Source organism: Nuphar pumila, chromosome 1 (assembly GCF_984573655.1).
Source record: "Nuphar pumila chromosome 1, dmNupPumi1.hap1.1, whole genome shotgun sequence".
NCBI classification, from domain to species: domain Eukaryota; kingdom Viridiplantae; phylum Streptophyta; class Magnoliopsida; order Nymphaeales; family Nymphaeaceae; genus Nuphar; species Nuphar pumila.
In genome coordinates, this window is record NC_143249.1 from 179,508,472 (window position 1) to 179,652,650 (window position 144,179).

At 38.1% G+C, this 144,179-nt stretch overlaps 6 protein-coding genes and 1 pseudogene across 10 annotated transcripts; 3 read left to right on the forward strand and 4 right to left on the reverse strand.

Moving 5' to 3' along the window:
- Positions 1-13,013: 13,013 nt before the first annotated feature.
- SKL1 (shikimate kinase like 1) lies at positions 13,014-17,500 on the reverse strand. Its single transcript, XM_090015205.1, has 10 exons — positions 17,236-17,500; positions 15,480-15,526; positions 15,256-15,310; positions 15,100-15,172; positions 14,901-14,988; positions 14,654-14,736; positions 14,358-14,487; positions 13,710-13,788; positions 13,561-13,625; positions 13,014-13,463 (listed from the first exon to the last, which is right to left on the reverse strand). Exons 1-10 carry the CDS (start codon positions 17,474-17,476, stop codon positions 13,395-13,397), a joined length of 930 nt encoding a protein of 309 aa, XP_089871331.1. The 5' UTR covers positions 17,477-17,500; the 3' UTR covers positions 13,014-13,394.
- Positions 17,501-42,228: 24,728 nt separating this feature from the next.
- On the forward strand, positions 42,229-55,262 carry LOC149851476 (putative serine/threonine-protein kinase At1g54610). The gene is made up of 7 exons (XM_090000861.1): positions 42,229-42,898; positions 43,003-43,287; positions 49,115-49,432; positions 51,792-52,019; positions 52,356-52,456; positions 53,166-53,289; positions 54,328-55,262. The coding sequence occupies exons 1-7, from the start codon at positions 42,545-42,547 to the stop codon at positions 54,688-54,690; spliced, it is 1,773 nt and encodes a 590-aa protein (XP_089856987.1). The 5' UTR covers positions 42,229-42,544; the 3' UTR covers positions 54,691-55,262.
- Positions 55,263-70,752: 15,490 nt separating this feature from the next.
- On the forward strand, positions 70,753-73,508 carry LOC149851477 (uncharacterized; annotated as a pseudogene). The gene is made up of 2 exons (XR_016433530.1): positions 70,753-70,928; positions 73,159-73,508. The product of XR_016433530.1 is annotated as an uncharacterized LOC149851477 (transcript).
- Positions 73,509-76,831: 3,323 nt separating this feature from the next.
- On the reverse strand, positions 76,832-87,766 carry LOC149851478 (pyruvate dehydrogenase E1 component subunit beta-1, mitochondrial-like). Of its 2 annotated transcripts, none has more exons than XM_090000872.1 (15): positions 87,633-87,766; positions 86,320-86,400; positions 86,083-86,148; positions 84,658-84,738; positions 84,551-84,577; positions 84,399-84,461; positions 84,121-84,207; positions 81,711-81,836; positions 80,919-81,052; positions 80,756-80,828; positions 80,614-80,679; positions 77,744-77,782; positions 77,544-77,668; positions 77,336-77,450; positions 76,832-77,149 (listed from the first exon to the last, which is right to left on the reverse strand). In XM_090000872.1, exons 2-15 carry the CDS (start codon positions 86,380-86,382, stop codon positions 77,084-77,086), a joined length of 1,131 nt encoding a protein of 376 aa, XP_089856998.1. In that variant the 5' UTR covers positions 86,383-86,400; positions 87,633-87,766; the 3' UTR covers positions 76,832-77,083. The 2 variants fall into 2 exon arrangements, with proteins under 2 accessions (XP_089856998.1, XP_089856993.1); XM_090000867.1 differs by having other exon boundaries at positions 86,083-86,159; positions 86,319-86,400.
- Positions 87,767-106,032: 18,266 nt separating this feature from the next.
- Positions 106,033-111,637, forward strand: LOC149851479 (uncharacterized). Its single transcript, XM_090015206.1, has 2 exons — positions 106,033-106,208; positions 111,326-111,637. The coding sequence occupies exons 1-2, from the start codon at positions 106,065-106,067 to the stop codon at positions 111,419-111,421; spliced, it is 240 nt and encodes a 79-aa protein (XP_089871332.1). The 5' UTR covers positions 106,033-106,064; the 3' UTR covers positions 111,422-111,637.
- A 4,220-nt stretch (positions 111,638-115,857) lies between these two features.
- LOC149851480 (NAC domain-containing protein 83-like) lies at positions 115,858-117,407 on the reverse strand. The gene is made up of 3 exons (XM_090000880.1): positions 117,106-117,407; positions 116,714-117,000; positions 115,858-116,398 (listed from the first exon to the last, which is right to left on the reverse strand). Exons 1-3 carry the CDS (start codon positions 117,269-117,271, stop codon positions 116,141-116,143), a joined length of 711 nt encoding a protein of 236 aa, XP_089857006.1. The 5' UTR covers positions 117,272-117,407; the 3' UTR covers positions 115,858-116,140.
- A 19,692-nt stretch (positions 117,408-137,099) lies between these two features.
- LOC149851481 (glycerophosphodiester phosphodiesterase GDPD1, chloroplastic-like) lies at positions 137,100-143,168 on the reverse strand. Of its 3 annotated transcripts, XM_090000890.1 has the most exons (8): positions 142,941-143,168; positions 141,833-142,014; positions 139,845-139,904; positions 139,687-139,767; positions 139,393-139,593; positions 139,192-139,287; positions 137,858-138,054; positions 137,100-137,511 (listed from the first exon to the last, which is right to left on the reverse strand). In XM_090000890.1, exons 1-8 carry the CDS (start codon positions 143,035-143,037, stop codon positions 137,286-137,288), a joined length of 1,140 nt encoding a protein of 379 aa, XP_089857016.1. In that variant the 5' UTR covers positions 143,038-143,168; the 3' UTR covers positions 137,100-137,285. The 3 variants fall into 3 exon arrangements, with proteins under 3 accessions (XP_089857016.1, XP_089857028.1, XP_089857023.1); XM_090000902.1 differs by lacking the exon at positions 141,833-142,014 and having other exon boundaries at positions 142,941-143,116; XM_090000897.1 differs by lacking the exon at positions 137,100-137,511 and having other exon boundaries at positions 137,854-138,054.
- Positions 143,169-144,179: the final 1,011 nt, after the last annotated feature.

Here is a 144,179-nt window from a genome sequence, read left to right on the forward strand (position 1 = left end):
AGTTAGAATACCAACTGGGGGATCCGACCATATGGTAGAAGCAGTTTGTGCAAGTCACCATCTATTGGGCATTGCAAGTTCAAACCCCCCCACCCCCATATGGATGGTTGAATAATTGCTTGATAGTTTGAACTTGGGTTGGCTAAAAAAGCTATTTGTTAAAAAGGTAGGAAGCCCTAATTCCTCCCAATTCTGTTGTGGAAAAAAAAAGTAGTAGACATAATTCAACTCTTTGATCCTTCCAAAGAACCTGAGGGCAAACTAGGTCACTCAATAGGCATTGAGTTTACTAGATAAATAAAGTGTGGTAATATATCAAATACACAAAACTTAAAGGTCAAGTCCCCATCTTTGGATGCTGCCAGTTGTACAAAATTAAGAGTCTTTATGGCATTAACCAAAAAAAAAAAGTCCAAAGGCATTTTGGAAAAAAAATTAATTACATTCATGTGGAGACTTAATTTTTTCCAACCAACAAGTAAAGAAATAATTAGTCATGGCGAAAATGGACTGAAAGGATTTGGAGACCACAGAATACAGCGTTTAGATACACTACAAATTTTTTATGCAAATGGAAAGAAACTTTGTGGTGATCATTGCGATTAATGTATAGACACTTTTGTCCATTGGGACACGAAATCCACATAGGATAAGATAGCCTTTGAATGCCACAAAATTTTATAAATGTGATAAAGCATCATGATGATGATTATGATGATTTGTACATAATATTATAGTTCTTTACAATCAATTTGTTTGGATGAGCACATTCCTTGTGGGGATAGAGAAAGGCGACATTCTTGACAATTCGCAAGAGATTGATTTTTTTTTTAAGGCAAGCTAGGTTAGGCGATCCCACTGGTTATTATTCAACCAACGTACCATTGGTTTTGAACCTCCAACATCAAGGAGACCTGCAGTGACAGATCCTACCAACCATGCGGAGCGCCTCCCCCCCCCCCCCCCCCCGGTTGGTTGTTGGTTAATGATTCCTACTGATAAGTTAGTGAGGTACGTGATTCTCTCTCAAAAAAAAATTCTATAGATCATTGCTCTCACTGAGGGCTGATTGGTTGCCCGAGGATGTGCTTTAGGCGAAGGGTCCTTCTTCCCGTTCTCGAGTCCTGGCTTGGTTAATTTTGCATGATAGGATCCAGACCCACAGTAATTTAAAGAAGTGGGGCATTTAGCTCCCGAGTTGGTGTGTGCTTTGTCAAGCTGCAGAAGAATCTATGTTTCACTTGTTCTGGTTTTGCCTAATATTTGTGGAACTCTTTAGCAGGACCTGGAGGCATCCGGAAGTGTTTGTTAAGGAGGAGTCATTTGCGCTAGATCTGATCTTGGGGCCGGTTTGTATTAGGCGCAGCAAGAGGTGGATGTTCATCTGGCGGACGTGGTTGCTTACTTCTTGGTGGTTTGTTTGAATGGTGCGAAATGATGCTCATTTTCGTCAAATTTCAGATTAATAACCTGGTGCATAAAATCTTGGTAGATGTTTATGTGATCTTGCGTATGCATCTTACTGATCTTCCGCTCCCTCCTACTAATGCTGCCTCTCTGGCTTCGGCGTGAGCCCGTTTATCTGTCTGATGTTCTTTTCTCTTGTGCTTTCTTTATTTGTTTTGGCTTTTGCTCTTGTGCAGTTCATGGGTTCAACATTTTGTTGATCTTCATGAGTGGTAATGTTGAATTACTCTCTCTCTCTCTCTCTCTCTCTCTCTCTCTCTCTCTCTCTCTCTCTCTATATATATATATATATATATATATATATATATATATATATATATATATATATATATATATATATATATATATATATATATATATATATATATATATATATATATATATATATATATTCCTATTTGTGCCTATTGACAGCCTACAGGACTTTTGTTCTCAAATCTGACCAAACAAATATGTTTTACATGCTTGATTTTGTAGGGATGAACTCTTGGATCGTTCGATTCCACCACCTGGATATGTTTTTATAAGGTTTGAAAATTGATGGCCTACAATTTTCTTAAATGTTCAGGCTAAAAAAATTCACATTTTTTTATCAAAAAAGCATGTTTAGAGTATCATTTTCTAGCAAATCGTCCATGTTGAACGCATTTACAGGGTTAGATTTGTGAAAAACAATCAGAAAATCCCTGTTTGCTCGTGGTTGCCTCCTAACATTGGTAGTCACCTACTCCCCACTATGTATATATGTCTTGGTTTACATGGTTCAACACTAGCTTAATTAATAAGACCCAAATGAACTCATACCAGATAAGAATCTGGTTGCGTTGTGGGGTCAAGGTTGGCATGTATTGGATCAGGTCGGGTTGAGTATGCGTGATGTCCGACACTACTTTTAAACCAAAAGACGAGGCATGGCATCCAAGTATGGGACTATCAATGATCCTATGATTGTTTGTCTAGTGTCTTCTCTTGGTGTTCAAACATTAATTTGTAATTAGATTTGAGCCTAACTTAGATCCATAATCCAAATATATGGGGTCATGCAAGTCGACATCTCATATGCCAAACTTAGGTAGGTGGCTAGAGGTCTCTTTCCTCTATTTTATCTTATTCTAATAATGGTCATAGATAATTCAAATAGGACTGTTAGGTTTTCAAAGAATTCTAGTTGGAGTTTGTTTTATTTAACTCTTCTTTTAATTATAGCATGGGACATGCTTATATCATCCCTGCCCTTTGACCCTATATATACACCTCATGCACTTGCTTTCAAACATCAAGCAATGAAATAAAATTTTCTTGAGTGCATGTGAGTGTGTGTTTGCCAATACAACGTGAGAGTGCTTCCTTGGCATTTTGCTTGAGTGTGTGAGAGAGAGATTAAGTGTGTATTCACCTAAGTATTTTTTTTCCTCACACCTCCTTTCTATTTGCTTTTTTTTGTCATACCACTTTTCACTGCGTTATTTGGGTGGTCAAAATCCTAACAAGTGGTATTAGAGCCTTGTTGAAGGAAATTAGACTCGCATCATAATTATGGCAGCAAGCTCAAGTAACTTTGTCGTCAATTTCTCCTAACTCTAAGTGCACATATTTGATGATGAAGGCTATAATTTTTGGAGTCTTAAAATAAAGACTATATTCACCTCACAAGAACTTTGGGTGCTTATTTAAATTGATTACTAATAACCAATTGATGACACAACTCTTGCATCATGAACTCCAGCAAAACAAAAGAAGTTTAATAACAAGAAGAAGGACATAATAACCAATTGATGACACAACTCTTGCATCATGAACTCCAGCAAAACAAAAGAAGTTTAATAACAAGAAGAAGGACGTGAAAACACTTTTATTCATCTAACTTGGGGTAACAAATTCGATTTTTTTCCAGCTTATGAATGCATCTACTTCAAAAGAAGCTTCACTACAAGAAAAATGCTACTTAGCGACGGAAATTGGCGACAGATTTTTTCCGTCGCCAATTTGCGATGGATTAGTGAGCGAAAACTATTTGTCGCTAACGTTTGAAATATTTGCAAAATTAGCGACGGAAATATCTCCGTCGCTAAAGTCATCGCTAATTAGCGAGGGATTAGTGACAACATTTTTTCATCGCCAAAAACATTACAAAAAATGTTAATTAGCGACAGAATTAGCGAGAGAATTTTTCCGTCCCTAATCCATCACTAATTAGCGACGGATTAGGGACGAAAAAATTCCCTTGCTAATTCCATCGCTAATTTTCGTCCCACCTGAGGCGCGAAATTTTCCCTCCCTCCGTTCAAAATTTTTCCTCCATTTGTTTTTCCCTCCCGTTCGATTTAAACCATCCCCACTTGAGGTGCTTCTCAGAACGCCAAAAGCCCCGCTGACAACGTGCACAAAGAGTCGATCCCCACCTATGGAGAAGTTGCATATGGAGCCATCGTGGCTTCGTCGGAGCCGAGATGTCAAGGTGGCGACGAAGAGGAGGCTGTTGTTGGGGCGCCACTGGAGCCTGCCGGAGTCGCGAAGATCCGCGTGGAGTCGCGAAGATCCGCGCGGAGTCGCGAAGATCCGCGCGGAGTCGCGAAGATGTCATACTCGTTGCTCCTCCCCCTGCAGCTCGTGAAGATCTGCGTGGAGTCGCAGCTGAAGCTGAGCGCCCCCGCCGTGAAGCTCTTCGGCTGGTTCTCATGGCAGACCTGTGGAACTTAAAGAGGAGCTCCCCCCGAAACGCGCCCCCGTCGTGAAGCTCTTCGGCTGGTTCTCGTGGCAGACCTGGAACTTGAAGAGGAGCTCCTCCCGAATCCGTGCGGAGTTGCAGCCTGTCGGAACGCATTGGTTCTGTGCAAAAAAAATTGCTTCTTGCCGGAGAACGCGTCGACAGCGAGCAATTTTTTTTAATTTTTTTTTTTTTAAATTTAACGATGGATTAGCGACGGATATTATCCATCGCTAATTTAAAATAGCGAAAGACTCGCGATGGATCATATCCGTCGCAAATTAGCGACGGACTTAGCGGCGGATAAGTTCTGACACTACTTAGCGTCGAAAAATTTGCGATGAAAGTTTTTCGTCGCTAATCTGATGCTAATCCGTCGCTAAACAGTTTAGCGATGGATTAGCGTCGGATTAGCGACGAATTTAGGTTGTCGCTAATCCACAGGTTTCTTGTAGTGCTTGAAATATTCTAAAAGTTTGAATTCTAAAGCTCCAAAAAAATCATCACTATCAAGCTTCAAGCATTATGGAGAGATTTTGATACACTGTCAATTAAGACAGTGAATTCATTCAAAAAATTCTTTCAAGAGTTATTGGAATCATAAATTAAATAAAAAACTATGATCATAAAATTGAGGAGAAAAAAGTCATTGAAAAAATTCTAAGAAGCATGCCGGTGAAGTATGACTATGTTGTGGTTGCCATAGAAGAGTCGAAAGACCTAACAATCTTATCATTACAAGAGTTGATGGGTTCTCTCAAGACACATGAAAAATGAATCTCTAAGTTTGAATCTCAAAATATTGAGCATGCACTCCAATCAAAGCTCAATATCTGTGAAGAAAATGAAAACTCTAATAAAAAATCTCATTTTGCAAGAGGGAGCAAAAATCCAAGATTTAGAGGTTACAAGATGTCGAGTGCTAAATCACTCCCATAAAGATTGTTGGTTTTAAGAAAAGAATGAAATCAACTTTATAAAAAATAAAGATGACAAAGGTTAGATGTTCTTCTCTTGCATGAATGTTGAGCAAGAGTCACATGATGTATGGTATTTGGATAGCGAGTGCAACAACCATATGATTAAAAATCAAAAGTATTTCGTCAAATTGAATGAAACTACCACATCCAAATTAAGAATGGGATATGACAAATTTTAAAATGTTGAAGTCGAGGGAGTCATAGTTGTGAAAACTAAATTTGATCGGACTAAACACATTCATGATGTCTCTTATATCCCTGATTTAGCTCAAAATTTATTTAAGTGTTGGTCAACTCATAAAAAAATTTATTTAGTTCATTTTAATAATAGCCAATGTACTATAATTGACAAAAAGAGTCAACAAATAATAGTCAAAGTGAAAATGGCCACCAATAGAGTCTTTTCTTTGATTATGTCTCCATGTAAAGGAGAGGCCCTGAAAGTTGAAACTTTAAATGAATCAAATATTTGTAATTTAAGATTTGGTCATTTAAATTATCAAAGCCTAAAATTGTTAAAGCAAAAAATACGGTGGTTGGTCTCCCCTATATCAATGAAGAAAAAAAAATATGAAGGATACATCTATGGCAAATTTCATAGATTGTCATTCTTAGACTCATCCTGAAAGGCAAAGCGTCCAATTGAATTGGTCCATGCGAACATCTGTAGGCCAATGCAAACAGAGTCTTATAGTGGAATGAGATATTTTTTGCTCTTCGTGGATAATTACAGTAGGATGATGTGGGTCTATTTCCTCCAATAAAAAAAACAAATTTCGTCTTCAAAGAATTCAAAGCTTATGTAGAAAAAAGAAAGCAATTACAATCTAGAGAGATTGAGGACTGATCGCCAAAGAGAGTTCACACCCAATGAATTTTGTGACTTCTGCAAAAAACATGGCATCAAGTAGGGATGGCAGTGGACCGGGGGAAAGTGGGGCCCCGCCTCGCCCCGTTTGGACCGGGGATGAAGGGTATGAAACAGAGATGGAGGCGGGGACGAAGGTTAAAATCCATCCCCTTCCGGGGGTGGAGGCGGGGATGGACTTGCACTTTTCCCCGCCCCGCTCTGTCCCCGCCTCATCCCCGCTCCAACCACTTTTCCCCGCAATATCCCCGCCCCGCCCTGCCTCATTCCTGTTTGAACTGGGGATGGAGGACATGAAACGGGGATGAAGGCGGGGATGGAGGATAAAATCCATTCCCTGTCGGGGATGGAGGTGGGGGTGGAGGATAAAATCTTGAGGCGGGGCGGGGGTGGAGACCTTGTCCCCCGCCCCGCTCCACTGCCATCCCTACCATCAAAAGGCAACTAACTACGACAAAAACACATGAGTAAAATGGTGTAATCGAGCATCAAAATAAAACTATTGTGGAAATAGTATTAAGCATTCTAAAAAAAAAGATTTTCCCCAATAGTTTTTTTGTCGAATTCGTAAACATTGTTGTGCATATCATGAATAGAGCTCCTACAAAATCTATTCACAACAAGACTCCATATGAAGCTTGGTAATAGCATAACCCAAAGGTGAGTTATTTCAAAGTTTTTATTTGTGTTGCTTATAACAAAATTCTTTCTCAAAATAAAGAAAATATTGACAAAAAAGAAGAAAAGTTCATATTTATTGGCTATAGTAATACTTTTAAAACCTATCATCTCTTTAACCTAAATACAAAGAAGTTGGTGATCTCAAAAGACGTGATTTTTGATGAAGAAAGTGAATAGAACTGGGAAATAAGCTCAGTGCAGTCACCAGAGCATGTGAAAGATCCAGTTGCAAGAAAATAAGATGTTGACAAGCGATTCAGAATCTGATTCATATTTGTGAAATGTCAGATCTCTTATAAACATCTATGATTCATGTAATTTTGCATTATTTTCTTATGAGCCACAACATTATGAAGAAGCAATCCAAGATGAAATTTGAAAAACTGTCATGAATGAGAAAATCTCTGCAATAGAGAAGAATCATATATGGCAGTTAGTGGATAAGCCAAAAAGAAAAGATATCGGCCTAAAATGGATTTTCAAAATAAAATATAATGAAGATGGCTCAATTAAAAAGCACAAAGCTTAGCTTGTAGCAAAGGGATACTCTCAAAATTTTGAAGTAGACTTCACCGAAACCTTCACTCCAATTATGAGAATGGAGACAATTCAAGTTGTGCTAGCCACTGTTGCTAAATTAAAATTTTCAGTGTACCAACTAGATGTGAAATTTGCTTTTCTAAATGAAAAGCTCAAAGAAAGGTTTATGTTGAACAACTTCTTGGATTTGAAAAGAAAGAAAGCGAAGAAAAAGTTTACAAGCTAAAAAAAGGTTTTGTATAGCCTAAAACAAGCACTGCGAGCTTGAAACATGAAAATAGATCAATATTTTCAAAAAAATAGTTTTCAATGAAGTCCAAGCAAACCCTATCTATATGAAAAGTGATGGAGAAGATTTTTTTACCATATGTTTACATGTAGATGATTTGAACTATGCTAGATCAAATGTGAAAATGATTGTTAAGTTCAAAGAAGTCATGATAAAATAATATGAGATGACGGATCCAGGGATTATGAAATATTTTCTCGGAATCCAAGTAAAAGCAAAAGGAAGAAGAAATTTTTATTTCTTAAGAAAAATATATTTAAGATCTGTTGAAAAGGTTCAATATGGTGAATTACAAACAAATGAACACACCAATGGCTGTAAACAAGAAGTTATAAAAAAATAACGGTGCCAAAAAAGTAGATGCTTCAATGTATCGAAGCTTGGTCGGGTCTTTAATTTATCTCATCAATACAAGATATGACCTCGTAAATGCAGTAAGCCTTATTTTCAGGTTCATGACTGAACCAAACGAACTCCACCTTTGAGCAACAAAAAGAATTTCAAAGTATTTGCAGGGCACAAAAAGTTTTGGAATAAAGTATGTTCTCAAGAATAATTTAAAGTTGATTGGCTATACCAATAGTGATTGGGGATGATCGGTATGCAGGCTATTTTTTTTATCTTGTAACAAAAGCAATCTTTTGGTCATCAAAGAAGCAGAATATTGTTGCATTATCTTCTGCCAAAACAGTGTATCGCAGCCACTGCTGCAACAAGTGAAGCTGGAGGGACCAACCATCATTAATTGCGATAACAAGTCTGCTATTGCAATGACAAAAAATCTAGTCTTTCACAGCCGATCAAAGTACATTAAGATTCGCCAGAATTTCATCAAAGAATTAGTTGAGAAAGAAGAGATTTTGCCAAAGTTCATGCCAAGCAATCAGCAAGTTGCAAATACGTACACCAAGCTTTTATTCGTTGACAAGTTTGAAGGGTTCAGGTTTGTTTTAAGGATTATAAATTAAGGGGGGGTGTTAAAACATTAATTTAGAATTAGATTTGGGCCTAACTTGGATCCATAATCCAAAAAGATGGGGTCGTGCAAGTCGGCATCTCATATGCCAAACTTAAGTAGGTCGGTATAAGTCTCTCTCCTCTATCCTATCTTATCTTATTCTAATAATGATGATAGATAATTTTAGTAGGGTTGTTGGGTTTCCAAAAAAATCTCTTTGAAATTTGTTTTAATTAACTCTTATTCTAATTATAGCATAGGAAATGCTAGGGGTGGCAATTTCTGACACGACCCGCCAACTCTTATTCTTAGGCGGGTTCGGGTTGGGCTTAAGCCAACCCGTTTAATAAACGGGTCGACCCGCGTAACCCGTTTATTAAACAGGTCGGGTTCGGGTTGGGGGTATGCCAACCCGCCAACCCGGCTGACCCGTTTAATAAACGGGTTAGGCGGGTGGGTCAACCCACCAACCCGTCTGCCAACCCGCCAACCCGACTCGCCAACCCGACCCGTCAACCCGTCGACCCGGCAACCCATCAACCCGACCCGTCAACCTGACCCGCGAACCTGAGAACCCGTTTACCCGACCCAACCCATTTATTAAATGGGTTGGCGGGTCGTGTCGGGTTACCCGTTTATTAAACGGGTGGGTTCGTGTTTGCCACAGCCGACCCGTTTAATAAATGGGTCGGGTTCGGGTTGAGGTATGCTGACCCGCCAACTCGTCGGGTCGACCAGCCAACCGGACACGATTGCCACCCCTAGGAAATGCATATCATCCCAGCCCCTTAGTACTATATATACCCCTAATGTATTTCCTTTCAAACATCAAACAATGAAGTAAATTTTTTTGAGTGTGTGTGCCTTTACAACGTGAGAGTGCTTCCTTGGCATTTTGCTTGAGTGTGTGTGAGAGTGATGAAGTGTGTGTTCACCTAATCCTTTTTTTTGCCTCACACCTCCTCCTTCCTTATTCCTTTTTTGTTATACCACTTTCAGCTGCATTATTTGGGTGCTCAAAATCCCAACACTTAGTTCACTAGATATCAGAATTGTTTAATGAACAAGATGTCATTTTCTTGTTCTTTTCATGCACTTTAAAAGAAAGAAATGGTTGGCATATTCACGATAATTACTCATTTACAAACTACCATTTCATCTGATCATGGTTGTGACACGGTTTCAAAGAGTGAACGGGATGTTTGACAGTTCTAATAAAATCTCACTCTTGAATAAAAACCTTCTACCCAAGATTCATAACATACCTTTCCATGGAGCCTGTGCTAACTACTTCCTGGTTCAGTTTTTAGCAGGTCTATTATTACTAGATAGACATAATAATTTGTTCTCAAATGCATAGTTTTAAAACCCAGTGACTCGTCACTCGGCTCGTTCTTGATTAATTCTTGACTCAGCTAGGTCATGTTAACTTTATATTTTATATAAAACATAAAAAATACGGTGTTTCTGTAGGCTCCATGCCGATGACGCAAATCGATTTCCTCAAGAAAGCAGCACAAAATGACTGTTTGATTGACTGGACAAACATCAAGTAGATGCACCAGGCAAAGTTTGTTCAGCTCTCATGTGCCCCGTGGGTTGTGTTTTGGACCACAAGGCATACGAATCAAACATGGGACAACACCTTCATGAGGACCACTTTGTTGCCGCGCAGATTTGTCTTGCAAATCAAACGCAACTGTAAGGACTAGCAAATGGACCAAGTTTTAGAATTTATAAACCTGACGTTTTTTAAATTTGAGATGTTAAAAGAAATTATAAAGCTGCATGGTTGAGCTAATTAAACATTTTAAGGGATTTCTTCTAAAGCATGGCCCAAGTTTTTGTTTGTTATGTAATTAAACAACGAACAGATTAGATGAACATGACCCAAGTAGTGTTAAAACAGATTTTATATATATATATATATATATATATATATATATATATATATATATATATATAGAGAGAGAGAGAGAGAGAGAGAGAGAGAGGGAGTAATGGGTCGGTGCTAAACCCATTTGGTGCTAAACCGCATGCTAAATAGGTTTTTTGAGCTTTTTTCATTTTATTTTTAATTTCTGACCATACAGATGTGATCTATCTACTTGATTTTATAAAGATCAGCTCTTGAAGGGTTTGATTCCAATATATGGGTGGGTTTTTATAAAGTTCAAAAAATTGACAGTCCAAAATCTTTGTAAATTTTTGAGGCTCCAAACATCATTTTTTTTTTCATCGAAAATACATGGTCCAGGTGTGGATTCTTAGTAAATGGACCATGCCCAACACATTTATAAGGCTGAAACCGCATAAAAAGCACCAAAAAAGCTGAAAAACCCATTTAGCATGTGGTTTAGCACGAAATGGGTTTAGCACAGACCCATTATATATATATATATATATATATATATATATATATATATATATATATATATATATATATATATTAGCTTCTCCATTTCGTGATCACAGCCAAACTATAATGGATTTCCTATGAGATACATCTAGAGTTGGTCGAACAGTTTACACATGGTCCAGTAATACTGTTCAATGTGGTAGGACGAAGTTCAATATGCAGAATACATCTGGTAAACAAATTAAATAAGTGCTACTCAAATTAGTAGTCCTGCCTTGTAAGAGAGCTGAGTGTCTCTTTTTGCAATTTCCTTCAGTGTTACAGAATACTCCACACGTAAAGGCGAGGCTTGCTTAAAGCTTTGTTTGAATGAGAGAGTTTCCTTTTCAAAAACTGAAATATGTTTGATTTGTAATCAAATAGAGCTTTTTTTATAATCAAGCTGGGAGATCAAGGCTCTCCACCTCTACCTACCGTAGACAAATCAGGAAGTTTATCTTTATACGTTACATAGTCCTCATCTTCTGGAATAAATTTCAAAAGTAAACAAACCTTCAGGGTCTCGATGTCCTGATTGCTATTACTACCTTCCTGAACTGCCTGCATTCGATTAATCCATGCTTTGTGATTGGAATCAATTGAAGGATGCAGCATTTGCAAATGTTCTTACATTTCAAGGTTATAATATTTTAGGTGAGCCATTTCAACTCCATTGCTTCTACAAAGGAAGGTTTTGTTATCACCTTACAATTGCAGGCATCCTGTCCTGGACCGTCATGTTTTTACCTTTTAGTTCTTGATATATATATATATATACCTCTATGGCACTCTCCAGTGTTAGTATATGGCTTTTTAGCTTAAGAACCTCATGTATCGGGCCCCTCTCTCCCCTCTTTATCTCTCCTCTTTATGTACTTTGCTTACAATTGGCGTTACAAAAATTGTATGCATCCTTGTCTTTTTGCTCTCTTTGTACTTGTGCATGTGTGTACTCTTGCTTTCAGTCCTGCTCTGCTTGTGGACTTAAAAGGTCTGCTTTCGGTGTTTGCAATTACTTGAAGCTACGTCATGAGGGCCTTCGCTTCTAAGCCCGTGACACTAACTCTCCTTCTCTGTATGTTGAAAGGCATCCCAACATTAGCAGCGAGAATGGAGCAATACGATTGGACATTTTAAAAGACCAGTGGAGCCCCACTCTCACACTGAAAACTGTTCTGCTTTCTTTACAAGCATTGCTTTCTTCGCCAGTCTGATGATCCTCAAGATGCTGTGGTAGCACAAGAAGTATGCAAACTACCATTTCATTATGTTCTGTTCACAATTTTATTCTCAAGATAACTTCTTCAGTGTCTGTTCTTTTGATGTTCTAAGTATCTCCGCGACTACTCAACCTTCGTGGGTACTGCTCGCTACTGGACCGAGACATTTGCCAAAAGGGTGTCGCTCGAGATTGAGGACAAGGTAATATTTACTTCTCTTAATAGCTTAAACCAAAACAGTGAACAAACATATTAGTAATATCCATTGGCAGCTCTTCCTGTTAGTTATGCTGAATGTCTTTTTAGTTGTCCCCTTCTACTCTTACTATCAGGTGGTTCAGTCAGCCAACTTGCTGCACTCATTATCGACGGGAACTGTCAACTGTACTGATGGATGATGATGATGATGTTTATGCTACTTTTCTTTACCTTTGAAGCCCATGTTTCTTTCCGTTTGCATTGTAATTGAATAGAACATGCACAGTTTTTCTTAGTTTCTTTCATAATTATGTAAACAAACAGCTAGGCGGCCGGTAGGCTTAAAAAAACTAGTAATACAAGGAGCAACCAAGGTTGTCAGACTAAGAAGCTGGAAATGATACGGGAAGAAGAAACTAGCCATTTAAAATTTTGTAGGAAGTGAGAAGTGAGGAATAAAAAAAATGCAATATAAGAGTTGAATGGGAATGAAAATGGAATGCCAATAAAAACTAAAATAAAAATTATTACTCTTAAAACTCATGAACTTTTAGTGTAAGAATTAAATTTTTGCAAAATCTAAAAATGATTAATCAATTTAAAGAAAGCACATGGGAAGTGAGTGAGAGGCGTGGGAGAAAGCACAAAAAAAAATTAAAAAAAGCATGAAAAAACATATAAGAAGCATGACTGAAGCGTGTGCAGCATAGAAGAAGTGTGGGAGAATCGAGATTCCCATCAAATTCCAGAAGCCAGGAGTATCGTGCTTCCGAAATAAGTTTACAGAAAGTGTGCTTCCCACATAACTAAAAAGCTTCTAATGACTCTAAGAACAACACATTGTAGAGGAAGATCCTGAAGATCTCCTTTTGACACTCCACAATTATAACAATTAACAAGTAGCTTATCAATATGAAAAATTGATAGCATCTAGTGGATCTTGTTACAGGTACAGAAATTGATGGAGATGGGATTTCCCGAAACACGGGTGAGGGCTGCATTGGAGAGTACAGGGGGGTGATGAGAGCATGGCGCTCGAGAACCTCTGCATCGGCTAGACTCTACCGTACATACAGACACCGGAAGCATCAAAACGGATGAGCAGCTGCTTGCATCATCTTTTTTACTGTAGTCAGCTTCTCTATTTCCTTTAGAACCTGAAAATTTGTATTTGATAGAATGAAACCTCTCCAGTTGGAGATTTAATGCATTTGATCAGTTGGCTAATATGCTGTTTTTGCATCTGGTATTTACCTCTAAAGCCATGTCATGGGGGGTTACATCGTCCAACTTGTCACAGCCTAACCATGTAGCAACCCCTGTCAAAGCACAAGCAATTGTTTAAAGGTTGTAGGAGCACAGCATAAGAGTTAAAGCTAAGTGAAACGGCAGAAATTCTTTACTTTGAAGTGAAACTGTGGCATCAGCGGTGGCATAACCTCCCTTCATTTCCTCATACACCTTGGCCAGCTTTTCCAGCACCTACATTGGTGGGAGCACAATCATGAGATCCTTTACATACTAGTCACTTTGGGAAACATCATAAAAAAATTTGTATCCTCTTATATACAGATATATGCACGTGACATGGCTTGCATTTCATTGCAAAAAGAAATAACTCCTTGTAGAGATCAAGGGTTTTTGGTGTTGAGTGGACCTAAAGATTGCTTAATCATCTACGTTGAGTGCATAAAACTAGATCCCAACCGTGCAAGCAGTGTTTTGCTTTTGCTTGGCAAGCAAGGTGGTAAACAGCCCCAAGGGGGAGTGGTGCAGTGGGGTGGGGCCTTGGCCACTAGACGGGTGGCCAAGGTTATATTCTCATGGGCAGAGACATATCCTCTCTGCGCAAGCAGATGCCCAGCATAGGCCCCAGTGGCAGGGGTCCTAGCCTCAGAGTTTTATGCCACCGATATGACGACCATAGGTATGGCAGGCTGAGCCAGCGCAACCATCTTTGTGCTGGGTGTGGTTTCTCCGAGTTATAAATCCAAAAAAAAAATTAAGGTGGTAAACAACTCTGTGAATAGAAAGTAAGAACAAGAATTCACCTCAGGGTACGAGTCTGAAGTCGATATCCCCCATGTCGACGGGCATCGATTCCCCATTTCTGTTATTTCCTTTGCTAGCAAAATTATGGGAACATCTATCCAGACTGAAATTCCATATCTCAATAACGCCCTTGAAAGTTAACAGGATAAACAATCAGTGCAGAAGCCAGACAAAATTGATGATGCAGAAGATGTGATATAAACAGGTACAAAATTCTTAGGCATAAGAGATGCATAGAAATTCAAAACAAATTATCATTTTATAGGTCATTGGTCAAATTCAAACATAAACTTACAGATTGTCAGAGCTTTGAACAGCACCATCTCCAGCACAAACTACAAGGCGGCCCATTGATGATAGTTGCTTGAGTACTTCAGTCTTACATGAGCATTAAACAATAAAAAGGATCATCATCTCATGTTGAGGAAAAGCATAAAAACAAAAATGAAAAGAAGAACTACTTTAGGTATAGGAATTTGAAAGTCATTACAATGCATGACAAGGGAAAAAGTTTTCAACTATCAAATAAAGAAGAAATTTACCTCAGATTCACGATATCCTTTCTCATCTTCCTCTGGGACAGATTGGGCAGCTGACTCACCACCCAAAGCTTGCTCCACCAAGCTGTCGCTGCTTAACACAAATAAATGTAAGAATCTGATGGTGTAGATGAGATCCACAAGTTCAGACAAGAACTTTCAGGATTACTAGGCCAATCGGTAAAGCTCCATTAGAACATACCTGTCAAAATAATAGTACCTCAAATCTTCCGCTAATAGTTTCCCCAAGTTGGTCTTTATAGAGCCACTCATTCCTGTAAAATGAAGGTTACTATAAGAAAGAGATAACGTTCTTCAGCATTATAAATCAGCCTGATGTAAGAGCAGGTTCTAGTACCAACAAGAAACAAGGATGTCCCTTTCAGTCCAACGGATATCTCTACTGCCTTAGTCTACATCCACGAGAAAAGCGCCAGTGAAGAAAATATGTACATACAGTTCATGAAACAAAATATGCCGTACATCACCCAATCGCAGCCCAATGAAATTTAAAACCACTTCAAGACCTAAACGATTTTATACAATTGACCTTTTAGGATTAGCTGGCAAAGGAAGTCCCACCTTCAGCACTAAAGATGGGTCATTCTTCACAGTTGATGCCCTTGCACCTAAAGAGAAAACATAGCAACAACTACCATTACTGCACATAAGGTGATAGCCACACAAAGGTAGATTCTGCAAAATATCAGATTCCACTCAAGTGTCCTTTTCAAACAGTCATTTGCGTTGAACAATGTGACAATAACTCAAAAATATCAATCACGAATTGAGCATGGAAGACCATACTGGAAAATCAAGCATTTATAAAAATAGAGAAAGAATGAAAAAGAGGGTCTCGCTAAAAATATTCAAATTCATGTAGTATGTTGGTAAATAGTGACCAGAAGATATAACTTACATTCAGGTACAGTAAGTTTGATAGACAACGCAAGCTACATGAGATTTCTGTCAAGATTCTTGTACATAAACTGCAGAACTTGTCCTGTTTAGGAGCATGTATGTGGGGTGGGAATTTAGGATTTGGGTTGAAGTTGTCTCAAACTCCTCTGGTAATGGTTGTTTGGGCTGAGAGAGAGAGCGAGAGTTAAATAACTTTGACTTTATGATGATACAAGAGGTCAAATTAAGATGCACCATTCACCAGGAATCGAACAGTAAAACAAAATATTGTTCTAGTCAAACAGAGCAATGTTCAGTGCTAAACTCGATTTCAAATTGCTCTGGAACAAATATATGAATTTTTCAACACAAAACCATAACGGAGGAAGAAGACCATGTTGATCATAAGTGACCTCCATGGCCATGTTTTACAGAGGGTCTCACGCGTTGAGGAGAGAGGTGGGCCCACTCTCTCTCCAACGTGTGAAACCGCCCAGCATAGGCAGATCTGTGAAACGGTTGCCCACTTTAAGCTGGTGTAAATCCCTAACAATGTTATCTCCCTTATTTAAAGGGAGAGAAGGCTTACTCACACTCAGTGAGAGCAAAACCCCTCCTGAAGAAGGCCGTATATATCATCTGCACGCACATCAGTCTCCTTCCATCAGACCATCCTTGAGCATCAACACTAAAACACAAAACTGATACGAAATTGATAACAAAAGGTATACTTTTCAATTAGATAGAAGATTGACATCGAACTATCGATTGCTAAAGTGCACTGTTTGAATAAAAACTCCATACTGGACGTTTGCTACTGAAGTATAAAAAATCAAGACAGAAAGTTTGTGAAACGTTACATCAAAACCCCTAAATCTTCTACTGAGCAAAGAATTCCACATTATAACATCCAATCTCATCGCCGCTCAAATTCACTTGAAATGCTTCACATTTACGAACTGAACGTCAAACTACAAACTTCATTAATTTCAACAGAAGAGAAAAAAGCTCTTTACTCCAGTTAGAAAAATCGTAGGCATGCTGCTGCATAAGCATCAAAGCATCAAGCACGAACGCACGCAAAAAGGTAGCAGACTAAACATTCCTATATCAATTGAGTTCTAAATACTTCATAATCAGAATTGAACGCAAAAATACAGACTTCACTGTGAGTGTTCACATGCGCGCGCACATCAAAATCTTTGAAAATCAACACAAAACCAGCAACTTTCAGAAAATTCACGCCGATTAGTCCCAAGAAACTGAAAAAATAACTAAAATCGCAACAAAATGAACAATAAAAAAGGTAATCAGAAGCCCAGATTCAGTTAAAACGGCAAAAAATGAAAAGGAAGAGAGAAACAACTCCGGAAATCACACGAATCACTACGAAATTCGAACCAAAACCGAAGTTTTCGCAGGGAGAGAAAGAGCTCACCTGAAATGCGTCCCGATCGCGAAATATTACTTCCGACGAGCGACGACGCAGACCTTCGGAAGAACGAAGAGGAGGGAGAGGACTCTCCGGCCGGCGAGGCGAGGAAGGTGCAGAGTGCCTGCCCTCGGTGGCTTTTATAGAATGGAGGCGGCGAGGGAGACCCCCTGTGACTTGCAGGAGAAGGAACCGACGGGGAGAAGACTCTGCAACTCGGGCGGAGGACGACGACGCCCAGCTCCATTTTTGGCTGCAACGCAACGCATAGAGATCAGATAGCAGGGAGTGGCAGATTGGAAAATTTATAAGCATCCTTTCTTTTTCTTTTTCTTTTTCTTTTTCTTTTTCTTTTTCTTTTTTTTTTTTTTATAACCTATGACACCTTAGTTGGATCAGTCCAAAGTTGTCCGACTGGAAAGCAAACATAAGCAAGAAGCGAGATATTTTAAAATTTATAAAAAGCAACAAAAGTATCAATTTAAAAACAAGATAAGAATAAAAAATATAGCAATATAAAAATTAAATAAGAAACAAATAAAAACTAAAATAAATTTAATTATTTTTATGATTCATAATTTTTTAATAAAATAAATAATTTTTTTTGTTAAAATCTAACAATAATGGTTACCAATTTAAAGAAAGTGCATAAAAATTGATTGAACCCGTAAGAGAAAGCATACGAAAAACATGAAAAGAAAAGTGAGAAAGACATATAGAAATAAAATTGATTATTTTTTTATTTTATGATTTTTTAATAAATAAATATTTTTTTGTTAAATTCTAACAATAATGGTTATCACCTAAGAAGAAGCATAAGAAAAACATGAAAAGAAACATGAGAAAAAACATATAAAAAGCATGAACAATGTGTGTGAGAAGTATAGAAGAAGCGTGAAAAAATAAGTTTTGAAAGCGAGGAGTATTGTGCTTCTGAAAAACGTGCTTCCCACTGTGTAAAACTCCGAAGCTAAAACCCATACTGTTAGAGGCTATGTTGGGCGTTGGCTTGGGCATAGGGACGATGATCATGAGAATCGAACCCTAACCATCCATCTAGCATCCTTCCATCTTGAACTCAGTTTTCGCTCTCGTTGAAAACTAAGTAGTTGGAATGAGAGTTGATGCAACTAATAAAAACCTAGTAAAACTACCTTGGTTTGGAAACTGGCAGCTGGTATTGGTGTTTATGCATTTGGAATGGGAAGTGAGATCCTCTCCTTTCTATCTATACTTTGCTACATGAGGTTATGGATTTTCAATGCTTGTGTTTCATTATTATATTACATCTTATTTTTGTAGATGTTAACTTTTGATCAGTCGGCACCTAAGCAAATAACGATTTAGTTTAACAACATCTACATAGTGTTATGTTTTTAGCAATGTTTTCATTTCTCCATTTTGCATATATATCCACTATCATTCTTGTATGAGCATCCATTTTAGTTCATCAATTCACATTTTCATCATGTCAAATAGTTTTATCTTTCATAGTGAATCCCATGTAATTAGTCTAGGTAATGACATCAATATATCTCTCTATTTCTTGCTAACTCTATCTTTTTTTTAGAAAATGTATGAAAAATATTTTTTTTTTTTAGTTTAGAAATTGTGATTTCAATTTTAGAATTATAATAGCTAGATATCAATGAGAATATTTACTTTTCAGCTTAGATTAGAAACAGGATTTGGCAGCTGCCACTTTTTCAAATACATAATCACCATCGGACTGCCAGTTTCCGAACGCAGAACACCCCAACCTTTTAGTTATCACATTCAACTGCTTCTTATTTTTTAAGTGCATCTCAGTTACATTTGTATGGTATGAAATTGCTTTCTTATCTGCTGTTGATATAATATTTCATCTTATAACTTTTGAGTTAAATAGATAAATGTTAGTCATATTTTTAATCGGTGTCACAATCTTTTTGTATTTAAATCTCGACGAGGAAGAATCTCATCATATTTTGATAAATATGTTTTCCTGAATTAATGTCACTGTATAAATACTCCAACTTAACGTTGTGTCCTCTGAGAGTATTGTTATTTTTTTCTATAAAGAAAGCTGGGTTAGGCAGACTCTTCCCATAGTGACAAAAAGTTAAAAACGGTAAAAATATAGGCAGTCAAAAACTTTGGAGAGTTTGAAAATTTTCATAGATCTCGCATTTTTGGGCAAAATCTCGACAATAAAAAATAATTTTTAAAATATAAAATTTATATTTTATAAGAAAATAAAAATAAAACACTTAAAAAATAAAAATCTCAGGGGTTTTCGCCATAAGTATCCATTAAAAACATAAATATCGTGATATTTGTCACGATTTGAAAATCTAGCAAGAAATTACTGTTTTAAACTTTCAAGGCAATTTCTTGTGATATTATCATGAGATTTTTATAAATCTCGTGATATTTGTAAGAGAGCTCTTACCAGTTATACAACAATACCATTGGGGATTCGAACTTGCAACGTCTCGACACAAGGTGACGTGCACTAAATTGCTTCTTATATTATTATTTTTAATAAAAGATAAACAAAAAATGATGTGACCGGTAGATTTTATGTCGTGTCCATGTGACATCAATCAATCTTGGGCAAATTAAGGCATAAAAAACATAAAAATATAAGAAATGTAATGATGTATAATATATGTTTTATTGCATTAATATTGTGATAGAAAAGTTATGCTTTAAAATAGGTGGTTTTTTGAAAAAAAATCACATTTTCAGGCATTATATTAGTGCTTGAAAATATCACAAAAATTTGCAATATTTGAAATTTATAAATAACCCATCAATTAGATGGGTTTTGTCATTTATTACTTATTCCTTTTATAATTAAGTTTTAGGGCCTGTTTGCGTGTCACGGAAAGTGGGCCGTTTCAGCGAAAACGCATCAACGGGCATGCGTTTGGGACGGGCCCACAGTGACAAAACAAACAGAGGCTCCTTTTTCATTGCAGAAAGGTCCTCAGATTCAACGCTGGACTGCTCCCTTTTCGCGGAAAGCGTTTCCCAGGGGGTCTGATTTTCTTTCCGCAAAAGAGAAAACCATGGAAGAGGTGCCGCGGCTTCCTCTTCTGTGACATGCAAAGGGACCCTTAACAGTGATTATCTGTGGTGTCATCTACTGATGATACTACCATTGTATCTGAAATTAAAGCACAAATAATTAATTTTAGTGGGCAAAAGTAACACAAGTGGCTAACCAAGCATTTTTTTTTTGTAACAGCTAATAATTTTCTTGAAATATTTGTTACTTGAGGTGGCTAAATTTAAAATCACCGTATGTAAGACGCCTTTATGTAAATTTCCCAACATTCAAGATAACCTTGGATATTGTGTTTATACTGTCAACTAAAATATCTTGATTTTGTGAAAATTTGGGAGTAAAGCATGATGGAAAATTAACTTTTGGGATATTAAAAAAAGAACAGAAACACTTTTGGGGATGATCCTAGTGGAAACAAGATTATTTTCTACAGTTTTTTTTTCTTTTTTTTGTTTGAGAGAGAACAGAAAAAATGTTACTAACAAGATTCAGAAATAACGAAGAGAAATCATAAGAATTTACATAGTGACGGTTAGGGGTGGCAATCGGGTCGGGTTGGCGGGTCAGCATACCTCAACCCGAACCCAACCCGTTTATTAAACGGGTCGGCTGTGGCAAACACGAACCTGACCCGTTTAATAAACGGGTAACCCGACACGACCCGCCAACCCATTTAATAAATGGGTTGGGTCGGGTAAACGGGTTTTCAGGTTCGCGGGTCGGGTTGGCGGGTTGACGGGTCGGGTTGACGGGTCGGGTTGACGGGTCGGACAGGCGGGTTGGCATACCCCCAACCCGAACCCGACCTGTTTAATAAACGGGTTACGCGGGTCGACCCGTTTATTAAACGGGTTGGCTTAAGCCTAACCCGAACCCGCCTAAGAGGCAGCTTGGCGGGTCGGGTTGGCGGGTCGTGTCAGAAATTGCCACCCCTAGTGACGGTAGTGTCACAAATTACCTGGTGAAAGGAACCCAGAAGAGAGGATCCTAACTAAAAGATATCACCGCTAGACCATACAGCTAGGGTTGGCAGCGGAGAGGCATGGGCCCGGGAAAAGCTCTCAACTAGGGGTGGCAATCGTGTCAGGTTGGCGGGTCAGCATACCTCAACCCGAACCCGACCCGTTTATTAAACGGGTCGGCTGTGACAAACACGAACCCGGCCCGTTTAATAAATGGGTAACCCGACACGACCCACCAACCCATTTAATAAATGGGTTGGGTCGGGTAAACAGGTTCTCAGGTTCGCCGGTCAGGTTGGCAGGTCGGGTTGGTGGGTTGGCAGACGGGTTGGCGGGTTGGTGGTTCGGGTTGGCGGGTTGGCATACCCCTAACATGAACCCGACCCGTTTAATAAACGGGTTAGGCGGGTCGACCCGTTTATTAAACGAGTTCATTTTTTCCAAACCCGAACCCGCCTAAGAGGCATGTTGGCGGGTCGTGTCAGGTTTTGCCACCCCTACTCTCAACCCCCGCCCCGTTTCAAAATCCTGCCCTCCATCCCCGCCTTCATTCCTGCACAGGTCTTGATTTGAACCTCCATCCCCGCCTTCATCTCCATTGTCCTCCATCCCCAATCCAAACGGGAAGAGGTGGGGTCTCGTTTCTCCTCGGTCCATTGCCATCACTAAAGAAGGATTGGGGACCGGGCGGAGCAAGGTGGGGATTGGAAACGGGGATGGGGCAGGGCAAGGCGGGGATTGGAAATGGGGACGGGGCGGGGTGGGGAAAAGCTTAAGTCCATCCCCGCCTCCATCCCTGCACGGGTTTTGATTTTAACCTCTAACCTTGTTTCATGTCCTTTGTCCCTGGTTCAAATGGGGTCGGGCCCCGTTTTCCACCGGTCCACTGCCATCCCTACATACAACACGAGCAGCATAAAAACAGGTGTGATTGGGTTTTATTTTTTCAAAGCCAAATTTTGGGACTTGGTATTTCCTTTAATTGGATCTGCGACATTTGACCCACCTAAACCATTTTCATCAAATTTGGTAAAGCCCCTACAAAGATTGCATTAAAGGTCATATTTGGATTGAGGCTTCAAAATTAGGGGCACGTTTGGAAGGGAGAAAGATGTAGGAAAAGTGATACAAAATGGAAAAATACCCTTACAAACTAGAAAGTTTTTCTAAAAAGTACATTTTTTGATAGAAAACACTTCTCTATGAAAGAAGTGTTTTCTACCAAGAAAAAATTTATTTTTACACTCCCCACCACCCATCTCACCGTATCTCACCACCACCCTCTTCCTTATCTCATTTTTTCTACATTTTCTCTCTATTTTTATCATGCTAAACAAACAAGCAAAAAAAACTTTTTTTTGGAAAACTTCTCATGTCAAAAACTTTGGTAAGCAAAACTTTCTTTTCCTATGAGAGTTTCTCTCTCTTCCAAACGTGCCCTAAGTGTAATAAAAAACTTCCCATGAGAATTTAGATTGGAGATTAACAAGGGTCACTTAATGCAACTTCAAATTTGATAAGGTTGGGTCCAATTGAGCCGGATATGGTCCAAACCATACATGTTCATCAACTTCATTGAGTATGAATGATAGTGCATTACTTTCCTCTTAGGTAGTCCATCAACGGATTGAATTTGATTCAACCTGGATCACTTCCTACTTTTGCAATGATTCTGGGATGCTATGTGATCCAACAGACCTGGATTCGACACAGACTACTCAAGATTGGTCCATTTGGATTGAACTCTTACATGCCTATGACTGCAAGACCCAGCCTAACCCAAACCCTTGAATTTATGATTGACGGTTTTTTGACTCCTTGATTTATTACCTTAAAATTTGCAGCCTGATGAAATTGGATCTGATCCACTGTTAACCATGCTATGATTAAGAGGATGCTAAACTTTATATATATATATATATATATATATATATATATATATATATATATATATATATATATATATATATATATATATATATATATATATATATATATATATATATATATATATATATATATATATATATATATAGGGCACGTTTGAAAGAGAGAAAAACTCTTATAGGAAAATAAGGTTTTACCTATGAGAGCTTTTGATACGAGAAGTTTTTCAAAAGAAAATTTTTCGCTTGTTTGTATAGCATGAGAAAAACAGAGTGAAAAAATGCAAAAAATGAGAGAGAGGAGGAGGTGGTGGTGATGGTGAGATGGTGGGTGGTGGGGAGTGTAAAAAAAAAAAAATTTCTTGGTAGGAAACATTCCTCCACACCTATAAAAGAATGTTTTCTTTCAAAAAGTGTGCTTTTTAGAAAAACTCTCTTAGCAAAAAAGTCTCTCTAGTTTGGAAGAGTCCAAAAATTAGTACAAATTTTTCCATTTTGCATCACTTTTCCTACATCATTCTTGCTTCCAAGCGTGACCATATAGTCACTAGAATATGAGAACGGAAAATAAGAGAGCTAATGTTTTAACAGTGATTTTCATGGATTTTTTGTTCTTTTCTCTTGAATCTAACCGATGTAATCCATTTGCTTTGTTTTATAAGAACCCTCTATTGAATCATCAGATTTTGATGCATAAACATGATTTTTTTTAAAGCTTTAAAATCAATGATTCATAATCTTCATAAATATTCGAGCATTCAAAATTTGCATTTTTTTTATCAAAAATACACTATACAATGCTTGAATCCTAGCAAATTCACCATGCCAAGCACATCAACATAGTTAGATTTGCAAAAAATAATGCTGAAAATGCTCATATTTTCATATATATATATATATATATATATATTAAAGGAACCATATAGATCATATATGTCGGGCTTGTTTTACTTAAGAAATCATTCTGAAAACAAGAAAGGAATATGGAGTCGAGTTATAGAAAACAAAAAGAATACAAGCAACTCAAAGAGCATTCTTCTCAAACTGATTTTTTTTATCAATGGTCAAGCTAGGGTTTGAAAAACTTGTAGAAGCCAAAGCTGTTAGCATGTTGAGCATCCAACCATTGAAAGGTCTTTTAAATCAAGGTTCTGTGCACCTAGCTTGATACGTGTAGTCTGTTCAGATGCAGCAGCACATTCTCTTGGGCCAATGTGATTGCACCTGATCCAGACTCCAACAGCCTTCCCATCTTCCCCTCCTCCAAAATGTTGTTTGCTCCTGATTCCTAACTGTTTATGCCTAGTTGCAAAGTATTATTTGAGATCCTGAATATGATGTCTAGCAACTGTCCGGCTCAGTGCTAAAGTGTCCAAGTTGTCCGCTTAGAAATACAAGTTCGAGCCTTGAGAACAGACACTTCAATGCAAAAGGCAAAAGGTTTAAACCAATGTTGTATCGGAATAGAAGCTGTATCGTGAATCAGCCCGATACCAATTCTCAAGTGAATCATTATGAATCGGCCAAAAATAATTAAAAAATATTATGTATCAATCAGAGTGTGATTCAGGTCAGTATCTTGTAATATTTAAAATAATATTATAATAATATTTAAAATTTTATGTTAAACTATTTTTACATTTATTAAAAAATAACCGATTCAGGTCAGTATCGTATCAATTTTCTGGCGATACGATACATATTGGCCGATTCAGGCCGCCCCGATACTGATAACACTGGTTTAAACCGTTTCTCAGTTTGCAACTTTCCAGTGCCTCAAATTACAGGGCACCCGGGTATCCAACCCAATATCCCAACTTATCCTTCTTTTCAAATAACTGGATCCATCCGATCAACTCTAGGGCAACAAGCCCATAATCACCAAACCAATTCCTATTCAATAACATTAAAGATTTGTATATGAACATATTACTATGAAAATAATCTAATAACTAACTAAATCACATGCATCATAAAAATGGCTAAAAACCTGATAAATTAATTAAAAACAATAAAAATATACAAGCCTTGTAAGTTAATGTCCGTCAAATATGGGCTTGCCCTCCCTTGGTCCTAGACGAGTCCAGAGTCCAGCCAAGATATATTGACAGGACCTACTAGAGCCAAGTTGGGTTACCCAAGGCCTAGTACAACACATTGTTCCTGCTTCCTTCCTTGCTTGCTTGAGGTCTAGCAGCAGTGGTAAACTGAGACTCTACGGCGAGGCTGGCAGATGAGCAAGAGCACAATTGCTATGATCAGAGCAACCAATATGCCCATCACCTCGATCCCATTCTCATCATCCGAATCACAGCACACCTTCCCCATCCTCTCTCTTTCTCAACTTTGATTCTTTAGAATGCGCGCAATGAATGAGATAAGAGCCGGAGCAACAACCGCAGCAGCAGCAACAGCAACAGCAACAACAATAGAAATTAAAAGCAAAAGCAGAAATGAAAGAAGAGCTAAAAGAGAATAAAGTTGCCCTCAGGCAACTTTACTTATCAAAGGCATCTTGAGCAACCAATGACATTGTGCCATGTTAGGGTTTATGCACATGTGGTGCCTCTTGAGTGGCAAGAAGGTAGGTATAAGTCCATGTCCATGATTATGTGAATGGCATGGAAGGCAATGCATTGGACCGGGCAGCTTGGCCCGTTATGTGTTAAGCTTGTTCCTTAGCAAAAGGGATCCCATCCTTTGACATGAGCGTGGGTTCCATACTATTATGAACCTTTGGAATCAGTTCGCATCCAAGTAAAAATGTGGACCAATACTAACTGTTGATTAGATGTCTAAGATGAAATGTAGAATGAAACCTATCCTTTGTCAAATGATGGAATCCAACAACAACTACAACTACGCCTTCATCCCAAAACTAATTGGGGTCAGCGATATGAACCGAAAAAGGAAATCATTCTGGGTCCTTCACATGAATCCTTCTCCTGCAATCATTTCTATCCAATGTCATATCCTCGGTGAGGTTCAAAGCATTCATATCCTTTCCTATCATCTCCATCCAAGTCTTCTTAGGCCTACCTCGACCTCTTTTGACTAATATATTTTTCCATTTGTCCATCCTTCTAACTGGAGCATCATTAGGCCTTCGTCGAATATGTCCCAACCACCGTAAATGATTTTCTCTTATCTTATTTTCAATGGATGCAACGCCTACCTTTTTACGTATCTCCTCATTTCGAATCTTATCTTTTATTGTATTTCCACACATGTCAAATGATGGAATCCATAAAAAAAAAAAGCACTAGTCCATGACCCAGACCCACCAAGTGCGAATCAGGATGTATAACCAATACATTGGTTACATATACACTTGATGGATATGCATATGGGTCCCACTGTTAGGGTTGGCGAGGAGATGGGAGTGGGGATGAGGCTGGAGTGTTTTTTTTTAAAGGCAAGCTGGGGTTAGGCAGACCCCTATCCGTTATACAACTGTACCATTGAGTTTTGATCATGGAACATCCCAGCACAAGGTGAAGTGCACTAGCTACTCTTACCAGACAAGCAGAGACCCAGTTGGTGAGGCTCAAGTTGCCAGCATCTTTGCGAAGATGTAGTTGAAAATGGCTCATCTTCATGACGAAAACCAGCCTCATCCCCCAAAATCTGTTCCCAAAACGCCTGCGGAGGTAGGTGATCTTAGTTACACCCTCATTAAATCCCATCTCTCGCTCCCAAACATAGCCTCAATCCAATTATGAGTCCAAGCCCAATACCATTATCAAACCAAGTTTAACCATTCAAATCTGAATCTCATAAGGTTGGATTAAGTAAAAAATTCTTATCCAAATTCATAATGTAATATAGTTTCACATACAATTTGTTTAATATCTAATTTAATTAGAGGATTAAGGTTTTCCCACTTTAAATAGAAGAATTGAGAGCAGTGGCAAAGCCAGGAATTTAACCTACGGTGGGCACACACACACATTAAAAAAGGAAAGTAAACTACTAATAAACTATACTAACATACCTTTTATAATTGACCTCAATTAAATACTTAATTAAATATTTATCTTTTTTAAAAAAACTAATTAAATATTTATTTAAAAAAATAAAATAAAAAACTAATTAAATATTCATGCTATTACAAAAAGAACTAGAAAACCTCAATCCTAACAAAATAACTAAAAAACCTCGATCCTAACAAACAATAAAAAAGATAATCAACTAAATGTTATTTGGAAAAAATAAAAATAAAAACTAAATCTAATTAAATATTTATGTAATGTAAAAAAAATTAACTAAAAAACCTCAATCCTAACCGACATCATTCGTATACATGCTAATTGGAAAAAAATAAACCCCAAAATTCTAACTAAATTCAAGCATGTGAAATATTTTATTAAAACCATAAGTCAACAAAAATAGTTAACAAATCCATATGTATTTCAATCTTAGCAAACAGCCTTTTCATATTATCACTCCCTCAATGGTATTATTTTGAAAATATATTTTAATTAGCCATCTATTTGCAATTTGCATGTCTCTCCACTCCTTCCATCCATTAATATTAATCCATCTCAATATGAGCCCTTAAAGCTGTAGAAATATTTTCTTGACTTTTAGAGAGAACCGTAAATCCGCTTATCGGATCACGTTCATATACCATAGCATGACAACTAGTGCATGCTTACATATGAAAATGCCAAACAAGACCCTTGGTATCTTTTTTCCCACATATCATTTGATTAAAGCATCTTATGACTCATTCACAATGCATACATAATTAACAAAATACTTAATTAATATCAAGGAATAAGTACTTTCACAACAATATAAAAATCATGTTCACATAAACAACTCTCAAGGGATTTCATACATGAAACTTAAGCACTCATTAATATATACTAGAAATTAAGATTGTCAATAACATGTACACGATCCACGTCTGGACATATAGGATCAGATCCAATAAAATATGGATTTGGCTATAATGAAACAAATCCAATAACCAACAGAGGCTCCGCTTGTGTGGCAGGAGCAGTTAGTGCAAGTCACCATGTGTTGGGACGTTGCAAGTTCGAATCCCTATGGTATAGTTGTATAACTGGTAGGGGTCTGCCTAGCTAACCCCAGCTTTCTCTGTCAAAAAAAAAAACAAATTCAATAAGCTGTCCTGGTCTGGTTTGTACCTAGTTCTGGTTCAATTTATGCTAGGTCTGAACTGATCTTAATCCAGACTCATAATCAGCACTTCAACCACATACCTAGGTATATATATATAGATATATATATGTGAGCTTATCATAGTCTAATCCATAGTGACAAACGTTAAAAATGGCAAAATCTTGTTTTTCAAAAAACTCGCGAGAATTTTAAAAAATTTCATAAATCTCAGATTTTTTGGCAAAATCTTGGCAATAAAAAAATAAATTAAAAAATATAAATTTTTTTATATAAAAAATTATTAATATATTTTATTTAAAAAATGCATGGTTTTTTTCATGATAAATAACCGTTTAAAACATAAATATCGTGTTTAAACCACAGAATTTATGTTTTTTCATAAATCTCATGATATTTTGAAAATCTAACGAGAAATTACCATTTTAAACTTTCAGGCAATGTCTCGGGATATTATCGTGAGATTTACATAAATCTCACGATATTTATCACTATGGTCCAATCCAATGTTGGCATGCCTACTATTAAAAAAACATAGAAATATATAATTATATATTCATCTTATTAAAAACCAAAATAAATAACCTAAATGCTAATTAGAAAAAACACAAAAAATCCCTTAAAGCTAATTAAATATTCATACTGTTTAAAAATAAATAAATCTTAAGTCCTAGCAAACATTATTATAATTTCATATATATTGAAAAAAATCAAAACCCTTAAAATTGCAAGTTTATAACTAAAGCATGTTGAATCATGTTTAAAGTTGATTGAAAGTAAAAAATAAATAAATAACAGAAATAAACATGTTCGATTCATCTTATTTAAGAAATAAAATTAAAAACCTAAATATTAATTGAAAACAAAAAAACCTTAAACCCTGAAAAAAACTAGAAGAAGGAGATATGCTGTTGTGTGGCCCGTGCCGAAGCGGATGGCAGACAGGTTTTCAGGTAACCCACCCATGATGGGTCCAAAACCCAATAAAACCCGGGCCCGAACCCCGCCCCGCCCCTGGCTTAGGTCTGGGTGAATATTTTTCTGTGGGTCCTTGTTCAACTTGCCTTATCAGAATGTCCTTTTATATGTGGGCCTCCTGATTCTACCTGAGCCCAATAAGACCCACGGCCAACTCAAACCTGATAGTGGTGCGGTCAGGTTTCTGTGTGTCAGCATTGGACTCTGGTTCATCGGGCTTTGACGGACATCTGACCGGGTCAAGTCAGGTTGACCCGATGTCCACCTTTATCTATAGGTAACAGTGCACCTTGATGGCATATCAGGAGCAATCACATTGCACACTTTAGTGTGCAACTATACCTGATCCACACTTCATGTTCTCTTGGGCCCCACAGCTGACAAGTTAAACCCCATAGATGGAAGGTGCAGCGGCACACTCAAAGTGTACAATGTGATTGCACCTGATCCGCCCCGATCACCTTTTAGCGGATTCATTGTGATGAAAGTGAAAAGGAATTTGGGTTCCATAACATATCTTGGCCTTTCTAAAAGTACCAAATTTCAATCATTGAAAGAAGTAGGTCACACTTCATTCCGGTCATCTGAGATCCTAAGGATCCAAGAAGCAGAGCTTGATGGTTCTTGGATCCTCTTTCAGTTAGGATGTAAGCATTACTAAATCCAACCTAACCAGATTTCATCTGGATCCCATTAGCTAACCCGATAGATGTTATTTGGATTTGGATTTGGATTTGGATTCAATATTGACTCCAAGGTACAACTGCAGACCAAATCTGAGTCTGATTATTTACGGATGTCATATGCTCTGTCCAACCCCGCTAATTAAACATCAACTTTGGGTCGGGCATATGATCCAAATCTGATGTGTGTGTGTGTGTGAGAGAGAGAGAGAGAGAGAGAAAGTTCTTTCTCTCTTCCCTCTGTAACAAATATTGCGAGATTTATAAAAATCTCATGATAATATCACGAGAAATTGCCTGAAAGTTTAAAACGGCAATTTCTCGCGAGATTTTCAATCTGTGACAAATATCGTGATATTTACCATTTTAGCAGGTATTTATCGTGAGATTTTCATTTTTAAATGTGTTTTATTTATATTTTCCTATAAAAATAATTTTTTATATTTTAAATTTATTTTTTATTGCCAAGATTTTGCCAAAAAAATGCAAGATTTATGAAAAAATTCAAAATCTCCTGAGATTTTTGCCTTTTTAAACTTTTGTCACTATGTTCTGTCCTTTGCAAACAAAAAATCACTGTGGAAGAGGACTGACCTAATCTAGTAAATCCAAGTTTCTCTTTAATTTTTACATGTAGACAAAATATGGAAAGTGCCCAAACAAGTGTGACAAAATCTAGATCCATATCCATGACAAAGTGCCCAAACAAGGCTGTAGGCCATGTTTGGCATTGGATCAAACCCAACTGCATAAGCTCATAGGATTCACATCAAGAGTCCATAAATATGGAAAACATGGATCCAGGGGTTTCAATAACTCTTCCGGCCTGTGACACCAGATCCACTGGTGGATCCTGCAAAATTTTTGGGTCAGTGTAGATGGATTTCATTCGCATACAGTTCGACCTGCATTGCATTCAGTTTGGCTTTGTAACACATGACCAATTCAATGCATATGAAAATCTTGAAAAAAAGGAGTTGGATCCATGCAAGGGTTTCTGCATCAGACCCATACCCGTACAAGGCTGGGCCTAACTCTGCTCCCACCTAGGAGTGTCAACGGGTCAGGTTTGGTTCAGACCCAGGTGGAACATTCTTTTACCCAATTTTCGGGTATAGTAATGGGTCCAGACTTGGGTCTAATCAGGCTCACTATAAGAAAAACCATACCCGGGCCCAATAAGAACTACATGAACCAGACCTGGACCATACCCAGTAAAATAATATTTTTTATCATTTTTACATTGAAAATTTGCGGGTCTTAATTGAAACTCAGGTCGGGCCCGGGTCTGGTATAAAATTTCACAAACTATACCTGTACCCCATGTATTAATCGGACCTTCAGGTCCAGACTTTGGTCTTAATCAGGTCTTCTTATTTATCACCATATACCTGGACCCTATAGGTTTGGTCCAGGTTGGGTTCGGGTAAACCCGACCCATTGACACCCCTACTCCCACCTTCTATGATCTGGCTAGGTCTTTTTTGTGGTCCAACTCTTTAATTTGATGAACTCATATTGACCAAGTTTTTTTTTTATGGACGGGGAACCCTAGTTGCACGGAAGCAGATCAGGTCATGCTGAACATGAGCGTTTTTTCTCATGCCGACATCGTGGCCGTCTGTTTGCATTTTGGATGAATGCCACGTTGTTTTGTTGACTTTTTAGAATTTTAAAATACAAATTGGATGGCCACGATGTCGGCATGAGCAAAAACGCTCATGTTCAGCATGACCTGATCTGCTTCCTAGTTGCACTGGTCAAGTCTGCCATACTGACAGTCTCAATGGTGTAAACTCATGGTGCACCCCTTACCCCCATGGAGTCGCCAAACTTCAGCTGAGTAAGGGTTCATCCCTTACCCTTATTAATGCAAGGAGCTGATGCTTATGAGAATGGAACCCTGACCACCCGCTTAGTGGACAAGGGCCCCCTCCACTGTGCCAAACCCCATGGGGCTCATTGACAATTGGATCTTGCAGTTTGTTGGTGTCCACGCAAGGTTGAAACGGATCAGATCTGGTTGGATATATCTGGCAAATTATTTGTGGATATGGATCTTAAAATAGAATATGATCGAGTATTTGGATCAACATTTATGCCTGATTTGCAGTTGGGTCCAGATCAAATCCAGTCCATTTGATCTTTCTATATGTAAACCATTGTTCCTACATTTGTCTTCACTGGATCCAGTGCCACTACATAAATTAGACCCAAATCCAAGTTTACTACTCAGTTCTAGTAAGGATCCAGACTAAACTTGGGACTTGATGCTTAAAATGTGGGTTAAGGTTCCGATCTACATGATCTAGCATTGCATACACTTGTTATGCAAATGTTTTATGGAGATCTGAGATTTTTTTTTGTTTGATTTATAACTCGAAGAAACTGTACCCAGCGCGAAGACTTGCTTGTGCTGGCTCAACCTGCCATATGGGTGTATTACTGTATTTTAAATAACGTATATATTTACCGACGGGGGCTCGGCTTATCTGGTAGGAGCAGCTAGTGCAAGTCACCTTGTGTTGAGACGTTGCAGGTTCAAAACCCAATGGTGCAGTTGTATAACTAGTAGGGGTCTGTCTAACCTCAGCTTGCCTTTCAAAAAATAAAGTAACTTATATATTTAATCCAGTCCATCTAATTGAAATCTCACAAAGCCAGTCATTTTGACTCAATCAAACCTCATAGATGTGTTTAAGTGGAAAACAAACCTTGGATCAGAATTTCTCGTTATGTTTTCTGAAGTCAGAAAAAAATGTGCATTTACAGCCATCCATTTTTGTATTACCCAAAAACTTGTACAGACAAGATGGATTCTGATGATTCAAAAGCCGGTTCCCACAAATCAAATCCATGGGTCGATTGAACTAAAAATAAAATAAATGAAAGTTATTTATTTCATAACAAAGAACCCTCGCCGAAGCGAGGAAAACCCTAGGTGGGGCTCGTGGCCACCCTACCTTCGTGGCCCACCTCTGAAAGCTACGGACACACCAAAGTTGCCAAGTTGTTTGTGCATACATGCAATTGTGGTAGCTTTTAACATTTTTTTTTTGTAAACATGATATACGCATCTCATCATACTCAAAAAATGAGTGTAGCTGAGATGCGTATGCTGAGATGGATGTGTGAAAATACAATAAAAGATAAGATTCAGAACGAGGAGATACGTAAGAAGGTAGGCGTTGCACCCATTGAAAATAAGATGAGAGAGAATCGTTTATGGTGGTTTGGACATATTCGGCGAAGCCCTAATGATGCTTTAGTTAAAAGGTTGAAGAAATGAAAAATATATATTAGTTAAAAGAGGTCGGGGTAGGCCTAGGAAGACATGGATGGAGATGATAGGAAAGGATATGAATGCTTTGAACCTCACCGAGGACATGGCATTGGATAAAAATAATTGGAGGATAAGGATTCATGTGGAAGACCTAAAATGATTTTCTTTTTTGGTTCATATCGCCGACTCCAATTGTTTTGGGATAAAGGCGTAGTTGTAGTTGTTATTGTTGTTTGTTGTTGTTTATGTATTACTTAAAGCCAGAGTTTTGAGTTTGTATCTCAGGGTTATGCCCCAAGTTGCTTAAATTGAATGCTTTGTGGAATAAACCAAGCCGATGCATTCTTATTTAGTGCAAAACACACATTTTGAGGTTTTGATGTTTGGTCCATTTTTTAAAGGAATTTAAAAATCAATGACCCTATTTTTTATGACAAGAAACCTTCGCCAAAGTGAGAAAAAAACCTGGGTGGGGCTCCAGGACCACCCTGCCTCTAAAAACCAGGTCAGTTGGCCTCTTTGAGATTCGATGCCGCTGCCTAGGGCCTAAAATGAAAAAAAATACAAAGCTTATATTGAGGGCCTCCAATGAAACATGGCACATGCTGACGGCCTACAATGAGAAAAAATATGGAGAAGTATGCTTAGGGGCTAGGGCCTCAACTTCTCTTGAGCCGCCCCTACTAAAAGCTAAGGACATGCACCTGCGCTAATGGAGTTTGATCAAAGCAATGGCCCCGTTCTACCACCATGTTTTCACCTACTTATGTGCTTAAAAGGTCTGTTTTCGGTGTTTGTGATTACCCGTCGTGGGGCCTTTGCTTCTAAGCCCATGACAAACCCTATTATAGATTAAAATTGATGAAATATATAAAAACATGCTTCTTGGTAAACAAGCCATGGTAAGGTATACTTACAAGGTCTAATTAAGCAAATAACTCTGCAAGTTGGACCTTGCATTAGATGGTAGAGCACATCTATATAAATAGATAAAAGTCATGAATAAACCCATGTTGGATATGACGGACATTTGAAGCAACTTCTTTTATGTTGTATTTTTTTTTATTTATAACCCGAAGAAACTGCACTCGGCACGAAGACTTGGTCGCGCTACCTCAGCTTACCATACCTATGGTTCATCGTGTCGGCAGCGTAAAACTCTAAGGCTAGGACCCCTGCCCCTAGAGCCTATGCTAAGTGTTGGCTTGCGCAAAGTGATGACATTTCTAGCAGCAAAGTGATGACATTTCTAGCAGCCAAGGCCCCACCCCACTAAGCCAACCCCCCCTTGGGGCGTCTTTTGTTTTGGTTTACATTCAAAAGCCTAACATTCCAAAATGTTCTCAAGTTTTCTTTGAGATTTTTTTTTTTTTTAATAACAAGGAAAAACCATCGTCATGGTTCAGACATCCCGTTAACAGGTTAATAGGTGACACGTTAATCATGGCCCTTTTTTTGGTGTTCAATGTTAGGGATGCAAACGGGTCGGATCCATGAAGCAGGTTTTACAAATTTTGGTTGTTATGGATCGGACTGAATCTTATAACTCCCCCTTGTATTTAGCTGATCCGGATCCAAACTGTTTGCATCCTTATTCACAGTGTAAAACTTTAAGTCCTTATCCACCGGAGATAGTTTCTTGTTGGCTTCGACCTTGTAGCAAGGGACGTATGCTACAATTAGAGATAACATTTTTTCATGTTTGCATTAATATGAAGAATAAAAAATGTGGCACAAACCCAAAATTAGCAAGTTTTAGCCCAATGTTGTCAGCATAGGATCGGACCATACTGATACTCAAGTGAATTGTTCTGAATTGGCCAAAAAATAAGTAAAAATATATGCATCAATCATAATGTGACACGTGTTAAAGCCATTAAAACAATATTAAACTATTAAAAAATAATTTTAAGTAACTTTATAGTTATTAAAAAATAACTGATTCAAGTAGGGATGGTAGTGGATCGGGGTGGGGCCGGGGACAAGGTCTCCACCCTGCCCCGTCTCAAAATCAAGCTCTTCATCCCGCCTTTATTCCTGCACGGGTTTTGATTTTAACCTTCATCCTCGTTTCATATCCTCCATCCCCGGTCTCAACGAGGTGAGGCGGGGCGAACCCCTGTCGGTCCATTGCCATCCCTAAAGAAGGATTTGGGACAGAGCGGGGCGGGGGAAAACATAAATTCATCCTTGCCTCCATCCTAGGGGTGGCAATTTCTGACACGACCCGCCAACCCGCCTCTTAGGCGGGTTCGGGTTGGGCTTAAGCCAACCCGTTTAATAAACGGGTCGACCCGTGTAACCCGTTTATTAAACAGGTCGGGTTCGGGTTGGGGGTATGCCAACCCGTTTAATAAACGGGTTAGGCGGGTGGGTCGACCCGCCAACCTGACCCGCGAACCTGAAAACCCGTTTACCCGACCCAACCCATTTATTAAATGGGTTGGCGGGTCGTGTCGGGTTACCCGTTTATTAAACGGGTCGGGTTCGTGTTTGCCACAGCTGACCCGTTTAATAAACGGGTCGGGTTCGGGTTGAGGTATGCTGACCCGCCAACCCGACCCGATTGCCACCCCTACTCTATCCCCAATCAGGTTTTGATTTTAACCTCCTTTCTGGCCTCCATCCCCATTTCATGTCCTCCATCCTTGCCCCAAACGGGGCGAGGTGATGTGGGGCCCCATTTCCCCCTGGTCCACTGCCATCCCTAGATTCAAGAGTGATGCATATCATTTCTTGGCCGATAAGTTATCACATGGGCAACATGGGTTTAGCCCTAGTTTTTAAACACCAACCAAAGATTGTAGGTGCATGCTCGACAGCACAGGGTCACTTTCAACTGGGTCAGCCATAATTCATTCACAATCAATGGGAGGGTACCAATGTCACCAAACTCATCTTTACTCCCCCAACCCTCCAACTACCCTAGCCAAGGTACATTTGATGAGCAGATGCCCTAGGTCAGAAGCTAGACATGAAATTTGATCAATACCACATGCCCCTAAACTTCCCCCTTTTTGGTGAAAGATATTGGGTACATCCCATGAAAACTTCCCCCTTTTTGGTGAAAGATATTGGGTATATCCCATGATTTAGGGCAAAGGTTGGTTCGACCCCAACTTTCACTCCTTTTGTTAAAGTATCCCATGATCTACGGTAAAGGGATCGTCCTAGTTTGTCCCTTTTTAGGGTACGTTTATTTTGTGGAAAAATAACTATTTTCCCATGTAAGAAACAAACGCAGGAGAATCTGACCATTGATTGGTGAGAAAAATTTTTCTCACTAACCACTGTTTTGAGGGGGAAAACAACGTTTTCGTATCACCTTCCCATTTGATTTTTTTTTTCTGACCGGGTTTGCATACTCTATGTGCATGTTTAAAAATGAGAAAGTATTCATCTTCTTATAAAAACCAATCACTTTCTCAGCTAACTGCATTTCTAATCCGAAGATTGATTGATTTTCCAGTCAACAAGAAAATAAATCATGGTCAAAAGGATTTTGATGAGATTTGAAGTCATACCTCCTTGAATCTAAGCTCCAGATGCAAAATCTAACCTTTGGATCATGTTAACTATTTTCAAAGTTTACTGTAATATGATGTTTTATATCATTTCTATAGACCACCCTTAGAGCCATTGATTTTCAGTCTCAAAAATCAGATCTTATGATGTATTTGACATGATAAAACCATCTAACACAACAAATAAACCATGGTAAACACATCTGTATGGTTAGATCTACCTTGGGGTGTCAACGGGTCGGGTTTGGTTCAGACCTAGGTAGAATTAGACTTGGACCTGATTTTCGGGTATGGTATCAAGTTCGGACTTGGGTCTAATCGGGTTCACTATAAGAGAAACCATACCCGGATCCAATAAGAACTACATGAACTTCCATAACCAGTAAAATAATATTTTTTTTATCATTTTTACATTGAAAATTTGTGGGTCTTAATCGAAACTCTGTTCTAGCCCGAGTTTAGTATAAAATTTCACCAACTATAACAGGATACATGTATTTATCAACCCTTCGAGTTCGGACCGGGGTCTTCTTATTTATCACCGTACCCAAACCCTAAAAGGTTTGGTTTAGGTAAACCCAACCCAAAATCTACCATTTAGTGGCTAAATTCATACAAACAAAAGTGTGTACCACCAATCTATATGGTATCATTGTACAAGATCACCTTATATTTTCCCATATTAATTAGAACTTATAATTAGAGATAGCAATAGATAGAGGAAAACAAGGCCCCACCCCATTTGGATCGAGGATGGAGGACATGAAACAAGGATGGGGGTAGGGATGATGAAGGTTAAAATCAAAACCCATGCGAGGATGGACTTATGCTTTCTCCCGCCCTACCCCATTCCCATCTCGATCCCTATCTTGCCTTGCCCTGCTCCGTCCCCAATCATTCTTTAAGAATGACAATAGATCGAGGTAAAACGGGGCCCCATCATGCCATCGTCCCCTTTGGATTGGGGATGGAGGACATGAAACAAGGGATGGAGATTAAAATCAAAACTCGTGTGGGGATGGAGGGCATGATTTTGAGACGGGGCAGGAGCGGAGACCTTGTCCCTCGCCCCGCCCCATTCTACTACCATCCCTACTTACAATTTGGTGCTCATTTGAAAATTATACTATTGTTTTTATGAGGTTATGTTAGCAACATAATTGGAGGAGGTTGGTGTGGTTTTGATGGAGGAGGAAGTCTTTCATGGTCAAACCTTTGTGTGGATCAACAAAATTCGTGTTGTGGACAATCATTTAAACTTTGGTTTCCTTAATATTTAAAATTTAATGCACATGGCATGAATGTTTTTTTTTAATTAATGGCCATGTAGGGTCATGATAGTATAGGCACAACCCTCAATTTGTTCCAATCACAAATCTCAATATAGGATTTTTCTTGGCAAAGGAAAATCATGAGATCAGGGGTATCAACGGGTCAGGTTTCTCTCAGACCCAGGTGAAACCAGACTGAACCAGATTTTGGGTATGGTATTGAGTCCAGATCCAGGTCTAATTGGGTATGCTATAAGAAAAACCATACCTGAACCGATAAAAACTACATGAACCATACTTGGATCATACCAGGTAAAATAATATTTTTTTATCATTTTTACATTGAAAATTTGTGAGTCTTAATCGAAACTCGGGTCAGGCCCAAGTCTGGTATAAAATTTCACAAACTATACCAGAATCCATGTATTAATCGGACCTTTGGGTCCAGACGAGGGTCTTAATCGGGTCTTCTTATTTGTCACCATACTCGGACTTTTATAGGGTTTGGTCTGGGTCGGGTCCTGGTAAACCCAATCCATTGACACCCCTACTTGAGATACACTAAATATTTTGTTTTGCTAAAAAATGTCAATATGTTTAAATATAATATATATTTTAAAACATATAAACTATATAAAAGTATAAATATTGCATTATTTAACACAATAATATCGTGGTGAGAACATGTTATTCTTAAAGTAGGTGATATTTTCAAAATATCACGTCTTTTAGATTATATCGGGTTTTAAAATTTTCATATGAAAATTTCAAAACTTTAAAAAAACTGCTGATATTTATGACTATGGTTTGAAGGACACCATGGTCTGAGCAAATGACCTTGCAGGCCTCGTATACAAATATGGATGGATATGATATGAACATGAGACACAGATATATGATTTTTACGAAATATTAGATCATGAAAATATTTTCTTAAAACATTTTATTTACAAAAAATGTTATTATTGATATATTTTTGATAAATAATATTTTTTTTCAAATCTATTTTAGTTCCAAGTTATATTCGATAATGCTTTATGTGTAACATGCTTGTTTTTAATTTTTTTTTGTCAGATCCACTTTCACCACTTAAAATTTGGACTTGGATTCGGATCTCATTGCATTTGAGTTTATTCAGAACTTTTGTCGGCATAAGAACAAGCTATATAGGATAGTGTATATGGGATACGACCCGACACTCTGCTACCTGACACGCTATTTCACATTCATATATATTACTTTTAATAGTTTCTAATTGATATTTTGAATAGTAAAAAAAAGTTAAATATTAAAACACCAAAATATATGTTTTTATAAATTAAGTAGTGTTTTAAAACCTTGAATACTCGTTTCTTATATTTGCACTAAATTCAAATTCCTATCCCAATCCATGATACTTAAATTTCATATTCAAAATCTGATCAACCTTTAGATCTCACACAAAATTGAAATTGCCTCGTTTGTATGAAGTGCTATATTAAGCTTACATCACAAGGACACGCCATTTTGGTGGACCATCCCCAGTGACACTATTGGATGTGCTCGAAGACATGGCATGGACATTGAGGACATTATTTGAATAGTAATAATTTAACTCATAATGCAATAAAAAAATATTTTATGTATTAAAATAACAAAAAAAATGCTTCACTGATAAAAAAATATAAAAAAAATGGTATATAAAAAAATATATAAAAAAATGGTATATTCAAGTTTTTTGTTTTCAGAATTGCACGTGGTCATTGCGTGTCACGTGTCAGGTCGTGCCCATATCTTTGTGACTAGGGGTGTCAATGGGCCGGATTTGTTTCAGACCCAGTAGGAACTAGACTTGGACTAGATTTTCAGGTATGGTATCGAGTTCGGACCCGAGTCTAATTGGGTCCACTGTAAGAAAAATTATACCCAGACCCGTTAAGAACTATATGAACCAAAGTCGGATCATACCCGATAAAACTGTATTTTTATCATTTTTACATTGAAAATTTGTGGGTCTTAACCAAAACTCGGGTCGGGTCAGGGTTCTGGTATACAAATTTACAAACTATACCCAAGTCCATGTATTAATCAGACTTTCGAGTATGAACTCGGGTCTTTTTATTTATCATCATATCCGGACCCTATAGTGTTTGGTTTGAGTTGGGTTTGGATAAACCAGACCCGTTGACAACCCTATTTGTGACTAGATATTAAGTGGACCTCTAAAGGAACCGGATCCTGATAATCTCTTAAAAACTTCCCAAAGCCCTTTGGATCCATACTCAGCCAAGACGCATGAACTTGGTGCGCATGCAAACATTACTCGTCCTCTGCAAAGAGCGTAATCAACATATCCATCATTTTCTAAAATCTTAGGGGTATATGATGGGAATCCCATAAATTATCCCAATGAGAGCGGTTCGCGCCAGAAAGCCATAAATGAGAGTACCAGGAGAGTTACCTAAATGCCCTAGTTTTCGGCCCAAATTACTAAGCGTAGTAAATATCTAAAATACCCTTAAATGATTTTTTTACCTTTTTTCACGGTTTATTTTAATTTCAAATGCCCGCACCAAACTCTTTATCTTAATTATTATACCCACCATAATTTTGAAATTTTCAAAAAGACCCTCAACTCTTGTCGCTTTTAAGCAAATATATACAACCATTTACCTCCTACTAGGGGTGTCAACGGTCAGGTTTGGTTCCAATCCAGGTGGAACCAGACCTGGTCCCGATTTTCTGATATGATATCGGATCTAGACCCAAGTCTAATAGAACTCATTATAAATAAACCATACCCAACCCCCTTAAGAACTACATGAACCAGACCCAGTCCATACTCGATAAAATAATATATTTTTAGCATTTTTAACATTGAAAATTTGTGGGTCATAATCTAAACTAGAGTTGAGCCCTGTTCTGGTATAAAATTTCACAAACTATACCCGGATCCATGTATTAATCGGACATTCAAGTCAGGATACAAGTCTTAATCAAGTCTTTTTATTTATCACCATACCCGAACCTTATAGGATATAGTCCAGGCAAACCTGACCCATTAACACCCCAACCTACAATCCTTAGTTTAACTTCATGTTAGTGTTTGTTATGATTCTTATGAAAACTAGAACTATAGTTAACTTGCATTATTTTGTCTATACAATTTTTTTTATTTTTTATGATTGACATAAATGTGATTTTCAGTTTTAAAACATACCAAATGTTCATTGCTATACCAACCGGGCTCCCCTTGTTTGGTAGGAGCAGCTAGTGCACTTCACCTTGTGTTGGGACGTTGCAAGTTCAAATCCCAATGGTATCGTTGTATAACTGGTAGGGGTCTGCCTAACCTCAGCTCGCCTATAAAAAAAAATGTTCATTGCTATCGAGCATCAAAATCACTAGTGTAAGACAAGTTAAGGAATGGAGATCCAATGATCGAACCGAGTAACTTGCAAGGATCTTGGCCCAATCACTGGAATTGATTACCTTTGCTAGGTACTTGATGAGTATCGGATTTGTTTCAGGGTTGCAAATAAGTTGGGTTCAAGAATCCATCTTTGTAAATTTTGGCCGTTTCAGACCTGAACTAACCCGGCTCTCCAATATATTTTGGGATCTGAAACCCGATCCATTTGCATCCCTAATTTGCTTGCACCATGTTAAGAGGTTGAAGCTATACTCTTGGAGAATTAGTTGAAAATGTGTCCTCTGTCCTTTTATCAGCCACCTTCATTTGACATATATTAGAGAATAGTGGACTTGGGAAAAAGGTGCTAACCCGGTGGTTCTATGTTCAAATCTCATTGGGTGTGGGAGTGCCTTCAACTAGTGGGTTCTATAAGGGTTTGGGTGTCATGCCTTATTCAGGGTTTACTTCGCGGGAAGGACTAGGAATGTCAATGGGTCAGACTTGGATTGGATCTAGGCATTACCAAATCTGACTTAATCAGAGTAAGATGAAAAAAGATAAAATCGAATCTGGATCCGACTAGTCGAAAACCCGACATTTACACTTAATCAAATTTGGATCTTAATCAGATTCGGATTTCAATAAAAAATTAATACCAAATTCGAGGATTCATTTGGGTTAAAAAGTTTGTGAGGTATTTGAGAAAATGAGAAAGTTTTTGTGGATATATTAATTAAGACTAAAATTTTCAGGTTATCTGAAAATTATCCTTTTTTTTTCGTAAAGAGAAAATAAAGAATTTCACCCCCTCTCTCTCTCACACACGCGCACAGAGTGAAGACAGAGCGTCTTCTGCTCTGATCCGTTAGGGTTTCGGCTACCGGAAAGCGGTTTTCCGTACTCAAATTTTGGCCAGTCAGACCACAAGGTGAAACTGGTGAAAGTAAACTAGTCTCTGATTAAGAATAGTGGTTTTCAGACGGAGTAGTCTTGGCAGAAAGAAAACGGAAAACCGCCACTGGTTCTTCCACTCTCCCGCTGCCGAGCTCCCGCTGCCGAGCTCCCGCTGCCGAGCTCCGGCTTTAGGGGGCTGAGAGATCTCAACGCTTAGCTCTGCCTCACGGATACACGGCCATGGGATGCGCGTTAGGGAAGCCGGCGGCGGACGCTTCCGACGGGCTGAGGCCGGCGAGATCGGCGGCGGGTTCCGGCCGGAAGGCGGTGGCGGCGAAGCTCGAGGACGAGGCGGAGGCTTTGAGGTTGAGGGCGAAGGGAGTCCTGGAGAAGGGGCGGGAGGCGGCGGAGGCGGCAGAGGAGAGGAGGGAGCGGCGGAGGGCGAAGTCGAACCCGCGGCTGAGCAACCCGTCGGGCCACCTCCACGGGGAGCAGGTGGCGGCCGGCTGGCCGTCCTGGCTCTCGCAGGTCGCCGGAGAGGCGATCAACGGATGGGTTCCCCGGCGCGCCGATTCGTTCCAGAAGCTCGACAAGGTCCCCAGGGTTTCCGTACTCTCTTTCTTCCGATCGATTCTCTTGGATTCTAGGGTTTTTCTTTGTTTGTTCTTTCTCTGAATTCTTTCCGTGGATTGGTTCAGATAGGACAAGGGACGTACAGTAACGTTTACAAGGCGAGGGATCTCGTTACCGGGGAGGTTGTTGCGTTGAAGAAGGTGAGATTCGATAATCTGGAGCCCGAGAGCGTGAGATTCATGGCGAGGGAGATCCTCGTGCTCAGGAAGTTGGATCATCCGAATGTGGTTAAACTGGAGGGCTTGGTGACCTCCAGAATGTCGTGCAGCTTGTATCTCGTTTTCCAGTACATGGAACACGATCTTGCCGGGCTGGCAGCTTGCCCCGGGATCGAATTCACGGAGCCTCAGGTTCGCGTGCAGACTCGTCTTTCTGGTTTTGGTGTTTGTTCTCGGCATGTTCTCTCTTTGTTTTGTGCTGGTGGTGTTGTTATTTGTCTTGAACTTTCTCTTGATCACGATTTTGTTTCGCCTACTCGAGAATGCTACTCGGAATTTGTTTTCAGTGTCTATTTCTATTACTTGGTAGTCTTCTGACTGACCACCATTATGGATTCTATTTTTAACGGATGCACTGCTTATTTCTTGGACGTGATTGTGATTGGCAAAGTTTGGCCTACCTCCATTATTGAACTCGAGGGAATTCTACCATCAAACACTAACGATTTCTTAGAGTGCATTGAATTGGAGGTTCTTTGCACATGCGTACTATGCGCCATGTAAATCATATCATTAATGATAGAAGTACATATTTTCAATTCATGCAGATTCTTCGATATTAAAGGAAAGAAGAAGTCATTGGAGCGGAATAGCTATTCTTTTAACAACCAGAATAGCTATTCCTTTAACAACCTCTAGATTATTGTGTGAGCAAGGGAAATACTTCAAGAAGTTATGCAGGGGCATCCTGTATTGCTAAATAGAGCACCTACTTTGCATAGATTAGGCATACAGGCGTTCCAACCTATTTTATTGGAGGGGCGAGCTATTTGTTTACATTCATTGGTTTGTAAGGGATTCAATGCATGCTACTCTATTTTCAATCTTCCATCCTCACCAGGACTTAACACAAAGGGGTTACCGTGGGCGAGGATTTGGTTAGGCCTTCAGAACTCAACACCTCTTCCGTTTCTGGCTTCATTCTGGAGCGAGGAAAACTAGAGAATGTCTTATATTCTCAAATATTCCTAGATCAAGTTTGGTCCTTTCTCTGTTTACCGCTTTGTAAAATCTTCACCTGAACTCTCCTCCACAATTGGGCGACTGAGTAACTATACTTTGATGAAATGAGATAACACATCATCAAACTTTGGGCTTGTTTTTATGGCCTGTCCACCTGAGAGAAGGATTCACATGAGAATCCTATTATTGAGAGAATGATTCCCACTTCTCAATGTGTGGATCATTTTCTCATGGCTTATGAGAGAATCTCTCTCAATTAGTCAAATGTGAATCATTCTCTCAGGTGGGTCATGAGAACGATGTTTTCAAGGTTGCAAAAGGTGTAGGTCATGAGAATCATTCTCTCATATTTGTGAGAGAATACTTCTCACCGGTGCCTGAGCAAATATTCTCTTTATGACGACTTCCTTACCACAATTTAATGCAATCCTAGCATATTTCTAGATTCATACATCCCACTATAGTTTTTAAGCAACAATAGCATCAAATAATAACAATTAAGTTGGACCATACTTAAAGTGATGATTGGATGCTCGATGGGTCAAGAGTCACAAATCCTTTAACTTAGGCTCTAATACCAAACTTGTAATGCCCCAATTTTTTAAACCAAAAATTTTAGGAAGATTTTTTTTTTCAAATTCCTTTTTCACGATTTTTAAGAAATCAGTAAAAACTCTTTTTAAATACAGTTCAAGCCTTGAGCATGTTACAGTTTACAACTCACACATATAAAACTAGAATAATTGAATCAAATCATCAATTGAATTGCAATAAATCAAAATAAATCAAATATTAGTCTTTCAAATATCAGAATTTACATGACTAAAGGAAAATAATACAACAACAACAACAACAACAACAACAACTACGCCTTCATCCCAAAACAATTGGGGTCAGCCATATGAACCAAACAAGAAATTCATTTTGGGTCTTCCACATGAATCCTTTTCCTCCAATCATTTCTATCCAATGCCATGTCCTCGGTGAGGTTCAAAGCATTCATATCCTTTCCTATCATCTCCATTCAAGTCTTCCTAGGCCTACCCCGACCTCTTTTAACTAATATATTTTCCCATTTCTCCAACCTTCTAACTGGAGCATCATTAGGCCTTCGCCGAATATGTCCAAACCACCGTAAACGATTCTCTCGCATCTTATTTTCAATGGGTGCAACACCTACCTTCTTACGTATCTCCTCGTTCTGAATCTTATCTTTTATTGTATTTCCACACATCCATCTAAGCATCCGCATTTCAGCTACACTCATTTTTTTTAATATGATGTCTCTTGGCAGCCCAACATTCCGTACCATATAGTAAAGCGGGTCTAATAGTCGTCCTATAAAACTTTCCCTTCAACTGCAATGGCATTTTACGATCGCACAACACTCCAGTTGCACTTTTCCATTTCATCCACCCAACCTTTATCCTATGATTTACATCTCCATCAATTTCTCCATACTTTTGAATGATGGATCCCAAATATTTGAAATAATCATTCACCGGTATTTCTTGCTCACCAAGCTTCACTACACTCCCATCACTACTTCGTTGCTTACTAAACCGACATTCCATATATTCAGTCTTACTCTTACTCAACTTAAAACCTCTAGCTTCCAATGTCTGTCTCCATAATTCTAACTTAGCATTAACCCCAGCTCTAGACTCATCAATCAAAACAATATCATCAGCAAACAACATACACCACGGTACATTTTCTTGAATTGATCTCGTAAGCTCATCCATCACTATCGCAAATAGGAAAGGGCTTAAAGCAGATCCTTGATGTAACCCAACCGTTATCGGAAAATTGGTTGTCACCCCTCCACAAGTGCGGACATTGGTTACTACTCCTTCATACATATCTTTAATTATACTAATGTACTTTAGGGAAACACCTTTCTTCATCATTGTCCACCAGAGAACGTCCCTAGGTACTCTATCGTATGCCTTCTCTAAATCAATAAAAACCATATGCAAATCTTTGTTCCTCTCTCTATATCTTTCAATAAGTTGTCTAAGAAGATGTATAGCTTCCATAGTTGATCTTCCAGGCATAAAACCAAATTGATTCTCCGATATCATGACAACCTTCCTCAACCTAGACTCAATCACCCTCTCCCAAAGTTTCATAGTATGACTCATGAGTTTTATACCACGATAGTTTGTGCAATCTTGTATATCACCCTTATTCTTATATAAAGGCACCAAAGTACTCTTCCTCCACTCATTAGGCATCTTATTTGTTCGTCAAATCAAGTTAAAAAGATTTGTCAACCATTCTAAACCTTTCTCTTCCAAGCATTTCCAAGCCTCGATAGGTATACCATCTGGTCCAACTACCCTTCTAGATTTCATTTTCTTCAAAGCCTCTGCAATTTCTTTCTTTTGAATCTTGCGCATGAAGTCACGATTTATCTCATGAAAAGGAATGGAGAAGTCTCCAAAATCTTGAGCATGACTATCATTAAATAGCTTATCAAAATAATCTTTTCATCTCTCCTTAATCTCCTCATCTTTAACTAAAACCCTTTGCGTTTCATCTTTGATACATCTAACCATACCCAAATCCCTCGATTTCCTATCTCTCATCTTTGCAAGCCTATAAATATCCTTCTCGCCTTCTTTGGTATCCAACTTGTCATAAACCTCCTTATATACCTTAGCCCTCGCGTTTCGAATTACTTTTTTAGCTTCCTTCTTTGCTATCATATACTTCTCCAAATTCTCATTATCACGACTCTTACTTAGATTTCTATAACACTCTCTTTTAACCTTAATAGCTAATTTGACATCCTCGTTCCACCATGATGTATCCTTACCTAGTGGTGCACCGCCTTTAGACTCACCCAATATCTCCTTAGCCACTTTTCTCATGTCACCCGCTATCTTATTCCACATTGATTCTGAATCCTCCTCGAGACACCAATCAACTTCCTTAACTACCTGCTCTACAAACATTCCTTGTTTAGCTCCTTTCAGTGCCCACCACTTAATTCTAGGATCTATCCTATGTCTATCCCTTTTGCGGCATTATCTAATTCTAAGATCTAAAATTAAGACTCTATGTTGTGTAGCTACACTTTCTCCCGGTATAACCTTACAATCGATGCAACAACCCCTATCTCTCTTTCTAAGTAGGAAAAAATCTATCTGACTCGTATTAACCTCACTTTTAAATGTTACTAGGTGAGACTCCCTCTTCCTAAACCAAGTATTTGCTAAGATCATATCATAGGACAAACAAAAATCTAAAATCCTTTCTCCACTTTCATTTCTTTCTCCTATACCATAGCCTCCATGGATACTCTCAACTCCATTTCTACTAATGCCTACATGTCCATTAAGGTCACCGCCGATGAAAAGTTTTTCTCCATAAGATATCCCTTGTACTACTCCATCTAAATCTTCCCAAAATTGATGCTTAATGGAATCATCTAAACCTACTTGAGGTGCATAAACACTAATAATATTAATAATATCCGTACCTAATACTAATTTAATAAGTAAAATTCTATCACCCTTCCTACGGACCTCAACTACATGATCTATAAACTGACGACTCATAACAATCCCTACTCCATTCCTATTCCTATTTATTCCTGTATACCAAATCTTATATCCCCAAGGTTCTATCACTTTTGCTTTCTCACCTACCCATTTGGTCTCTTGTAGACATAAAATATCAATCTTTCTCCTACACATAACATCTACTAACTCTACCAACTTACCAATTAAAGACCCTATGTTCCAAGTGGCTAACCTAATTTTATGGTCTTGGACTAACTTCTTTACCCCCACCCGTCCAACAAAGTGAGGGAACCCTTGCCTATTTGACACCACACCCGGGCGCCGATGTGACACGTCGCTTCTGGGCGACGACCTAGCAACCCTTGCCCATTTATCACTGCCTCCGGGCCTAGAGAGTACAGCGCGTCTCTCAGTAGGGAACGCCCCAACGAAATTCTCATATTGGTTCATTTTCATAGGGTATGACTAAGTTTTTATGCTGGCTGTCACAGGCCTACCGCAACCCTCCTCCTTTATCCGGGCTTGGGACCGGCAGTGTATAATAAAGTAAATAAAATGATTTAGTTCATTCAACAGCCTAAAGGAGTGCAACCCTCTTGATGCCACCCTGAGTTTCCTGTCATCGCCTTCTAGCTTATTCGTTACTTGAAATATTAAAATGTAGGGGCATTAGCCACAACCCCAGTAAAAAAATACTCTATACATAGTCATGAAAAAAACACAAATACATAAAGCATACATCTTTCTCAATGCAAATAAATCATAGCATGTCATAGCATATAAACTCAACAAACTTAATGAACATTGATGCCTGTTAATGTAATGAGAGTTTCGTTTTCCAACAAGTATTCAAAGCATTATGTTTGGTGTCTAGGCTAAATATCGGTCTATCCTTATCATTCACAATTCTCCCTGCTCGCTGAAGTTTCACCTTGTATCTTGCTTCCTCCTTGGTAAATCCAAAATTTACAAGGTGCAACACCACCTGTACAAAACACACCATTCATCCAATAAGTAGTCTTCATAGGTCCATCATTCTTATTTGAATTTAATGTTGATGCAACTGTTCCATCAACTATTGTGTATCACACTTTGTGGTTGGCATTGCAATCAGATTGCAGAAATGATGCTTTTCTTGTTTGGCACTTTACAAAATGACTATATCACTTGAGTTTTTTGTTGATTCTCTTCAGTCTTCATTGAGACCATGCAGGATATATTTAGATTTAAATAATTTGCTATAGTAGTATTGACTTTCATTCTGGATAGTGGCTTATTTCTGACAAGCATGGGTCGATTGTTTGCATGTTTCATTTTTTGAATGCACCTTGCTGATGGAAATAATGATCCTTCCTGCTTTCTTTCTATCAAACATTACATTGATTTATGGTTAATGGTACATATCTAAGTTTCAAGTTAAATTTATTGTTTCTATCCTTAATTCAGAACTGTTAATTTTGTTGCAGGTCAAATGCTACGTGCATCAGTTACTCTCAGGTCTTGAGCATTGCCACAGCCAAGGTGTCTTGCATCGTGATATCAAGGGTTCAAATCTACTGCTTGATAATGCAGGAATTCTGAAAATTGCTGATTTTGGTCTAGCTTGTTTCTATAATCCTGACCATGTGCAACCTATGACTAGTCGAGTTGTAACTCTATGGTATCGTCCTCCAGAGCTTTTACTTGGGGCGACACATTATAGTGTAGGTGTTGACCTTTGGAGTGCAGGCTGCATTTTGGCAGAGTTGCTAGCTGGAAAGCCAGTTATGCCAGGGCGGACAGAGGTAAGCATCATAGAACTATCCAACTTTTGTTGTTTCATTTCTTTTTGGCTTTAATCTAGTTTTGACAGCAGGCTTTTAAAGATGGTAGATCTATGTACATTGCTTGTAGGTTTAGTGTTACCTCTTCTATTGATTCTCATAAAAGTAGCTTTTTTTCTCTTTTTTCTTTTTTCCTTTTTCAGGAGGGAGAGGGGTGTTTCTTGGTTTAGATGATTGGGTCAGTTCTTTGAAACATATCGTACTTAATGACCTGCAGGGTTCTTTGTAGCTACAGAAAATGCTTAGGGCTACCAAACAACGTTTTCATTAGTAAACTAGGATCTAGCACAAGAATCCATGGCAAACTTAAACCGTGAAAATAAGTATATTTAATAAGAAGCACTTCATAGTTCATACCCAGGAAAGGTTTAGCAAATCCCAATCCTTTGGCACTAAAGTCATCATCTGTGTCAATTATGTCATCAACATAGATTTGTAATATTCCTCTAAAAAAGAACACAAAATTCTAAATATTAGTGCCAATTCTTAAAGTACTTTCTGGAGTCCTTACATGGATTATTAAAGTTGTATTACGTACTTGTGAAAGAGTTACGGGTTATGAAGTTGATGTTGCATATAATCTTCTTCAAAGAGATCCTGATGTAGAAAGGCATGTGGAGCATCCATCTAGAAGAGAACTGAACCATGTATTCCAGTTATTGATACTATAATTATGCACAAAAAATGTCATCCAAGCTATGTCACATGGACATGCAAATAGATATAACAAGGATTTTGGTAACAAACATGACAACTTTACAAAACGAGATGCTTGTATTTAGACTAAAAACAATTTTTTAGTTATTATAGACTTGCCTACTTTTTCTTGTTCCACGTCAAACATCCTGGTTCAAAGGAAGTTGCCTTTTTGGCCTTTGTTAACATGACCCACCATGCATTCTTTTAATAATAAAAATAAATGTTGAAGTGGAGAGAGAGAGAGAGAGAGAGAGAGAGGGGTGACTAGGGCCCCGTAGCATGTGGCCCAGCAATTTAGACACCATACTGGCCATAGGTCTGGCCCGTCAACAGGATGGTTAGCCAGCATTACTAACATTTTTGCTCCAATCTTACAAGTACTAGCTAGAATTGTATTTTTCCCTTTACAAATTTTTTTTGTTAGGTGAAGTTTTTTGTCGAAAGTACTTTTTTTTTGTACTTGCAGGTAGCTCTATGCAATTTATATGCACATAGATGAATATGATTATTGTAGTTTTAGGATTATATTTGTCTGTCTCTCATCCGCATTCTTCTTCTTCTTTTCCATGGAAGCAAGATCTGGAACTGGAGCATGTTTTAAGCCCAGAAAAGTGCAAACCAGAACCCCCATACAGACCTCCCACCATTCAACAACAAATCTGGGTATATACATGAAATGCATAAATATTTTGAAGCACATAGCCACATAAGGCTAAGATTTAGCTTTTGGAATTATTGATGCTGTATTTTGAGCTCTTTGATGTGCTGAATGTGCTCTTCACTATAGAATGCATTATGGATAGACTCCAACTGTATGGGGAGTCCTTGATGCTAATTTCATTAAGGTGATTTTGTGTCTATAAGTTGATTCTGTTCTCCTGGTGGAGCTATAATCATTTGTGAGAAACAAAAATTTCATCTCTTGTTTAGGATGGAAACTGACTTCATTGTTCTGATGAGCAGACATGAAGTGAAATAACAAGACCTTACAAAGAAAAAAAAGAGAAGAAACTTAAGTGATTTAAAAAATAAGTTATTGTTTGGGATTTTGTTTTGTTGGTAATCCTCCTCTAGATGACTCTTATGTATTGTAGGAACTGTTGTCTCATTAGCAATCAATTGACACATGATTTTCTGCTCAGTCAATTCTTGCATATGAATAACTTAGGTTGTTTATATAGAATAACTACTGAAAGTTGTGTCTGTCAATAGGGATTCTGTTGCCAACATTATTCTATGTGCTGATTAAACTTTCACATCGATGGGGATGTTATTCCTCATAAAAAATAAAGCTGAATATCTTGACATTGCATTGTTTATAAATTTTGTGGAATCAATTGTAGTTGATGGCTATCAATTGTAGATGATGGCTTAGTCATTATCTCTTTTATGCATGCATGTGTATATGGAGACATGCACATTTACGTCTGTGGCTTTTTTGTCTGGTATTGTCTTAGCATTTGCTTATGCTCTAGTTTCTCCTAGTTTCTTCATCGATATTATCTTTTTCTCCAGCATGAATGTATATTTTCAGTATCACTTTCTTGGTTGGTCTCATCTTCATTCATTTACTCATTCTCATAGTTTCTTCATTGATATTAGTCTTTTTCAATGTTTGTAGGTGGAGCAGCTGCATAAGATCTTTAAGTTATGTGGGTCACCTTCAGAAGAGTACTGGAAGAGATCAAAATTACCACATGCAACAATTTTTAAGCCACAGCAACCTTATAAACGCTGTATTGCAGAGACATTCAAAGCTTTTCCACCTTCTTCACTTCCTCTTATTGAAACACTTCTTGCAATTGACCCAGCTGAACGAGGCACTGCCAGTTCTGCGTTGAAAAGTGAAGTTAGTTCCACAACAACATTTTGATTTCAAGGCTTTCATAAAGTGTCTTTGTCATATTCTTTTTGCAATATTTCGTTTTACCAGGTTCATATTCCACTACGGTCATCTTATCGAATTTTTGTTGGTCACTGGTTATTTTAAAGGGGTTATGTTATGTGGCATACTTTCCCACAGAGAAAATCTTGGCAGTGGCATAAAAGGCAGTCCAACTTGCCACCTACTATGCGTGTCTAGTGTAGTTTCTGGTGTAATGTAGTTCTTGTATTCATTAACTGGTAGTTCTCTTCAAAATGATTTTGCTGAATGGGTGGAATTTTGCTATATTGATGAGTGCAGTTCTTCACCACGAAACCTTTTGCTTGCGAACCATCAAGTTTGCCTAAATATCCTCCCAGCAAGGAGATGGATGCTAAATTAAGGGATGAAGCAGCTAGAAGGTGGATCTCCTTTTTTTGTCATATTTCAATCTATTCCATAGATATTGGGATACTTTTCAGAATATCATGATAATCTCTTTATATTTTATTCATGAATATTGCTTCATGGATATTGTTTATATTTTCTTCATGCCATATTGCAATCGTTTGAACATGTTGTGATGTTATGATTAAAACAATGTTTCATGATAATGTTCTCGATGTGATATTATTCTTTATATAGACCAAAAAAATGAAAAACTATCAAGAAATACTTTAGCCAAGAAGATTTTCAAGCGCAATAACATGTCTTGGGATCATGAATTTCTCCTGGTTTTACCATCAAGAAATTGGAAGAAAGAGGTTTACTTGAGATTTTAGAGTTTAAAATTTGAATTTATCATAAGAATTGCAAATTGTACATTAGTATCTCTTCAACAATGTTTTTGGTAGATTTTCCTGTAATATTTGTTTTTCAAAATGAGACTGTTCGGTTAAATTTTCCTGAGATATTTGTTTTTCAAATGAGATTATTTTTTTCCCTATATGTTCCTTTTTCTTTTCTCAAACTTAGAAGGTATTTACCCAAGATTGTTTTGGCAAAAGGCAATTTGTTTGGATCACTCAAGAAACTCATTGCCAGTGATGTCTTGGGAACAATATTTGGTTTCTATAATTTGAAAAGTATAACCTTGCTAGTCTGACGATACTTTTTCACTTTGGTTACTAGGCAAAGAGGTCTTAGTGGAAGAGGTAATGGTGGTGATGGTGTCAAGAAAGTACGGACTCGTGAAAGAAGTAACAGGGCTGTGCCAGCTCCTGAAGCAAATGCAGAGTTGCAAACCAACTTAGATGTAAGTTGTCTGAACTTTATATATATATCCTTGTGGGTAAGGAACCCCCTAGTAAAAAATTGGAATATTTTAATTTTTTCATTTTTTTGCACATCTAACCCTCCAGATATGATCTACATATTAGCTTTAGTAGAAACTGACCTTTGGATCATGTTTTTCTTATGTATATGTGAGATTTTACAATGGTTAAAAATTAATGGCCTATAATGTACCAAATTTTCAAACCTCAAAAAAACTTATTTTTACATTGTAAAACAATGATCCAAGGGTCAATTCTTACTATTTTGACTATGCTGAACACATCCATGAAGTTAGATTTGGTCAAAACAATCTCTCCCTATGAGTTCCAACTAGAGGGTTCCTTACCCACGAGGATAGCAAATATTACCCCATATATACTCATCCTTTGCAGTGTGCACTGATGATAAATGCTGCTTTTTTTTTTAAAGGAATGTTTTGTCACCTTGGTTTTACTAGATCCATGACTAACAAATATAAAACATTATTTCTTTGTATGAGTGGATAAGAGAGACAGTTAGAGAACTTTTTATTGACTCTAGCTTGACTCTTGACCAGTTTGATTGTTTGATTAGATGCATCTTTTATACGGTCTTACACTTGGAATATCTAAATAGAACTCTAGAAACATTGTCGTTCCATGAACCCATGACTTTGTCATTTTGATTCCAACAACCTTGTTTGATTCAAACAAGTCATGAGTCAACCTGGAGAATTATCAAAGGCCGTGTTGCATACACTGGAATCTGGTTCATTTTGATCCTTGTTTTGTGAAACTAAAGCACAAAAGGCCAGATAGGAGTCATAATTTTGATTCATGACTTGTTTGATTCAAACAAATCATGAATCAACCTGTAGAGTTATCAAGGGCCGTGTTGTATGCACTAGATCATTTTGAATCTTGGTTTGTGGAACTAAAGCACAAAAGGCCAGATAGGAGTCATTTGAAGATGTGAAGCTTGTTCTCGTACATGGCTTTTGTTAATGCAACATTATCTGATTGTTTTTTTTTTCTTTCAGCGGAGGCGTTTATTAAACCAAGCAAATGCTAAGAGCAAGAGTGAGAAGTTCCCGCCTCCTCATCAGGATGGATCTCTTGGCTATCCCATGGATCCATTGAATAATGAACAGTCCTTTGAAGTGTCTGATGCATCATTCACGTCAACGACTTTCAATTTTGCCAAAGCACCAGCAGTGTCATGGTCTGGTCCAATACCAAACCCTGTGGCTGCTGGACCTCCTCAACGTTCATCAACATTTATCTCAAAGCTCTCTTCAGCTGCGTTTCCTATGGGACTTAGGAAAGATAAAATTGATGGGGGAAGAACAAAAGGTAAAGAGAGAGTCTCGGAGGTTTTTGGTGGCAGTGGTGGTCATGTGTAGAAAGATCTGCAAAGAAGGTAGCATTTCCTATGAGCTACAACTCAGGTTGTTTTTCCCTCTTTTCCTACCATTATTTTTACACTCACCAGCAGATCGGTGCCAGCGGTTGTTGGTTGCAGTCATGGCAAAACCTGCCATAATCTTCCCTCCTGTGAATGTGTACAGTCATTGGAAGCCAGGTTGGGCATCTACATTAGGAACTTGCTAGGATCTTCCAAGGTGAATAGCATTTTTTGTTGCCCCTCCGCTTGTTATTTTTGTTAGTGCTTTTTTTGTAGTTCTTGGAATGATCCTATAGGCTAGGGTAGATCATCATCATTATGTTCTTTGTATTCCTCTTTGCCTAAGATGGATGATCATCCTTCTAGAGGGACCTTCCCCTCAACATTGGGAAATCTTGGTCTCTTTGCTGTTGTAGGATCAAGAAGTATCTTGAAAAAGTACAATAAGTGTATAAGCGGTTACTGAGCTCTCTCTCTCTCTCTCTCTCTCTCTCACACACACACACACACATAGAATACTATGTTTTCATCCATTTTGGCATTCTATTTGACCTTTGTCATGTGGTGAAATTGGATAATTTTTGTGATTCATGCTCTCTTTTCATCTCCTCAAACATATGTATTGATGACCATCGACCGTTATACTTGCTTCAGTGTGCACATTTTCAAGGACATCATGTCCTGGATAATCCTCATATATAAATAGCCTGTGCTTCATGTTATAGCGCATTAGCAAAGGCACACTATATTTAACTGGCCATGGTTTAATCCCACAGGCCATGTCCATTACAAATTAAAACTACAGTTGCAGAGGAAGAAATGGGTGTGAGAAGCGATGTTCGAAGCATGAATCGAGAAGTGTTTAGAAAATGTCTTGATGTGTGAAGCACTGAAACATGAAGCTTTAGGAAGCATAAGGGAACAATTTGTTTAATTTTGTTTCGATGTTTGAATAGTGTATTGATGTATTTAATACTGTTTATTTTTGTTTTGGCCCTTGAATTAATTTTTTAGTATTTTAGTTATCTTTTGAACCATCATTAACATACATATTTCTTGCTTTAATTCAAGGAAAAATTCCATTTAGGTGCCAGCTTTTTGCCTCTAATTCTAAAATGAGCCTCACAGCTCTGAATTTTTTGATATGGGCCTCTGGTTTTCTTTTTTGATATGGGCCTCTGGTTTTCTGGAAGCTGCCAAATAGAGATCTACCTTTATTGTTATCTATTTATTTCAGGTTAAATTTCAAGTCAAAATACAATAATACTCTTCATAATCAAATGTTCAAAATATTTATGTCATGTTATGAGAGGAAATGGGTTTTTTTATTCTAAAGGACAATATGGGAGATAAAAAAACACGTTTCTCAAGATGATGTTTGTCAACCTGAGGTCTCTATTTGGCATTTCTCAGGAAACCTTTGGCCGATATCAGGAATTTCAGAAAAGTGAGGTCCACTCTTGAAATCCGGACAAAATTTTGGCCTCTAAATGAAATTTCCCCTAGTTTAAATAGAATGCAAAGCACGTCCGCTGTCCTTCTTGCTCATCAGCAAATCATGATTAAGTGGAAAAGCTATCGGTCAACCTTGGCAGTCAATCTTTGACTAATTGTGATTAATCGGCATTTGAATGCATCACAATTAATTGGTACTAATCCTTCACATCGAATTTTTGTACATAATTCTAAATAATTAAAGAAAAGATAATGAATCCCATCATGTAAAGGTTAAGAAAATGAAAAGTTGAAACTAGTAACAATGAAAGCTGATGATGTGTACTAAGCCTATTTCATAATAAATGTAATTAGTTTGATCTATATTACTAGGTGTTAGGGTAAGATCACACAAAAAAACATGATCATTTTTTTTATTTTTTTATTCTTTCAATTGAAGACGTTTAGATTTAAAAATTGTTCAAAATAATTTATGATCCAAATAACAATAAATTTGATTTAATTCATTGTTTGTAAATATATAACGCTGTTGTATTTATCATTGATAAACAATAAAGACAAGTACATGAGAACATTCTAAATCTGTGAGTGATCAAGTCCTTTTTTGGGTGAAGTTTACCAAACTTGTTAGCAGGAATTATGTACCTTTGTCCTTAACATAGCATAATTTGCTCAATGGGGAGGCATATGCAGCAGATGGATCATACACTGGTATAGACTTCAGGTACAAGTAGCAAGCCCAAGATGGCCTAGGCTTGGAACCGATATACAAATACTATTTTTTTTTGTGTGTGTGTGGGGGGGGGGGATTTTCCTCACGAACAATATGTCGATGTGGCACCCTATGGGCATGTTTCGAAGAGAGAAACTCTTATAGGAAAAAAAAGCTTTGCTAGGAGAGTTTTTTATATGAGAAGTTTTCCAAAAAGAAAGTTTTTTGCTTGTTTGTGTAACATGAGAAAAACAGCGGGAAAATGTGAAAAAAATGAGGGGGGTGGTGGAAAGTTTAAAAATAATTTTTTCTCTAGGTAGAAACATTCCTTCACCTCTCCCATGGAGGAATGTTTTCTATCAAAGTGTACTTTTTACAAAAACTCTCTTAGCAAAAAAGTCTCTCTTGTTTGTAATTATCGAAAAATCCATAAGGATTTTTCATTTTGCATCACTTTTCCTACATCTTTCTCGCTTCCAAACATGCCCTATATATGCATGGGCGCCACACACACATAACAGATGTATGCCAACTGTTCTGTTCCATGAATTAAACTTGAGGCATCCCTGAATTTACGGTGGAAACAATTTTTCTTTTACAATCTCGTTATAAAACATTATGAAAGTTAACCTGACATTAGATTGATAAAAGAGACCATAACGATTACTAGTGGAACATCTTCACCAAAAATTATGCTTCGTTTCTGCTGGAAAGTTGGAGAAATCACATTATCCAAACAAGCAGTAACACAATGGATGCATGCAAGAGCTTTAAATCCATGTTGATATTTGCTGTAACATCTGACCTTGTTTTTAGACAAAACCAGAAGGAGAAATCACACAAAGAACTTCAAAAATGAGCGTCTTCTCATTTCATACTAATCCAGTACTTCATCACTGAACAGAATTTAATAGCTCACAATATTGAAAAGAGTAAATTGAATGGTACATTTATTTACATGGGGGTCTTACTCAGACATCATCATGCTTCGTGCAAAGGGCATGAATACCAGCTGGTATGCAAGAGACTGGTCATTCCACATCTACGATGGAAGAACATTTAGTCAGAGATCACAAAAAAATTGCCTTCACCAACATGTATGGATAATGAAAACCTAGTGTTAAAGAAGCAGCAGGTTTCACTAATGTTATAACAAAAAAAACTAAAAAGCTGCGTCAATACACAAGCTGTTCAATTTTGATTAAAAATGTTGGCATGAATTCATAGGCTCACAATTAGTATTTACTGTTCAATGTTTAGAAACAAAATTTATATCAGTAAGATATTTCCAGGAACACTCCCCACAAAGTAATAGGACCAATGAACATTTCCCTACAAACGGCAGACTTCCTATATATGATCACCCAAAGTTTTCCTTCTATTTAACTGAAGTTCACTTTTATATATATATATATATATATATATATATATATATGGGTAAATATTGGTTACTAATGAAGGTAAGGAACTAATGAGTAGAAATCATTCTTGTCTTCAAAAATTTCTAATTGTTTGTAGATCAAATTTTATGGATGTGATCTATAGGAAACTTGTTTTGAATCATGTAATTAAGACAGGTAATTAGGTCCAAAAATCAACGACCCACAATGTGCCAAAATTTTATAACTCAAAAGATCACATTTTTACATCAGAAAAGCATGATCCAAGGTTTGATCCTTAGCAAACAAATCATGTTGAACACATCTATGGTTAGATTGAGTCGAGACAACTTGCACCTATGATTTCTAGCTCATTAGTTCCTTTTATATATATATATATATATATATATATATATATATATATATATATATATATATATAGGGCAGAGCCAGGAATCTGAACTAGGGTGGGCACAAACTCTAGCACTGAGAAACAAGATGAACAGCTTGCCATTTGGCTCAGCGAGCCAAGCCATCATCTAGCTCATTTAGGTAAATGAACCAAGCGCAAACATGGCAAGCTTGATTGGCTTGACTTTATTGGTCATTTTACATATTATATATTTATACATATAATATATATTATATACATAAAATGCATATTATATATGCTTTGTACATGGATTAAACATATATTTATATGTATTATACATATATTTTATATATTATCAAGCTTTAAAAAGCAATTTTTTAGAAGACAAGCCAGCTCATGATTGGCTGGCAAAGAGCAGGGGTGTAGCCTTATCGAGCCAAGCTTGAACAGTACAAGCTCGGCTTGTTTACCAGTCCTAGCAAACCTCTCCACTGGGGGGATTATTGGAGAGAGAGAGAGAGAGAGAGAGAGAGAGAGAGAGAGAGAGAGAGAGTCATCGGGTGGGGGAGGGAACACATGAAAGATCAGGGTGGGCACTGCCCACCCTTGACCTGAACCCCCCCTATTAGGGAGTTTTGGGGTCAGGTATGCCAACCTGCCAACCCGGCTGACCCGTTTAATAAACGGGTTAGGCAGGCAGGTCAACTCGCAAACCCGTCCGCCAACCCACCAACCCGCCCGCTACCCGCCAGCCCGTTTTCCCGACCCAACCCGTTTATTAAACGGGTTGGCGGGTCATGTCGGGTTACCCGTTTATTAAATGGGTCAGGTTATTGTTTGCCACAGCCGACCCATTTAATAAACGGGTCGGGTTCGGGTTGAGGTATGCCAACCCCACCCGATTGCCACCCCTATAAGCACCTGATCACCCTCCATCTAGGGGACAGGGCTTATCAGTTGTGGGGCCCAATGCCTGATGTAGGGCAATCAGGTGCTTAATGCACAAATTTTGTGCCATGTGATTGCACCCGACCTGGACTCCAAATCTTGTTCTAAGGTCAAATCTATGACTAAGTTAAAGAGTAGATGGCTTCAAACTGCAATTCCGACACTAGAAGATGAATGATGGCCCATGTAGAACGCATGTTTTTTATTTATTTATTACATGGAGAAACTGCCCTCATGATTGAAGACCTAGTTGTGCTGGTTGGGCTTGTAAAACGGAGTGACGCCCATGAGATTTGAACCAAAACTGCCCACCTATCAGCCTCAGCCCTATTGCACAAACTCCATCCATGGGGCTGAACGCATGGTTTGATTGTGAGAAAGACTATATATAATACATCAAGTAACTACTTGGAGCTCACAAGGACCACGTGCACACCTGACTAAGTAGGTTGGTTTAAGATGGGTTTTTTTTTTTGAAAGGCAAGCTGGGTTAGGCTGACCCCTACCAGATATCTCTTGAGCCCTATGTGGCAGTCTCTTGCCACAAGGCAAAAATAACAAGCTCACTGATTGGTGAGGAGGGCGACCTCGACCTCGACCTCGACCTCGATCCGGGTTTTATGTTGTTGGGTGTGGTGAACATAAACATAGCCTAGCAGGGTTTTCTGGTGCGGCAGGCCTCTTGACCCAATGCCCTTTGTTATATGTAATCGAAAAACAATAATATTTGCCATAGTTCCTGTTCATCTGGTAGGGGTAACTCTTGAATGCCACCAAGTTGATGGGATGTCACAAGTTCAAAACTCACAGGTGATATTCATTGCGGAAAGATCAAAGTTAGGTGTACTCTCTGGTGGGTAATAAGGGAACCTCAAGGGTTTTACTAACCACAAGCCAGTCAATGTTCCCTGATTGGGAGGATTCCCTTGAACTATCCAAAAATAAAAACAATACTAGACATGGAAGAATAAATGTGAGACATTCTCAACCAACCAGTCATGAGTTTTTTAGTCATTTATTTTTATAATAGTAATAATAATAACTATGAAAGTGGGGTCTAATGGTTTGGCCGAGTCCAGATTTGGTGCAATCACATGGCACAAAATGTATGCATTAAGCATCTGATCGCCCTCTATCAGGCCTTGCGCCTCATAACTGACAGACCATGTCCCCAAAATGGAAGGATATTGCACCTGATCTTTTCACGGTTTGGCCTGGTATAGGAAGGAAATAATGTGGTTTCACGTGCAATCTAGCAAATTAGTCAGAGCCTAACTAGTGGTTTAAGGCTAGGGATGGCAGTGGACCGGGGGAAAGCGGGGGCCCGCCCCGCCTCGCCCCGTTTGGACCGGGGATGAAGGGTATGAAACGGGGATGGAGGCGGGGACGAAGGTTAAAATCCATCCCCGTCTGGGGGTGGAGGCGGGGATGGACGTGCACTTTTCTCCACCCTGCCCCGTCCCCGCCATGATCCACGCCTCAACCCCGCCCCAACCACTTTTCCCTGCAATATCCCCGCCCCGCCTCATCCTCGTTTGAACCGGGGATGGAGGACATGAAACGGGGATGAAGGCGGGGGGGGGGGGGTGGAGGATAAAATCCATCCCCGCGGGGATGGAGGCAGGGGTGGAGGATAAAATCTTGAGGCGGGGCGGGGGTGAAGACCTTGTCCCCCGCCCCGCCCCACTGCCATCCCTATTTAAGGCTATAGTCTTGGTGCCACGAGCTCATGGGTTCAATTATAAGCAAAACAATGTGGCCAAGCACCGAGCCCACGAGAAGACAACTGCACAAGACCCTGGTTGGATGCAATCAAGTTTTGATTTGATCTGCATCACATGAAATGTGAAAAGTTCAAGATCCAATGTGAATTTGATTACACGATAAAGGAACCCCAGGTCTCTGTGACAAATATAGTGATATTTATAAAAAAATATCTTCGATATATCGAGAGAAATTAATTGCCTGAAAGTTTAAAACAGTAATTTCTCGCAAGATTTTCAAACCGTGGCAAATATTGTGATATTTATATTTTTAAAAGATATTTATTGTGAAAACCCTCGAGTTTTTTATTTTTAAATGTGTTTTATTTATATTTTCTTATAAAAATTAATTTTTTTTTATTCTCAAAATTTGCCAAAAAATGCAAGATTTATGAAAATTTTCAAAATCTCCCAAGTTTTTTTTGCCTTGCCGCAAATTTTCCGTTTTTTACTTTTGTCACCATGCCCCAGGTTACAAATGGGAAATTCAGCATTCCTAGTTCCTGAATTTCTAAGTAGGGTTAGCATGGAATAAAGGATATCTAAGAGCATTGCATGAAAACCAAATTTTCTTAATGGATTGATTATGGAACTTCAATCGGCAGTACTTTGTTAATATCAGGGATCCCATTATTTGAAATAGGATGGGTCCCATCATACATTCAATCCTAGCCATCCAGCAGAACCATCTAGGGGTGTCAACGGGCCTCGTTTACCAGAACCCCGATCCGAACCGAACCAAACCCTATAGGGTTCAGGTATGGTGATAAATAAGAAGACTCGATTAAGACCCAATTCTGGACCTGAAGGTCTGATTAATACATAGATCTGGGTATAGTTTGTGAAATGTTATGCCTGGCCCAGACCCGACCCGAGTTCTGATTAAGACTCACATTTTTTCAATGTAAAAATGATAAGAAATAATGTTTTACCGGGTTTGGTTCGTGTAGTTCTTATTGGGTATGGTATGGTTTTTCTTATAGTCGACCCAATTAGCTAGACTCGGTCCAGATCGAATATCATACCCAAAAATACGGTCCAAGCCTCGTTTTACCTGGGTCCCAATCAAACCCGACTAGTTGACACCCTTAGAACCATCTAGCCATTGATTGGACGACTAGGATTGAATGTATGATGAAACCCATCCTATTTCAAATGATAAGATCCCTGTTGGTTGCTTAATGGATAAGTTCCATTACTAATGTATAATGTATGACAGTATTTTCTTTTATAGGCAAGCTGGGGTACAATGCGTATGTGCTTCAACTTTCATGACATGTGATCTCTCCGCCATTTAATGTGCTGGCCCCACCATTCTTTCCCATCCTGGCCCTTTATTTCATGCCAAAGTAGGAAAAATGCCCACTTTCATATGAAAAGAACCGCTCCTTAGGAAACATGATGTTTCGTTTGAAATACATGGGTCTATTGTCAGAAATTGAATCCTTCATGGTGCCAGTTTCACCCTCCAAGCAAAAGAGTCCTTGTTTCTTACGATAATATAAAAAAGGGTCGATGCAAATGTCCATTAGGGATCTTTTTTCACGGGTTAAGATTTGCTACAATCATTTGTATGCGTAAATGACTTAGAAAGTATAGAACCTCATCATTTTTTTCCACATCTAACACTATAGATGTGATCTACGGGTTTTGTTTAGTGGGAACTGACTTTTGGATCACCCGAATATGACCTGTATACAGTTTTTTTTTTTTTAATAATTCAAAAATCAATGTCCATGAAAGCATCAATTTTTGTTAACTCATAAAACTATATTTTTATGATAGGAAAGGATATGAATGCTTTGAACCTCACGGAGGACATGTCATTGGATAGAAATGATTGGAGGAAAAGGATTCATGTGGAAGACCCAAAATGAATTTCTTTTTTGGTTCATATTGCTGACCCCCAATTGTTTTGGGATGAAGGCGTAGTTGTTGTTGTATAAAAATATATTTTTTCATCGAAAATACGAGATCCAAAAGTCGATTCCAACCACATTGAGCATGCTGAACACATCTATGAGGTTAGACTGTATCAAAACAATTTGCATTGTGAGATTCAACTAGATTGTAGATACAATCAATACAAAATATAAGCCCTTCTTTCACTTTAGCAAAGTTCAATACTGTTCATAAGCCTGTAGTGCTAACATAGACATAGAAACTTCAAGGGTATTTCCATCACCTTTTTCTAGCAAATTCTCAACCCCAACTAGTGTAGAACATTGTTGTATTTGAGCCAATCTTGGTCAATTTTAGATTTTTAGTGGTTGTTGAAACTCATAAAATCATGATTTCTAGTGCCAAATGTGAACTAGAGGCTTAAGCTCAAACGGTTGACACAATATCATGATTTTATCGTGAATCATGAACTAGAGTCTTGGACTCATGATTGGGCCAGGTATAGAGATTTTTTTTTTAAAGTCAAACTGGGGTTAAGCAAACTCCTACCAGTTATACAACTATACCATTGGGTTTGAACCTGCAACCTCCCAACACAAGGTGATGAAAACTAGCTGCCTACCAGACAAGCGGTATAGAGTTAACTAAAGATCACTACAAGGTAGGGGTGGCAATCGGGACGGGTTGGCGTGTCAGCATACCTCAACCCGAACCCGAACCCGACCCATTTATTAAATGGGTCGGCTGTGGCAAACATGAACCCGACCCGTTTAATAAACGGGTAACCCGACACGACCCGCCAACCCATTTAATAAATGGGTTGGGTCGGGTAAACGGGTTTTCAGGTTCGCGGGTCGGGTTGGTGGGTTGACGGATCGGGTTGAGTGGTTGGCGGGTCGGGCAGACGGGTTGGCGGGTTGACCCACCCGCCTAACCCATTTATTAAACGGGTCAGCCGGGTTGGCGGGTTGGCATACCCCCAACCCGAACCCGACCTGTTTAATAAACGGGTTACGAGGGTCGACCCATTTATTAAACGGGTTGGCTTAAGCCCAACCCGAACCCGCCTAAGAGGCGGGTTGGCGGGTCGTGTCAGAAATTGCCACCCCTACTACAAGGTGAGAAATGACTAGTCTAATTGGTCCACATTTTCTTGATTGGCAAGTAATGTTTGTCTTGCCCGCAAAGGCTTCACACACCTGGCTAAGTGGGTTGGTTTAAGGCATTTAAGTTGAAAGATGTCCCAAAAAACTATCATTCTGGAGTACTCATGAAGTTTTATACCGTAGATATTCATGGCCATAGCACCTCTAAACCTGGTCTTATAAGATCTAATGGTAAAAAAAGGTCTATATCAAATACATTTATAAAAATTGAAATTAAAAAATATTTGGAATCATAACCATATTGAACATGGGCGGAATCAAGATGGGTTGGGTTTGGATCTAATTTTTATAGACGATTAAGAACATGTATATTGAAGACCTGACCGGATACATACCTGAACCAGTTAACCTATAAAAGACCTGACCGGATACCTGAACGTGTTAACCTATGTGGGTACAATTTCTAGCTGCAGCTAAATAAATTGAATCAATTTTTTGTTTAACTTTTACAATTGATTTAGAATTAGCTATGATAAGGCCTGACCTGAACTGTAGCTGCAGTGGATCGGGATGGAGGCAGGGGACAAGGTCTCCACCCCTCCCCGTCTCAAAATTTCTTCCTACATCCCGCCTTCATTCTCGCACGGGTTTTGATTTTAACCTTCATCCTCGCCTCTATTCTCATTTCATGTCCTCCATCTCCGGTCCAAACAAAACGAGGTGGGGTAGGGCCCTTTTTTTTCTCGATCCACTGTCATCCTTAAAGAGTATTTTAGCATTTTACTAACAGAGATCTGGGATGGGTAAGGACAGGAAAAGCTTAAGTCCATCCCTGCACGTATTTTGATTTTAACTTCCATCCCCTGTTTCATGTCCTCCATCCCCGGTGAGGCAGAGTGAGGCTCCATTTTTCTCGAGTCCACTGCCATCCTTAATAACCAAAGGCCTTGACTAGGGATGGCAGTGGACCGGGGGAAAGCGGGCCCCCGCCCCGTTTGGACCGGGGATGAAGGGTATGAAACAGGGATGGATGTGCACTTTTCCCCGCCCCGCCCCACCTTGTCCCCGCCTCAACCCCGCCCCGACCACTTTTCCCCGCAATATCCCCGCCCCGCCTCATCCCCGTTTGAACCGGGGATGGACGGCATGAAACGGGGATGGAGGATAAAATCCATTCCAGGCCGGGGATGGAGGCGGGGGTGGAGGATAAAATCTTGAGGCGGGGCGGGGGTGGAGACCTTGTCCCCCGCCCCGCCCCACTGCCATCCCTAGCCTTGACAACATGAAAATGAATAAAAGATTTTGTTTTACAGCCAATGAGAGAGAGAGAGAGTCTTATACTTATTAAGGAGGGAGAGATGTTTTGGACAGTAATAAAGAAAAAAAGTTTCATGTTATGATAATTAAAGTTAGAGAGAGAAGAGGAGAGAGAGAGAGAGCAATTATAAATGATAATTAACTTTTTTTTAATTTACAATGTGCCATGTAAATAAAACTTACCTTATGCAAATGCCCTTACAAAATTTTAATCACATTCCTAGTTCACATGACAAGAAAGTCAATTAAAACAAAATTCTAAATCATCCAATTTTTTGAGCCTGATGCCCTTTGCTTATACTTTTAAAATATTTATTAATTTATTAATATTTACAAATAGAAAAAAAAAGTCATTCTGGTCTTGGCCCTCTCTTTTTTAAGTCTGAACAAATGCCAAAATGCAGGCGGACCTAAACTTGTCTTTTGTTTCTGCCCCCACTTCAAACTTTAGTCCAAGAACACTCATATGTTGAGCATGGTTGGGAAAACTGGTTGAGTCAACTCACAACTTAGCTTAAGTCATTACTAAACACAGATCGACCTCTTATTGAGCTAAAAAACTGTATAAACTTGTTTAATACTAAAATCAACCAAGTTTCATTGTTGCCTTTGGAATGTCTTAGGGGGTGTTTGATTGCCTTGATCTTAAATTGGAGGGGTTTGAACTGGTGGAGAACCCCACACCAAATTTCAGGTTTTGCAAACAAAGGATCTAAGGGTGCATTTTGAATCGTGGGACCCACCCAAGCGAGAACAGACGGGTCCCTGCCCCATCGCTGTCCCAGATCACTGTAGAGACCACTTTGTTTTTACCCTTTTATATTTTAAAAAGGGGTGATGGGATCTGTTAGTGTGTTCAGGTGACATTTGTCCTGTGAATCAAACACACAAGCTTGGAAGAGAGAAAAACTCATTAGGGGAAAAAAAGTTTTACCTAGGAGAGTTTTTGATATGAAAAGTTAAAAAAAAAAAGTGTTTTAGCTTGTTTGTGTAGCATGAGAAAAATAAAGTGAGAAAATGTGAAAAAATGAGAGAAAGGAGGAGGAGGGTGGTGGTGAGATGGATGGTGAAGTGGTGGAAGTGGTGAGATGGGTGGTGAAGAGTGTAAAAATAATTTTTCTCTTGTTTGAAAACATTCATCCACCCCGTTTTCATGGAGGAATGTTTTCTATCAAAAAAATGTATTTTTTAGAAAACTCTCTAAGTGAAAAAGTCTCTTTCGTTTGGAAGAGTAACAAAATCTCTACAAATTTTTTATGTTGCAGCAATTTTCCTACAACTTCCTTGCTTCCAAACAGGTCTAAGGACACGTTTGGAAGAGAGAGAAAACTTTCATAAAAATAGTAAGTTTTGCCTATGAGAGTTTTTGATACAAGAAGTTTTTCAAAAAAAAGTTTTTTGCTTGTTTGTGTAGCAGTAGAAAAACAAGTGAGATAATGTGAAAAATGAGAGAGGAGGAGGGTGGTGGTGAGCAGTGGCGTAACTAGGATTCATGTGAGGGGGGGGGGGGGGGGGGGAGGGGCAAACAGGGGTGTAGGAAAAAAAACGGGTTTGATAGTCGGGGGGGTTCGGGGGCAGCACCCCCGAAAAAAAAAATTTGAGATAAAATAAAAAATGGCTACAATTATTAATAAAAATCTATTTCATATGAACAAATCAAACTATTTGCTGCAGTCAGGGCTGGGCTAGGACTGGGCTGAAAAAATTGGATAAAAATCTATTTCATATGGTATCAGGGCTGGGCTAGGATTGGGCTTTTACAAAAAAAAAAATAGCTGTTTCGGGAGCCAGGCCTAGGCTACAGCCTAGTCCTAACCCCCCCCCCCCCTAGCTCCGCCTATGGTGGTGAGATGGATGGTGGTGGTAATGGTGGGAAGTGTAAAAATAAATTTTATCTTGGTAAGAAACCTTTTTCCACCTCCCCCGTGAAAGAATGTTTCTTGTCAAGAAGTGTACTGAAAAAAGTTTCCTTAGTTTGGTAGGGTAAAAAATTTCTTATGAATTTTCTAGTTTGCATCACTTTTTCTACATATTTTTGGCTTCCAAACGTGCCCCAGGAGAACCTGAAATTCAATAAGACTGAATCGGCTCACACCTAGATTGAGCATAATAGAATAAGTATGAATAGCTATTTGAGTCAAATCTTTTTTGTTTTTTATAAGCAAGTTGGTGATAGGGGACCCTTACCAGAACAACAGTCACCCCATGTGGCTAGGGATGGCAGTGGACCGGGGGAAAGCGGGGCCCTGCCCTGCCTCGCCCCGTTTGGACCGGGGATGAAGGGTATGAAACGGGGATGCAGGTGGGGACGAAGGTTAAAATCCATCACCGTTTGGGGATGGAGGCGAGGATGGATGTGCACTTTTCCCCTCCCCGCCTCATCCCCGTTTGAACCGGGGATGGAGGACATGAAACGGGGATGAAGGCAAGGGTGGAGGATAAAATCCATCCCTGTCGGGGATGGAGGTGGGGGTGGAGGATAAAATCCTGAGGCGGGGCGGGGGTGGAGACCTTGTCCCCCACTCCGCCCCACTGCCATCCCTACATGTGGGAGAGGGATTTTGTCGAGTCTGATTTTGCTATTTGAATCTAAATCCTAATATTATGGTCTTCACTAAGCCAGGTTCACTCATAGCCAAACTCTAATCCTATGTCACAAGGACACGCCATTTTGGTGGCACATCTATGGTGACACAAGCCGACATGTGGACATGGACTCTGACATATATGAATATTATTTTTATTGTTTTGAGATTTATTTTAATAAAAATACATTTTAAAATTAAAATATCAAAAAAATAGTTTTTTTATAGATTAAAAAAGTTCATGTCCACTTGTCCTATATTCCTAAAAATTTGTGAACTAGTGAGTCGAACATTCCTCACGCATCCTCATGTCCACGTGCCTTTGTAACAGTGCCCTAATCCTGTACCAACAACTCAAGGTAGATCCTGAGTCCCAATCAGGGTTATCAGAAACTTTAGTTACATGTGGGAAACTTGTTTTATGAGAAACTGTTTTTGAAACCCAAGACCATGCATTTTCGAAACTTATGGGAAACTTTAAAAAATGCATGGGAAAATTGTTTCCCATCGATTGAGAAACTCTCACCTCACATGGGAAACCCAGTTACTTTATATAAAAAACTTATTTCTCTTATTTAAGAAACATGTTTTCTGTACATTTCTTGCAAGATTCCCTTAAATAAAAAAATTTCTTTTTGGATGAAAATTTGAGATACATGTGTTATTCAAAATTTTAATTACTTGTTGTTTTTTGTTATAATGAATGGGTTGATATATTTTATAAAAAGATTTATTAATTCTTATTATTTATCATAATATTGTAAAAAAGTAAAGTTTATCAAAACTTATAATACTTTTCATTCATATTGTCAACCTTTGCACTTTTGCTCGGCACCCCTCCACCCGACACACACACACACACACACACACACACATATATATATATATATATATATATATATATATATATATATATATATATATATATATATATATATATATAGGGAGAGAGTAATACACTCGCCTCATTTTCTTGTTCTATCCCCCGTTAGGCCCATTAAAAAATCATAATTTTTGGTACTTTTTCACTAGGAACTGGCTTTTGGATCAACGGAATCTGACCTGTATACAGGTTTTTTTGGTGATCCAAAATCAATGGCTATTAAGGCATCAATTTTTTCTGGCTCATAAAAATATAAATTTTCGTCAAAAAACATGATCCAAGTGTTGATTTCCACTAAATCGAGTCTGATAAAAACATCTAACGGTTCAGATCTATCATAAAACACTTCAAACTATGGGGCCTAATCGGGCAGAACTAGAAAAAAAGCCTAATATGTTCAGTTTTCAAATTTTCGTTTGTTGTTTCACATAACTTTAAAAGGTCTCTTTCCACGTTTCCATTTCCCTTGCAACCTTGGTGAACATTGGGCTCAGATCTGATTGGATCATGCAAACTTGAAGCAACTCAGTTGAATATCAAGTTGGGTTGGGCCTGGTTCATGGAAACCCAAACAAGGTGTACATGTAATCCACGAACCAGATAATATGGGTCCAATTCCAACATCAATTTTACCAGACCCATCGACAGGTAAGTGGGCTTCGATGGTTCGGATCTGGGAGTCTGAAACCAGGTCCAAACATTATGCACTTGAGTCCAGTTTCTAGTCCAACACGCCAGCTTAAGTAAAGTAGGCATATAAACGGGTCGGGTTTAGGCATTAGTGAGTCCAACCTTATAGTTTAATAGGATTTAGCCAGATTAGATCCAGACTCAGATAAGGAAATGTAACATCGAATCCGAATCTGATTAGTTAATCGAATATATTTTATATGTGATCAGATTTGGTTCGAACTCGTGATGTAACTCTGCATACCAAATCTGAAGCCCATTGTTAATCGGATCCTTTTTGTCTGGGTTCAGATAACAAGAACATGACCGGATAAAAAAAATTTATATCTTTTACATTGAATTTCCTGGATTCTAATCAGAACTAAGTTTAGACGTGGTTTGATTTGAAAAGCTTTTAAACCGATTCCGGGTCCATCTGCCACTCGGTCCTTTCAGGTGTGATATTCAGACCCAATGCATTCCAACGCAGGGTTGGATATGGTTTGACCCCAAGTGAGCCCAAACCAAGATCTGACTTTGAGGTGCTGGTATAGGATCCGAACCCAACTCTGATCGAGTCCACCATATGAAAAACCATACTCAGATCCTATAAGAATTATATGAACTAGACCCGATTCATACCTAGCAAAACAATATTTTTTATCTTTTTCATATTGAAAAATCACAGGTCCTAATCCGAACTCGGGTGGAAACCGGGTCTGGTATCAAATTTGACAAATTATACACTGCTCCATATACTAATCGGATGCTTTGAGTCCGACCCGGTTTTTAATGGGGCCTCTTTCTTTTTATCACCAAACCATGACCCGACCTTATTGGGTTTGGTACGGATCGTGTATCGGTCAAACCCGACCCATCGACACCCAGCCGTTATATCGGATCATTCCCGATCCGTCGACAGCCCTAGCGGCCAAGCCATAGGCCTATAACTCCTTTCCATCTGATCTCTTGCGTGCCGCACTTTGCCCGTTGTGAAGCCCCTAACACCAGCAGCTCCGGCGATATACCGGCGAAATTCCGGTCAGGGTTCGGTTCGAACAGCGTTCTACGTCTGAAGATCACATCGATTCGTGATTTCTCCTCTCTCCTTTGAGGTTCCGGCGCGGGGCGGCGAGAGATTCCGGTAACGTGATGATGATTATTCGATCTACCCTTCCTCTGCTTCTTCTCCTTCTTTTTTGATCGTTGTTTTTGTGATTATTTTTTAGGAAATTGGTTTCTTGAGAAAACCCTACACTAAACCCTTCTCTCTCTCTCTCTCTCTCTCTCTCTCTCTCTCTCTCTCTCTCTCTCTCTATATATATATATATATATATATATATATATATATATATATATATATATATATATATATATGAAAGGGGGAAGTAAAAGGTTGAAACTGTAACCAATTTTTTGCCAGAATAAAAGATCTCTTCAAATATTGAAGTTTTTTATTTCGGCCTGTATAAGTTCACATGAAGTGCTTGTAATTTGGGCGAAATTCCTAAACTGAGAAAAATATTATTATGTCTAAAGGAACATAAAAAGGAGTTTATATCAACGGGAAACGAAGTTGTACAATTTGTTTTCTATGTAATTTTACGTGTTATCTTTTTGTTTATATGTTTATTGATTATGCATTCTTTGCCATTGAATATGTTCTTTTGTAATCTTTGTTTTAATACCAAAATTTGCCCGCATAGATGATGCCCCAGGTCACATCCGATTGGACCGATAAGAGTCTGCGAAATCTTTGATTGAGTTATACTTTTCAAACTATCCATGTTGATATTGCTGGGTTCCTCACGTATTTTTGAGATGTTATGACGCAGAGGAGCTGCTCTGGATGTGTAATGATCGGATGGATTGCCTTTTGCGAGGAGTTCATCGACTGCTTAAAGGATTCAGCTATGTAGTCAAAAGTGCTAGTCCGCCCCTGGGTGGTACTGGTAGACGTCTAAACGGCCTAGTGGGGCGGGACTAGTCGGTCTAGTCAGACCCAAAAAAAAATTAAAAAAATACAGAATTTACAATGATATATATTTGCATCAGACTTAATAAAATCTATATATATTTGGTAAGAAAAAGATAATTTTGGGCCTAGGCCGGGACTAGTCGGACTAATAGGGACCTTTTAAGTCCAGGGCGCCTACGTGTCATGAACTAGGTGCTGACCTGACGCCTAAGGCTACTGGGCACCTGGTCATCGATTTTGGCTACATACAGATTCTGTTGTTGTTGATGCTTCAATTTGTATATGTAGATAGCGACCATGCTAATAGTAATAGGTTATGGCTACCGCTGGTTACCATCTTATGCCGTTGGCTCTTACCAGCTGATCTAACGTAAAGAAGCGATAGTAGCAAACTGTGCCCATCTCGATTACGTGTTGCTAACATATTTTGCAAGCTTGCTTTATGCTTTTCTACACACGCACTTAAACGTACTTTCCAGGCTAAAATCACCCTTTACCAAAAAAACAAGGATAATTGCAACCCCCACATACATTAAATGGTAAATTGCTACTATTAGCTGGGTATTCTTCCATCTATTTGTCTGCTCGAGCACCTTGTCGTAATGCCAAATGCCTGGATATGGATGACTCAGTCATCTCAATGACCATGAACTTGTGTGAAGGCATGATTTGTGTGCTTGTCAACTTGTGAAATAGGGGGACTGCTGCTGATCAATGGAGCAGGAATGCTGGATGTGCTCCTCTATTGACTGGCTTTCAGTGTTAGTTTTTTATTTAGGTTTGCACATGGAGAGTGCAACAATTGGAAATGGGAAATGGAAGTTCTCCTGTCAGATATGGAGAAAACTGTTCCATGAAACTAGTTTCTGGTGCCTTGGCACTAATGTTTTATATCGTGGTTATCCTTTATTCTTTGAGGGCTATTTAAAATCAGAATGAGAATATGAATGACTGGTTTCATGATATAACAATTATAACTGGCTAATATGCTTTGACAGAATAGCACCAAAAAACATATGATTTTATGATGGCAGATAGTTGGAAAATTTGAAACGATGTCCATGCTAATTGCTAAGACATTTCCAGATAAACATGAAGTTGAACATTTTGTTGAGTGGTTTCTTCTGTTGTGTTTTGATTTTCTTGTTCATCTGCCTGTTCCTCTTTGGCCTGTTATAGCTTTTAATTGCTTTTCGTAAGTTTTATTACACATATTTCCATCATGTGTATGTGTTATGTTGGGAGTGCTTTGTTGTTTTTTTCTTGTTATGGTGCCATGAGGTTTGTGGACATGATAATTGTATGCAGTTCTATGATAAGCTAGGAAAATAAGAGGTGCCTTTGTTTGGAATTTAAGTGGGATGACAACGTGAAGTGTCGTTGCTACTTGCTGCAGTAATGGGCTTGTGGACACTATTTGAAGGATTTCTTCTTCTTGCAAATGCATTTGCAATACTAAATGAAGACCGGTTTCTTGCACCTCGAGGGTGGAGCTTTGCAGAAGTTTCAGCAGGGAGAACAAAGTCACTAAAAGGGCAACTTGTAGGTCTTATCTATGCGGTTCAGTACATGAGGGTGCCTCTTATAGCTCTCAATGCCATTACCATTATTGTAAAGCTTGTGTCTGGCTGATGGTGGATGAATACATGAAATAAAAGCAAACTCCCTGTAGATTTGATAACAGAATCTTTACCATGTGAAACTATTGCCTTTTCCATGAAGTTTGTCATAATGCTTTGGTGGGAACACTCTTTTACTAACAGGTAATTCCTTGGACCTTCATATGTTAGAGATACTGTTAATCCCTGATTCTTTGTTTAATGTACATTTGAGCGTTTGACTAGAGAAATCTTGGTTCAATCTGAATCTCTCTTTTCAGTCAAATTGATTTTTATGTGTTGAATCACATATAACAGTTCTGCTTTTCTTTTTTGATATATAAAACATTTACTTAGTGCACTGAAAGATGACAACTTTGACTACTAAGTGGTGCTTCATCCCTCAAGTTAATTGTTTCATTTCAGATTCAACCCTTCAATGGAATTCTAATTAAGAAAACAGATTCAGAATATTTTTGCTTTTCACATGGACATGGCTGTCCTTTTAGCCATGTCCATGTGACAGAGATCTCCACTGATCAGTTACTGGTAGTAGCCGTTTGGTTTGAGAATAAGTAGATATCTATTATGGTCCAACTTGGGAACTGCTTGTTTTTTTAACCTAGTAGTGCATAATTGAAGATTTGCTTTGTAGTTCCTGTAGTGAATCGTTGTGATCCTTTGACTCCTGGCTTCTGTGATAGAGGCAGTTACATATCCTACGTAGTGTTTTCCTGCATTATTGATTTTGTGTCCATTGTTGGTGCAAACATGGTACGATTCGTTCAGTGCCTGATATGTGGCGGATAATTCTTCAAAAGAAGCAGAATAAAAAACCAGAAGGGAGGGCATAATGTGACTCGATACATATCTAGACTAGAAATTCTTGTCTTCACATTAAGTCCCTATATAATTAAGAATCATGAAAGCTTTCAGTTAGCCAATCAAGTTTGTTCTTCATGGTGATGTTGGTCCTGATATAATTAAGGGATCACGAAGGCTTTCAGTTAGCCAATCTCATGTTGAGAATTTTTGACAAGTCTGTTCTTCATGATAATGATGTGCTTAATATGTTCAGGCTGATGGTTAACTTTACTGGCCTATTAAAGCGTCTAACTTTTGGTCTTATCTTGCAGCTTTCCTCTTTTTCATTGACCTACCATGAAATTATTCCCATGTTTTTCCAAGCAACAAATAATGCACCTCATGAGAGAGAGAGAGAGAGAGAGAGAGAGAGAGAGAGAGCTTATCAAAATGTGAAATGCATTTCTACACCAACAGACATGGATGCATACCGTTTACATGAAATTCTGATCTTGTTCTGACCAATCCAGAGTGTTCAAATCCTTGACCGATGGGTTCACTCAGTTCTTATTGCATAGACTGTATGCTTTTGGTACTCTAGCATTTGGCCTGGTAGAGTGGGTGGCAGTCATTAAATTTTTTTTTTTGAAAGGCAAGCTAGGGTTAGGCAGACCCCTACCAGTTATACAACGATACCATTGGGATTTGAACTTGCAACGTCCCAACACAAGGTGAAGTGCACTAGCTGCTCCTACCAGACAATGGCGGCAGTCATTAATTCCATAAGCTCTTCTCTAAAGTGCCAAAACACCTTGGTAGTTCTTCCAAAACGGCATTTCAAACATTATCTTCCTAGATTTGAGCTATTCAAAAGATCACATTTTTCTGAGCCCTCTATATAACATTGCAAGAAAGAAAGGCTTGGCTGGCTTTTGAAACTAAACCTAGCCCGTTCATGGGTCTTGAACCAGCCAGCCAGTCAACTGGCCTGTATCCCCTAAATAGGCCGGTCAGCCCCGTCAAAAATAAACATGGACCTGGGCTGATCTGGACCAGGTTTATCTTTTAGATGGGCCAGTTTTGACCAGGCAATGACCTGTTGATGGTCTGGCCGACCTGTTGTCCACCCATAACAGTTGATGCTTGGACTTACTGCTTGAGCGTCGAGCTCATTCAAGTTTTTTGATCTAATACTACTTTTTTCAATTGGGGAAAGAAGTATTAGATCAAAAAACTTGAAAAGACCCTTTATGGAAGGCTTTCAAGTGCCTTGCTTACACACATTCAATTCAGACAGAGCCTATTGAGGCCCGTCCTCGAATGGTGCATGCAAGTGTTGAGAACTATCGCAAATTATGGAAACTTTCATCAAACAGAATTGCTGAGCTTGGTGAAAGAGATTAAGAACTTGGACTTTCTTCAAGTCAGTGCTTTTATAAGCATAAGCAAGTTTACAGAAATGGTGTTGGAGACCATATAGGTTGTACAGGCCCCCTCTTTGGTAGACAACCCCATATAAGGTAAAAGGCTTTGATAAAAGCAATAATAGCCAAGCCCCTTCTTGATGGACTCTGTTGTAAGGAGTTGTTTTGTTAAGTTGCCCTAAACTTGAGCATACAGAGGCTCTCCTAACCACCAAACACCCGAAAAACTGATAAAAATACTTCAATGTTATGGAAATTTTAAAGTTTGTCTAGGGTAGGACTGCCAATGCTCTATTTAATAATCTGAACACACCCATTTTAGCTGGGCAATTGGGATCACAAAAGATACACCATGGAACAATCAAAAGGAAGTTTATCTCGCTATGATACTTCAACAAACTTCCCATAAATGCTGAAATGAATCAAAAGTGGCAATAAAAACGCAGTTTGGACCTTGGGCTTCTGCATTTGCAGAATGCATGTCACAAACCCGGTCTTCACAATTCTGGACTCAACAGAGATAACCATGTGGGACTTCCACAAACAGACTTGACAGTTTCCGGTCTTGCCAACACGAAGGGATGCCTTGTTTCATGCAATTTCATGAGAATCTGCTAAGCTAACATCCCTTTTCATCCATTTCCCGTTCTGAGTGAAAGAAACGTCAAAACCATGATGGGAAAGAGCCATGCTGGTACATGTGGCCTCAGTTTTTCCCACTACCTATCACTTTTCATGTGCAAATCCTTTCATACCTCCTCTCATATAAAAACATTCTCGTGGGAAGGCTGTGCTGACAGGAATTCTTAGAAATCTGTGCCCATTCCCAATAAAGATTCTTCCCTTCCACGGGAATTAAAAGAACGGCCCCAAGAGTCCCCCTTTGTTAGGTGGAGAAAGCCATAAACTCAGCAGTAGGCTCACACCCACAAGGAGGCCAGATAGGGATGATGTATCAATCGCTGCCAATTCCAGCTTCACCAAGAACAGGATGGTGAAATGGCAAAAGCAGAACTCTATGAACCATAATTCAGTAACTTGATTTGTTCTCAGCTTAAACAAAAGTTCTAACATACAACAATGCAAAGCACACTTTGTATCTAAATCAGGGAGAAAAAAATGGGATGCAAACATGCACATGAACATGAACATGAACATGAACATGAACATGAACATGAACATGAACACGTGCCAAGCGGTGCATGCAGAGATATGCACACGCGAATCAGATTAAGACCATTACTTTGCAAAGAGCATGTTTTCACTTTCATCAAATTTACTGAATGATGCTCACACAATTCAGCATCACATAAAATTCTTGACTTTCATCAGCTTATTCTACAAGATGGCTCAACAACATCTTGAGAGGAAAAATGCAAAACAAAATGCAAGTGAAAATTTACCCTTCCCTCAGAACAGTGTGCAACTTTACATCTCAAAAGCAGGCATGATCAAGCCAATCCACAGCTTGAAGAATCAATACTTGGGCAAAAGTTTAAGCAACAGCAGACACGGGAACAGAACGAAATGTCCTTTTAACCGCACGCACAATGTCGTCAACCTGCATACAATTGATATTTTTGAGAGTGGGTGGTAAGATTTCAATCAAAAAATTATATTTGATCCATATATCATCAAACAGGATTTCAACAGCATTAGCAGGGAGTTGAAAATTGATGAAGCAAAAACCGTCTAATTTATTGTCCAAATATGAAGTCTACGGCCAACAATTAAGAGAATATTATACCTGTGGAACGGCCATCCTCTCTAGATTGGCTGCATAAGGCATGGGTACATCAGCTCCAGACACTCTACAAACTGGTGCATCAAGGTAATCGAAGCACTCCTCCATCACTGATTGACTGTTTGAATAGAAGAGGAAATTAGAAAGCTACAAACTTCCATATAAGGTGTACAAGTTGATAAAAATTTACCAAACCAAGAAAGACACAAACCCGATTTCTGCACAGACACCACCCTGTGGGAAACCTTCTTCAAGGGTAATAAGCCGATTGGTCTTCTTGACAGAAGCAAAGATAGTGTCTCTATCAAGAGGCCTTATCGTTCGCAGATTTATAACCTGCAAAAGACATAATAATAAAATTTCATGAAAGATTTGATCTTCGTATTCGATTTAATAACAATTTGGTTTTACCTCCACACCTATTCCTTCCTTGGCAAGTATCTCCGCAGCCTGAAAATTATGCAAAAATTTGCCCCAACAGAATAAGTCTTCAAGAATATATACATGGTGCTGCTTTCATAATGTCACATGAAGTAATAAAGAAGTGGCATTCTTGGAACAATAATGAGTTTAAACAGATATAGAATAGAAAAAGAAAAAAAATTGAACGACAAATTTTGAAGAAATATTGTGATATTATTGTAGTGCTATTTTTATTTTTTGGAAAATTTCACTCGATATCATTATATCTGGAGTTTTTTCCTTACTAAAAAAGCCATTAAAATGCAAACAAGAAAAATTCATGTTTGTAACTCTTTCCCACTATGATATTTATTTTAGACAAGGTTCATTTAGGAGGAAACCACAATTGAGATTGAAAAAAAAAAGATATTTGGAATGTTTTTTGCCAACTTCCATACTGATATGCATGGTTGAAATAGATAGCGGGATGATTTGGTGATAGGTCACACCACAGTTGTATGGTATCATAACGTTCCGATACGATACATATTGTATATAGGAAAATATGGTACGATACATACTTGTGACTGTATTGGGTGTATCACATGATACACCATGACTATATACAGGGGTATATCATACAATACATCTTTGGTGCATCTTAATAGGCGTCGAAAAAAGTTTTTTTGATTTTGACTTTTAAAGACCCCCTTAGGGGGGGTTTCCTCACTTATTTAAAAGTCATTAGAGAGGAACCCACACTTCCCTAGAAGTCTTGGAGGCATTTTGAAGGACCAATTCTTGCGCAAGGGAGAGGGTTTTTGTGTTTTTCACGCACAGGATCAATTTTTCACCCATTATTCACTCAACAAAGTAGGTTACGGTAAAAAATCTCTGAGTCTTTGCTTGTTATTGAGTTTTTTGGAGGAAGATGGCTTCAAAAGATCCAACATGGCAATGAAACACTTAAATAATGAGTGGAAACTGATTGAAAATCAAGTCCAACTATTGTTACAATACTTTTTCTGGTGGTGTGTTTCGGTTAAAGCATCATTTAGCCAGCACACATCAAAATGTTGCCCATGCACGACAAAGAATTTGTCAAATGCTATGAAATGGCAATGCCAATAGTTGCTTAGTGATTTAGAGAAAGAAATCATGAAAAAAATATGCTGCAAAAACAAGGTATATGCAATCATGGGAGGGTGATTATAGTGATGATGAACTTTATAGATCATTTCATAGATGGATCGGGCAAGTTTATCAACCTCTTCATGCTGCAACATACTATTTGAATCATGCATTAAGATACTCCCCCACATTTAATATGAATAAAAAACTGAACAAGGGAATTTTGGATTGCATCGAGAGGTTGATCCCTGATCATCGCATCTAAGATGAAATCATAGAGAAATGAAGATGTATGATGGTGTATTGTATGACATAGGGAGACAAGTAGCAATGTGAAACCGTTCAACGATGTGTCTAGGTAATTAATTTATTTGTCTATTTCAATTTCATTTTGTTATTTGCTTATGATGTTGTGTATCTATTGTTGTTTTATTGTATTTTATTTCTTTTTTACTTTTAAATACGTGGTGAACTAAGATTGGTAGTGATTGCCCAAATTTGAGAGCTTTTGTCGTTCACATTCTTAGTCAAACATGTAGTACAAGTGGATATAAAAGAAAATGGAGCGTCATTGATACGTAGATATCAAGATGATTTTGTTTTCGTTTTTGTATTATGAAACTACGAGTCTCATGGCATGTTAGTTTAATTGCATGATATTTCATATTTTGCATTTTTCTTGTCAGATATGCATGTATTCATAGCAATATTAACTTTATTATTTGATGTCTTATGCAACGCATAAATGCCTGATATGTGATATTACGGTTGTATCTTGTGAAATTCATTATTATTTCGTGTGTAATGAAATTTTTAGATTTTTTCCTGAATTTTTGTATTTTTCATTTTTTAATTAAAAAATAAGATTTTTTACAATACAATACCTGTTTTATTTTGGGCTTGGCTGATAATAGGTTACAATATGCTTTTTACAACCTTGGGTCACACTATTGTAACAAAGCAGTGTCTGGTTTGAATCCCATGAGGGCTATCCCCCAGTTGTCTGCCAGTCTACCTAAAAAAAACAAAAAACCTTCTGTACTTGTAGGAATTATATTTGTCCTTCACTTGGCTACACATTTCATTTGAGCAACAAAATGCTAAATTAAACAAACTCTTTGGGAAACAAGTAGATAGAATTAGATGTAACACGTAAATGTGCGCAAAAATAGAATAACTTTGCAGAGGTAATTAGGCAGCTATTCATCCAAAGATGTCAAAAATCATGGCCAATAATGTCATTCAAGTTGCACATTGCCTTCTACTAATAGTTCCAATGAAGATTTATCCCTTGGGCCATTTTTTTCGAAGCCAAAATATCTTTTTGAATATTCATACATAAGCCATTCCAAGTAACTTGGATCAGAGATAGAGCAGTCAATTTGCCATGTAAAAGACCAATTTTTACATTTCTGAACCATGGTCTGAAAAGTAGAACAACATTTTATATGGTACTCTAAAAGCAACTAGAATCAATTACAATCACAAGACAACAATAGCTGTGCATTACACACTGATAAAACCCTTACAAGCACCTGATGCAATGCTTTGAAGAAATGGACTCAAAAGGCAATCCAACTTTAGATAATATAAGAATCAGCTTGCTTTGTCACATTTTAATTAGTGACAGCCTGATAGGCTATTAGATAGTAATAGTAGTTACAAACAGACCATGCTTAGCCTCTGTAGTATACAACTATATTTGCAAAGAACAGCCAACCATGCAAAACAGACCAAAACACACTGACCTGAAGTGCATAACCAACCATCTTAGAGAAAGCTGTAATGGTCACATCATTTCCAGACTTTTCTATCTGCCAAAATGAAAATATTATATATGAGAATAAAATGTAGCACCTTGATTAGCATGCAAATTCACGCAAAACACACCTTAGCCTTCCCAATTGGAAGACAGAAATTAGAGTCAAGAGCCTCAGCCGAAACAGGAAAAGATTCACCATATCTGCATCAACACCATATTTGTCAGATCCAATACAAAGTTACTAGCTGGTGTTTCTTTTTCTCTAATATGAATGAATAACACAACACATACAATAATTCATTTTCAAGAAAAACAACAGGATCTGGGTCTCTAATGGCAGCTTTAAGCAGTCCTCGAGTATCTTCTGATGAGTAAGGAGCCAGCACTTTAAGCCCAGGACAAACTCCGTACCAACTAGCATAACACTGTAAACAAAATCATCAAATAAATGTCATTCTTAGTTTCCTCCTAGTGTACTGGTAGTTTGACAAAAGAACATGCAAAAGGTCGCTTTTCACCTGAATGTTTTAAAACCAAGGTAAATTAATAATGAAACAAAGCAGACAAGTTTTTGCAGCAAACTGGCCTCTCAACAATTATAAGACAAGAAAGATGTATGCAGAGCCCCAAGGGGTTTGGTGCAGTGGAAGGGGCCTAGCCACTAGACCGGCAGTCAGGGTTCCATTCCCACAAGTGCCAAACCTCTTGCAGATGTATGCAGTTCTCTCCAACTAATGCCCAAAAATTAAATGCAAAATGCTAAGACTAAATCCACACACTTCAAGTGAAGGTCATAACATGCAAATGGCAAGTAACAGGCCACCTAACTAGTAATTATATAAAGAACACTTTGATATAACATAATGTTGAACTGGTGCCAAATAAATGACATCAAATATTGAGTCAAAAAACCAGATCCATTGCCATTCAGCTTTCTTGTATTTAATTTTAAATAACAAAATGTGAAAAACAAGGTAGAGGTAGATGTACAACAGTTCTAAAGGCTTCACCAGCCATAAACAAAGTACGCTTGTGTACAATCAACAATCACAACAATGGTTAAGTAAGAGAACAGCACCAAACCTGGGAATGTTGAGCACCAACTCCTGCTGCAGCCCCATTGGGTCCCCTGAAAACAATAGGCACGGGGATCTGACCGCCAGACATATAAAATGATTTTCCAGCAGAATTGATGATGTGATCAATAGCCTGTTAAAGAAAAGACAAAGTTTAAAAATTCAATGGACATGGAAGGAACATTATCAAGTAATATGTGAGAGAACCATGACCCACTTAGCAGACACCATGCCTATAAGTACGCCAGAATTTGAGCACTAGCCACACATGCATATACTATGAAACACTGCCAAAGTTAATTGAGATTCTAGATTGTGAATAAAGTAGCCACCAGACGCACATGCATTAATACATCTCTGGACAAATGGAATAAAGTCCTAACTAACAGTTTAATACAGGAGAACAAATTCACATTTGTAGGAACAGAAGCCACATTTTACATTTTGCTAATGAAAAGTACAACACAGAACTCAGGAACTACACATCAAATACACAAACATCCAGCATTAGTGAGCCCACAGATTTTTTAGGAGATTAGACTTATGTGGGAAATAACACATAACAACATGCTTAGAGGGTTTTCAGCCATCCTGCAGTTCAATTAACAAGTAAACAGAGGCCACCTTTTATGTTTTGCTTATGAAAAGTATGACATGGAACTCGCGAACTACACCAAATGCACAAACATCCAGCACTAGTGAACCCACAGTTTTTTTAGGAGATTAGGCTTATGTGGAAAATAACATGTGACAACATGCTTAGAGAGTTTTAACTACATCCTGCAGTTCAATTAACAAGTGAAGCCCGATAAAATCAGTCTGCAACTGTTGATTGACATATTTCAAAACATGGGTTTTGGATCTAAGATATATTAATTAAGATCTTGGGATGCCAACCTACAGCCTATCAAATCCAACACCAGACAGCTTGCAATTTGTCATAAAAGTACACAGGGTCAACTTTGTTCACTCAACGTTTTATGTCATTTAAACAATTCAAATCAATGGTTTCGAATATCACAAATGCATGAATATAAAGTACTTGGTCTGGATGTTTCCATCTTAGACCAGACCAACACCAGACGGAATAGATCATGTCACCAAATAGACTAAAATTTGACCAAGTCTGCAACAGCTGGACTTGGATTCAATAAGAATGCTCCAATGTCACACCTAGAACTGCTCATACTTGGCCTAGGGATGCACACAAACCAGGTTCGAGCTGTGCTTGGGCTGGCTCGTCTCAGCTTGGGAAGAAAATCTTGTTGTTCAAGCTCGGATCAAGCTCGAGATGAGCTTGAACAACCTTTGCCGGGGATCGGCTCGAGCAAAGCTCGGATCGGCTTGAGCTGAACACCTTTAATTTAAAAACGTTTTCAAAGTTTTTGGAATTTGTGTAAAAAGCCTCTTTGAAAGAGAGGAAAATGGTGGGATTTGAATTTTGAACCCACGCCACTTCCAAAGGTGAACGACTTACCCGTTAAGGTAAGACACGCTTTGTGACCACATTATGAACAAAGTGCATACATATATAAAATCTAATTTCTTTGTATAACTATGTGAGCCGAGCTTAATTGGGCTTACCGATCTAGACTGCATGTTCAAGCTTGTACTGAGAATGAACCCTTGTTCAAGCTCAGCTCATTTATTTTTTCAAATGAATCCGAACCGAGCTTAAATGAGTCGAGGCCGAGCTAGCTCGGCTCGTTAGGCATCCCTACTTGGGCCTGGCCACTGGTCAGGATTCAACAAATTGAGAGTCCTACAGTCGTTTCTAGGTCAAGCTAAGTTCCAGGTTTGTGTCAGGTCCTTTTTGAGTGAAGATCCTCTAGCAACCATCGTTCCTCAAGAACTTGCAGCAGCTGGAATGACTATTATTTTAGATATGCTTCCAGCACTTTTACTTGACATAAGTCCACTGAAACTTCTATCAAACCACTACAATGAATCATAATTGATTCATAGAGAAGTTGCCAAATTGATATGATTTATAAAAAATACTCCATTACATGCATCAAATCAAATTCCTGACAAATTGTATAAACTTTATTTTAGGAGCAGATTGGTCTACATATCAGCAGTTACGGGAATCAGTAACTCTTTTATTTGTTCCAAACATTAATCAAGAAGATCTATTAACATATTCTATAGATACCAGTATACACTAATATAAAAAAATGTTCATTGGTCCACATTCCAGCAACCAGACATAGTATACACTAATTTCAAGGCATAGTCACAAATCTAATTCTAGGGAAAATCTTGGTGAGGGAAAATATAATTTTGTACTTGAAATCATAGTTAGTCTCTCATATAATTCTAGTTCCGTACATCATGTACTTATTTAAAAATGGAAAAAAGTAAAGGAATGATGGTAAAATGTCTGAAAGAAAACAACATAAGAAAATAACTCAAACCTGCATCGAGAAATTAAAAGTCATAAACTCCACTACAGGCCGAAGCCCATAGTAAGCAGCACCAACACCAATTCCAGCAAAACCAGCCTGCAATCAGACATCAACGAATACCTCAATTACAGACTTTTCAAAATAAGAACATCCCAGATAATTTAACATGCATTGCACAGTTATTTCAAAACTCGTTAAAGTAAAGCACAGAATGACATATATTACCAATTGTAATGAAAGGTGTGCAAAACTGCTAAATAAGGTTACTCTTATAACACATGAATTACCTCTGTGATAGGGGTATCAAGAACTCTGTTAGGACCATATTTCTCAAGGAGGCCTCTAGAAACCTACAATGAAAACCATGACAGTGGTAAATTCTGGAATTGCTTGCAGAGGAACAATCCATCTATCTACACACGTTAGAACTTTATCTAACCTTGTATGCTCCCTGATATTCACCAACCTGCCATAAAAATTCAGCATTAATGCACAGATTAACAAAACCTTTTCAGAAATTTTAATCTTATCACGTCCTATAGATACCTCCTCGCCCATCAAGAAAACTTTGGGATCTGCTGCCATCTCCTCATCAAGTGCAGAGTTTAAAGCATCACGTACTGTCATCTGTAATAATCCAAACACATGCCTTAAAGAATCTAACTCGCTATGACTAAAGCTAAATACTATTATAAATACTGATTGGGAGAAAATCAGATGCTATATGGATTTTGACAAAAAAAAGATAAAAGATAAAGAAAATTGGGACACAAATATCCAGTGTGTGTACCCATGCTTTCAACATTAAAAACAGGAGAGAAGCAAAAATAATTTCATGCATGATTCTCAACAAGGGTGATCATCACATATGGACTTATGTTCCTCGAAAATCCCCAACTCCATCAGAATCCAAAGTTTTAAAGTCTCATAGACCACCCATGAAAACTCCGAATCCTTACAAAATCTGGATTTTATAACAATCTCAACTACTTGATAAAATTGATGAGTTTGAATGCCGGCTGGTCACTTTAAGTGGATTATTATGAACCAAGTGTTGAACACCCTTGCCGAGCAAGAGTGATGGATCACACCATATCCAAGCATAAAGATTGAAGAAAGCTGCTAAAATAGTGAGTAGAAGTGTTAGAATATTAAAAAAAACAACTAGATGAGGACAAAAGAACCCAACTTCCAGACAATAATAAGAAACTACTATTTCTATTATTAGACTAAGTCACTAAACATAGCTTCTTCCAGGTTTCAACTCCTACTACCCATTCGCATATAATTTCAACCAGTTTACGTTGACTCTTTTTCTTTCCATCAAATGTATAACTTGAAAGGCATGCTTAAGAGTGACAGTTATTCTACAAAGTTTTAGTTTCTTAGACAACAACCAATTCATAGAGAAGAGAGCTGTTTCCTTATCGAGAATTAATATTGACTACCAGGATGTAGCTTCTAAATCGGTTAACCTGCTTGGACACCATCTATTTGCTACTTTTAGGATTTATCTCTGTAGGATTATGCCAGCAAATTATGATAATATGATTTGACATTTTATTGTGCCAAGGCAGTCTTTCATGAATGGCTTATTCATATAAAGATTGAGTAGCACCTTGTTGTTTAAGAATATACATGTTCATTGAACAAGGCATTCTGGGTTCAAGATTCAGACTTCTGAACAAATTCCTGGTTTCCTCAGTTTGCTGCAAACTTTGGCCTTTGCAAGAAGTAAATAGTACATAAGATTTCATTGAATGTGATATTCACTGCATCATTTACTATGTAATGGCACTTTTTCAGTTACACTTGCATGACTTGTTGCATTTGTAGTTCACCATTGAGTATGATTATATGGCTCCATATACTTAGCTATGTTTGCTCAATAAATGAATCAATAAGGATCAGAAAGTTTATGCGCAAAAATCAATGAATAGAGAATGTGACAACAAGAGAATTCAGCTATACCTCCTTCACAGCACTTGAGAAATTCCTTTGTAGCACAGACAGTTCAGGGAAAATCCTGCGTAAAGACTGTTCATGGGCCGGCAAGAAAAGCCAGGAAACATGCACACCGATTTCTATGTTATGATAGAGTTGATTAATACCCATCAACAGAATGATCATAGGGGCCCCAATACAAACATGAGAAATAGTAAATCTTATTCTCGCAGTTTCCTTAAAGAATGAGGCAGAAGACGTTACCAAGGTGGATACAGCGGCAGGGAATCCATTGCGCCCAACTTTTTGCATAATAGCACCAAACATTTTTGCTCTTTTGAAACTCTACGAGGCATAGAATTAAAAAAGGAACATCTCAGTGAAGGCTCTAATTTGGTTATTTAACAAAACACACACACACAGGAAAAAAAAGCCTGTTAGTTATTTCACATCAAAGTCCTTTTCAGGTATCACGTATTGTTAATATTGATACCTGAAAAAATAACTGTTAGTACCCATAAATAAAGCCGCAAGACTACGGGCTTCCTCATTAGGCACAACGCGCAGGCAAGAACATAAATCTTACATTTATACACAAACAGAAAACTTGCAAACGGCAAATCGTTAACCAAGGGACATTCGTCTAACACAAGTTCACTTAAGAAACCCCACAACAGGCAAAAAAACATGCCATTAAGTCAAAATCGGCTTTACTTTTCTCACAGTTCTCATAGAATTTACATTAAAGAAAAAAAAAGAGAAGAAAACTACGCACCACCATAAAGAACAACCAATAACCCAAACCCACAAAAAAATTAGTGTTCGATCAACAGATGTAAACAAATACGTATCCTGTTAGCTCGATTATTCAAAATATGTTCAACCGAGGTGAAATATAATAACATAAACAGAATATCATTCATAAAACAATAAACACAATCTTGCCCAATTGAGCTTTGGATTCGTGATCCCACTCACGTAGCAAATACCCAAAAAACCATTCGACACCTTACTGAAAAGCGAACCAACTTCCAAAAATTTCGTAGACTGAGCGCTTAAATGATGCAAACCAGAACCGATTCAAAAAAGTATATTAATCAACCGAGACCAATTAAGTTCCACTCAAACATTTAGATACCCACTCGTCTCAGAAAGCTCATACGTTACTTTTCAGTTATGATTAACATAAATTCAAGCCTTAACATAATAGGATTTCCTATAATCTCAAAGAAAATCACAACTAAAAGCTCACAATCACCCAAAAAAGCAGGTAATCGACAGGAAGGGTAAAATCAAGCCAAAAAAGCCGCCACAAAGATCACAAGAATCGCTTCCTTCCATAACATCGAAGTCAAACGCCCATAAACTTAGCCATAGAGATCGACCCATCAAATCCTTATTTGATTCAAGCACGATCCGATCAAACATACCACCAAATATCGACTTAGTTAGCTCCAAACCACCCAACAGAAGAATCGGAAACCAAGAATAAAACCACTTATCACAAAAAGAAGAAGACAACAACCCAACAACAAAGAAAGACCAAAAGAAAAGCGAATTCATCAATAAAAAATCACCCAGTAATATCGCAACGATCAACGAAGACGATTCGCTTCCTCGAGGAAAAATCTATACAGGATCGAATCGAGATGGACGAATGAATAAGAGAGAGAGAGAGAGCTCTTCACCAACCCCTCCTTTCTTTTTCTCTTCGTTTTAATCCCTTCCCCATCTACGATTCTTTTGAAAATAATTATTGTTTCCGTTAGTTGTAATTAAAATTTAATTAATTAATTAATTAAACCCTCCTGATCCTTACGTCATCTTTTTGCAATTTGTGTAATGCCACCTTATTGGTTTTATTCTTTAATGGCAAATCATTAAAAGCATGTTTGGATGAGAGAAAGATGTAAGAAAAGTGATGCAAAGAGACTAGAGAAAGTTTTTCTAAAAAAGTACACTTTTTGATAAGAAATATTTAAGGTAGTTGAAGAATGTTTCTTACCAAGCGTAAATTTATTTTCCACTCTTATCCACCCATCTCATCACCACCACCACTGTCCATCATCCTACCATCACCATCCATCTCACCACCACCCATCACCTTCTTTTTCTTCTCTCGTTTTTTTCACATTTTCTATTCTTTTTTTCTCATGCTATACAAACAAGTGAAAACTTTCTTTTGGAAAACTTCTCGTATCAAAACTCTAATAAGCAAAACTTTCTTTTCCTATGAGAGTTTTTCTCTCTTCCAAACATGCCCTAAGTAAAAATTATTTTGATTATATAAAATCTAAGTTTGACTACCCCCAAGCCATGGACTCACCAACTATCTTGGTCCATATTCCTTGGTCTTTCATGGGCTTGCACAACCGCACCAACCCTTTGTGGCTCCAACACGAAAACTCAATTGTCGCCAATGATTAACGGTTAGGATTCGAAACCGATGTGGCCAATACCATATTCAAATGATTAGATGTTGGATAAACATAATCAAATTCCAATTCGGTTTTGGATGGTGAAAAAGCTCACACCAGTAACCAGATTTGTTTTTTTACATGTGAAAAAGCTCATACCAGATTCACTTTTATACGGCTAGGTTTGGAAACTAGTAGCTGGGATGGAAAGTGGCCGCTGCCAAACCCTGGATTTGGGCTGTCAATTTCATGCTTTAGTGTAAATACAATGCCACTTCCCATCCCAAGTGCATTAACTCCCATCCCAGCTACCAGTTTCCAAACAGCCATCAGGTAGTAGTTTGACCAACTTTTTGCCAAATGCATCAACTCCTATCTCAGTTCTAGATTCCAAACAGACACTAGATCGAATAAAATCCAGTCAAATATCAGATAAAGTCCGATTAATTAACATCTCCACCGATGAACTTATGTCGGATTGGTTATACTTGATTAAAGGTGTGTTTGTGTTGCGCAAAATGAAGTAGCGTAGTGGGATGAGGCATAGGCTGCTTGGCAAGTGGTCTAGGTTCAAATCTCATGTGTGTCACCCTTGCGCAAGCCGAAGTGTGGTGACTCCATTGGGCAAAGAGGTAAGCTCACAAAGTTTTATGCTATCAGGACAGCGACCATAAGTATGCCAGGGCGTGACTAGGTCTATGATCCCGTGGATGGTTTCTCCATGTAAATATCAAAAAAAAAAAAGTTTATTGACCTTGTTGATTTTAGAGGACCATTTTTTTTATAAAAAAAAAGCAACTTCTATGTTTTCATTACCCAGTGGCTTAGGCTTGGGGAGGCTGCTGTAACTTAGTCAAGCAACACACTGAGTCTTTGACCAAGTTAAGATGCCACACTAGGTCTATAACAACTAGGCTTGACTTCAAATTTCCGGTAATGTGAGTTTTGTTCATAATCTCATGATTATATAAAAGGTCAACCATAGTAAAGTAACCCCACGTTACTTACACCCCCAATGCCAAAAGAAATATCTTATCCTAAAATAGGAAAAATCATCAAACCCTAGGTCAACTTAGAAATGGGTTTAGAAAAAAGTGTCTTTCCATGCTTTTTATCTTATCCCCAACATTTTGGAAATCTTCAAACTTGGCCCTCAACCTCCAAACTAGTTTGTTTGATGCAACTTACACGAGAAAATACGGTCAATTTTTCGTTTTTCCTTTCTCACTTTGAATGAAACAAACATCAAATCATCATGGTGGAAAAGTGCTATGCTAGCAAAAGTGACCAAGTGGGCCTTAGTTTTTTCCATCACCTACCACTTTTTATGTATAAATCCTTTCACACCTCCCACTAGGAAAGCTTTCTCATGAAAAGATTTCTCATGAAAAGAATGAACTCACTGAAATTTTTAGAAATCAGTGCTCCTTCCCTGCAAGGCCTTACCCTTTCACCGGAATGAAACAAACGGGTGTAAGGGTCATTAACTAGATCAAGGGCCAAGTTTCAAAAAAAAAAAAAAAAGATCAAGGTCCAGATATGGCACCGTTTGGCATGAGTAGATCCATATCCTATGAACCTTCCTCGCAGAATTTTTTAGAACTCGGTGTTCGTTCCCGGGAAAGGCCTTACCCTTTCATGAGAATGAAACAAACGGGTATAAAAGTCCTTAACTAAATCAAGCTCCAGACATCTAGTGTAACTTATCCTATCAACCTTCAGACAATCCATGTCCAATCAAGAAAAACCCAAATCAGGTGTCTTGGTCTGGGTCTAAGTACCCACAGGTCCTACTTGATAAAGTTACTGGACCTTGTAGGTGGGTCTGGGTAAAAAACTCAGTCATGAGCGATACACGTTCTTTTTGAATGGATAATATTATCATTTACCCAACATCAGCAATGGGGCCCACCTGGTGGGTGTGGTTTGTGGCCAAGGACAATGCCTCACAAGTCTGGAACTGAGTCATGGATCCAAGAGGAACAAAAAGATATTTTGGGGTTGTTGGCCTTTTGTTGCACTGTGTGCCAAACAAACATTATGGTACTTCATGGAATTGTCAACATCCAAACACCATGGACCATGGTGTACTATTGACAAGGCCACCACCATCAGACCCCCATGATGGAATAAGTCTTGATTATAGATCCGGTGTACATTGAGTCCGGATCAGGTGCCATATGATGGCACAAAATTTTGTGCCTTACGCACTTTATCACCCTCCATCTTGGGGATAGGGCCTATCAGTTGTGGGGCCTAAGACCTGATGGAGGGCGATCAGGTGCTTAAGACATAAAATTTTGTGCCATGGCACATGATCCGGACTAGTGCACACTAGCATGATTAGGGCATATCATGCAGACCTTTGGATCTTGGATCCAAGGATCTGATTGTAATGTGGGCCATTGTTGCTGATGTGGCATAAGGCTCACACTCGGATTCAAGACATCCAAACACAAAAAGATCCCTTCCTTTGACATAAGGTGGGTTCCATCCTATGTCAATCCTAGCCGTCGAGCTGAAGCATGGAGATGGCTAGGATCATTCTATATCCAAGTGAAAATGTTGAACAATTCTAACCTTTTGATTGGGCGGCTAGGATTGAATGTAGGATCAAACCTATCTTATATCAAACGATGAGATCCGTACTCCTTGTGAATGTTACAAAGTTGAGTCACAAGTTAAAAACTCATGGGTGGCGTCCATAGTGACAATTATCGCGAGATTTATGAAAATCTTGGGATAATATTGTGAGAAATTGCTTGAAAGTTTGAAACGGCAATTTCTCGCGAGATTTTCAAAATATCACTAGATTTATGAAAAAAACATAAATACCACAATTTAAATGCATTATTTGTGTTTTAAACAACTATTTATTACCAAAAATTTATGTTTTTTTATTTTTAAATAATTTTTATTAATATTTTTCTTATAAAAATAAATTTTATATTTTTAATTAATTTTTTTATTGCCAAGATTTTGCCAAAAAATGCAAGATTTATGATTTTTTTTCAATTTCTCGCAAGTTTTTGAAAAATGAAAAATTGCCGATCAAAACGTTTGTCACTATGGTGGCATCCCTTATTGCAAGAATGAAGTGGGATGTACTCTTTGGTGGGCAGGGGAGACCTCAAGGGTTTTATCAACCTAAGGACAGCCAATGTGCAGCCGGAGATGTGGAGTTTTTTTCATTGAGCTGTCCAAAACAAATTCACTTATTTAAATACACATTTCTTAGGAAATGATACAAGGGATTTTAACTCGACATAGGAAAATTAGTAACCCAAGTCCCAAGTGATAGGATTAAAACTTAATAAATTAACCCCATCTTTTTTTTCTTTTTTTCCTTCCCTCTTATTTGTTATACCATTGGCAAAAGTTAATAACCTAATGTGACGGCGCACATCTGTAAGATTAGTTTCATGAAAACAACAAAAAAATTAAATAAAGAAGAAAACTCATTTCTAGTTAATGAAGAAGAAAAAAAGATGTGATTATATATATATATATATATATATATATATATATATATATATATATATATATATGATTTTGAAAACCTCCCCCAACGAAAAACCCTCCCAAACCTTCTAAATGGAGTTTTTATTAGATGTTTGTTACTTTGTTTTTAAATTCTGACTTTACAGATGTGACGTATATGCTTGTTTTTATAAAAATCAGTTCTTGGAGCATTTGATTACGATGCATGAATAGATTAGGATACAATTTTCATAAATTTTTGAGGTTCCAAATACCATTTTTTCTATCCAAAGTTCATGATCTAAGTGTCGGATTCTAGTAAATCAACCATGCTGAACACAATTGTACCGTTGGAATTTTGATAAAAACACTAAAAAAATTTCATTGGGTAGGTTTGGGACCATTTTCATTGGAGCTGATTTTATTCTCCTATATATATATATATATATATATATATATATATATATAGAGAGAGAGAGAGAGAGAGAGAGAGAGAGAGATTAAATAGCGGGATTAGTTGGATCTTGGACCCAATTATAATACATTATTATTCATTATGGGTCTTAAAATAGAATTTGAATGATTTTTTTCTGTAGGTTGGATTCAGATTTATGTTGCTGGATTCTTTTCGGATTCAAGCTTGTGAATAATAATGACCAACTTTGTTGGATCTACATTTGGCAGAAGAAATCTGGGTTTTGACTGAGGTTTGGGTTGAAAAATTTAGAGAGAAGAGATAGGGTTATAGAGTTATATTTCACACATTGAGTTATATCATGTTGTTCTAGAGAGAGGCACAACATCTTAAAGGACGGTCTAGAATTTGCTTGTAATTGTTTGAAGCAGTGGATTCACTTGGCCTTAGAGCATATTTTCGAGTAATGTGTTGTATTCATGTATTTGGATATCTGGTAGACTATATTATCATCTCTCTCTCTCTCTCTCTCTCTCTCTCTCTCTCTATATATATATATATATATATATATATATATATATATATATATATATATGGGTAAGTGCTGAATGAAATATGCTAAATGATACAAGCTAATGTTTTTTTCTACTCTTGTTTTTTTAGAAGTTCTTACCCCATGAATGTGTTGGGCAGGGTCAATTTACAAGGAATCAACACCTGGATCATGTGTTTTTGATAAAAAAAAATAATATTTGAAGCCATGAAAATTTACAAAGATTTTGGCCCATTGAATTTTTGAACCCTATAAAAACCCACTCACGTGCCGGAATTGAACACTTAAAGAGTTGATCCCTATAAAATGAATTTCATAGATCACATCTGTACGGTTAGAATTTATAAATAAAACAAAAAACACTCATTTAGCATATTTTATTTAGTATCTACCCATTACTATATATATATATATATGCTAAATGAAATTAACGATGCTAAATAAAACATGCTAAATGGGTTTTTTGGGCTTTTTTCGTTTTATTTTTAAATTCTGAATATAGAGATGTGATCTATGTACTTGATTTTAAAGGGATCAGCTCTTGAAGCATTCGATTCTGACACCTGAGTTTTTATAAAGTTAGAAAAATCAATGGTCCGAAATCTTTATAAAATTTCTATAAATAGTGTGTTTGAAAAGAGACCCAACCTGATAAAGCAAGAAACACCTCCAAAACTGTTGATGGAACGTCAGTTCGAATCCATGTGTGTCCTTAGGCCAAAGTTTGGTGTACTTTGTGGTGTGCAAGGGGGGACTTCGGGAGGGGTCTGCAGTTCAAATCTCATTGTTGTCATTAACATCGTCGAAAAAAGGGGGACTTGAGGTTTTATGCCAATGAACTTGGTGAACGAGGTGGTTTTTCTCTGGCCATGAAAAAAGAAACACTTCAAAAACTGGTCGTTTTGATTTTCATTCCTATGGCAAACAATGATCCATCTATTCTGGTTCATGTCGCTTTTAGTTTATGCATACGATCCGGTTTACCCAGACCCGACCCAGATCAAACCCTATAGGGTCTGAGTATGATGACAAATTAATAAGAAGACCCGGGTCTGGACTCGTAGGTCTGATTAATACATAGACTCGGGTATAGTTTGTGAACTTTTATACTAGACCCGGACCCGACCTGAGTTTCGATTAAGACCCTCAAATTTTTATTGCAAAAATGATAAAAACAATTATTTTACCGGGTATGGTTCATGTAGTTCTTATCAGATCCAGGTACAGTTTCTCTTATAGTAGAGTTCTACCTGTATCTGAACCAAACCCGATCAGTTGACACCCCTACGTACGAATCCAACACATGCATTAAGGGTTTTGATGAAAAATACTAAAAAAAGAAAAAAAAATGAAAAGAAGATAGCTACAAAGTATTAATCCACTTTGATACAAGTTTAGATACAACAATTATACATCCCACTAGCTAAACAAAAAAAGCAAAAAAAAAAAGAAAAGATAGAACAATTTTTCTTTTTTTTCTTTTTTCTTTTTTTGTTTTTAGTGGTGAAAATTGCAAAACCCTACCTGAATTTCCTTACAAATAAGAAATGACCTGAAGGGTGTTTCTAGGCATTCAGGAAGAGTCAAAGGGCATGCGTCTGCCATTTTGCAAAGTCCAGGGGCTTTTCCGTCATTTACCAGTTTGACTGGTTTCTTGTAATCTCATCTGACGTGGCAGTATCTGGATGGAGGGCTTGACCGGAAGGAGGTAAAAGCTGTCATGCTATTCTACGAAGGTTTGTGGTAGCACCCGCGCACGTTCAAGAGGTGCGAGACGGCAATGGTTCCTCTCGTCAATATCCTAAGTCTCCTGAACCTGTCCATGATGGACGGCTGCGATTTTTTGGCCGGGCCCTGCGCATTGACAATTGACGAAATCAACGGTGGAAAAAGGTCAGACTAGAATAAGTATGACTTTGAGTTTTTCTGTACGATGCAATGAACCCAGTTTAGGCTTAGGTCTATCCCAGCTCAGCTCTTACTAGAATGATGTGCAATACCTGGTGAAAACATTGCGAAAAAAAAGGACATTTAAAATGTTTTAATATCACGATATTTTGAAATATCAAGATATTATTACTGTTTAAATGGAAAATATCATGTTTTTATCATGAAATCTTATCAAGCCTGACCTGGCTTATATATTTACTTATCGGGCTTAAAGGGCCTGACTCGACATGGCCCAGATCCATACTCAAAAGTCTTGAGCCAAGTTCAAACCTGACAAGAGTGGGTCGGGCTTTTGACAGGTCAGGATTTGGGTCAGGTGGGTCAGGCCTTAATGGGTGTCAGGTGGAGCGAGTCCCGGCCGACCGCCGACCGGATGTCCACCTCTAGATGGTGGTCATGACCAATGTTTTTAGTATGAGCCAGAATCAGGTGCCATCACATTGCACACTTTGAGTGTGCCTCAGCACCTGGCTGCCCTCCATCTGCTTTTGGGCACCACAACTGACAGACTGTCAACCAAGGATGGAGGGCATCAGGCACAACAGCACACTTCAAAGTGTGCCATGTGATAGCACCTGATCCTGCCTCTGTTAATATGGATTCACTAGGTGAATTGGTTTATGCATTTGGTGTTTATGCATTTAGGATGGGAAGTGAGGCCCTTTCTCCTTTGTATTTACAATAAGGATGGATTTGGCAGCTACCACCTCCTAGCTGAAAAAGCAGATGCCACTTCCTCGAATAGTCAAATGCATAAACTCCATAAACACCGATCCCAAACAGGCCCTCAATATATCAAGGGACTTGGGGTTATATTAATGTAACTTCAATTTTGACCTAGACTAAGCCAAGCCCACCTAGAGAACAGACCAGGCCCAGCTCCTAAGTCTAAGTAAATCCTTGGCTAAGTTTGATCTCCTCATGACCATCATGTGTATGAAAGTTTTGGTCACTAAAACAGATCATGGGAGTATGGTCCAACTCAAGTAGAAGTTCCCTGGATCATCCATATTTTGGTTATTCTGAAAAAAAGTAAAAGAAAACAGCAATTTCATGAAGCTTTATACCGTAGCAGTGGATGTTGCTGAATCAATGCTTCCCTTGGTTACAGATGATTTGCTATCAATAAGCCTGTCCTTCCCTTCAATCACAATTAAAAAAAAAACTATATCAGGTCATATGAGAGAGAGAGAGAGAGAGAGTTCATAGTAAAATCAGTGTTCTGTCTAGCAGGTTATTTTCTCCCATTTGTTCCAGTGACTCTCGTATCAATAGGACACACATAACACACACTGTAATCATAGCTTTGATAACAAAACTCAGAAAAAATAATTTAATTTAAAAGTGTCTTTCTGTCCAACTCGTACTCAAAACAAGTAATTAATGACAATAATGTTAATAAGGGGACATGTTTTCACTTTGGAACATGATTGCACCGGTTACTAAATGCGCATGCATGTATGTGTATGTGTGCTCCTAACCTTAATCTTAAAACCTAACCCCATCTTTACCCCTAAACATTGATCAAATCGATTGGTGATAAGAGAATTGGGCATATGTAGTTTCGACAACCATGATAATTGTTGCCGGTATTTTGAATTTTGGACCGCTCTGATCCATTACTCGATCTAAAAATATTTTGTTGAATGTAAAAATGAGAGTTTTAAATGAGGGTTTGTGGCGGTAGCAGAGGGATCAAGCCGTTACTGGTTAGGATTTTATGACCTTCATCATATATATAGCCATGTTTTTTTGAGAGTTGGGTATGAGAGTTTAGGGTTTACTAAGGATTAGGGTTTTGAGAGTTCTGTATATCGCCTCTGTATTTTCTTATATCTGGATATTTGCTCCTCCTCAGACCGTGGATGTATAGGCATGAATATCAAACCACGCAAATCTTGTGTCTTCTCATGTTTCTTCCTCTCTTTATCTTGTGGTTTGCTCGGTAATTTGTTGTGGTTTTCATAACAATAATGATGCAAAAAATTATGATAAAACTCAGCTTTATCCCTAACCATCACCATAAATCATTAACTTAAGAATATAACTTAGCATTTAATTTTTTTTTTTTTTTTGCTTAGGTCAAGAAAGAACCCCATCACTACTGACCACATATTGGCAAGCGTGCAATTGGTAAAGCCCTCGAGGTCTTTCCTGTTCACTGAAAATTTCACCCAGCTTCAACCTTGTGGCAAGGGATGACCCCATGATTTTCGAACTCGTGACATCCTTTCTGATTGGTTACATTTACAAGTCCCCTTTACCAGATGAACGGTGGCCTTGTAGAAAGGTCTAGAGTATACTGTATAGTTCGGCAAAAGAAAGAAAAATTAAGATTAAGCTCACCATCTTCATCGTTTTCTTCCGAGTCATCGTAGGAGCACTGGCAGTACACTCTAAAACTAGGGGAAGAAGGATAATCTGCAATCCCGCGCCCATATTCTTCCTCCTCTTCTTCTTCTTCTTCTTCTTCTTCTTCCTCTTCCTCCTCCTCTTCATGATGGGTAGGCAGCATGCCATCCTTCTGCAAATCCAATTCCTTCCTTGTGTTCCCATCCTCAACTGCACCACCGTTTTTACCCACAGCCACCTCCATTTTCGATGCCTCCTCGTCGTCTTTATCGTTCTTCACTATTGAATCTGTATCTTCGGATCGACAGTCATCCTTCTTCTCATGGTGATCAGCGAGGGATTCGGTGCCATGGACGCTGCTGGCTTCGCTGATGAGAAGCTCTTGGGAGGAGATGGTGCTGTGGCTGCGCCTCTTCCTCCTCCTCAACCTGAGCTTCTTGGTGAGGGGCTGGTTGCTCATCAAGCTCGTCGGTTCTGCCACACTCGGCTTCGATCCCCCGCTACCCATCTATAGCAGGGAATGGAAAGGAAAGGAAAGGAAAACCAGAGAAATCTCTCAACTTTGAGTTTCTTGCAGAAGAGAGAGAGAGAGAGAGAGAGAGAGAGAGAGAGAGAGAGAGTTGGGAAACTCTTGGCTGAGGCTAGAAAGTTTGATCGGAGATTGTGGGTTGTTTTCGTAAAACGGTTGCATGGCATGCTAAATTAAAGCACGAGAATCCTAAGATCTAGAGAGAGATAGGGATCCAGTGATTTCAGTATCACAAAAATTGGTGATATTGAATGGACGCAGCACGTGGTGGTTCCCACTTGACTGACATATGACAGAAACGGCTCCTTGGGGAACCATATAGAAGACACGTGTAGGATTCCTGTTCAATATCATCGGATTTGAGTAATATTGAATATGACCCGATCACTTCTCTAAAGAGGGGAGGGTGGCAGAGAGGTACAGCTAATGACACCAAAGGCGCAGTGTGCTAATTTTAAGGGTTTGTTGCTGGTGCTGCTTTGATTCGCTTGCAGATTTTCCATATATTTCAAGAAAGGAGCCCTTTTTTATGCAGCTCCCCTCCCCTACTGCTGACCATCCATATCAAAAAGTTGAGATGGACAACGCACCAATCCATAGTGACAAAAGTTAAAAACGGCAAAATCTAGGCGGCAAAAAACTTGGTAGATTTTGAAATTTTTCATAAATCTCTCATTTTTTTGACAAATTTTTTACACTAAAAAGTAAATAAAAACTAAAAAATTCAATTTTTATAAGAAAATATAATAAAAACACATTTTAAAATAAAAAACTCGGAGGTTTTCACGATAAATATCTTTTAAAAATATAAATATTACGATATTTGTCACGGTTTGAAAATCTTGCGAGAAATTACCGTTTTAAACTTTCAGGCAATTTCTCATGATATATCGACGAAACTTTTATAAATCTCGCCATATTTGTCACAGAGCACCCATCTCGAGAAATACGCGAGCAGATCGCTGCATGCCCACCATGCAGCGGCATTGCATATAATGTGGAAGTCTTCTAGAAGAAAAGGCAGGGCTTTTGAATGGTTTGTGGATATCTATCTTGTTTACCAATTAGGTTTATGTTTTTGGGTTAGTGTATATCCATATCCTAATGTTGTGGTCCTTTTACCAACGGGGGCTCCCCTTACCTGGCAGGAACAGTTAGTGCACCTCACTTTGTATTGGGACGTTGCAAGTTCGAACCCTAAATTGTATGGATAGGGGTCTGCCTAACCCTAGCTTTCTCTGCCGAACAAAATGTTATGGTCCTTTTTCTTTTCTTTTCTTTTTTCGTTCTTTTGGTATTGAACATGTTGTATTGGTTGATTTTGTTAAATGACTTAAAAAAAAAGACACTCTGCTTAATTAATTTTTAGATATTTTTTAATATTGTTGGCTCTTGAAAAAAAAAAGGGACCGTTTCGAGGTTTTTTTATGATATTTCTCCAATTTTTTTTAGGAGACTTAACGATAGATGAGAATGTATGTATGTATGTTTCTATCTAAGTACTTCTTCTAATAAAAGGATCGTTTTTTTTATATGGCCATCATAATAAATAATAAATGGCAAATAAATATACTGAAACTTTAAATAAACAGTGATATTCTAGCATCACCCAATGTTGCTTAAAGTTAGAGGGGTTCTGTCCAAACTCCATAGCAGGCGTGGTAGTTATTTCTTTTAGCATAATAAATATAATATAAATAATTTATAAGCATTATTTGGTATAAATTAGTTTTGGATCGTGTGATTATAGCATAGATGTATGTTTTTTATGAACTTTAAAAATCAACGTCTCGCAATGTGTCAAAATTTCATGACCTAAAATCGAGGGCGGGAGGAGGGAAAAAATTTGGTTTCTAATGTTTAAAATTTTTTAAACTTTTAAAATTTTTTAAAAAATTTAAAAAAATTGCTTATTGGGTTGAAAATTTTCAAAAAAAAATAAAAATTTTGTCTAAAGGGGGTGCAAAATTTTTTTGGTTTCTAATATTTAAAATTTTAAAAAACTTTTCAAAGGGGGGCATTACTTACTAGGTTGAAAATTTTCATTTTTTTTGCTTAAAGGGGCCAAAAAAATATTTAAAATTTATAAAAAATAAATTTTATAGGAAAATATAAATAAAACATACTTAAAAATGGAAAACTCACGATAAATATCTGCTAAAATAGTAATTATCGCAATATTTGTCACGGATTGAAAATCTCCGGAGAAATTGCCGTTTCAAACTTTCAGGCAATTTCTCGTGATATTTTTTAGAGAGCTAGGTCCTTCCAAGGTCGCCTGGATGCAGGAAAACAAAATAAAAAAGGTTTAAAAAAAATGAAAACAGGAAATGAGGTTTGTAAGTGCATGTGAAACCTATGTCACAAAGGCACGACACAAGGACACAGAATATTTTAATTTTGTAATCAATAAATTTTTTTATATTTTAATATTTTAATATTTTAATATTTTAATAATTTAATTTTAGGATAATAAACTTTAATATTTTAATATTTTAATTTTAGGATCAATTCAAGAAAATGTACCGTGGTGTATGTTGTTTGCTGATGATATTGTTTTGATTGATGAGTCTAGAGCTGGGGTTAATGCTAAGTTAGAATTATGGAGACAGACATTGGAAGCTAGAGGTTTTAAGTTGAGTAAGAGTAAGACTGAATATATGGAATGTCGGTTTAGTAAGCAACGAAGTAGTGATGGGAGTGTAGTGAAGCTTGGTGAGCAAGATATACCGGTGAATGATTATTTCAAATATTTGGGATCCATCATTCAAAAGTATGGAGAAATTGATGGAGATGTAAATCATAGGATAAAGGTTGGGTGGATGAAATGGAAAAGTGCTACTGGAGTGCTGTGCGATCGTAGAATGCCATTGCGGTTGAAGGGAAAGTTTTATAGGACGATTATTAGACCCGCTTTACTATATGGTACGGAATGTTGGGCTGCCAAGAGACATCATATTCAAAAAATGAGTGTAGCTGAGATGCGGATGCTTAGATGGATGTGTGGAAATACAATAAAAGATAAGATTCAGAACGAAGAGATACGTAAGAAGGTAGGTGTTGCACCCATTGAAAATAAGATGCGAGAGAATCGTTTACGGTGGTTTGGACATATTCGGCGAAGGCCTAATGATGCTCCAGTTAGAAGGTTGGAGAAATGGGAAAATATATTAGTTAAAAGAGGTCGGGGTAGGCCTAGGAAGACTTGGATGGAGATCATAGAAAAGGATATGAATGCTTTGAACCTCACCGAGGACATGGCGTTGGATAGAAATGATTGGAGGAAAAGGATTCATGTGGAAGACCCAAAATGAATTTCTTTTTTGGTTCATATCGCTGACCCCAATTGTTTTGGGATGAAGGCGTAGTTGTTGTTGTTGTTGTAGGATAATAAATTTTATTAATATATAGAAGACAGTACAGGCGATGAGAGGTAGTCTCCAAGAAATATATTGGTTTGGCCAGGTCTAATCAAACCCACCATAAGAAAAAACATATCTGGATCTTATAAGGTCTACATGAACCAAACCTGGACTATACCCAGCAAAATAATATTTTTTTATCATTTTTACATTAAAAATTTATGGATCTTAATCAGAACTCAGGTCAGGCCCGGGTCTGGTAGAAAATTTCATAAACCATACCCAGCTCTATGTATTAATTGGACCCTTCGGGTCTGACCTGGATTCTAATCGACACTTTTTATTTATCACCAAACCCTGACCCTATAGGGTTTAGTACGGATCGGGTCCGGGTCAAGCCTGACTCATTGACACCCCTACTAACAACGTCCAAGAGAAAAAACGGGCCCTAGGTAATGGGCCAAAGCTCCAGTTAAAAATGTATTTTATTGAAATAATACTTTAAAACATTGAAATAATATTAAAATATTATCCACACGTGTCAGTATCCATGTCAACGTATCCAAGTGTGTCCGCTCATGGTACCAAGGACACACCACTGTGACAGTGTGAAACGTAGGGGAAATAACAAATAAACAAATCAAGAAAAGTATTTAGAACCAATAGGAATTGTTTAAGAAGAAAAGTCCTTTTTTTTTTAAGATAATCCAAAGGAAAAACCTCGCAATTGCTAAAATCCTTGAGGCAAGGGATGCCACTAGGGGTGGCAAAACCTAACACGACCCGCCAACCCCACCCGCCAACCCGCCTCTTAGGCGGGTTCGGGTTGGGCTTAAGCCAACCCGTTTAATAAACGGGTCGACCCACCTAACCCGTTTATTAAACGGGTTGGGGGTATGCCAACCCGGCTGACCCGTTTAATAAACGGGTTAGGCAGGCGGGTCAACCCGCCAACCCGTCCAGTCAACCCGTCCGCCAACCTGCCCACCAACCCGCCAACCCGCCCGCTACCCGCCAACCCGTTTTCCCGACCCAACCCAACCCATTTATTAAACGGGTTGGCGGGTCATGTCGGGTTACCCGTTTATTAAATGGGTCGGGTTAGTGTTTGCCACAGCCGACCCGTTTAATAAACGGGTCGAGTTCGGGTTGAGGTATGCTGACCCGCCAACCCGACCCGATTGCCACCCCTAGATGCCACCCATGGGTTTCAAACTCCTATCTTCGGTCAACTTAGTGACATTTACAAGTAGCGGTGTCAACATGTCGGGTTTGGTTCGAACCAAGGTGAAACCAGACTTGGACCCGATTTTCAAGTATGATATCGGGTCCGGACTCAGGTCTTAATCTGGTCTTAATATTTATCACCATACCAGGACCCTATAGGGTTTGGTTCAGGTCGGGTCCGGGTAAACCGAACCCGTTGACACCCTTATTCACAAGTCGCCTCTACCGGCGAAGCCTTGTGGGCAAGAAGAAAAGTCTTAAAAACGTAACAAATAAATAAAATCAAACGTAAGAAACATGTATCCCAAAGGAAAATATGTTTCAGATTCACAGATATAAGAAGCTTTATCTCATATATGTTTTTAGTAAATCCAATTTCATATCCAGATCTGATTAGGATCTCGTAGTAGATTTCCTGGTCTGGTTATGGATCCATTGAAAATAGGTAAAATCTATTCACCTTCTTGTGAAGAAGGCATAGTGACAAAAATTAAAAACGGCAAAATATCAGCAGCCAAAAACTTCTGAGATTTTTTTTTTGAAAATCTCATGTTTTTTAGAAAAACAATAAAACAATTAAATATAAAAAATAATTTTTATAAGAAAATATAAATTAAATTATTTAAAAATAAAAATAACGAAATTCTTTGAAGAAAAAAGTGATTTTTACTCATTAGTTCTTTACCTTCTTTAATAGCCAATATTTACCTTATATATTATATATATATATATATATATATATATATATATATATATATATATATATATGTGTGTGTGTGTGTGTGTGTGTGTGTGTGTGTGCGCGCGTGTGTGTCTCAAGCCTTTTTAAAAAGCATAAAACATGATGTATTTATCATTGCTTGTTTACTAAAAGCCATGGATGAAATCAATTTAACAAAAAAATTTGTTTTTTAGTTAATCAAGTTTTTGGTGCAATGTATGCATTTATTTTTTACAATGAGTTAAAACACATCTAAATATCAAAACGATTAATCTAATACATCTTTTCTATTAAATAAAGCATAGAGATCATATTTATGAGTTTAGATTTAACAAAAATTCTGAAAAAAACACGTCACTATATATATATATATATATATATATATATATATATATATATATATATATATATATATATACATGGGTGTAACCAGTTTGGGTTCTGGTCCTGCCTTATTAGTCCTTATTTCGAATCAGGTTAAAAAATAGGACCCAAAACCAACCCATTCTAATTCAGGCTCAGGTGCAGAAATTATGGACCCATATGGGTAAATGGGTTTGGCTATGTATCGGGTCGGGCATAATCTGGTCGAGCCTTTTAATAGACCGGTTTTGATTCGGGTTGGGTCTGGGTCTGGATATGACTGAAGAAAGTAGAGACCCATATGGGTTAAAAGGTTCAGGTATGAACGGTCTGGGTTTCAGCTCGGGTCTTGATATGATTGATATTCCAGACCTAATTATCCGCCAATGAAAAAATATGTAAGTTACGGGAACCAAGTATTCAGTAAGAAGATTATATGCTTACAAGTCACAAATGAGAAGTTTATTAACTATTCTAAATAATGCCAAAATCCCAATATTTTCAACTTAAAATAAAAGGACATCAATAATATCATATTTTTGAATTTGGTTTGTGTAGGTTTACATATAAATTGTGTTTGGGTAAAGAATCGGTTCGGATTTGGGTCCGTTTAGGTAAGAAGTGGGTTAGGGTTCTGGTCAGTTCAAGAATAAAACGGTTGAGAGTACATAATCCGGTTGGTTTCAGCTCAGTTCTACTTTACAATATAGAGAACCATTTGGGTAAATTTGGGTAGATTCACATGGTTTTTGGTCTTCATTTTCAATAACCAATACCCCACCCATTTTCATTACAGGTCTTTATTTTGAACCCAACCTGAATCCATGGGTCCACTAAAATCGGGCCAGGTCGGGTATAATTTGTTCTGGAGGTTCGGTCGGGTCGGGTATACCTGACCCAATTATACTCACACACACACACACACACACATATATATATATATATATATATATATATATATATATATATATATATATATATATATATATATATATATATATATATATATATATATATATATATATATTTATGAAACCGGATTTGACTATGAATTTTCATTAAAAGAGCCTATGAATTCAAGGAAACAAATGATAAACCTTGTGAACATATGATGACTTGCAACCCTGTAGACCCATGGGCCAAACGGGCGGGCCATGATTTTTGTATTAGACCCAAGCCTAGGCCCGACCTGATTGGTCAACAGGTTGGGTTTGACTAGGCCCGGCCCATCAATGACCCAGTCAAGCCCATCCACTAAATGGGCCAGGCCAGTCCAACCCATCCGTTGTCCAACTCTACTTATACCCTAGACTTCGGGTCGGGTATCCGATACAAATTGGACCAGTTGACACCAGTTGACAGCCCTATTAATATATTCATATATCAAAAATAGTTTTTTTATTGATTCACAAATAAAAAAAATTATGCATCCTTTTATTGTATTTTCCAAAACAAAAAATTAAGCTTGCGTGGCGTATCTCTTCACACATCCTCGTGTCTTTGCACCACAACAAAGCAATGAATTAGCGACGACCTCATTCCGTCGCTAAGTGGGTTAGCGACAGACAGCTTACGTCGCCAATTTTTCGGCGCTAACTGGCGACAGAATAAATCCGTCGCTAATTGCGACGGAATAACAAACAACAGATGTGTTTCTGTCGTTAATCCGTCGCTAACTAGCGACATAATAATTTCGTCGCTAAATGCCATCGCTAAGCACCTATTTTCTTGTAGTGTTGTGACAGGTTTCATATAAGTAGCCTCAGGTTGAAGATTTATCGAACTTGGTTTATCTCTATATTACAAATATTGCCTATTTTTGAAATAATGTTATTTTTTTTTAATTTTCACGTTTAGATATTCTCTTTTATTTCTGTTGATATCTTTGTTTTTTATTGCCTGATATTTGTTAATAATCTCCACAAATTTTTAAAAAATAAAATTTTTATTTTTTTTCTAAAAAAGAAGTCTAGATACTAAGAGCCCAAGGGTGGGACGGGTCCAATGCCAGTCCCAGGTCCAAATCATAGCGACAAATCTTGTGAGATTTATGAAAAATCTTGCAAAAATCTTGCGAAAAATTACCCAAAAATTAAAAACGGTACTTTCTCGCGATTTTTTTGTAAAAACATAAATATCATGTTATGTTTTTATCGGCTATTTACTGTGAAAACACCATGTGGTTTTTATTTTTAAATATTTTCTTATAAAAATCATTTGATTAATATTTTTATTTATTTTTTATTGTCAAGATTTTGCCGAAAAATGTGAGATTTAAAAAAAATCAATTTCTCGCGAGTTTTTTGCTGCCGATATTTTACCGTTTTTAACTTTTGTCACTATGGTCCAGATTGAGTGTTTGTAATTCGGATCTTTACTTGACCCGCGATATTCCCAATCACAGATCCATGCGTGCACTCGAGCATCGGTCGATCGTTGGCGTGCTATCGTCCATCTCTCTGATGGACAGCGACCGGGCAATCATGCATAGATCATAACCCTGCTGGATCGCTTTCGCGGGAGAACTTTGCTCACGCCCCCGTGAATCCGTGATAGTATTGTTCTAGAGACTATCCAGCAGCGTAAGAGCTTCTGCATCACAGGAGAGAGAGAGAGGGGGGGAGAGCGAGCGAGAGAGAGATGGGTGGGTTTGGTTTCTTTGTAGTGACGCGGGTGATGGAGATCGTGAAGAAGCACGACTCGGGAGGGCTCGTTTGGAAGAGGATCAAACTCACCCACACCCGCAAAGCCAACGCCAAGAAGAGGCTGCATCGAGTGTGGCAGGTCTTATGCTCTCTCTCTTTCTCTCTCTCTCTCTGCAACCCAGATGGTTTAGTACATGGTCATGCCCCAGTTGTATCATATAGTGATTAACTGACCACCCCATGTGGTTTTGTGATCCTTTTGCCGTGAATAAACAACTGGGTTTTGCATTGAATGTGGAGTTGTGACCAAGTGTTGTGATTTAGAATGGGTTTTGGTATCTTTTCATTGTTAAATGAAGGCTCTAGATCATGTTGACACCTGTTGAGGTTCCAATATTGCTCTGTTTGTGGTTGTGAAATTGGGAATGCTGTTATCGGATTATGTTTTATAGATTGAGTACATGCCTTTGGGATATTGCTTGCCTTCTTGTTGCAATTTGATTTGGTACTTGTTTGGTGTACGTGGGTGATCTTTATGGGTTTTATGGAAAGATGGTCATTGAGAACTCAGTAAAAGGAATTTAGGTTTTTTTCGCATTCGGTTGCCGCATTGACTTAAAGAAACGGGGAAGGTAAATGCGTTCAGTTAAATTTCCATGTCATTAAGTTATAGTTGATAACTTGGTTAATAGTCATTGTGATCGAGGGACATTAGGTTGGTACTTTTTAGATGACTACCCTGCTGGAGAGTAAGGCAATCCAGAAATTCCTAACTGTTTATCTTGGTTGCGTTGTGATTGATTTGACAAACTCTACTCTAGGCTGGGTTTTCGTTCATGAGGACTTGCGATTCTTCATGTAGCAAATTCTTACTTTTTACCTTTCGAAATAGTGGGAGAATTCTTTGTTCATATTTCATAAAGTGAATAATGAGTTCAATAAAAGTCGAACATGGTATTATGTTTGAAGTACATAACAAATAAATGGAACATCTCTTTCAGCTGCAACTACTAGCTCAAGGTTTTGGTATGTTATATGGAGTCAATCTCTTCTGATTCTTCGAAGTTTTTTCATTTTCTGCTAAGCTTGTTATGGATATCACTTTTATGAAGACAGTTCCAATGGCCTATACATTTGGTCTAGCCAAAACAGGTCATCCGTATTGATATGTTTGAGTTCTACATTTACTTTTGTATACAACTAGAGGAACCTAGGCATTTTTTTTTCAATTAACATTTCGGTATTTTTGTGTTTTTTCTTTTCAATCAACATTAAACTTGATTTTAGTTATGAATTTAGAATTTTAGGGGTTTACAAGCATACAAGAAAAAATAAGTTTTAACAATGCCCAAGAAGAAGCATAAACACAAGAATCCACTAAGAGAAAAATATAATAAATGATAAAGAAACACATTTAATATTAAAAACTATGCATTTGAGTATATGATGACAAGTCATGATTATGCCATTCAATAAAGACTACTTGAGGCATATACCTAAAAATGCCTTAATCCAACACATGTCTTTAATTTATATAATAACAGAGCAATATCACTCAAACATACATGAAATAACACATTCACATGATAATAGAAAGACCTTATGAGAGCATTGAAATACATCTATGTTAAAATTGATCACAATATATGTTTAAAATTCATGCTTGATCACATCACCAAAAATCCCAAAGATAGTCCATGTATAAACATGCGTTAGGAGACATTCAACCATGAAATTTAGTATTTTGCAAAACACGAAACACATAGGATCTTAAGAAACCACATATTTTTGCAAAATATAATTTTTCACTCCACATCCATAAGCTAAGACATATATTTCATATATCTAAACACATCATTTTTTATATATTTCAAAAAAACTTTTATTTTTAACATAACCCTTTTAAAAACACTTACCATACATATGAAAATAGAAAAGCCAAAAATTACATACCGGAATGCGAAATTCTCGAATCCATTTCATTCATTAATGCAAATCTTTTCCAAGACCCTGATGCCTTGCTCTGATACCATGTCACGAAATGCTACGGATTCCAATACATTTCATAATGAACTCCAAGAATCAAAACATTATACATTTGGAAACAAACATAAGAACTAAAGTGACAGATGAAATGTGAATGAACATTAAAAATACAAAAGAAAATTACATTCAAACCTCACTACAATACACTCAAAACATACAAAATCCTAATACTACCTATCACTCTCACTCTTTACAAGGCACACACCCATAAAAAAGAAAGAGAGGGAGAATAGAGGAAGAGAGGAGAGAAAGTCCTCCCAAGAACCAAGGGCTCTACCTTGTAGCCGTTGGGAGCAAGTTAAACAAGTTTGACTTGGTCCCAATGGCTAGAATTCTAGCCGTTTTGACTTAGTCCCAAATATATATATATATATATATATATATATATATATATATATATATATATATATATATATATATATATATATATATATATATAATCTTAACACTTACTACTAAATGAAATTTGTTCATCCCAGACTGATTAGGCAGAAGAAAAACAGTGTACTGTATGTGTGCTTGTGTATGTGTGTTGCAGTCTTCTGAAGTGCTTCTATTGTTATTTACATGCTTCTGCCATGTCTTCCTTTTGTCTGGTTGTTGTCTCACTGATCGTCATGTATTTGTTGGCTGAAATTCTTTGTGAGGATGTCACTTTTCTACAAGTCATTAGTGGTGCTCTGAAAACATCTTGCCATGCCATATGTACTTCTAGAGTCAATACCATTATCACTCATCCCAGTGTGCATTTGTCACCACTATTCTTATGATTGTGGCTGATCTACGATGCCCTAGTGATGTTTGTATCCTGGGTGCCATGTGTTTTTCCCTTAAATAGACACCACAGGCTCTTCTTCTTTGAGTAAGAAGCAACTTTTTTTTGGTGCTCGTTCATCTTGAACAATTTCATTTTGCACAAAAAATATGCATTTCTGAGGAATAGTTTCAGGGACTGACGTAAGATTTTTATATGGGTTGTTGTCTACAAGATCTGAGTTTGTATTTATCAATATGTTCTAACAAGAAGCATGGTTTGGTCTTAAGATTCTAATTTCTTCTTTGCTTTCAATATTGGGAATGTAAGAGTAATTGCTTCAAAACAATCAATTATGCAACAAGATCGGTGCTTCACTCGAGTTCTCTGAGTGACCTCAGGGAACCTTTCCTTTGTTATGTATGCTTGATATCATGATTGTGAATCCATCAGCCCCCATTCACCAGTTTTAATAGGATCTCCTCAAGCGAGCCTTGATTCACAGTAAATACATGTTTTGATATTGTGTGGGAGACCACAAATGAAATAGTGGTGGCTAACAATTGAAAGATCTTGACATGGGATAATCTGGATGGGCAACATATCATATCATTTGTCACGAATGTCTAAGATACAAATAAATCACATTTTATTGTAAGATATGATAGCACATCTTCTTAAAAAAAAACATAAATTAGACTTGTTGACTACAAAGAATAAATGGACATGACCAAGTGAAGCTAGAATATCAAAATAAAAAGATATGAAGTAGAGAAACATTATGGATCTGTAGTTAAAAAAACACATGATATCAATAGTAGAGATAAACTGTATGAATTATTTGATGCCTGTAGAGTAATATTAGCTGACAGATAACTAGCTAAGTCATAAGTAGTAAAATTGAATCATGATGTTAATAATCATAACTTATGACACAGCAGAAAGTGATAACATAAAAGTCTGTAAGTATCCATTAGACATAATTAAAAACTAAAAGGCTAATAAGTATCTAATTTTCAATATTAAGAACCTAAAGCTGTTGTACTTCCAATTTTTTCCCAAGTCTCTAACTTTTATCATTGTTTGTCTTCGTTGCTTCATATGGTTGAGAATTTTTCTCCAACTTCAGATTTACAAAACACTCCAACTTGTAGGGATGGTGGACAACTTGTATCTTCCTCAACTTGGAATGTCAGTGACTGGTTTTCATCTTCTTCACCTTCTAACGGCCGGCATTCATTTTCCTTGTGTGCTTTTTTTTTCTCCATCTTATCTAGAATACAGAGACATGGCCTTCTAAGTTAGGCACACCTGAAAGATGTTTAATTTTGTGGATTCTGCCACTTGGTGAAGCATATACAAAAGTCGCTTTTACTTGTAAAGATCTTCTTCCCTGCCAAACTGCCATATTCGATCAGCTCTTCCGTTTCCTGTCATTAATAGATCTCATATGAGTACTTAAAAAAATGCACACACACACACACACGCACACACTGTTGATGCTTGCTTATCTTTTTCACAAACTCATAGAACTACCTTTGTAAGCACAAACCTTTGAGAAGAAGTGTTTTCTATAGATTGTCTCGTCATTATGGATCTCTAGAATCCATTTTATGCAAAAATGTAAAAACTCTAAATGTGAGGATGTTCAAACCCCTTTAAAGAGAGCGCCTCTGAAGCTTTTTTTGTTGTTTGATGAAATGAGTTAGAATGCCATATATGACCTTGAAGTTCAGCAAAAATATCGGGAAAGTCAAAGATGTCACATGGAAGCATTTGCTCTTGATGGTTTTAATGAGCAATTCATATTCTGCCAAGTGTACCATAGGATAATCTATGGTGCGTTCTCATATTGTATGATATATTACATCCACTGGTTGTTTCTTCACCACCCTTGTGAAAAATGTCATGGTGCATGATGTGATGCAGTTTTACTGCAATGTCATATGTACTCTGATTAGAAGGGGAACTGCTATTAATGCCTCAACCACGAGAATGAGAATATAGAATGACAAATTGAATAAGAGCAAGGAGGTGAGAACAGAATTAGTATTTATATTTTGATAAATAGATTTCTCAGTGAATGATGAAACCTATGTCACCTGGGTACGGGTACGGGTATGGAGGGTACGACACGGCAATTCCAGAAAATGTGGATACGGGGACACGGCTAAATATATATATTATATATCTAAAATATATCTTATATATCTAAAATATATACTGAATATATATATTATAAATTGAAAATATATAATATAATATAATATAATATAATATAGGACACGACAAATGCCGTGTCCAGGTACTAGTACCCGTGTCGACAAGGGTACAGTACCCTAAGTGCCGTGTCCCGGCTACATAGGATGAAACCTACTGGACATACTTATCATGGCAAATGTTGTTTCTCTTTGCACTTCATCTAACACTTTTCCCATGTGGTTGCTGTTTGGCAGAATGAAGCGGTACTGACGGCTTGTTCTGAGCCTCCTCCAAAAATATATTCCCCAGACATTGCGAAAATTGTGGAGAGAAATATTAAACAATCTTAAACAAAACAAGTAGCCAACAAACAACCTTGATGGAGTTGATGGTGTTGACCTTCAAGGTAGCTTGTGACTTACAAGAAGACCATGATCTCTGTTATCTTCCAAGGAGCCACAGGCCCACAGTCTTTTATACAGATGCATTGAAATTGATGGTCAACTTTGTGAACATAGTTAGTATTTGAAATTTTGATAAATGAATTTTCATGCTGCTAAGAAAAAGTTATAATATTTTCTAAGTGAACTTTATGATATGCGCTTAAGTGCTACAGAAAACGGTTCTGATAGATTTGGTTATCAAATATGTGGATGCTGAGGTGCGCCATGTGCCTACAATGTGCTTTAAATAGACTTTCTCTTCTAGTAGCTTTACCAATAACTGCTTTAGGCGTCCTTTCCTCCTTGGTCATGTTTTTGAGAACAGATTTCATTTCTCAGAAATGTCCTTTGTTTAGCTGTCCTTAGCTCCACATATTCCAAAATTTTCTCTGGAAGAGCTACTCGGTACTAGGTAAGTTCATGAAAGAAATCTTCTTCAGTAGGCTGTTGGTGGGGGGGATGAGGTGGGGTGTTATAGGTTTGGCAATATTGTTGTCTCTTCTTTATGGGTTACTATTTTTCGCTTCCCTATCCTATAAATTTGATGTTTTACTGTTGAATGTTGATGAGCAAAAACTTGATAAGGTAGGCAACCCTAAATTGCATAGGGTGTTGAAACTTTTTCTTGAACTCGAAGTTAGTAAGACTTTCAAACCTGTTAACCATTGAATTTAAGAAGTGCATTCTTAGGTGATTTGTTCTTGTGAAATGCTCAACGTATTGTGACATTTAAGTTATACAATCCTGGTGCCATAAACCAGTTGTAGAACCATTTGACCAATTTTTATTCTTTCATCATTGTATATTTGTAATAATTAATTCCATTATCAGGCAGATTACCTATGCATCATAGGTGATCACTTTGATCTGTAATTGTTCTCCATGTATGAAAATATAACACTTGTAAAAGGAATATTATAAAAGAGTATTTAGTGTGGCTGGGGTTCCATCTCATAAAATATGGTTGCTTCCTTTTGAGATATTTGAGTTTGATATTGTGTAGATGCTTTGAATTGCTTTATTCTGTGCTGTTTTACTAAAAGATCAAAAGTATTGGACTTTTAATCTTTCTCACTTTCACAACTGGCAATCACACAGCACTGAAAAGATTCATGACCCAATTGCCTTTTGAGGTTCTTTGTAATAGAAAAACCCACAAAAATAATGAGTGGAAATTTTTGACCAATCTCCTTTTCAGTAAGAGTTGGCTCTGCTTTTTCCTTGGATGGTTCATGAGACAAGATGGGGTTAGGTTTCTTTCTTTCCTACCTGCAACCATCTATGACTCCTATGTTTTGTTGCAAAACACAGGTTGCAAAATGGAGATTTAGCAAAAAAAAAAAAGCAGCTTGATGAGAAGACTTGACTCGGGAGTCTTTCAGAAAAGAAAACTCTCTTTAATTTATTTAAATCTCTAATTTACCTTTTTCTTTTTTTTTATGGACATCTTGTTGATAGTTATATTTATTCTGAAAAGAGCGCCCCACAACATTAAGGGGGAAAATGGGCATTTTCTGCGGAAACGCATCGTGTGTTTCTGTGGTGCCCAAAATTTCAAAACAAACAGAGCGTGGAATCCCCTCGAAGGGCATGAAAAAATGCACGCTGGACCCCCCTTTTCCGCGGAAACGGTTACCATGGAGGGGGGGGGGGGGTCTGATTCTATTTCTGCGGTAGTGCATTTCACGAAAGGGCGGCGCGAAAGGCGTTGCCGCCCGCTACCTAAAGCCCTCAAGATAAACAGCACTCCTAAATGGACCATCTATTCTTGTGAAGCTGAAATCAATTTAAATCTAAAACTTGCTTATTTTTTATTCAGTTTTTTTTTTCCATGACTAGAAGAAACCATCGTTATGGTCAGATATTCCATTACAGGCTCTAAGGTGTCACGTTGACCATGACCCTGATTCGATGTATGAAACTCCATGAATACCCTCCCTGCCCAATGGAGATATTCTCTATGTTAACTTCAACCTTGCGACAGAGGGCATGCATCTTGGGGGTATTGAACTCCCAATGTCAATCGATTTGAACACCTTAAGCCAACCCACCTAGCCAGGTGTGCAGAACTATGTGATCATCTATTTCCTTGCTCTAAAATATGATATCAACAAACTATTTAATAATTATTATTATTTTTTACTTGGAGAAACCTCCCCAGGCACAGAGACCTAACCACATTGGCTCAGCCTGCTGTACTTGGTCTCTGTTAATATCGGAGGGCTTACCCCCTTGACCCTAGGGAGTTGCCAAGCTTCGGCAGGGGAGTGACACCCATGAGATTTGAATCTAGACTGCCCATCAAAATGTCTAGGCCCCATCCCACTACGTCAAACCCCTTGGGTCTACAAACTATTTAATATTAACAGCACCTGGAGCTGTGGATATATTTTACACGTCTTTTTTTTTAAATCTTATTTCTTCCATCTAGAAATAGTATACTTTTTCAATAAACAAGCTGGTTCGGGCTGGTTATGAGCTCAAACTTGGGTTGGCTCATAGTCACCTCTATCGCTAAAGCTAGTTTCTCGAAGATATTTTCAAAAGTTGTTAAATCTCGAGAATATCTTAGAAATATCTTTGGGAGCTTAAAAAGTAAAAAATAATAAGTTTTGCATTGTTTTTTTTTTCAAAAATATAAAGAAACATGTTTTAAAGGTTTTAAAATATACAAGAAACAAAAAAATAGGAAATGAAAACTTAATTAAAAAAAGAGTTTTTCTCAAAAATATCATGATATTATTGTGATAATATTTTGTCTTATGGCGATATTTTGAAAATATTGCAAGATATTACCTTTAATATCGGCTACCTTAAAATATCGGTATTTCTAAAATATCGCCGATATCGGTGACTCTGTCACTACAAGAATGAGAGCCTGAACACTTTAAGCTCGTCCTGCAGCCTGCTTATCCAAAAAATAAATACTGCAATAATATATAGGTGCGTTTTTTTTTTCTTAAAAGTTCAGTTGAGCATAATTCCATGTTCATGTCCACTGATGTATCTTTCTTTTCCCTGTTGAAATAATACAGGCATGCTTCCTCCTTTTGGAACTTTGATACGTAATTTCAATTTTGCTGGTTGGTTCGGTTACGGGAAAAGAGGGGCCGAATTTGATGCCAGTACGGGAGGGAGACTCGAACCTTGGACCACTGCCAACATGACGACATCATGACACCCTACTCTGATACGGCAACATTTCTGTTCACTACGTTTTCCTTGGTCTATTTTCCTACACTCTGATAAATAAATCTTGTTTTTCTTTTCAGAAAATACATTGCTTGCTGCCAATGTTCAGCATGACTCTTGGCCGACCAGCAGTCACCATCCATTGTGAATCTCAAGAAACTAAGGAAGAGATATGAATATAATAATAAGGATGGAAGAGATTATGCATATAATAATAAGGAATTTCAGCCAGGCTGGAGAGAATTGTTGGCTATTTGGTTTTCTGATTAGGTAATCAACATTATTATGTATCAAGCTTGTTCAAAATCTTTATTTTATATCGGTTGCTTGGTAACAACTCCCACCCCATTTCTTGTAAGACTCAAAATCATTTTCAATGTGTTTATAAAGGAAAAAAAAACTTTTTTTTCTGCCCACTTTATTTTTTGTGGGTATTAATAAAAGCTTCAAACGGCTGTTCGGCTGACAATCCACATTCATGTCACAGACCAATCAGGCATTGATTGTGCTTTCTTTAGTTGGTGCACTCTAACGTGAATGAATGAAATTTTATCAACATGCAACCATATAGGGGACCACCCATATTGAAGCCAAAGCACAATTAGGCCCCTTTTTCTTTGTTGAGATGGGATTTGTTTAAATTTTAAATTAGGGAACCAAAATGCATCTCTCTCTCTCTCTCTGTCTCTCTTGGTACATCATTTTGTATTGTTAAATGCACCTCGTTCAATTTGCTTGAACTCCCCAATTCATTTCTTGTTAGATTCAACTTCATAGTTTTTCTCAATCACTTTAATTTTTATGTTGACAAATACACGTCCTTCAATTTGTGTGGAGGATACCCCAATTCATCTATTGTTGGATTGAACTTCAGTAGTCACTTTCATCTTTGAATTGTTTATGTCCTTCAATTTGTTTGGAAGATACCCCAATTCATTTTCTTGTTAGATTGAACTTCATTAATCACTTTCATTTTTGTATTGACAAATGCATGTCCCTCAATTTGGTTGGAGGATATCCATATCATTTCTTGTTAGATTGAAATTGAGTGATCACTTTCATTTTTGTGTTGTAGTACCCCAATTCATTTCTTGTTAGATTGAACTTCATTGTTGTCTACCCACTTTCTTTGTGGTTTCGGTAAATACAAGGAAACATAAAGATCTGTGTAGTCTTGCTTAAAATTCCACGTTTCTATTCACATACCAGTCTTACATGTTAATGGCTGTTCTTGCTTCTGCTCATAGACTTCTTGCAACTCAATGAAGTACAAAAACCTATCAAGACAAACCTCCTCCTCCGAGAGAGAGAGAGATTGCAGTAGGTTAACAACTTTCTCCTTTGGCTAATTGTCTTGAATAGTTTTTCTTGGTAGCTATTCTGTTCTATCCAAACTCTGCTGCAACAAGCTGCAGAGTATCGTCTGCCCTCTTCTTAGAGGAGAAAAGACTTGCTGCTACAGATGCCTTCCTCTGAATCACAGGCCTCAGAAGAAGAAACTTCTGTGATGCTGCTGGATTCTGATGATTGGGAATCTCTCGGGTTTTCCATCATGACGTCAATGACAGCCGCCCTACTCATCACTTGATTCCTGGGCCTTGGCATGTTCAAATATTGTACCGTTGTAGTATGCCTTGTTTGAGATGTTTTCTTGAGAAATATGCGGCAGAGAACCCAATCTTCCATGGAAATCTGCTTCCATAAAAAAGAGAGAAAAATTAGTAAACACAGCTCATAAAACAGGGCTATTTGATGGGTTTCTTCCATCAAATTAAACAAACGAATGCTTTGTAATAACAGCTATCAATAGAAGATCTAATTGATTTTTCTTAAAACATCTCGTTTCCTTTCTTTAGGAACCTTCAAGGGCGTTTCGAATAACAGCTAACAAGAGAAGCTCTAATTGGTTTTCCTTAAAACATCTCATTTCCCTTCTTTAGAAGAAGCTTTCAAGGGCGTTTCAATAGAAAGAACATCATGTTTGATGCCAAAATGGAGAAAACTCACTTGGGCTGAGCTCTTTCTTTGCAGAAAGAAGTAAGGTTGTGCCCCAGCATCAGTCAGCCTGTACTCATGCATGACCCATTCAGTCTTGGCTCCCTTGGGTGTCTTCCCCCTGTAAAAAACCAAGCTTTTCTTCATCCCCACAACTTGATTGCTTCTAGATGCATGGATTTTCCTGTCCTTCCCAGTTGCCTTCCAATAACCAGAGGCACCTGCCCTATTGGACCTGTTCCCATTTGGGTATTTTGCCTCTTTCCTAGTGAAAAAGTACTTGTCACTCTCCCCATCACCTGATACAACAACAAGTGCCATAGAAACCACGAAACCCATTCAGTTTTTCAGAAACAACCCATAAACAAACTTCAATCAGGAAAGTCAGCATCACTGATACTCACCAGGCAAATCCCATGGATCATACTTGCACATATCTATGTCAGAGATGATGGAAGCAGGCAATGGAATGGAGAACACTCTGCGCTTCAGGTACTGAAGCACAAGCTCCTCATCTGTGGGATGGAATCTGAAGCCAGGAGGCAGCTTCAAGCAACCGTGGCTCCCCATCTTCACAGTGAAGGCAGAGTAAAAGAAGGGAAGGAAGGATTGGAACCTCTTAAGGTATCGAAGAACAGAGATCAAAAGAGGCTCAAATATGATGTGACCACAAATGAGGGATTGTGTGAGGAGGCACAGAAAGGGAAGGAGAAGGTGGGGGGATTTATATCTGCTGCGGTTTGGTTGTATCCCAGCACAACTTGCCGTAAGAAAGACTCAAACTAAACTTTCGTTGACGCATGTAAACAAACACTTAAGCCGTGTTGATTCCTGTTAAAAAGATGGATTCGCCAAGGGGTTTAAGTCTAGAGAGAGAGATGTTGGACAATATGGTTGCTTGAATGAAAGTATATGGGAAAATTGGGATGCCTTGTGGGGATCATGAGTTGGCTGTTATTGGCTGTACATGACTAAACTGCCCTTGTTTGTGAATATGAAAAACTTTTGATCTGGCCAAGCTTAATTAGTCTGAATTTGCTCAATCACTTTTGGACCAATGGCAAGTGTTTTTCATTGTGTAGATCTTATTTAATGAGAATTTGATGAGTCGATCCGCTTACAGGTCTTGCTGTTACTGCTACAATATTGAAAGTTACTCTACTTATCGTTTTACATAAAAGATAAAACAGATAATAGATTGGTTACCTTCTGTTGTTGAATCTTTTGCATAATTCATTGATCAATTGTACAAATTAGCTGTGTGGTTATCTTATGTACCGGTCAGCTGGTCCTAGTTGTATCAATCCCTCAGCCATCTCCAATGCATGTGATATGCCTTTCAATTTATGCTTAAGCTTCTGTTACATGAAACATAAGAGGTAAACTTACTTACTGAGACATATAAGTGTATTAATGTCCTTTTAATTCAAGTCCAACTTTCACATGATTTAACGACTCCTGTTCGACCTTTATGCCTGCTTTCTGAAGTCAGCACTCAACCCCCCAATCAAATAAAAAAAAAACACAAACATATGTAAGTAAATTAGTAAATGGTTGGTTCATAATTGCTCATAAAAGCATCATAAATTTACATCCACACACACTGTAAGGGAAAGCCCCTTCGAGCGTACGAAAATGGTGCTCTCATAGTTTCAAGCTCTTTACGTTCTTCTTCCTCTCTCTAAAAGCATCTCTCTGAAAGCATTACTTGGAGAGAGAAAACAACCATCCACCAGTACTACACGCAAGCCAGTGTTGACCAAGGAAAAACAAAATGAAGCGACCCTTTAAAACACACCATGTAGCCTCGTGATAATTTAGTGAGAGAAAGTGTGTTCTTCTGTTTCTCTCTCTACCACTTTCTCTCTCTCTCTCTCTCAAGAAACGTCTCTTTCTTTCTATCTTCGATTGTCCACACATGTCAAGTGGGAAGATTTTCATGCACAATGATGACGGCGTCGTGTAATAATTTCCTGTCCCCTCATTTTTTTTTTCTTACATTTTTTTTTAAGTTGATAAGCAAGGTTTCCCCGTTTATACACGGAACGGCAAAGAGTAAGAGAGAGAATAAGTCAAAGTTTTGAGGATGAAGCAAAAGCTACGCCTCTCTCTCTCTCTCTCTGTAATCTTGAGGATCTCACTGATCTGACCCTTTTGTCAGTATCGCGAATGGGGGCCAATTCGTACCCTATCTGAGTTTTTTTTTTATTTTATTTCTTTTTTCTTAATATTTTGAACAATTTTATAAAAAAAACTGACAAAAATAAGCACCTAACATTTTAATTATTACTTTTAACCGTCTATTTTCAAAAACCAGTGAGAAAGAGAGATGATTTGTCCCCCCAAAACTACCATCATCTCCACCTTCAACCTTAACCATCTGATATTTAAACTCCAACAGGGCATAGTGGTAGAGCAACGACTCTCTCTCTCTCTAGAAAAATGATAGCCAAATGATGGGTGACCCATCTCCCCCTTCTTATTTTCTCTCTCTCTCTCTCAAAAATGAGGGTAACGGTGGCGGTGACGAGGCAATGAAACAACCCTCTCTCTCTCTCTAACTCTGTTAAAAAAAAGAAAAAGAGAGTTTGATTTTTCTTTCATTAAGTCTGGTTTAAGTCATTGAATTGATGATCATGCTTTTGAAATTCGACTTTTAAAAGCAAACGGTTAAAAGGAATAATTGAAACATTAGGTGCTTATTTGTAAATAGCTGATTAGTTGGGTGTCTTTTTTCTAAGGTATTCTAATATTTTAAAAAATAAATTAAAATATATTTTTGGCCTAATCAACAAAATTTGTTTTAAAGTCTAAACCGACCTATTCTCTAAATCGTTTTGTACGTCGATTCAGACCCTGTACGGATTTTGACAACATTGATCTGTCCAACAAAAATTTCCAAGACATTCTTTTCTCTGTCCCACTTAATGGTCTTAGGGTATGTTTGAATCACTCTCCCCCAGCTCAAAATGGGACAACAAGAACGCAGGAACAGTGATTTCAACAAACGTTCAGTGGGTGCTTGAAACGGTGTCCGCAGCATCCTTGAAAATGTATTATTTTTGTAACACCCCTTCCCTGTTATAGAAAGAACAAGACACAAGAAACACGTCCCCGGACTCTCTCTCTTTCTCTCTCTCCTTTGCATCTAGGGGGTTACTGGTGGTCGAGGCCATGCGAGGCGGCTCGGAATGAGCCTGCCGGCGAGGTTCTTCCTTTTCTTTCTTCTTTTTTTTTCTTCTTTTATTTCTGTTTTAATAGAATTCCTTTTTAAGGCATTTTTAAGTTTTCATATGTGAGGGTGTTTTTGGAGTAGAGGTTTTTGTTTGATTTTCATATATTAGGTTCTTGTTTGATTTTATTGATTAGGGTTCTCTTATTGATTAGGATTCCTTCTTCTTGATTAGGGTAAACGAGCCAAACCAATGGAACAGAGTGGTCAAGCCCAGCTCGAGCTCATGCTAACCCAGCTCAAGCTAGTGAATTACAAAAGGATATACTTTTGAAAGTTACTCAGTTGAGTTCAAACTCACTCATTTACAAAATAAATGGGATTGAACTCTAAATTTATTACTTGCAATTTAAACAATTCAACGATCTAGACTATATGATATAAAATATATGTACTACTTAACAAGTCTAATACAAGCTCATCACCCTGCCCTCAAATGTTTGCCTGGCGTTATGTGTGCATCTGATGAGGAATCTTTTTTCCACATCTTTCTTTTGGGCCTGTGTGCGTTTCCTATTTCTATTAGTAACATTGTCTTAAGTGGGCAGCAGGGCATAACTTGCATTGGCCCAATCAATAGTAGGCAGCTACCGACATCTCTCTCTCTCTCTCTCTCTCTCTCTATATATATATATATATATATATATATATATATATATATATATATATATATATATATATATATATAATAGTTTTTTTTTTCAGTTTTGACCAAGGTTGTTAAATGCGATGAGGCGAAGCGAGGCGTTGAGCCTGCGCTTCGCCTCTGGTACTGAGGCGCATGCCTCTCACAACTGGTATGGAAGTGAAGCGGTGGGAGGGGAGGTAGTAAGAGAAGGACCACACGCTCAACTGGTACGAAAGCGAGGGATATGCCGGTCGTCCGGTGATCGGAGAAGACTGAGCAGCAACTGCAACACAACAACTCCGGTGGTCGGTGGTCACAACTGGTCGGAGGTTGATGAGGGGCGCATCAGAGCAACGCCTCAGTACCTTGAGCGTGCGCCTCGCCTCTGAGGTGTACGCCTCTCACAACACTGGTTCTGACTCTATAAATGTGTTGGGCACGGTTTATTTAGGAGGCATCTACACCTGGATCATGTGTTTTCGATGAAAAAAATGATATTTGAGGCCTAAAAATTTTACAAAGTTTTAAAACTTTATAAAAACCTACCCATGTGTCCGAATCAAACACTCTAAACCTATAAAATCAAGTACATAGATCACGTATCTATGGTCAAAATTTAAAATTAAAACAAAAAAACCTGAAAAACTCATTTAACACATTTTCATTGCTATATATATAAGGTAACTAAAATATGTTTACCGATATGAATCAAATTTTTCATAGGTTTTTTTACTCTTTTTCAAAAAGATGAGGTGATCTAGATGTTTGATTTTTATAAAAATAGACTCTTGGATCATCCAATTACGGATATTTTAAGGGTTGAAAATTAGCTTAAAATTTTCATAAATATTCAAGTATAAAAAATCACATTTTTTGAACCGATTACGATGATCTAACAATTGTTTCCCAGCAAATGAACAAGAGTTAGATTTGCAAAAAAAAACCTATGAAAATCTTGATTCATACTAGCAAACATATTTGATAAACATATTTAGTTTTTTTTTTGTACAAGTTCTATGTAGATTTGGGTTCACGAGACACTTTTTTTTTTGGACCCCTTATGGATTACACCTTTACAATAGATTTGATAATTTTTTATTGTTAAAAGGTGTTAAATACGATATTTCAAGTAGGGGTGTAGGGTACGGTGATAAATAACAAGACCGATTAATATATGAAGCCGAGTATAGTTTGTGAAATTTTATACCCGACTTGAGTTTCGATTAAGGCCCATAAACCCATAAATTTTTTAATATAAAATAATAAACAATTTATTATTTTTGCAGGTATGGTTCAGGTCTAGTTCATGGAGTTTTTATAGGGATCAGGTATAGTTTTTTCTTATGGTAGGCTTGATTAAACCCGAGTCCAGACCCGATACGTACCCAAAAATCGGGGCTAAGTCTTGTTCCACCTGCGTCGAACCAAACACGAGAATTTACAATATAAAATATATATTTTTTTTTATATTAAAAATATGTGGGTCTTAATCAGAACCCGGGTCAGGTCCGGGTCTGGTATATAATTTCAAAAAACTATACCCGGGTTCATGTATTACGAACCCGGGTGTTCTTATTTATCACCATATCCGGACCCTATAAGGGTCTGATCCGGGTAAACCCGACCCGTTGACACACCCCTAAACCTAATCCCAGTATGCGCTTTTTGATGTCCCAATAGTTTAGAAAGCTATTCGTGCACGGGGCACTTCTTTATGAAACCGACCCATCAATGGGGTCGGCTTGGCGTTAACAAGACGTCTTTTCTTAGGGATAATTTCGTCATTTCATAAAAGCGTGAGGCTGTCTTGTGGGGTTCCGTGGGACTCGGAGGCCTTTTTTTTTTGTGTGTGTGTGGTGGGTCCCACGTGACGTGATTTCGACATCCTCGGTCTCGAATCTCTAGAAGGAAAGAGACGGCGGAGAATAACGGCACGCAAATTTTGGACGGTCTCGATTTCGTGAAAGCAACGACGCACCGTGGGGCCCACTTGTTCTTTTGCGTACCGTGAGTGGGTGTTTTGTCCCCCTTCCAAAGCGCTTTATTTTGGACGGTGCGCGGAAGCACGGAACGGGTCTGCGGAACGGTGAACGGTGAATCACCGTTCCACCCTGTTACAAACAACGGGACGGGGAAACGCTGATTAAGAAAAAAAAAAAAGTGTTAGGGGGCTGGTTCGACCCCCCAACCACCCTCTCTCACCCCCTGTACAGTTGTCGGACCGCGAGGCCACCGGGGATGGCACCCCGGCCTCTCTCTCTTTTCTTTCTCTTTTTTTTTCTTTTTTCTCTCCCTTTCTCTCTCTCTATATATATATGGGTGTGTGATTAGGATTTCAAATAAAAAAATTCTTTGATTAAGGCTTTGAATCATTTTTTCTTAATTAAAGTTATTTTATATTTAGTTTGTTTAGGGGTTTTATTTGATTTTTTTATTAGTACTTTGAATCAAATATCTTTAATTAAGGTTTTTGATATTTGATTTGATTAGGGTTTTGAATCAAATTTCTTAAATTAGAATTTTTTATAGTTAATTTGATTAGACATTTTTCTTGATTTTTTTCTTTGATTAGGGCTTTGAATAAAAAAAATTAATTAAATTTTTTTATACTTAAATTGATTAAGCTTTTTTTATTTGATTAGGGTTGTTTTTCTTTGATTTTCGTTCAATAGGATTTGAATTAGGTTTTTGTTATTTTTATTATGATTTATTTATAGTTTATTTGATTTTATGGTTTATCTTTTTTGTAGTTTAGGGTTTTTTTGGTTTATTTATGATTTATTTTCTTGTATTTTAAGATTTTATAAATTATTTATGGTTTTATCATTTGTATATAAAAAACATGAATTCTTATTTTTTTAATAATCACTTATATTTTAAACTTTTTTGGTAGTTGGGTCCAGATACATTTTTGGGACTAAACTTAATAATTTTTTAATAAACTTTCATAATTATATCCAATAAGACACTGATAAAGTATTTATATATAAAAATATATCAATTCTTATTTTTCTCAAATTATATAAATTATATATATTTTTTAATATTTAAATCCAATTCGAGATTTATATCCCCGGCAAAAATCCATAATAAACATGAAGTTATTTGACCCATTATCCATATGTGTCCAAGTTATCCGCATGAACAAAAAAATAGCTCTCTAGGGTGTTCTTCCCATTTTGGATCAGGTTCTAGGCAGACTAGGCCCATGCCAAATTTGGTAACAACACTATGTCCCCTTCGAAATTCAAAGGACTATCCAATTTGATTGGCATAGAGACAAGGTGACTGGCAAAGGTCCCACCTTGGCTCATTTAGGACTTCAAATTTTGGCTTGACAACCTTGACTCAACCAAGTGCTTTTTTTTTTTTAGCCTTGTCTTCTTTGAGCTAAGTTCCACACATGTTTAGGAGCTTGAGCTGGTAAACCTAAATTTTACTTAAACTTGATCGACTCTACTTAATAATTAAGCAAATCACAATTGATATACTATAATGGTCAACATGATAACTCTTGGCTCGCAATGGAATGTCACTACGGGAAAAAATGGGCTTTACTGGCGCAGTGTTTTCACCAATGAAATACTTTTACTGGCGCGCCAACAAAGCCTCATTTTCTTGTAGTGTGTCTCAAGCAAAACAATGGTTTGTTTTTGCTATTAAAGAATATATATATATATACATATACTTCAAGTTCAAGCCTTTTGTATGGATGGGCCTATCTTCTACTAATTAGGCGGAGCAGCTTGAGCAGTCTGCCGACAGCCGAGCCCATGTTTTTCTTGTTATAACAAGATCGCGTGTCAAACATGTTAGAGAACAGAATATTTAGGTTTTGACTTGGCTAGGATTGGGGGAGGGGTGCTTGGTCAAGATGTGGGTGCAACCGTTTTGGTCTAGTCATAGTATTCTTTCATTGATGTACTTTGTTTCCTAATTAAGAAAGCATGATTAGGACTTGAATTTGCAGATGGTAATTTAGACCTTCCTCAGGTTAGGTCAGGTCGGGTTGGCTTGAGTTGGAGGCTGTCTCTAAATTGTGTCTTGTACAATGAGAAAATGAAGGGACGATGTGGTGTGTTTGACTAGGGTATCTTGAGTAAGATTTTGGGCATTGAGGCTGAAAAGTTGGGGAAGTCTGCATCACAATGTTGACATGCTGAGGGGAGTCATTCTCACAGTTTGAACCCCTGTCCCCCTCTACTACCATGGAAAAGTAAGAGTGTGTGAACCATAGTTGCATTGGTACTCGATACAACCTAGCGGATCGCGTATCAGGCATACCAGTATCAAATACCGATACAAATCTCGTTTCGAAAACCATAAGCAGAAGTATCAATTGTTTAAGAAACTCATTCCTATTATTTCAAAAAACATGTTTCATCTTACATAGAAACACTTTTCTGTCATATTATAAATGAGTATCAAGTTCGTTTCTATTAATATTTTTGCATGTAAACAACATTTTCATTTTACAAAATCACTTTTTATTCAGATTTTTAAATATTATAGTTTATTAAAAATTTATTATACATCAATGATTGATTGTATATATATATATATATGTGTTTAGCTATTTTAATTTACATGTATTTTTATGAAAATATATATTTTGTATAAACTTTTTAAACAATGTTTATCAGAAACTTGTGTTGGACATTTCAGATCGAGCTCAACCCTGAGTAACCTGGTTTAACAAGGCACACTTAATGGTATGCATAAGTGGGGAGGGGGTTACCTGAATGTGAATGGTTCACATTCAAAATGAGCATGTGAAGGATTCACATGCATGAATATTACATATGAAACCACTACTCTCCTCTTACTATAAATAGAGAGACATGGTTGCTTGATGAGTCCAACCAAGGATCCCTCTCTCTCTCGCATTTGGATTTAGGGTCCTACTCACTTTTTGACCTAATGGCTTGAGCTCATTGTGGGCGTCGATAGGCTGAAGAGAATGCCGAGCACCCGTGTTTACGCAAACTTCATCCGGATTGACTATGATAGTATGTTTTCGTTCTTCATGTTATTTCTACCAACTTGTACCGATATTTTCCAAAATATATCAATATGTATTTCAAATAAAAAAAATACTGAAACTTTTTAAGCCCTCACATACCTATACTACTACGTACTGGTACCAGTACCCATTTACATTTCTGGCAACTATGGTGTGAACTATTTGACCTAACATCCTAAAAGTGACCCCAAGGGGTTAGTGTAGCTGGAGTGGGCCTTGGCTGGCATACAACCAGTTTGGGTTCAATTCCCGCGGGCACTACCCCCTTGCATAAACTGAAGCACAGCATAGGCCCTAGGTGATGATTCTGCTTTCTTTTTATAAAACAACTTATCTTGCATAATCATATGCTTTGTTTCAATAAACAAATCATGGCATTTTATTTGACTAAACAAAGATCAGCTAAATGATTTAGTACCAACAGGGGTGGCAAAACCTGACACGACCCGCCAACCCGCCTCTTAGGCGGGTTCGGGTTGGGCTTAAGCCAACCCGTTTAATAAACGGGTCCACCCGCGTAACCCGTTTATTAAACAGGTTGGGTTCGGGTTGGGGGTATGCCAACCCGGCTGACCCGTTTAATAAACGGGTTAGGCGGGTGGGTCAACCCGCCAACCGTCTGCCAACCCGTCGACCCGCCAACCGACCCGTCAACCTGACCCGCGAACCTGAGAACCCGTTTACCCGACCCAACCCATTTATTAAATGGGTTGGCGGGTTGTGTCGGGTTACCCGTTTATTAAACGGGTCGGGTTTGTGTTTGCCACAGCCGACCCGTTTAATAAACGGGTCGGGTTTGGGTTGAGGTATGCTGACCCGCCAACCCGTCGGGTCGACCCGCCAACCCGACACGATTGCCACCCCTAAGTACCAAGCGTGCTCTTTAAGGCCCTGTTGGGAAACTACCAGCAAGTGGCAGTTAGGGGTGTCAACGGGTCGGGTTTACCCAGACCTGACCCGTATCAAACCCTATAGGGTCCGGGTATGGTGATAAATAAGAGGATGCAGGTTCGGATTCGAAGGTCTGATTAATACATGAACCAGGGTATAGTTTGTGAAATTTTATACCAGATCAGGGCCCAACCCAAGTTCCCATTAAGACTCCTAATTTTTTAATGTAAAAATGATAAAAAAATATTGTGGTTTCTCTTATGGTGCGTTTGATTAGACCTGAATCTGGACACGATACGATACCCAAAAATCAACGCTAGGTCTGGTTTCACCTGGGTCTGAACCAGACCCGACCCGTTGATACCCCTAGTGGCAGCCAAGGATGCAGACACACAATCTCCAAAATTTGTGGTTTTAACAAATCCACATGGCTGTTTAGGATAAGTGAAACTGTTCAGCTGGGGATTTACCACTTCCACTTGTGTGGCTGTTTGGAATGCAGCTGAAAAGTTGAAATTAAGTATCTTATTTAATCTTGAATATCCAAACCTAGATTCACATTTTTATTTTTGCTCTCCTTATTTATTTTACCCTCAATCTGAGTTTTGCCCATGTTTAATTTACTTTTATTCTTTCTATTTTCCTACTCAACTAAAGTAAAGGGAAGAAGTTTTTAACAAAATAGCGAATTTATTGCTATTGTTAGCCGTTATCTTCTTCATTCCTTACCACATCGATAACTAGTTTCTAAATAGGGCTTAAGGCATGAAATATAAAAGTACACTGTTAATTATAATTATCAAAATAAAATAGCTCTTTATAAATAGTTGATAAATCAGGCATCTTTTGACAATTATTCAAAATAACTTAAATAAAGAAAGAGAGAAGAGTTTTAAAGATTTTAACCAACTCCCAAACTCATAGACAAGTTAGTGGAATAAGTGTAGGGGGCTATATGGCCTTAACATGTCAAAAATGTGCCCCCTTAACAAAAGCACTAATTTTGTAAGAAAAGGGCAATATATATTGGTTGGTATTTGATAATTATTTTGGAAGCTAAATCCATGGACTCAAAAAGAATATTATATCAATGGATGCAATGAAGCCCAAGAGATAGTCATTAAATGATGATCATATATCAATGCAATGGAAGGATCATCGTATCTTATTACCAAAATCTCAAAGAGTTATTAGAGAAAGAGAAAAGGGACTTTTTTATATTTACACCGAGAAACCACCCCCAAGATCAAAGACCTAGCCGCATTGGCTTTTTCTGCCGTACTTACGATCACTATGTTGACAACATAAAACTTTGTGGGCTTACCCCTTGCCCCCACGGAGTTGCCCATGATTTGGACCTAGACCACCTGCCTAGCGGCCTAAGCCTCGTCTCACTACGTCAAACCCCTTTGAAGCTAGGAGAAAGAGACTTAATCCGCTTTTTGGGATAGCTCGAAAAAACAGCCTTACTCACCCTTGAGATGAATAGTGTGAAAACTTTGGGTCCCCTATTGCTCACTAGGGAGTGCACCCACCGTTGGCCTTGCAGCAAAAGATGCACGCACATAGGTTTTTGAACTTATGACATCCTTTCAGCTTGGTGACTTTCACGAGTGACACCTACAAGATGAGCAAAGCCTTTGTTGGGGAGAGGGATTTAGCTCTTAGGATTGTCGTACACTTGTTATTACTAAAAAATGACCTATTTAGCTTAGTTCTTGCGACTCCTAAAAAAAAACTCCATTCTCGTCACTTAACAATGATCATTGATTCTAATTTCCTTACTTAGAAAACCATTAGGTTTAGCCACATATGATTATGGCTAAACCATTAGGTTTAGCCATTAGGTCTACAATTTCTCCCCTACAAATCAAAATTTATTGTCTTAGGTTAGTGGCATAAATAGTGTTTAAGCACAAGTCAATTGTATTAAAAACTTGATTGAAAATTGGAAAATATCATCTCCCCAATGTTGTCAGTATCGGAATCAGACCGGTATCGTTTGGCCAACGATTCAGGTGAATCGCCCGATACCTTAAGAATCGACGGCCAAAAAATATTACATGTCAATCAGAACGTGACACACATTAAAGCCATTAAAATATAATATGAGATTGGTAAGTCTCAAGGCACCACTGCCTTACATAACAAGTATGTTTCCCTAACGTATGGTAGGTCAAAGGTCATGTGGGGTCCATTAAAGAAAACCTAGATGGACCAACCAATGTTGTCAGTATCGGTATGGGCCCTGAATCGTTGTGCCACTGATTCAGCTTTGCCTATACCAATAAGCTCAAAAATAATAAAAAAATATTATGTGTCAATTATAACATAACACATGTTAAAACCATTAAAATAATATTAAAAAAATATTGTTTGATTGATTTTATTAAAAAATAATCAATTCAAGCCTACAACATTTCGAATTTCTGCCGATACGGATGTGTATCGGCCTACAACACATTGGGCACGCAACACACACCCACGTTGGTATCGCTACTGAGTCCAGATTGGGTGCAATCACATGACACCAAATTTGTGCATTAAGCACCTGATGGACCTCCTTCAGGCCTTGGGCCCACAACTGACTGGGCCTGGCGAGGGTGATCAGGTGCTTAATGCACAAATATTTGTGCAATCATATTGCACCTGATCTTTTCCTATCCGTATTCAAGCAATGAGGGGGCAAGCAGTTCCATGCACAAGAAATCCACACTATGATGCGCATCACGGAATGTTACTTTGACCAATATTACAATGTCAAAGATGTGATTTGCACAGCACCCTATCACATTGGAAGCAGATCAGGTCATGCTGAACATGAGCGTTTTTGCTAATGCCGACATCGTGGCCGTCTGTTTGCATTTTGGATGAATGCCACGTGGTTTTGTTAAACTTTTTGAGTTTTTTTAAATGCAAATCCGATGGCCACGATGTCAGCATGAGCAAAAACCCTCATGTTCAGCATGACCTGATCTGCTTCCATCACATTACACCCCCTTCAAATGAAAGGAGAAAGCTGATGTGGCAGACAAGTCAAAACAAACCGATCAGTGGGTGTTCAAGCTTGGCTCATTTTTTGTGTTTAACCGAAAAACCGGAGCTAAACAAGACGAGAGTAAGCTCATTTACAAAAATATATTTATTTTTAAAAGTTAAAAACAATAAATTTTTTACCCTAAACTTATTAAGCCTAGTTCATTTAAACAATAAAACTTATAAGCAATAGGATTTGAACTCTAAACTTATTGCTTGCAGGTAAAACACTTCAACCATCTTGATTGTATATTATAAAAAAATATATGTAAAATATATTTGTTTTTAATAAACGAGTCTATATGGCCGGAGATGAGATGAACATTGCATGTTCATGCTTGAGTTCATTGAGCCTATTTCATGAGTTAGAACAAGCACTTTACGAGCAGAACATGAGTAGAGCCACAAGCAACTCATCTCGCTTCCCACTCTTCTCTAGTGCACAAAAAAAGGTTGCAGTTTGAGCTTGACTCATTAAGGGGGTGAATTCTTATTGTGGCTCAGGTCTTCCACTCTCGGGGTCAAGAGTTAAGAGAGTTTTATGCTGACAGGACAATGATAGTAAGTATGGCAGGCTGAGCCAGCACAGCTAGGTGTTTGCCCCTGGGGCGGTTTCTTGGAGTAAAAAAAAAGAAGTTTTTTTTAAAGTGTTCTAAAGAATTTGATAGTACACTATATATATATATATATATATATATATATATATATATATATATATATATATATATATATACATATATATATATATATACACACCAAATATTACCTAACAGATGTGTTCAACATGGTTAAAATAGTAAAAAATCAACTCATGAATAATAGTTTTTGGACATAAAAATATGTTTTTTTAAGGTTTAAAAATTTAGTACGGCATTGATTTTTCATCCCTCATAAAATTTGACATATACGTAAGGTTGGTTTTAAATAAACTGAATAAGTACATCACATTTAGATGGTGAGATGTGTAAAAAAAATAAATATTTTTTATGAATACCAAATGAGCTCAGTGCTAATTGAAACATGCTATTGGATTTTTGATATTTTTTCCGCAATTTCAACCTTATAGAGGTGTTTAACATGATTGGTTGATTTACTAGAAATTGACACTTGGATCATGTATTTTGGATTGAAAAAAAATATTTAGACTTATAAAAATGATATTGTTTAAACCTTATAAAAACCTATCCATGAATAGGAATTAAATGCTCCAAGAAGTGATTAACATAGAAACATAGATCCTGTTCGGCCAGAATCTTGAAAAAAAACACCAAAAATCCACCCATTTTGTAGGTTTTTTTATTTTCATATATATATATATAAGAGAGAGAAAAGAGCCAAAACATGATTTCAACGTAGCGACAAACCAATAAAATCCAGAAGGAACATAGCAACAGCAGGAGAAAATGTTAGATCGAAAAGATGAATACGCAGAATCGCATAAACCTCTACTAGAATTTGTTTAGTAAGATGATTAATGTCGACCAAAGATTTAAAAAAAAAATATCGTTGCACGCCATCCAAATGAGCCACCAAGTGGTAAACAACCACGACCTCTAGATTAACCGTTACCGCTTACTACGTCGAAGGCAGACCGGACCCAAGATGAGGTCTAGCGCAAATGACTCCTCCATAACCAGGACCTCTGGGTGCCTCCAAGTCCTACTAAAGATCTCCACAAAAGTATAGAGAAAGAAAGAGAGAGAGAGAGAGTGGTATGAGTATTGCACCGAAAACTGGTTAACCTCATTACGTGCAGAAGGTATAGGATTCGGTGGTAGCTTCATCCATCTGAATCAGAATCCAGATTCAGTTGGATGATGCTTTCCTTTAAAAAAAACAAAAACAAAAAAAATGAATCTGAATCCAACCCCGAATTCGATTATGCCATATCCAGTTATATAGGATTCAATAATGCCTACAATACCACATCTGACCCGACTACATCCCTGATCTCTACTATGAGATTACACCTTTGTCTTATTCAATAGGGTAAAGAAACAAAATTACTAAAATAGAATTTTGGACATCATCGGACCGGGATGAGATCGTATGAGGGTCCAATTGCTCCAGTAACATTATCTGGTTGAGTTCGAACAGATCAAAACCAACTTAGAACAAGCACCATTTAGGGCTTAATTTTTACCTAAGCAGGTGTTGGCCCAACTCAAGCATGACAGCACAAAGTGATTGTGCATAGACTGTCTGGCTCTCTACAAATTCAATGTTAAGTAGGGATGCAAATAGTTTGGATTCGAATAGGATGCAGCGAATACCATATCCAACTAATCGGATGTTGCCTAAATGGTTTCGAACACGGATTCAGATGGTGGAAAGCTCATACCAGATCTGCTTTTTTACATGTAAATGGATCGGATATCAGTCAGATTCGAATATTTGCCAGATTCGGAAACAAAAATTCAAAACCATATCTCCATCCCATTATAATCAGATATCGTTTTGGCTTACCAAATCCAACTAAACGAAATCAAATTTGGTTGGTCAATGTCTTAAGTCCAAATCTAATGGATATCTAATCTTGACCATGTTTGAGTTGCATGTCCTTCCTGATGTCTATCACATGGTCAACCTCAAGTGGTCACACAAGATTTGGGTTGGATACGTCCTATCTTCACCAGCTGCCCCGATCTACTTGTAAAACTATGGGTTGATACATCGTCGGCCCGAGTTCCTTATACTTAATTAATAAAATTGAGTTTACTTGTATATGTTAATGACAGATTAAAGTTTTAAAAAAGGTGCCTTATACCAAGGCATGCCTAGCTATAATTAGCTAATCTGAGTGCGATTTCTTTCTTGTAGCTTACTTAATTGGATTATGGCTTTAGAAATTCTTTTTTTGTCATTGAATGCTTCTTCACCAACCATTGACAATCCAATTGGATCCAAATCCAGGCCTTGATGAATGATGTAGGTCCGACCTGTTGACAACAGTGGGCTGCAAACTAATCAGATACAGGCTGAAACATGTTATATCAAAATCCAAAGCCAAAATGAAGAACATATATCCAAATCCAAATAAGGTTCACTTTGATTCTACATATATTATTCTTGTCTTGTTGCCTTTGTGGTGTTCAAGTTTCTAAGGCCCCAACCTTTAGATGACTTAGTTACGTGCCCAGTTATGTGCAGGGAAACCCTAGCTTTTCCCCTACTTCAACTTAGGCTCATATCATGTCACCTTATTGCTAACTGCACAAAAATTATGTCTCGTATCCTTTTGGGCGTGTCCATGTGACATAGGCAAAATGTATCCTGTCGCCATTCTGATGTAAAATGCCTAAGATATGCCTTACACTTAGGGTTGTCAATTGGTCAGGTTTGGTTCGGACCCAAGTGAAACCAGACCCAGACCTGATTTGAGATGATGGTACCGGGTCTGGACCCATGTTTAATCGGATCCACCATAAGAGAAACCATACTCGAATCTTATAAGGATTACATGAACCATACCCGGTAAATAATATATATATATATATATATATATATATTATCTTTTTTACATTGAAAAATTAGGGCTTGGGACTGGTATCAAATTTCACAAACTGTACCAGGATCCATATATTAATCAGACCCTTCGGGTCTGATCCAAATTCTAATCGGACCATCTTATTTATCACCAAACCTTAACCCTATAGGATTTGGTACGGGTCAGGTTCGGGTCAAACCTGACCCATTGACACCCCTACTTACACTACTCTCTTTTGGCTAGTCAAGCTGAGGTTAGGCAGACCCAAAGTCTTCTTTTACTTCTTCAATCAAGTATCATGCTATCTTGTATCAGTCATAATGCTCACTAGTCCGGATCGGGTGCAATTACATGACACAAAATTTGTGCATTAGGCACCTGATTGCCCTCCATCAGGCCTGGGCCCCACAACTGACAGGCCTTGTTCCTAAAATGGAGGGTGATGGGTTGCTTAATGCACAAATATTTGTGCAATCATATTGTATCTGCAATTTTATCCCTGGACTGGCCATTAAACAGGTAAAAGTAGAAAATTACATAGGAGATTGACTAATAGTTTGGAAAACCAACTGCTATTGTGTTAAAAAACAGTATCACATCTCACAATAGGGTGCTTAGGGATTAGGGATGGCAGTGGACCTGGGCAAAGCGGGCCCCGCTCACCCCGTTTGGACCAGGGATGAAGGGTATGAAACGGGGATGGAGGCGAGGACGAAGGTTAAAATCCATCCCCGTCCGGGGGTGGAGGCGGGAATGGACATGCACTTTTCCCCGCCCCGCCCCGACCACTTTTCCCTGCAATATCCCTGCCCCGCCCCGCCTCATCCCCGTTTGAACCGGGGATGGAGGACATGAAACGGGGATGAAGGCGGGGGTGGAGGATAAAATCCATCCCCGCCAGGGAGGCAGGGCGGGGGTGGAGGATAAAATCTTGAGGTGGGGCGGGGGTGGAGACCTTGTCCCCCGCCCCGCCCCACTGTCATCCCTATTAGGGATGGCACATAAGGAGAGTGGGACCCATCCATCCTTTTATTTTGAGAGTTGTGGGACCCATCCAACTGAAAGACGCACTAATTTTGTAGGGTAGGCAAGCCTATACTATTTAGTGATCAAGGTGCATTATAAAAAGCAAGCTGATAGAACTTAAAGATTATCTACATGTATAGTTCTATCTGTCATGGCTATTATTAGGTGGAGCTTTAGAATCAAAATGTTTGTGACAAGCAAACCCTAATTTCTTGAGTGAAATGGCAAAGTTGGTGATTCGAATGTCAAGTTTAAAAAAGTGTAGGTTTTGTAATTGAAGACGTCAGTGACATAGAGGCAAGAAGAGTATGGCACAAAGAAAAAACTTAGATGCACTCAACCTCCCATATAAGAAATCTCAAGATCTAGTAGGGTTTAGGGCCCCACCAGATCTTGGCCTCAAATAAGGACATCGAGAAGAGCTACAATTTAAAAAAAAATGATGTGTTATTAGTTGATGTTACTATTCTTTTCGATTTGATAACATTTTCTAGAGGTTGATTATTCACTACTTTCACCATTTAAAAAATAAAAGGAAAATAGTAAAAAGCACACCTAAATTTTGGGCTATAAACAAAAAATACACACAGTTTTCCATATTGTTAAAAACACACTTAAATTTTACCACGTTTAAAAAAAAAACTAGGGTTTACTTCTATCAATAATGGCGTTAAATACCTACAAGGAAGTAGCTCATCTAGTAGGGTTGACCCGAGAATATCACCAATTGTTGAATACATCACAAGTTCGAAACCCACGAGTGGAGTCCCTTGCCACAAGTTCGAAACCCACAAGGTGGAAGTTGGGTGTACTTTCCGGTGGACAAAAGGAACCTCAAAGGTTTTACCAATCAGAGGCCAGCCAATATGTGGTTTGGTGATGGGTTTTTTTCCTTGCACTATCCAAAAAAATAAAAAAAGATGGCATTAATGTGTGCTATTAATTATTACCAAAAGTTAGGTGCATTCTTTTATTATTGTCAAAACGTTAGGTGTTTTAGATTTTTTTTTCCAAAAAAAAACTATTGTTTTGAAGGTAAATAACTAATTTTATCGTATCAACTCAACTTGGGTTAATGATAACCCCAATTAAATTGTCAGAAGTGTGTTTTTGATTAGCAGAATAAAAATTCAGGTGTGTTTTAAAAAATATAAAAAACTTAGTTGTGTTTTTCATTATTTTGAAAATTTTAAGCGTGTTTTTGAAATGTCCTATTATTTTTCTCAAATGAATATATTAAAAGTAAAATCTTTAAAATGGTGTTTTTGAATCCATTCGATCTAAGATCTGAGGGGTGTCAACCACACGTAGAAGACTCAATTTAGATCAGAACTGTTCGAGAGATATAAGAATGCCATGTTTGTACCAACTGGATAGATTTTCATGAAGTATACTTGAATTTCACACACACACACACACACACACACACACACACACACACACACAGGGTGTGATAAGTACCAAATCCCATCTATGCATACCGGGTAGATCAGACGGCCAAACAAGAAGCACAAAAAGACACCCTTTAGTGGCGGTATCAGGTACCTGACCCAATGTCTCAAACCGATTATACCCGACTTGATCTAATTTTAGTAGATTATACCCGACTCGATCTAATTTTAGTAGATCCAGGGCTTCAGATCGAGTCCAAAACATAAACACATAACAAAAACGGGCTGGCCTTAGGTCTTATAAATGAAGACCCAAACCCGTTTGGACCTGACCCACGTTTTATACTCAAACCAAATGGTTTCACATAATGTAAAACTAAACCCGACCCCATTATATACCCGAAACTGTTTTTATTATTGAACCGGCCTGAACCTGAATTAATTATGTACCCAAACCCATTTTATACGTGAACTGACCACGAACCAAACCTGTTGAAGCCTGAACCACTATTAAAACACAGACCCATTTTTTAAAGTTTTGGATTTTGAAAATTATATTGGGGAAGGAAACCTTTGTTGATTGAGATTTCCCCAAAGCTTATGGTCTCATTTGCATTCTAAAAAATGAACCCGAGCTGAAACCTATACCATTTAAAACATGAACCAATTATACCGGAGCTTGTTAATCCATATGCGTCTGCAAGTTTCAGCCATAACCAGACCTACCCAAATCAGAATCAAAATGGGTTGGGTCTAGGTCTAATTCTTAAACCTGATTAAAAACAGGTCTACTGAAGACCCGACCCAATACAAACCCAAACCCGTTAACCTATATGGTTCCATAGTTTTCAGCAGTACCCGAACTCGGACCCGGGCCTGAACCCAAATTAGATTGGTCGGGTTTGGGTTTAACTTTTAGACCTAATTTGGAATCAAGTTTGATAAGACCGGACCCCCTACCAAATGAGTGGAGCTCTGTGGGCACTTTGTATATGTTTTCTCACACTAAACTGAATGAAATTGCTTGCTTTGGCAATGAACAGGATGTCTCTCAGGAAGAACGAAGTGCACCCTTAAACTCTATGTTTTTGTTGGTCTTGTCTCAATTGACTTGAACACAGAGATGTCTATTCTTCTGAACTTTCTGTCAAAATTTTTATGATTTTTTTTAGCCATAAACACATAAACAATAACTATGATTTTAAGGAACGGCCTTGACAAGCCCAGAGAGAGAACCATGTGTTCTGTTTGTCATCTGTAACAGTTGAGCTTACTATCATATAAAAGGGGGAGTTTGTCAAACTTTTTCTGGTTATGCATTATTGTTTGTCTTTTCTGTAATTCTTATTATGATATACACTACGTACACAAAAGATGCCACAGATCGAGTGCACCGAAAACTGCATCTTGCTTCAAACTCTCTGTATTTGGTATTCAAGCCCATATTATTCAGAAGATCCCTTGCTGTTCCGGCTAATGTTAAACTTATCAAGGGATTTTAGATGATAGGTAGTTTTAGGCTTTAGCTAGCTCATCAGGACTAACAACACTTCACCAAGTCTAGTAATCAAAGAATTAGCAAGTAACATTGATAACTTTAGTACCAGTTTACTCTCTAGTTTATATGTTCATGCACATGCATATGAATCAGTACAGACAGATCTTGAGAGAGAGCAAAATTCAAAACAAGAGGACCCATTTTCTCTTTTTTGCATTAATCACCATCAGATTATACAGATAAAACAGGTGATACTGTACACATCCTAATTTTGAATAATTGCAAACTCAAAATTAAGAAATGGAAGCAACCCCCATAAAATGCTTACCAAGAGGTTGCATCAAATGCAACTCCCCTCTTGTGTCAGTCACATCATTGTATCAATTTCGGTATCAATTTCAGTAAGAATGACAAGTCTCTTTGAGAAAACTTGGGTCGAATGGTGACCTTCTCCCTCATCCCATCTTCCACACTCTCCGAATCCTCAGCCACAGGCTTCCCAAACTCAGAAACAGCCTCTGCAATCTCTTCAACAAAATCGACAATTACTCCATCCACACCCATCAAGTGCTGCATGTAAACAGCCTCTGATACGTTGCTGCATTCAAACATGAAACCACCAAAATATAAAGTTACTCTATACGATGAAAGTCACAAGCAATGTTATCCCACAGGATGGTTTAACTAAATATAAAATAGACATCACGATGGTAAATAGGATGAGCAATTAAAAACATGAACTCCAAATGAAGATGTCACCAAGATTTCTTTTGATTTTGAAGAGGAGAATTCCAAAATACAGCAGTTTCCAGTTAGCAAAGTTATGAACAATTAAAAGTTCACAAGCAGGAAACAAATTCTCAGATTGCATACTCAAATTAGACATTGTGCATTCGTCAAAACAGATAAAATGCATAAAGATCTAGAGACAAATGATTACTTACTTCAACTGGCCATATGTTAAGAGCCCAAGATTGGCTTCCTTTATTCTGGGAATAGCAGCAGGGTTTCGGAAAATGGCTTTAACTTCGGACACAATTCCTTGTAATCCCCCAGCAATACTTAATTTGATGGCTTCCTCAAGAGAGTTTCTTCGAACATCGTTATAGATTTCAGATCCTCCATTTGTGAGGAAAAACACCTGATCGGGCATTAGCAGAGGTCAGACTACATTTAAATAAAAAATTCTTAATTCAAAACTCATGACTAGGGGTGGGCAACCGTCCCGGCAACCCGATGGGCCAAGCTGACCCAGGCCGTCATGGGCCAGGTTTGGGCCATGATTTTAGGCCGAGGCCCATTAGGTACCGGGCCAAAACCCAGCCCGTTATATATGTGGGTTGGGCTCGACCCAACTTGCAGGCTATCGGGCCGATGGGCATCAGTTATTTATTAATTTTGTTAATAATATAATTTTTTTAAAAATTAACTACTACGGAGTAACTTGGATAACTATTATTATTTACCTAATTAATTGCATGAGAACTTGCTATTTGTTATTTATTATTATTTACTTAATTAATTGCACTAATTAGGAATTACTTGCATGATAACTTGCTATTATCTCGTCAACCCATAATTTCAGTCAAGCATTTATACATTTTAAGATTGGGCCAGGACAGGCCAAACCCAACCCACTTCACATTGGCCCATGGTCAACGGTCCGGTCAGCCCGTCCATTAGCAGCCCGATGCCCACCCCTACTCATGACAGGCCTAGAAGTAGTATAACTCGTCAAAGGGTGAGAAAGCATGGAATACGCCGCTGGCCCACTAAAATTACTAAGGAATTCTAATGAAATTAAAAAAAGATTCACAATTACATAAAAGTCATGACTGAAAGCTCCTGAAATCCTCTTCTATAGATTCTCCCCATGGAAAAAGAACACAGATTCTTGTAATGCAATCAAAGAAATTGCAGCACCTGATCTGGTTAAAAATCTTGAAACAAATGGCATCCCCAAATTTTCAGTCTTTTGTTTTCTAAAGCTAAAAAGGATATACCAAGGTACCGTTCCAGTGAGTTAAGCCAACAGCCTTGCAAAGAAAATGATTTAAACCCTAAACATATCAGGAAGAAAATTTTAAGAGCCCAGGGAATTTTGGTATCTGCTCGAGCCAAGTATCCACAATTCAAAAGCCCAATTTCATGAGCTCATGGACACGTTCGCCTCTCACATTTCACAATAGAAACGCCAAAAGAAAAGTAAAAATAGATTTGTACCATCTTCTCCCGTCCAAAAAAGACGGCAGACATAATAGTATGGAGGAATACTCACAGGGTAAGCACTCTGCAATTTCCTCATTACCAGAGCAGCATCTGGTTGGAAACTTGAGAAGAGTATTGGTCTATCCCGAGAATGTTCATACACAACCTAGAATGGTGAACAACAATGAGAGGAAGATCAGGCCATCAATGCATCCCAACAACATGCATCATAAGAAAAGTGAAAACAAGGATTGAAACAGAAACTGAGCACCGTTAGGGTATTTTGGAGAGTATCGACAAGCTCTTCTTCCGAATAAGTTAAACCATCGTCGAATTTGAGTTCGATGTTAAACCCCAAAGCGGAGTCCACCTTCTGGAACGCTTCCTGCAACGTACAGAGGGGGTCGTCGTCTTCCACCTTCCAACCAAAGATCCGTCCGTCCTTTGATTTTCTAAAAAGCGACATCCCCGCCTAATTTTCCATCCCCAACAAAATTAGAGGAGATTGAAACACACCAAACAAAAAATGCCACAAAAAAGAGAAAAAAAAAGATCCAGGGTTTACAGTTTTGGGTTCTCTTTGGGGGCCATAGCGAAGGAACTCTGAAAGCGTGAGCTCTGTGGTTCGCTTCTCTGATAAGTTTCCCTGCACATCACAGAGATCGTTAGAGAGAGAGAGAGAGAGAGAGAGAGAGAGAGAGAGAGAGAGAGAGAGAGATTTACGTCTTCTTCGGTGAGCATGAAGTTGTCGTGGAAAATTACAGGGCACCCATCTCTCGTGACCTACAACGAAGAGGTTTCCATCACCATGAAACCCAAAACAACAAAACCAAATTTAAAAGAACAAACAACAGCATAAAGAACAGGATTATTATCAATTTTAATCAAAATTACAAGACGAAAACTACTTTTTTGTGAAAAAAAAAACAAATTTTCTTTACGCTTCATATTATCTATACTCTTGTTGAATTTTTCAACATTTTATATTGCTCATATTTTCCGGAGATTTTCCAAAAAATAAGTTTTAATTTTTCCAGATGTTACTTTGAGCCTTTGAAGGAAATATTGCCGCCTCTTGATGGGAGTCCAGGGCTGGTAAACGAGCCCCAATGAACTGAGGAGAGGGTGTTAAAGCTTGGCTCATTTCTTGTGTTGAGCCGAACTGAGCTTGAGTTCATGAAAAGCCAAAGCTGAACCAAATGAACACGAGCTTGTTTATTTAAAATATATATTTTAAAAGTTAAGACAATAAAATTTAGATCCTAAACCTACTAAGCAAAGCCCAAACTAGCACAATTATAAAATAAAACTTGTAAGCAGTAGGATTTAAAGTAAAGTTATTGCTTACAGGTCAAATATTTCAAAACATTTTCACTAGGATGGCCGTGGACCGGTGCAGGAGCAGGGATAAGGTCTCCAACCCCGCCCCATCTCAAAATCTTACCCTCCATTCCCATCTTTGCCCCTTCACAGATTTTGATTTAGCCCTTCATTCCCGCCTCCATTCCCGTTTTATGTCTTCCATTCTCTATCCAAATGGGACAAGGGGAAGCGGGGTCCCATTTCTCCTTGATCCACTGCCATCTCTAAAGAAGGATCAGGAACGAACAGGGCAGAATAAGGTGGAGATCGAGCATGGGAACTGAGTAGGATGGTGAAAAGCGTAAGTCCATCTCCACCTTCATCCTCGCATGGATTTTGATTTTAACCAAGGTTAAATGCGATGAGGCGAAGCAAGGCGTAAGCCTCGAGGCGTTGACGCTTAAGCTTCATGATTAAGAGAATAGGTCTCAATTCCGATCGCGGAGAGAAGAAGTCCCCCGCCTCTCGCCGGAAACCTCGTCAGAGGGTATCAGCTCTGCTTTTCGATGGGTCTGTGACTCTATGCAGGTTATGGCAACGGTCGGAAGAACTCAGTTCATTAAACTTGCTGTAAGTTTTTGCTTTTTTTCAGACGAGTAAATCCAATTTCAGGCCACGAAGAGAAGAAATTTCACCATAAATCTCGCCGGAATATCCTCCTCCGCTCATTGTGTAATTGTTTTCGGTTTTAGCCACAGATAGGAGGAGGCACCGACGCTTCAGGTACTGAGTGTGCACCTCAGTACCTTGAGCGTGCGCCTCGCACAACACTGATTTTAACCTCCATCCCTGCCTTCATACCCATTTTCTGTCCTCTGTCCCCGGCCCAAACAGGGCGGCCCTCTTTCCCTGATCGCTGCCATCCCTAATTTTTATTTTATAATATAAAATAAATATATTTATTATTAATAAACAAATCTACACAAACCGAGCCAAGGCGAACATTGGTAGTTGATCCTCGAGCTTGAATAGCCTGTTTCCCAAATTTTAACGAGCTCTTTACGAGCCAAACATGTGCTGAACATGCGTTATTTTTAATAAAAGCAAGGACAGGTCATAGCATGGAATTTTTTATCAGAATCCGGTTCCAATGGCATTTTAGTCATTTCATCAGAAAACCCAAGTGGCGTGAAATTCGCTCGAGGAAATCGCCGAGTAAAATTCGGGTGATCATTTCGACGCCAAGGAAAGAATGACGGAGAGTCGAGCACGAAGGAAACCGACGCGGCGACGGTAAATCGCGAGCAGATCACGATGGATTAAAAAGATAATCGCTAATTAAGCGGGCGCTAATACAACTATTACAAGAGATTATTAGTAAAGAAGAAGCCAGGATTCCGGCGAGCTACCTGAACGTCGAACTCGACGAAGTCGACGCCGAGTTTTCCGGCGGTGTTGAAGGAGAGGATGGAGTTCTCCTTGATCGCCTTCATCCTTCCGTCCGGAGAGGAGAGCACGTTCATGCCGCTGCCGCGGTGGCCGATCACCATGAACCTCGGCGGCTTGAACGCCGATCTCTGCCCTTCGGGCCCTGCTCATCACCGGAGAAGTCAGGTCTCCGGCAGTCTCCTCCGGATAGCAATAAAACAGAAAAAGAAAGAAATAACAAGAAGACGACGACGGCGGAGGCAGATGCTCTGTCGTTTCACGTTCTAAAGAAGTCGGTTCTCCAGCGACGAATCCGACGATACTATAGAAAACGAAGAAAAGAAGAAAGACGTAGGACTCTCCGTCGTTCACGTTCCAGAAAAAGGCCGGAGAACGAGTTTTCCGGCGCCGGAATTCGACGACGCTGTCCTTCATACGAAAGAAACAAACGACAAGAAGAGAGAAACGTCATTTCCCGCCGTTTATCTTTAAAAGGCCGGGAGGTTAATCGGTTTTACGGTAAAGGAATCCGACGGCAATCTCCTCCACAAGACGGAACTTTGAAGAAAGAAGAGTGAATCTCATCCAAAAACGGTTTTGTGGCAAAGTAATCCAACGGCACTCATCCAGAAAAAAAAACAGAGAGAAACCAGAGAAAGGAGAACGTAGACGTACATTCGTTCACATCCCCGAGACCGGCCTGAAATTCAGTTTATCGGCACGGAATCCGACGGAACCAGAAAGGGAAAAGGGATAAACCAGGACAGTTATCCCGTCGTTCCTCCCAAGACCGGCCGGAAATTCAGTTTATCGGCACGGAATCCGACGGAAACAGAAAGGGAAAAGGGATAAACCAGGACAGTTATCCCGTCGTTCCTCCCAAGACCGGCCGGAAATTCAGTTTATCGGCACGGAATCCGACGGAAACAGAAAGGGAAAAGGGATAAACCAGGAGAGTTATAACGTCGTTCCTCCCAAGACCGGCCGGAAATTCATCTTTCCGGCACGAGAATCCCGGCGGCACTCCCCGCCTGACACGGAGACAATGAGAGAAACGAAAACAAGGATTCGAGAGGAGGAGGAACTCACCTTTGAGAATCCGGCAGGAGGAGACAGCGAGCCCGGCGCTTTCCGGCACCTGGCCGAGGTTGGGCACGTCGGAGACGTGGACCGCCTTGAGAGCCATCGATACAGAAACCGAGTCGAGACTAAACGAGCCGAGTCTCACGCGGGGGATTCTGATCGACTTCCTCCCCTTCGCGACGAGAATTTTATGGTTGCTTGCAGAGAGGAGAGAGGGTCGAAGAGAGAGAGAGAGAGAGAGAGAGGGAGGGAGGGAGAGGTGAAAGGAAGGGATGACGGAGGGGAATATTCCGTCTATAGTAACGGCGGGGGATGATTCGGTGTCGCCGCGGCATATTCCCGCGGTTCGCTCCCAAGGGCCATTCCTTCTTGGGGGGTACCACCGGAATATTCCGGATGGATTCCTAACGGGAGGCAACGGAAGGGAACGCCGTGAGCCCCCCCCGTCTGCCCCTTCTTTTCCTTTTTAAATTAAGAAAAAAGAGGAAGTTTCTGCCACCCCACTCTGCGCTGTGGGGACGAGGGATGGGAATATTCGGATATTCGGGTGGAGCGACGCGTGGAATATCCGGATAAACCTACGGGTTTTCTCTGGTCCATGAGATGATTTATTTTATCTTTTTCTTTATTTATGGGAGGAATCGTAAATTCCTTGTTTTTTTTTTGTTTGTTCAGTGTGCTGAACGGGAATAAGGAAAGGTCTGCTTTGCCCTCAGCGGAGGTCTCTTGAACTACGTTTGGTAATGTGGAAATTGGCGGGTGATGGAAGTTTGTGATCCGGAAGCCATGCCAAAGAGCGGTGGGCTTTTTAGTATTTTCATCTTTTGATGAAAACAAAATCATGTTTATGGATAACGCGTGTCGTTTTCAATGGAATATTTTGGGTTTTGGTTAAGAGTGGATGCTGGATAGAATCATATAAGAAAAAGTATCGGATCCATTATGACACACCAATGGTAACAGGAATATATATATATATATATATACTACCGTGTCGGCCCAGGATCGAATCCCTCGTTACATGGGGGTGGCTGTTGTTCTAGTAGGAGTCCTCCTAACCCCAGCTTGCCTTTCAATATATATACATATTGGCAAAGACCAGATTATACTAGTCTAATTATTTAGTGGTTTTTTATATGGTTATCTAGTGATTTTTAATTCATTTTTAGCTGATTTTCCTTTTTTCATGGATGCATTTTTTTTTTAATTGTGTGTTCATTCTTTAACGAATTATTATTATCCATG

Coding starts and splice junctions, on each gene's coding strand:
- SKL1 (XM_090015205.1), bottom strand. CDS start 17,476: ATGGAGCTGGGCGTCGTCGTCCTCCGCCCGAGTTGCAGAGTCTTCTCC. Junction 15,173..15,255: donor GACATCCTTGTTTCTTGTTG/GTACTAGAACCT, acceptor TTCATTTTACAG/GAATGAGTGGCTCTATAAAG. Junction 13,464..13,560: donor CCCATGACATGGCTTTAGAG/GTAAATACCAGA, acceptor ACAAATTTTCAG/GTTCTAAAGGAAATAGAGAA.
- LOC149851476 (XM_090000861.1), top strand. CDS start 42,545: ATGGGATGCGCGTTAGGGAAGCCGGCGGCGGACGCTTCCGACGGGCTG. Junction 52,020..52,355: donor GTTCTGCGTTGAAAAGTGAA/GTTAGTTCCACA, acceptor TGATGAGTGCAG/TTCTTCACCACGAAACCTTT. Junction 52,457..53,165: donor AGGGATGAAGCAGCTAGAAG/GTGGATCTCCTT, acceptor TTTGGTTACTAG/GCAAAGAGGTCTTAGTGGAA.
- LOC149851478 (XM_090000867.1), bottom strand. CDS start 86,382: ATGTTTGGTGCTATTATGCAAAAAGTTGGGCGCAATGGATTCCCTGCC. Junction 84,208..84,398: donor TTGATACCCCTATCACAGAG/GTAATTCATGTG, acceptor GTCTGATTGCAG/GCTGGTTTTGCTGGAATTGG. Junction 77,150..77,335: donor AGAGGATGGCCGTTCCACAG/GTATAATATTCT, acceptor AATTGTATGCAG/GTTGACGACATTGTGCGTGC.
- LOC149851479 (XM_090015206.1), top strand. CDS start 106,065: ATGGGTGGGTTTGGTTTCTTTGTAGTGACGCGGGTGATGGAGATCGTG. Junction 106,209..111,325: donor GGCTGCATCGAGTGTGGCAG/GTCTTATGCTCT, acceptor GCTGTTTGGCAG/AATGAAGCGGTACTGACGGC.
- LOC149851480 (XM_090000880.1), bottom strand. CDS start 117,271: ATGGGGAGCCACGGTTGCTTGAAGCTGCCTCCTGGCTTCAGATTCCAT. Junction 117,001..117,105: donor TGATCCATGGGATTTGCCTG/GTGAGTATCAGT, acceptor TTGTTGTATCAG/GTGATGGGGAGAGTGACAAG. Junction 116,399..116,713: donor AAAGAAAGAGCTCAGCCCAA/GTGAGTTTTCTC, acceptor TTATGGAAGCAG/ATTTCCATGGAAGATTGGGT.
- LOC149851481 (XM_090000890.1), bottom strand. CDS start 143,037: ATGGCTCTCAAGGCGGTCCACGTCTCCGACGTGCCCAACCTCGGCCAG. Junction 139,905..141,832: donor TCGTCGAGTTCGACGTTCAG/GTAGCTCGCCGG, acceptor TCTTCGTTGTAG/GTCACGAGAGATGGGTGCCC. Junction 137,512..137,857: donor TTAACATATGGCCAGTTGAA/GTAAGTAATCAT, acceptor GTTTGAATGCAG/CAACGTATCAGAGGCTGTTT.